The sequence below is a fragment of the Rhamphochromis longiceps genome, linkage group LG11 (assembly GCF_057381845.1).
Source record: "Rhamphochromis longiceps isolate RC_006_pf linkage group LG11, R_longiceps_female_GT1.1, whole genome shotgun sequence".
Lineage (NCBI taxonomy): Eukaryota > Metazoa > Chordata > Actinopteri > Cichliformes > Cichlidae > Rhamphochromis > Rhamphochromis longiceps.
In genome coordinates this window covers 17,246,006-17,364,425 of record NC_140567.1, presented here as the reverse complement: position 1 = coordinate 17,364,425, position 118,420 = coordinate 17,246,006, and the positions used below count along the sequence as shown (strand labels likewise).

The following is a 118,420-nucleotide window of genomic DNA, read 5'->3' as shown; positions in this document are numbered from 1 at the left end:
CAGGAACTTAAAAGGGTACCATCTAAAGTCCATACTGATATGGTCATCTCAGAGACAAACTGACCTCTTGACTGCCTTTGTGGTGTCGCTGCTTTGCATCTTAAATGGAATTATCTGACAAGAATGGCTTTCTGTGCAGTAGAGAAGTCTTTGCTTCAGTTTTGGTTTTAGGCATTTTCTAGTATTTTATTACCCCGTTACTGCACTAAACAGCAGGTAGGTGTCTGTGTATTGCGCTCACACATTTTTCTATGTTCTCTAGCATCAGCTGATAACTTAGGACTCGACCCTTTTTGAGTAACTGTAGTCATGGCTGGCTCCAGAAAAACAAGATTCCGATGACGACAAAGCTAATGTGGAAACCAACGGGCAATGCGGTAGTGGCTGTCTATCTTTTATACACAGTCTACACCTGCTCAGATGAGAATGGAGAAGAGACTGAAGAGACTTAGACTGAATGGCAGGGGCGTAGTGTAAGTTCTTTCTTAATATTTAGAAAGAGAACAACATAGCTGATGTAAACTTCTCATTAGAAATCTTTATTAAGTCACATCGATATGGAATGGCACAGCATTTTCACTTTATCCTAAAGGACTCACATGAAATGTTGAAAGTCATCAAAGCTGCTCCATATATACAAATAATTAAAATCAATAAAGTAGCTTTTAAAAGAAAAATCATTATAAAAAAAAAAAAAAAAAAAAGAATGTACAAACTCCTCCCCAAGTTTATAATCCCATATAGTTTTTTTAATGTACAGGTTGAGGTTCACTAGTGTTGATCAGTTGTGTGTTAGTTCCCTCTCCCTCCGCTTGTTTTGACCTCACGTCTTGATGAGCCCCTCTAGAAAGTCTTTTTCAACCATCTCCTCAATGTTTTGTCGAGCTCGACTCCAGAACACTTTCTGGCTCTCCAGTTTGTGGCCCTCCTTGTGGCTGGGGAAAGAGGCATCTGTGCGGTTGTGAGCGTAGGCGGGGCCTGAGCGGCTGCTGGCCTTGCTGCTGAACACCTGGCTGAGCAAGTTGAAGAAGGGCAGCAGCTGCTCCATACTGCGGATCACGTAGAGGGTCAGCATTAGGTGACCTGGCTCCCAGGACAGGGTTTGGGTGGAGCAGTCCTCTTCTGGGTTTTTCTATGAGGAGGAGGCAAATAATTTACTGAAGCTGAATATTCACCTGCCAACCTGCAAAAACTACAATTTGCAAAACAGCCTCTTTTAACAAGCACTTTCCTCTTTGTAAAAGGCACTTATTTATCTTCATTATTTAATAACCTGTGCAGACAAGAGAAGATGAGATACCTTGGCTCGTTTCCTCAGCAGCTTCACTAGTCGGACAATGTAGGGCTTAAACTCTCTCTGGTGAATCCCCTGACGTCTCACTTCCAACCCCGAATCGTCTGACGCCTCTGGGATGAAGGCCCAGCGATACCTGTAATGAGGCGTGACATACTCAGATTGACTCAGAACAGCTTTAAAGGAGTGAAATTCACATAATCAATTATCACAATGTACCCTTCCACATCTCAAATACTGACACACAGGCACACACTTCTACCTAAACAAATTACAGTGGGGCAAAAAAGTATTTAGTCAGCCACCGATTGTGCAAGTTCCCCCACCTAAAATGATGACAGAGGTCAGTAATTTGCACCAGAGGTACACTTCAACTGTGAGAGACAGAATGTGAAAAAAAAATCCATGAATCCACATGGTAGGATTTGTAAAGAATTTATTCGTAAATCAGGGTGGAAAATAAGTATTTGGTCAATAACAAAAATACAACTCAATACTTTGTAACATAACCTTTGTTGGCAATAACAGAGGTCAAACTTTTACTATAGGTCTTTACCAGGTTTGCACACACAGTAGCTGGTATTTTGGCCCATTCCTCCATGCAGATCTTCTCGAGAGCAGTGATGTTTTGGGGCTGTCGCCGAGCAACACGGACTTTCAACTCCCGCCACAGATTTTCTATGGGGTTGAGGTCTGGAGACTGGCTAGGCCACTCCAGGACTTTCAAATGCTTCTTACGGAGCCACTCCTTTGTTGCCCGGGCGGTGTGTTTTGGATCATTGTCATGTTGGAAGACCCAGCCTCGTTTCATCTTCAAAGTTCTCACTGATGGAAGGAGGTTTTGGCTCAAAATCTCACGATACATGGCCCCATTCATTCAGTCCTTAACACGGATCAGTCGTCCTGTCCCCTTGGCAGAAAAACAGCCCCATAGCATGATGTTTCCACCCCCATGCTTCACAGTAGGTATGGTGTTCTTGGGATGCAACTCAGTATTCTTCTTCCTCCAAACACGACGAGTTGAGTTTATACCAAAAAGTTCTACTTTGGTTTCATCTGACCACATGACATTCTCCCAATCCTCTGCTGTATCATCCATGTGCTCTCTGGCAAACTTCAGACGGGCCTGGACATGCACTGGCTTCAGCAGCGGAACACGTCTGGCACTGCGGGATTTGATTCCCTGCCGTTGTAGTGTGTTACTGATGGTGACCTTTGTTACTTTGGTCCCAGCTCTCTGCAGGTCATTCACCAGGTCCCCCCGTGTGGTTCTGGGATCTTTGCTCACCGTTCTCATGATCATTTTGACCCCACGGGATGAGATCTTGCGTGGAGCCCTAGATCGAGGGAGATTATCAGTGGTCTTGTATGTCTTCCATTTTCTGATGATTGCTCCCACAGTTGATTTTTTCACACCAAGCTGCTTGCCTATTGTAGATTCACTCTTCCCAGTCTGGTGCAGGTCTACAATACTTTTCCTGGTGTCCTTCGAAAGCTCTTTGGTCTTGGCCATGGCGGAGTTTGGAGTCTGACTGTTTGAGGCTGTGGACAGGTGTCTTTTATACAGATGATGAGTTCAAACAGGTGCCATCCATACAGGTAACGAGTGGGGGACAGAAAAGCTTCTTACAGAAGACGTTACAGGTCTGTGAGAGCCAGAGATTTTCCATGTTTGAGGTGACCAAATACTTATTTTCCACCCTAATTTACGAATAAATTCTTTACAAATCCTACCATGTGAATTCATGGATTTTTTTTTCATATTCTGTCTCTCACAGTTGAAGTGTACCTCTGGTGCAAATTACTGACCTCTGTCATCATTTTAGGTGGGGGAACTTGCACAATCGGTGGCTGACTAAATACTTTTTTGCCCCACTGTATGTCTGTTATTGAGTCCCTGATGATGACATGCAAGCTAGTGTCTGTACTGACATCTGAAACTGAGGCAGGCTCTCGGGAGGCAGCGCCAAGGCCAGATCCAGAAGCTTGCAGGCAGAGAGATAGAGGTTGAGCCAGCGTTGACTGTTGTAGGAGGTGGAGAAGCCGTTCCCTCCAGAATAGGTGGTCTCTAGCCCAGCCACAGATGGCCCGGATGTCCTACAGGTGAACAGGGTTTTGTTTAAAAAACAAAAAAACAGGAAGACAGGAGTGAGTTGTCTGTGATGTACATTTACCATCACAGACCAGTTTGTTATAACAAGACATTGTATACCTTGATATGTCCTCATCTGCTGTCAGCTCCTGCTCCATCAGTAGAAACACCTGAACCTGCAACATACAAATGTGTGAGTGCATCAGTTTGGGTAAAACACAGGCACAGCTGCAGCAGGGGTCAGATTTTATGTAGCCTGTATTGCTAACCAGCTCAGTGATCATGGTGGGCCACAGAGAGGTGAGGTGCTGAGGTGACATGCGCAGCAGCAGCACTCTGAAGAACAGGAACACCTGAGCATGAAGGATGGGCACCTGAGGCAGACGCAAGCTCTCCACGAGACGCTCTGTGGACACACACGTTAGAAGAAAAAATACCTAATAACTTCAGCTGGGCTTTCAGGCGACAGATAATATTAAGGAACTTCAGAGTGGTGTTTTCTGTGTGAGGTTACCTTGTATGTCAGGCAGATATTTCTGATACTGGTCCACTTCGCTGCTGTAGATGGTGAAGGCCAGACGTTTAAGCAGCATGGCCCTCTGCTCCAGCTCAGCATCTCTGTTGGTGAACAGACTCAGGGAACTGCTCTGGGCTACAGCCACCCGAGCTAACAGGAACACACACACACACAAATGTGACGTGTTATTACTTCACCTGCCACAGTCTTTTAGCTTTTAATATCTGTAACATATTAGAATGTTTTGAGCCGTCAGTAAGTGGAGGGAGGGGGGAGTGGTCTGATAAATGATCTGTGACTGCACCCAGTGATACATCTCCAAATTCTAATAGGGAAACTAGCTTACTCATGAGGTCTCTGAATGTGGTCTTGTCATGAGTCATCAAGTGGTCAATGATCGCTCTCCAGCTGCAAAAATGAGGAAAATTATGGAATAATTTCTACAAGCACAGCTTTGTTATATTTGGCAACAGATGCAAAACTAAACATAGTGAAGCTTTTACTTTAAAATCTCTCTCTTATGTAGATGAAGTGTCTTTGTTTATAATTCTATCCCCCTTCAATTGTGATCTCTTAAGTGCATTTCTCTCTTGTAATAACTTGCATTACAGCTGTACAAGTCTTCACCCACACACAGTTAGTTTCCTCTCCTTCCTACTCACTGGCTGACGCAGGAGGAGTCCATCTGGAAGAAGGTGTGGTCCATGAAGAGGTCGAAGGCCTCCTTCTTCCAGGCACGCCGGGTGTACTGATACCCACTTAGACTGCTCAACAGTTGGATACAAGCCCGGTAGCTGGGGGCGTTGTGAGCGCTGTCAGAGAAAAATTAGGAATGACCAGGATGTGAAGCATCCATGCAGACATTCAATGCGTTTTATTATTGATTATCATTACTAAATTTTTTTTTTTTTTTTTAAAAGAAGAATTTACATAGTGTTATTTCTCAATGAGGACAAAAGCAGCACACAATACAAAGAAGCTCATCCACACCTGTGGTTGCGGAGGTAGGGAACTACGTAGTGCATGATATTAACCAGCAGCGGAATCACCTTCTCCTTCTCATCACTGTAGAACACCATGTCCAACAGATGAGCCAGCACCTGGCGGATACAGCCAACATTCATTGTGTTGTTTACATCAAAATCTTAGTAAATGGGACAAAACCAAGCAACATTTTTCAAAAGTAGAGAGCAGATAGTTGCGGCCACTGAGCCTCAACACCTGCTTCCTGTGTTGTTTGGTTGTAGGAAAAAAAAAAAAAAGCCATAAGACAGAGACGGAGGGGGATCCACCCAGGTGAGCAAACATTTTTAAATAACATGCATGTTCTGATGAGTACAGAAGTTAAAGTTGATTATGATAATGCTTTAAAATGACTGCTCAATTAACTGCTGAGTGATGCTTCCAAAAGAAGTTGTAAAAACCACATCACACCAAAGAGACTTAAACTGAAGCATCCTTGAACACCATCCAACCACTGCATTGTGCGTTTTTTATGCTGTCATAGTTTCCAGTGCTTGCACACCTTAATATTCTTCTTGAAACAGTAAGTTTCTCATTCATTTGTGCATATTAAGGTTTTGGACATAGTAGCATGCTAAACAGCGCTCTTTTCTCGCACAGTTTCCCGCTCTTTGGCTCTTTATTTACAAACCACATCACACATCAAACATGTTACTGATATGATACATATTTGACTGCATACTAACTTTCTTTTTGCTTAAATAAATGTGTTTTTCACAAAAGTCATGTACACTCCACATTTTGTCACATTCTTTCTGCCATTAGGTACTTTTATCCAAAGAGTGAAAAATAAGAAATGACCATCACACTACTCACCAGCTACCAGATGCATAGACTGCAGTGCAGGACATATTTGATGAACTGCCTTATATGCATCCATCCATCTATAAACTGCATCCATGAAGCATGGGCAATATCTGCGTAATGAGCTCCACTCTGAGCTAAAACAGCCAAAACATTGGAGGTGGCCACCGATTTCAATTATCCACCTCCTCCAAAGCATAACACTTAACTCAGCACATGAATTTATTGGTTCATTAATAATGGTTTAAGAGTTTGAGAGGTGGTTATAAATCAGCTCTAAGAAGTTCAGATGGACCGTGGGGGTGTGCTTGATAACGACAGGCCTAAACATTGCTGGTAAATATGAGCGAGAGCAGTTTGAAGCATAATCAAGACGAACAGTGGAATGACTGATGGCACTGACTGATGGCTTGAGAAACAAAGACAGGGTTGAACTGAGTCACAGACACTCAGGTGTTTTACCTCGGCCAATAGCGTGAGGGCGTGCACACTGTACACTGATGGAGTGAAGCTGGAGGCCTCCATCACTGTGAGCATTAAATCTACAAAACACACATACCAAACATTAGCAGCAGCTACACAACAGATAATAACACATCCACGCTGAAGCACCCCAAAACTATTCACATTTCACATGTTTTCAGACATGTTAGCTCCTGTGAACACAAGTTTATACGTGCTTTGCTTGAGCTGAGTTACGTTAAGAATTATTGTCTGGCATTCAGATTAAACCCGAAAATGTTAGCTACATTTATGACTCTGCTATCTGAATTCACAGAATTACCGAAATCATCTTTAAAAAAAAAAAAATCAAGACGTGAAAAGGAAAACCAAGAAACACATTAAACCATCCATGGCAGAAGCAGAGAATGTAGTTGGTGTCAAGGCCAGACATGTTTAGTGTGACTATCAAGCAACATAGCTAACAGCCTTTTCATGTATGATCGTAAAGTTCAGGCAGCGCACCTTCTACATCAGCTTCCAGGTTGGTTCCATCCACAGCGATCTGAGGAGAAGGTTTCACCTCCAGGTTCCTCCTCAGCCACGTGGTTTGCTCCAACGAGGAGCCTGCAATCGTCCCAATAGCCTCCACCACTTTATGGGTCACGTCCTGAACATACAAATGATTTTGATTCCCTCAGTGTTCTTGTTGTGCTTAATTTGATTGTATCCAGCACGTTATAATCCGGCATGTCTGTAGAGCATGGACTTGTCACATTATTATCTACAATCTGGCTGCAGTACCTACCTGCAGCTCTCTCTGGTCCTTCTTGCTCTCCAGATTAGGGTTCTTCAAAATGAACTCGTTTAGAACTCTGGAGAAGAAAAACAAAGGAGCAAAGGTATTAAATAAGTTAAAATTAAAAACTGTATTTTGGAAAATCCTGACAGAGACCTTTATTTACCCCAGTTACAAAATAAAAGAGACATTTTGTTGAAGCAGGACTCTATCAGAGTAAGCTGTATCTTGTTTGCTTAGTATAACTGGTTCTACTTGCCCTGTTAAATTTATAGCATTAAGACTTTCTTTAACTATTTCAAAATAAAAGCCTTCTAGAGCTAAACTGGACAGAAACACAGAAAACAGCTTTATACAAAGAATGACAAAGCAAAGTGAATCATACCACTGTTTACTCAGTTTATGTTTACTGGACTACTGTAACACCCAGGAGAGAAACGTACCCCAATATGAGAAACTGTCCTGGAGCGGGCAGGCCCAGCTGTATAGAGTCCTTCAGCAGTGCCAACAGAGATGGCCAGCTATCAACCAAACTGGAAACAGGAATCCTAACACAGAAAGAGGCAACATCATAAATTCAGAGTGGTTAGTTGTTGTAATTATACACACAAGGAAAGAGTGTATTCTATGTATATCGGAATTCAACAGATATGGTGTCTAATTATAGAATTATGTGAGAAGCTGTGTACTCACCTCTGGACATAAGAATAAAAGAACTGCAGCATGCAGACCTCTAGAGAGAGGTGCTTCTGGAAAGCAGAAAAAACAGTTATTGTAATGACTGAACTCTAACTGAAAGACTTCAAGTTATCCTATGAGAAAAGGTATCAAAATTAAAAAGCGCCCCTCTAAAACAAACTGTAAAGCCTCTGAAGCAGAAAATCATGGCAACAATTACCACAGTTCTTCATTTTTACTGACATAAATCATAATAGTCTCTTGATATTCACACGAGTACATTCCTGTCCTAGCATTGTTATGCAAAATTTAGAAGTGAGACAAAAACAGATAAAGACTGGCTTGAGCAACAAACACCAAAACACCAACCTTGTCCTTGGCGATAGCAGGCGGCTGTTTCAGGACCTCTTTGACTGTTTGCATAACAGTCTCAGTGCGCATGGCGCTGACAGAGCGAACCAGTTCAACTAGCAGCAGCTGCTCTTCACTGGCTACCGGAATCACCTGAAAGAAAGTCATTCAGACTCAATGGAAGAAATACAATGATTTCAAGAGTGTAATCAAATTGAGGCATACTGGACCCTGGTTAAACACTCCTATTAAGAGAAAGAGAACAAATGTGAAAATATATAACTTCAGCATGCTTTTAGAAATAACCACACTTTTTCCATTTACTACAGCAAATAGGAAAAATATTTTGTGTTATTTAAATAGCTTCAAATGGGGGCATTGAGACAATCGTCCACATTTTAATTGTGTATACCTTATTTCTGACTGGAGTCTTGACCTGTTTCCTCTCATTCCAAACGTAGGCTATAGCTGCCATGAAATGAGCGCCATGATTCATGGAGATTGGACCCAGCAGCTCTAGGATCTGCTGACGGAGGTTCTGCAGGAACAATGCACAAACATTAACCATACTTCTACCATCAACATCCTATAATTTCAGTCTATCTTGCAGAGCTCTGATTTCTCCATGATACAGCTGCAAACAGTTTACTTCCCTAAAAGTTCTTGGCTCACATGTCATATTCAAATATGTATAACACGCAACTTTCCACAGTGAGCATATAAGTGACACAATAAACTGTTAAAGAACATTTAAACTGGGCCTTGCACTTCGGATATGTAAAGTCGGTTATAAAAGTAACCAAGTTATTTAGTCCTAATTATTCCTCCATCAGGGACTCGGGGCCTGTAATAGTTACAAGTTATTTCAATTGCAGGATACGATTCACCACGATATCTCTGCGAAATTACATTTTCCATCCCACCTCAGTAAAACATGAAATGTTATCTGCAAGGGGCAAATAATTATCTATAACTGCAGAAAGAAAATCCTTAAGCACCAATAATGAGATTCTGTTTTAGTATTGCTTTATGAGTTATAGAGCCAAGCAGCAACTCTTCAGGTTAGGTAACAACACAAGGTTAACAGGCTATCTGGCTTTATCTGGGCCCAACTTGCAGAATTTACTGCGTCTTTGCTCATGCCTACAAATCATTGTTTCGATTTAAACCAACTATTAAGAGCAGCATCACTTCACTGGGATAGATCACCACATTAACTTACAGTGCTTGCTCCAGACCTGTCGACAGACCAGATACTAAATAATCAGATCACTGTAACAGCTCTACTTCTTTCCCACATGAGTTGAACGGGTAAACCAAGAATCAATAGAGCCAGCTCTTGAGTAGTCAGATAACTAAGGAGAACAAGACCAAGATAAAACTCCATTATTCAAGTTTCTGGTCGATACTTGGTCTCTGTGTCTGTGCTGATGCCAAAGGCATTTCAGATCATCTGTGAAAGAAAAAACACTTCTGAAGGTAAGTTATCTGAAATAAAATCTATTAATGGAAATCTTCTAAAAGTCTTAATATTAGAGGCTCCTTTCACCCAATTCAGTCAATTTGAGCAGTCTAACTATGAGACCAGACTGACTAGACAACCATGAATACATTTCAACTTATATACCTTAGTGGAGCCAAGGTTGATGTTAGATGTGGAAGCAGCAGAGGCAGCAGCTGGCTTGTCAGAGTTATCAGCCTGGTGGAGGACACTCCAAAGGAGGGTGACAGAAGACATGATGGTGTGGAGGATGGACAAAATGCCTGATCGAGCCTCAGCCAGGTGCTTCTGATCAACACTCACTTGTAACTAAACAGCAGAACATACAGCAAGACACTGAATGCTGGTATACTGCAAAGCTTTAGACAATGAAACAAAAAATGTGTAAAACCTCATTATGATTATCCTCACTAATGTATCAAATAAGGAAACCACTATTCTAAAATATAGGGGAGGCATTGCTTTGTGTAAATGAGTCTATGTAAAGTCTGTGTAAATGTTCACTGAGGTATCAGAATGCAGTCTGCTGCAATCATGTGGTGCATGATGCCCTCACCTGGTGGTACTGGGAGGTGGGATCCAGTAGGCAGTAATGGATGATGGCTGTCACGCCCTCTAGCAAAGTCAGAATCAGGTCAGGAGGAATGCAGAGAGCCATCCACTGTGGTCTAAAAAGCACAGAGAATAAGCAGTTTAAACATGAAATATTTCAAATGAACAAAAAAGCACAACATTTTACACAATTATAGAGGCATTTTAGAGAAAATTACTTGCAAGTGAATCACTACATAAGATGGTCAAGGCTGCCCTCTGGTGACCAAGCCATGCCATGGCATTTTAATGCACTGTACTGCTGATCTGTTACATAGTTAACAAGATCCATCTAGACATTAATACCTGGTGTCAGTGATCCCGGTCTCATAGCGGTACTGCTGGAGAAGATTATCCAGGTTCCTGCACAGCTGCAGAGTGACCGAGGCCACAACCCTCCTTAGGACTCTCCCCATGTAGGGTAGTGTGGCTGTGATGAGTCCGATCCACTGTGGGTGCATCTTGCACGCGTGGTGCTGATGCAAGGCCCTGATGACCGAACAAAGGAACATACCCTGTGCTGTGATAGGCTGTCCATGGAGGTACTGCAGTGATGTCATTGGCTGCTGAGGGTTGACATGCTCCACTTCCCCACCCAATATCTCAAACCCTGCTCCAACACTGCCTCCAGTCCCTCCACCTCCTACCCCTCCTACTACAGGTTCTGCTCCTTCATCAGCTGGCAGAAGGACCCTGTGCTCAAGCACAACAAGACTCTGCAGCAGTCTGAGCAGCTGGGCCTGGACTGCACTACAGCTGTCTATCTGGTCTTCTGACAGGTTGATAACGCTGTCCTCAGATAGACCTTCTTCCACTGTGGCCATGTTGACCCCTGCCACCCTCTGTTCGTGCCATTTCTGAGCACTGAATATGGAAGAGAGAAGGCAGTGTAGAACCACCTTCTGAACTTTGCACTTAGAGAGGACATCGCTTATAAAACTAGCAAAGCCCTTCGCTGAGCCACCTGTGACTTTGGCTAGCTCACTGAAAAGGAGAGTTAAAACCTCCACACTGGTTAACTGCATGGCCCGGTTCCCTGCCAAGTCCTGAGGGCCTGCAGGCACATGAGCAGAGTAATAACTTCTTAGGAAGTAGAGACAGAGTGAGATGATGATCTCCAGGTACATGGCACTGCGGAATGAATGGGAGTGGGAGTCCTGGGAAATGGGGCAGTAAAAGTCTTTGCCCATGACAGAAACACGGTGACGGGCTAGGAGGTTTTGAAGCAAAGACAGCTGTGGGGTGTAGGTGTTGTTGATGCTGGTGGTGGAGATGGCGCTCACAAACCCGGAGGGAGCAGCTCTAAGCATGGCTGCAATGGCTGACAGGGCGTGGAGTGCCCGGGAAGAGTCATAAAGCTGGAGGTAGAGGAGGACGTGCTGGTAGAGGGGGTGGATGTTAAAACGAGGTGGGGCAGAGGATGATCTGCGTCCTGTAACGCTGACACCCCCAACAGTCATCCCAGAGCCCCCGCTGGGAGAGCCTGTGTCGCTCTCTATCTCTGACACCTCACCTTCCCCGCAGCTGTACCAGTTTTCTAGATCTAAACTATCACCAAAGAAAATACTGGGTGGGCGCAGTTTGTCTGCTTGATTTGCCTTCCTCTGTCTCTCCTCTTCCTTCCTCTTAATCTTCTTGATCTTTGGCTTTGCCCCTGGAGACTTGTCTGCCAGCTTCTCCATAATTTTCCCTTTAAGGCTAAGCTGGATGCTGCTATGGCTACGTTTGCGGGCCTGAGAGTCATCCACCTGAAGGGTGTGGTCTGGGGTGGCCGGGTTAGAGCTGTCTGGCAAAGTGACAATGGAAGGAGAGGAACTATGGCGGGTAATGCCCTCTTTGTGCTGTCCGTCTACTGACGCAACAGCTGGTGTGATGGTGAGAAATTCCAGTGTGCCTTCAGCCAACATCTCCGGCACAGTCTGGTGGTTGGAACAATGAGGAAGCCCAGAGTCCAGGCGGGTACCAATGGATATATCCGAGGAGGTGCTGTCAGTGTCAGTTTGGGGCCAGTTTTCAGGTGGATATGATACTTCAAGAGAGCCGTCATCAACTAGCTGTAGAACTCTGTCGATGAGTTCACCTAAAACACAAGACACAACTTCCTCTATAGAATCCTCAGAGGGGTCATCTGAGGATCCAGGTTGTGGGTCTGAGCCATTTATCATGCATTTGACTCCCTCTGGTTCCTCAAAGCTGCCATTTTCCACTGTAGAAGAATGAGAACCAGTGGAGTCTGAACTCTGAGGCTCCCCCTGTTGGTGAGCAGGCTGATATTCACCAGCTAGATGCAAGTTCTCACTGCTCAGACTCATTATGGACAGGCTGTCACTCAATGGGTTTACAGTCAGGCAGAATGGCTCCATGTCACCCACTGTCAAACCTCGGAGATCCTCTTGTCCAACCCTCTCACTCTGGATCTGACTGAAGTCTAAGGAAAAGTAAGGAGGAGATAAAAGGAATATTTACATAAAGAACCAAAGTGAAGCCAAAGTTCAAAAAGACAGTTAAAGGTTAGTGCTCACTGTCTGAGAAGCCAGAGTCTCTGTTGTAAATGGGTTCTGATGGCTCCCGTTCAGGCGGTTCAGGGAATACTTGGGCTAAGTGGCGCTGCGCCTGCACCCTCTGAATGGAGACTCGGTGGGTCTTGGGATGGAGCAAGAGGAGGAGGAGTGGTTCGAGGACCCGGGCAATGTCATGTCTTTGAAGGACCTGATTCAGCCAAGCCCGACCAACTGCACTGGTACATGGATCCCAGTAGCTCAGGCAGTCCAGCATTATGAAGAGAGATCTGAGGGATAAAGACAACAGTAAGACAAAAAAGGTAAGAAAAGGAATTTAAGAAAAAGGGGTCATCAAATCTACTAATGGTGGATACTTTCATCAGCACAATTTCCATATGATCAGCAGTTTCACATGTACCTGTCAAATGTGCGACTAAACGGAGAAGACTTGGTGATGTTCAAATCTCGCGTTAAATGCCACAGCACAGAGAATTTAACGTGGGCCTCCAGATGAATTTGCTGAAACAGAAACATGCTTCAGCATGGATTTCTTTTATCTGATTTTTGCCTGGTAATGTGAGCACTATGCTGACCTTGTCCCTGTGCATGAGTTGCTGGCTGATGACATCCTCGCAGATGCTGGAGGAAGGAACGAGGTTGTGAAGCTGGTAGAAAAGTTCCACACTGCGCTGATGGTGCTGAGGGGTTCCCTCATTCAGCTGGTCCCACAAAATCAGAGCCACCGACTGAGCAAAACATTAAATGGGGTTAAAAAAAATAAAGAAAAAAAAGCCAAATAGTTCCACTGCAATCTGGAACCAGATCTCTACCTTGAAGAAGTCTGTCTTGTCAGCAATGTGCTTTAGGATTCCCTGAGTGAGCGGCGGCCTGATGACTACAGCCACTCGACCCTGGCTTGGACTCATGGGCTGGGTGGACTCGGAGCTGGCGCCAGATGCCACACTTTCAGCAGTAACCATGGCAACAGACTGGGTAAGCCCAACTAGGTCCATGAGGAGGGATATGGCTACACATTGCAGGCTGAAGTCACTGGCCAGGCAACAGGCATCCATCAGCGTCTGGAGCCACAGCGGGAGCCGGACCTGCTCACTCTCTGCATGGATGCAGGAGGGACAGAAAACATGTTAAAGACTTAACATGAATTCGTGTCAACAAACTTTCCTTGTTCTTATTTACAATGATGTACAACTGTATGCACCCATTCGTGCATTTATTAACATAGACTGCACCTACCAAGCAGTTCTTCCTGTCTGGGTGAAGACTTGAGATTCCCCTCTGCGATGTAGACGGGGAAACTGGAGCATTCAAGGAAGAGTTGGCAGGCAGCCGTGAAGGCAGCAATGCACTCTTTCTGGACCCTCCCAGAGCCCGAGCAAACCTCTGCATGATCACCATTCTGGGAGCGCTCTGAAACCAGGAGCCCTGATTGTGTCACTTCGCCTCTGTGACCCTCGACTTTGTTCACCTGCCCTGGGATAATGTATAAGGTAATGAGGCGGGAGAGAAACTGCTGGAAGTGCTCCAGACAGCATTGCATGACTGGTTTGTCCAGAGGTTTAGAATGACACGGGCCTGAGGAGCGACGGCCTGTTCTGACTGTGGAGTGCGGATGAGGGGTGTGCTCTGCCTCTTCAGGAACGTCTCCTTGGTATTGGACAAACTCTGTGAAGCCACTCTCAGAGCGACAGCTGGGAGTGTTTTCCACATCCTCGAAGACATCCTCAGTGCCAGGGCCCTCCAGAGTGGAAGGGAGAGTCTATCAAAAAAAAAAAGACAAAGGAAGAAAGATCGGCAAAAATGCAGGCATTATCCATCTGTAAGTGGATTATTTTCTGAAAAACTCTCAGATTTCTTATTAATGATTTTTTTTTCTATACAAAACCAAAACAAAGGTATTAAGCTGAATGAAGGGTGTAGAGATGTTTTGAAGCATCATCATGGACACTGTCACAGCAGACCCTTTGAAGTATAATTAGAAATTACATCTAAAATAGGACATCACAAATTTATCTAATAGCATTTTTTACTCCATAAGGCATTGCAGGAAATGGTAAGACACCATATGGCAAAATTTGTTGAAGTTGCAGTTTTTGCTGCAAGTTACAGAATTTGTTTCTCATTTGCAACTTACTGATATAACTTGGTTTATTACTGATATAACACTGCTCAAGTAACTCAATCTCCACCTATAATATAATCTGAAGACACTTCCAGGAAGTGCAGTGTATCGTTCATATAGTGACTTGAGCAGAAATTTACAGCCTTTGTCCATAAGAAATATGCACTCTGTTCAGTAAATAATCACTATGTGCTTAGCTATTAGTTAAAATAGTGTTAGCCTTGCAGCAGACACATAAAGTTTATGACTACACTGGTCTTTATATAGTAAGGCTGCGTACACAGCTGCTGGGCCTGATCTGAGGGAGCATCCTGCTGCAGCGAGACTGACAGACTGAAGTTCTTACATTTCTTTATTCCGGCCAACCTTTGGGGGCCTCGAGGCTTCCTGGGATATATTTTGAGTGAGGTAGCGTGTACATTATGGAGCTTGGACTCAGATGGCATGTTTGCTAGAACGTTCTCTATATGCCCCTCAGAGTGGGTGTAGGGGTGGGGTGTTAACAGTATTCAATGGATGTATGCAGAATGTTTCCACTCTGATGGATATGGCAAACCCCAGAGGCATCGCGAGCTAGTTTATTCCTCTACTTCCTCAGAGGAAAAAGCGAGCTGGGCTCAGCTGTTGGGGAACCATCTTCTGCCTTTCTACTTGTCCTCTTTCAAGCCCCTCATGGGTCTCTCTCTCTCTCTTTCTCTCTCGCTCTCTCAACAGTCATGGCCCTCTCCAGCTCTGAGCACTGGACTGACTGAACTTTAAATCATGGCTCACTAGGCTTACAAACACTTAAAACAACCAGGTTGTTGGACAGGGACCAGAAGGACCTCAACAGCCGAAAGCAGCATTTGTTCTGAATAATCTTCAAATGACTTGTGTCGAGGGAGCGTGGAATGGCAGGGCCACCCAGCCAAAGACAGCACAGGCCAGAGGGCTGGCAGGAGGCACCAAGAGGCCCTGTTCATGGACCAGGACACACCATCAGAGCCTAAGCTGATGAGTTTTTGGCCAATAACTTGTAGGGAAAGCCAGTCAAATTAAGGTTTGATCCTTGTGTTTGGCAGCAACAGGGTCTGTTTTTTTTAAAGGATCAGAGACTAAACTAAATGATCAACAGAGCTTGGCAGAACACTGACTTCTCTTTTAGTACTTTATTTTTAACTTTGAATCTCTTTACTGTCATTAACCCCGACACTTTCCAATTATTATCTTTTTCCCTTTATCAGGAACTCCAACTCCCTTTTACACCCCTGAAACATTTTGAGACATTGTAATCACCTGTTTGTCCTCCGTGTCTCTGTTTTTGTCCCTTGCTGAGTTTGATGGCTTGCCGATAGAGCTGGAGAGGCCCTGAGCTTGAGGGCCAGATGGCAGGGCCAGAGGGGAGACCAGTGGAGGTTGCACCTTGCTGAGAATCTTGGAGCACAGACGGAGGCAGTGGGTGAGCTCGCCGAGGCCCAGGGCCTGCAGGTGACAGGTCAGGGCTGCTACCATCCGCAACAGCAGTTGAGGGAGATGCTCTGTCTGGATTTCTATGTACGTCTCCTAAAAAGGTGCAAGGGACCAAAACAGAACTGAGTTGTGGAACTGAATATAATTACTGTGCATTTGAAGGGCTTAGAGGGGAACGTGATATGAAGTTATTACGCCTGTTAGCTATGCTGATGCTGGGCTTTAACTCTACAAAATTGTTAAAAGAAGACAGTTTGCTTGATTAAATATTGTTAAATACAAATTCATATATACGACTGAGTATCAAAGGGCAAGTCAGTGGAATTTTTGTGTGCTTTCTTTTTAACTTACATGAGGTGTGACCAAAAAAAGTTACAGGCCCACAAATATCAAAAAAAGTACCCGATTTAATTTGTCTGAGCTCGTTCATCTTCTTGTGCACCACTTCCACTGCTGCTGCTATTTTTATTGGCTGTATGGAAATCCCATAATGACCACCGTGTACGTCAAACATCGAGCTAAGCTGAGCAGTATTCAGGAACCAGGAGCAGGATTGTTATGATTGTTGTTAATTTAGAGTTTGACTACCGACCTGAGACATCTGAAAAGGGACATTCAGTGGAACCACCCACCACATCATAATGTTTGTTTACCACTGCAACACAATCTTCGCTCACAACTGGCACTACATGCCACATTATGGCAAGAAATCACTGTTTTGACACACTGGAGGAGATCCAGTACATCACAGAGGCACAAGTGCAAAGGGAGAGAACAGGTCTTCCTCTGAGGGACCTAAAAATAGCAGCAGCACTAAAAACAGTCTGGAAGAGCAGGGAAAAAAAACATTTTAGACCAGAAAATTTGAATGTTCCTATTTGTTTATGATCACACCTTGAATCAATAAATTTAGTGTTGTATCGTTTCAGTGAATGACCATGTGCTAATTCTAAAGAAGAAAGAAGTGGAAAATGCTATTTAATACTGTTTATCTGTTTATGTGTGTGCATCTTATATAAAGTCTAAATAAGAAAATAAAACTATCAATTCTAAATTTTTTTTACACATCAGAACAGGACAGAATTGGGTAAACACAACCAGATATGAACAACACATGATGTCATTTATTTATTTTACAAGCAAATAAGCCAAAATACAGAAGCAGTGTGAAAGCCAAAGTATATTCTAATTTTTAACAGCTTGTAAGCTAGTCCCCTTTAGAAGAAAAAACATGAAGAAATATTTTTTTGTCTCATCTGTCTATCAAAATGTGGAGGAATTTGGCCCACTCTTATTCATAATGTTGCCCTAGGTTGTTAAGGTTTGGAGGCATCTATTTATGTACAGCTCTCTTAAAGTCACGCAAAAGCATTTCAATCAGGTTGAGATCAGACTGTGATCGGGCCATTGCAACACCTTGATTCTTTTCTTTTTCAGCCAGTCTGTTGTATTTTGGGGGGGGATCATTATTCTATTACATGCCCCAGTTTCAGTCAGGCTTTAGCTGTCGGACAGATGGCCTCACATTTGACTTTCCAGAGTGTACTTTATTTTTATTTTAACTCGTTTGCATTTTTCTGTGTAATTTGGAATATGAACTACTTTAGGACGTGCTAAATCCCCCCCACCCCCTTTTTTAATCTGTAGTGGTTTAGTCCAGAGCCTGTTTGGCCTTGGCTTAACCTGTTAAATGCTAATTGGTCAGCTTGTTTATTTGTGAATGTGTGATTGGTCCACTTGGATTTCTTCTGTTTCCTGTTTTTTTATTTAAACACAAACTGTTTGATATTTTGTAATGACCCTGATGAAGGTCGAAAGCAGAAACACATTTGTCAACCAATAAAGTTGTTCACTAATAATTTAAGTTTCGTTGGAGTCTTCACGTCATCAGATATTTGTATTCTCCATGCACCTTGGAAGTAGGTGCAGTTGTGCCAGAAAAAATTGCTGGTTACTCACGTTTGACTCAAGAATACTTTGTTATACAGAGGAATTCATGGTGGACTCAATGACTGTAAGGTGTCCAGGTCCTGTAGCTGCAAAATCAAATCATCACCCCTCCACCATCGTGGTTGAAAGTTGGTTTGAGGTGTTTTTGCTGATTTGCTGTACAGTGGTCCCTCGTTTATCGCGGGAGTTACGTTCTAAAAATGACCCGCGATAGGTGAAATCCGCAAATCAGCCAACTTTATTTTTTATTTTAAAGGTGAACCGTGTTATAGTGAGGGACCACTGTATTTGTTTTTTATTATATGTGCTGCGTGGTTTTGGGGGTTTTTTGCAATTTTTTGCAGTTTCTCTGAGCACTGCACGGTCTGACATTGTTGTCAATTTTCTGGGACATCCAGCCCTAGACCCCTGTTTTCGCCATCATAGTTCTTTTGATGGCAAAAACAGTAAATGGGTACTTTGTTTGCTTCTGCATTTTGGGTTAGATTTTACTCATCTAAGATTACATTTACCCAGTTTTAAGAGCTGCTTATTATTAACTTTCTTTTCTTTACCTTTAGTTCAATAGTTCAAATGGAAGAAAATTGTAGTTTTGTCATTAAATGTATTAAATCTATGCAACACAGAGATTTTATAAAACAAAAAAGGCTAACAAAACATATTATAGCACAAGCATTAACTCAAAGAGTAAAATAAAAGGGTCATATTTCTTAATAAATATGTCAGCACTGCAGTAGCATATAACTGCTTGCATGCTTAAGAAAAAAAAAAAAAAGCACATACACACTGGGCAGTGATTTCATTTTCACAAGATCCACACCAAACAGCCATGTTAAGCTTGCAACACATGTGATGGTATGTCATAATCCATTGGGATCATGTTTATTTCATTTGGGATTAAAATGACATTAAGTGACAACAAGTCAGTCAATTTGAAATGATCAGTCAAAGCAGGGAGGCAACAAAGACGGCCTGAGGGATGTTGGCAGGACATTGCAGAAATGTTATCGTAGCCTCAGTGAAGCAGGGTGAGGTGAAAAAGCAGGAAAGAGCAGTACTTTACCTGGCAGATTACCCTCATGCTTCTAGTAGGCTTCAAGGAGAAAGAGCAGATAGTTTGAACAGACAGGAGCGAGCAGAGAACGGGCAACACAGCACTCTCACATTCTCTCTTTATACAAATACACCTGTACGCACGCACGCACGCACGCACGCACGCACGCACGCACGCACGCACGCACGCGTACGTGCGTACACACACGCACAAGCTTTTAAACAGGGTAATAAAAGAGTGTGGGATTTCCAAACCATTCAGATTGGAAATTCAGTCTAGACAAGCATAATTTTACAAAGATGCAAACAATAGTTTTGGCAGGAAAATGAAACACACAGGCTTTTTGAACCTGTGCAGTGATGGCACACAAACACACAGAACAGACAGGAGGAAGGCACACACCCGAGTGGTGGCCGTAACATCCCACAGACTGGATGTTACAAAACAGATCTGAAGGACAAATCTGACAACATGAGTGCAGAATTGTTAATGGCGAAAGTACTTGTAGGGGACATACTGGATAAAAAGAAAGTATGTGAGCCAAGAGAGAGAGACTGAGACTCAAAGCCCAGCAGGGTGACAAAGTACTGTAGGAGAGAGACGACAGGTTATGCTAGAGATGCAACACCAAAGAAAAAACCTATTAAAGACAGAAACTAAAACATGAAGGTACAGTAATAAAAGAAAGAGCACAGGGCGTCAAAGGAACCTAACACTGCTGTAGTATGAAGCAGACAATGGAGATACTGGACAATGAAAATAACATGTAGAAATGCATGTACAGCTACAGGTCTGCTGCTACCTGCAATAATAGGAACACACTCTATACAAAAGGAAGACACACTTCAAACTGCAATGTTTCTGCCATCTATCAGAGTCGGCTCCAAATATGAGCTGGGTGCTGCTCCTAACGTTAAGAGAGCAAAGTCACTAACAAATTTGTTTAAATTAAAACCTTGAAATTGTATGTGGTGTCAACACTCATTTAATTTCAATGATATTGGTACGGACTACAAAACCTCAGATCACTGAAGTTTTGTAGTGTTAAATAAATAAATCTGTAAATGACAAAGTAGCACACAGAAAATAATACAATTGATAAGAAAGCATGAAAATGCTTAGAAATGAGTGAAGAAAGAAAGAAAGAAAGAAAGAAAGAAAGAAAGAAAGAAAGAAAGAAAGAAAGAAAGAAAGAAAGAAAGAAAGAAAGAAAGAAAGAAAGAAAGAAAGAAAGAAAGAAAGAAAGAAAGAAAGAAAGAAAGAAAGAAAGAAAGAAAGACTCACCAGGGAAACAATATCCAGCAGAAAATCTACCAGCTGACAGAACTCAACCAATAAGAGCTCAGGAGGATCTGCACTCGCAACATGCCGTGTTGCAGTTGCACTGCTGTTCACTGTCCGCCTGCAACAGGGAAACATATCTACTTAAATGTTAGGAACATTTTTTTGCTAAAATGAGAAACATCCTGTCTCTGAGTGAAGCTGAAAAACTAAGAAAGCATTTGTCACTTTTAGACTGGACTGTAGTTCCTTTAGTTTCAGTTAATAAAACACCCTGAAAAAGACTCGTGCTGATCCAAAATGTCACAGTGAGAGTACTATTGAGGACGAGAAAGAGAGATAGAGTCTTTTTTTTGTTGGCTCCCTGTGAAATCCAGAATTGAATTTAAATTGAACTTCCTAACTGGTCCTGAATGACCAGATTTATCTCATCGTATCTTAAAGAGCTCTTTTTAGGCTTTTCTCCTTTTGAACCAGCTTGTAGTTTGAATTTAGGAGACAGAAACCCTCTCTAATTTAAAGATAATGCTTTTTGATAAAGCATATAGTTAGGACTGGAGAGTAGGTGACCCTGAACCGTCTCTTAGTTATGCTGCTATGGGCGCTTACTCCCCCCCCCCCAAAAAAAAATAAATGTTTTTTTAAATCTAATATTGCACATCCTCCAGTATTAAGCACCTTGAAACAACAGCTGTTATGAACTGAATTAGCTCCCACTACTGGCTGAAGAGAGCTTTACCACCACAATGAAAACCAAACAAGAATGAAGCATCAAAAGCAAGAGAGCAAATTTAGTTTTTAACAGATTTACACTTTTTGATATCAGCAAGATGTGCCTCAATTGCCTTAATTGTATTTTGTATGTCAACATTTATCTTAATATACAAACCTGCAGCACTCCTCAAACCAGTGAGCAATGTAGTCCCACATGTAGTACGGCTCAAACGAATTAAACAGCAAATTGGCTGTTTTAATCAGTTCTGCCGTCTTCTTGTTCTCCCGCAGTTTACTGAGAAAGAAGTCAAAATTATCATCATGCAGCTCCAGCACAATACAGCATGCCAGTGTTAGAGTAAATGTATTAACTCCGCAAATAAGAATATTCAATAAAAGGTCCAGTACGCTCTGTAGTAAATTCTATTTGTCATTCATTGTCCAGCTTGGAAAAAAAAAAAAAAACGTATACTCACAGGCGGGATCTCACTGACAAAAGTCCTTTCAGCCAAAGTTAACTAATGTGCTCCTGTCACTGTCTTGCCATTAACAGTCTGACCTAATGTATCTGACTGGATGGTTTAAAGTGATTTATGTATTTAATGTACTACTTTTGCTGCGTAAGCTTTATATTGTAAGTCCATATTTCACTATACCAGAGTCCACCGTCACTGTTAAATGAGCTGACAAATAAATGAGGCTTTATTTATCATCCCTCATGTCTCAACAGTAAAGAAGGTCGAGTAGTGGATCAGACAGACCTGCTGAGGTGTGTGTGATCTTTGCTGAAGGGACTCTGGTTTTGGAGGTCCAGCTCTGTTCTGCACTGTGTGTGCAAAGTTCGAAACACCTCGATCAGAACGTCTTCCAGGATAGCAGGCCCTTGGATGACACACAAGCAGAGTGTGTGGACACATTCAAAAATCAGACTATTTATATAACACATAGTGCATATAGGACACTAATTAGACTTCTATTATCTCAACACTAATAAACTGGTTACCAAGCTCTGGTTTGTCCAGTAGACTGATCAGGATGCGAAATGGCTTGAGGTCATGCATGAGGATGCTCTCCTCCTCTCCGCCTCGAGCCTTACCCTGCAAAATCCCCACCATTGCCTGAAAAAAATAACCCCACGCATCCACACACACACACACACACACACTTTATTACTGCAAGAATCATAAAATATAATTTATATTCATTTGATTTTCATATTTGTTTTTTTCCATTATGTTTGTCAGAACCAATTTTGTCTTCACAGTGTCGCCCTCTCATTTTTTTCTCTTTCTGTATGTGACGTGTGTGTTTCACGCTTCGTCTGCCACATCACTGGCAAAGCCGTGGAACAGACGGTCCCTGTAGTACTGACCGTATCCCTACGGAGGGAGCTCTGATTAACTATCTGAGCAGATGGCGAAGGAGGAAATATAAATGTATATGTATGTATGTATGTATGTATGTATGTATGTATATATATATATATATATATATAAAAGAGACAAAAAAATAAATTAAAAAAATTAAATAAAATATAAAAATAAAACTGCTGCTGGCTGCTCTCTGTGCCCACTGCTGGCTGCTGGGAATAGTAGCAGGACATACAGTATCTGCACAGCTAGGGAGAGGTGTGGGATAAGGATAAAGGGGGTTGAAAAAACTGTGTAGCACACAAAAAACAACAACAAAAGATTTTCCCCCCCCACCATACTGCAGACATGTCTAGTCTCAAGAGACATTGTTTGGGGAATATTTCGAAAATCAGTTTTACACAAAAAACAATTTTTCCATCGGTGACCTGATTATGCAGTCAGCCTGAAAGCTCACCTGGACCAGCATGTCCTTAGAGAAGGTGTTGAAGTAGTGGCTAGCGTGCTCCTCCGGGTTGCTCTGTCGAGTGCTACGGGGGCCTATTATCACCCCATTGTTGTCAAAGCCTTTAAAGAAAAAAGTCGTATACTTAGATTCACATTAACATTCAGAAAAAATTCTATAACACTCAAGCACAGGAAAAGGTGTAAACCCTTTGTTAAAAGAGGAACAAATAGAGGTTGAGTCTCTCGCTGAGATAAACCTGTGTGTTTTATAGCTTCTTTTACAGTTAGTGGCTGCTCAAGCATTAGTAATATTTCAGCCTCAAATGCAGATCAAGATTTACTAAGTGTGACTAGATTAGACTGGGTCAATCTCCAAAATGACTGAATAATAAAACCAAAACAACATAGGTGCTGCTGACTGAATACTAATCACACTCTCCTGTTTACCTCAACATAAGACTCAGCCTGATTTGTTCCTTCATCATTTCTGTCATTCAGAAATGTTTGTATTTAATGCATTTAACATTGTAAGCTTGCACAGTGCTTTACTTAAAAAGAGTGGGCAGATTCACTTAGTGTCGCCTTTTAATCATGCTGATACTTACCAGTGTGTTTGCCCGCAGTAAGTTGCAAACAAGAAAAAATAAAGTAAGACAACAGCCAAAGCAGATACAAGCTTAATGTATTTTGTTAAAAACAGCAGAAACATAGTGTGCACACAGAAGGAGAGTGTGTTTAAAGCTTTGTGTCTCAGGATTCCTGCCACGGTCTGTGAAACTTGTCTGTTAGTCCTCTTGTATTTACATGAAAGTGGATTTAAGGCTAAGAGTAAATAGTAAAAGTAACCAATTCTTAAGAACCACGCACTTTGACAAATACAGGAAAATCTGGAAAATATCCCCTTATTTCTACAATATTCCACAACTGACATGATGAGTACAAACAGTGATGCATCCGAGTGTCAGTACTGTGTCTGAGCATGGATTTCGCACCCAGGAGCCAGGCGTAGAGTCTGCGGTTGAGGGACATGTCTCTTCTCAAAACCACATGCAAAGCTGCTGACAGGATCCGGATCATGTCAGGGCGAGTTGCCTGAACACAACACACAACAGACCACAATATTTGTCATTGTGTATTTGTCCTTTTTGCACAGATTATATGGTTTTACACACAAACACAAAGACAATCAAGGCCATCCTAGCCCTGCCAGATCCAGAAATGTTTTTGAGGTGAAGAATTTAACAAGCAGCCAGCAACAGTCACCAAGCTAGCTGCCTAAACAGCCTCCTTGTGATCAGATACACACACACGCATGCATGTGCAGATGCACAGAAAGACCCAAAGAAACACCTTTAGATTTGAAACAACAAAAAACAAGAACAATAATACTAATGTTACAACGGATATCTTATTATGAGAAGTCCATAGATACTTCAGTCTAAAGCAGACTCAGGGAAACACTGTTATCATACTGCACAGACCACGCTACTTCCCCCTACCTGGCTCATATGAAAGGGGAAGCAGAAGAGGATCAGGTCCAGAGTGCTCCTCTGTACTAAAACACTGGAGTCCTGGACTGACGTACTGACTGCTTCCACCTGGCAAGAACAGAAACAGAATATTATCCAGCCAGCCCAATCCACTCTAAGCTGTAGTGCATTTTTTTAACTAGTGCTCTCACTGAAAGGGTCAAGACCTATATTTTTAATTGAAGGACATGCAATGCTGTCATGAGGAATTATCTGCCACGTACCATGAGCTCGATGTCACTACCCATGACATAAAGCTGGTCCTCCATGGAGAGCTTACGGTTGAGGTGCAGAAGTACAAAGGATACCCCGGGGAGACGCACAGAGGGGCTGGTCAGGATGCTGCCCCACAAGGCACTGTAGAAAGCCGACTGTTCCACGGCTGCAGCCACCTTTTCCAACAGGGTGTTGGTTCTACAGGAAGCACAGATGGGTCACAGGGACCAGCCTTAGTAAGCACATACCAACCTTTACCTCTAACTGGCCTGGCGCTAGAAATGATACAGTCCACAATGCACAGCTGGTACTAAGAAGTAAAAGTCTTTGTCTACATGAGCATCTAAAAATCCCAAAGTAAAGGGGGTTTATATGAGATCCACCACAACCAGGAATCTGAGAACTCCAGAAAGCAAGTGTTCACATTCTCACACTACACCTTAATTATCATATTGCCAATCAAGAAATAAGATATATGTATTACTAATGCAACTATATACATAGTAGTATTGATAATGTTATTGCTATTTTTCCAACAAGATTTAACTGAGAAACAATCCAAGTTAAATAACAAACCATCATAATTTATTAGTCATTACCGAGTCTTCTCTGAAGAGAGCATTCACTGAGACACAGCAGATAACACGGCCCAATAGTGGTGTAACGTCTACTGAACTAACAAGAAGGCAGTATGTTTGTGTTTCACTTCAGTTTTGTTTCAGTTAGTTTCAAATGTTACGGCTTGCATCGTTCAGTTTAGCTTTCATTGTTATTACATTGTTAAGTACTCTGAAAAAAATATTTCTTTAGAGTAGCTGAAAACAGCCTCATTGTTAGATTTTAGTCTTTTTAATTATTCTAAAATAGCTGGTATGTATCAGGGGCAAGATACATGAAGTTCTGAATAAATATTAAAGTGCCAACACAACACTGTGGAAATAATTTATAATCATGTAGACAAATATGAATTGTAAGAGCCACATTAAGATGCATATCTTATTTTTTGCTTTACAAAACTTTTTAATAAACTATATGCATAAATATATCCACCATAGCCTACTGATAAATCTGTGAAATCTGTTTTCACAGATTTAACCATAATAACAAAGAATGAAGATATGTTAAAGTTATGACTACAGTAAATTTTGTTTATTTTGAAAGCTTTTTTTATTTTATTTCAGGTAACCAAAACATTTAAAAAAATTATTTTTTTGTTTAATTTTAGGTAAAATATAATTTAACTATAATAACCTTGCACACAAGGTTTATAAGACATAAGTTAGTTCTTAGGTTATAATGCAACATGAAAGTCCTTTGAATGAGAAAGAAAATACTGAAACAACAACAAAAATAAACACATAAAACAACCTCCTTTTAAAAGTAATTTGACAGAAGCAAAATCTGTTCAGAAAGGAATCACAATGATAATGTATATACAATTACTATACAATTACAGGCTGAAAAGACAGCCAACATTCAGATATGCCATAAATAGGCACATTTATATTCACAAATATTAATTCCATACGGTATTACTAACTGAGACACTGTAACAAAATGGCACCACCGTTTGCATTAGAAACACCTATGCGTTTCCTACTAGAGCATGCTGAAAGTCTACTATATATACTGTAGGCCAGTAGTACCATCATAGTTTAACTGGAACTGGAGCGCCCCCTAGGGTTTACTTTGCACAGGATGAATACATTTCTGACTACCTGGCCTATCATTTGCCAATAAATGCTAAGATAGTCTTTTGATTTGATTGAACAAATGAAAAGAATAGATGCCTACTTTCAGTTTTCAGGACAATCTTAGACTGTTTCAGTGATCATTATGAGACATGAAAATACATCGGTCTAAAGTCCACACCAAGTCTCAGGCTATCCTCTGTTAGTAATAGTGATGTTGCAATGACTCACATACCTCATTTATCATTCATATGATCTATTATCACTTCCTTTCCACATTAGGCAATAAAATGCATTCTTGTAATGGGCTATCACAGCAATTTAACTCTTTAAAGCCCACTGTATCGTATTTGATATGTGTGTCTTTGAGAGTTTTTGAGACTTCTATAGCATCAGCGTGACTTTTTTGTACCCTAAAAAAAATGACATAATTTGCATGACACATTTTAATGACTAAATTGCAAAAATATGCCTTGTGTAGCAAATGTTACACAAATTAAAACTCATATACAGTGGGGCAAAAAAGTATTTAGTCAGCCACTGATTGTGCAAGTTCCCCCACTTAAAATGATGACAGAGGTCAGTAATTTGCACCAGAGGTACACTTCAACTGTGAGAGACAGAATGTGAAAAAAAAATCCATGAATCCACATGGTAGGATTTGTAAAGAATTTATTCGTAAATCAGGGTGGAAAATAAGTATTTGGTCAATAACAAAAATACAACTCAATACTTTGTAACATAACCTTTGTTGGCAATAACAGAGGTCAAACGTTTACTATAGGTCTTTACCAGGTTTGCACACACAGTAGCTGGTATTTTGGCCCATTCCTCCATGCAGATCTTCTCGAGAGCAGTGATGTTTTGGGGCTGTCGCCGAGCAACACGGACTTTCAACTCCCGCCACAGATTTTCTATGGGGTTGAGGTCTGGAGACTGGCTAGGCCACTCCAGGACTTTCAAATGCTTCTTACGGAGCCACTCCTTTGTTGCCCGGGCGGTGTGTTTTGGATCATTGTCATGTTGGAAGACCCAGCCTCGTTTCATCTTCAAAGTTCTCACTGATGGAAGGAGGTTTTGGCTCAAAATCTCACGATACATGGCCCCATTCATTCTGTCCTTAACACGGATCAGTCGTCCTGTCCCCTTGGCAGAAAAACAGCCCCATAGCATGATGTTTCCACCCCCATGCTTCACAGTAGGTATGGTGTTCTTGGGATGCAACTCAGTATTCTTCTTCCTCCAAACACGACGAGTTGAGTTTATACCAAAAAGTTCTACTTTGGTTTCATCTGACCACATGACATTCTCCCAATCCTCTGCTGTATCATCCATGTGCTCTCTGGCAAACTTCAGACGGGCCTGGACATGCACTGGCTTCAGCAGCGGAACACGTCTGGCACTGCGGGATTTGATTCCCTGCCGTTGTAGTGTGTTACTGATGGTGACCTTTGTTACTTTGGTCCCAGCTCTCTGCAGGTCATTCACCAGGTCCCCCCGTGTGGTTCTGGGATCTTTGCTCACCGTTCTCATGATCATTTTGACCCCACGGGATGAGATCTTGCGTGGAGCCCCAGATCGAGGGAGATTATCAGTGGTCTTGTATGTCTTCCATTTTCTGATGATTGCTCCCACAGTTGATTTTTTCACACCAAGCTGCTTGCCTATTGTAGATTCACTCTTCCCAGTCTGGTGCAGGTCTACAATACTTTTCCTGGTGTCCTTCGAAAGCTCTTTGGTCTTGGCCATGGCGGAGTTTGGATTCTGACTGTTTGAGGCTGTGGACAGGTGTCTTTTATACAGATGATGAGTTCAAACAGGTGCCATTCATACAGGTAACGAGTGGGGGACAGAAAAGCTTCTTACAGAAGACGTTACAGGTCTGTGAGAGCCAGAGATTTTCCTTGTTTGAGGTGACCAAATACTTATTTTCCACCCTAATTTACGAATAAATTCTTTACAAATCCTACCATGTGGATTCATGGATTTTTTTTTCACATTCTGTCTCTCACAGTTGAAGTGTACCTCTGGTGCAAATTACTGACCTCTGTCATCATTTTAAGTGGGGGAACTTGCACAATCGGTGGCTGACTAAATACTTTTTTGCTCCACTGTATATGCAGATTGAAATTTAACATATTTTCATATAGTTTGTCTAAAAGGTTCAACAAACACTCCATTATCAAAAAATTTAAGATTTCTGGCAGTTATTTCATGGTTTAGTTAAGGGCTACTGTGCACGTCACCATCATTCCAAGTGTTACTTTTTGTGTTCCTATTCTCACCTGTCATAGTACTCAGAGCCCTCCTCCAGACCAGGTAGGACCCCAGTCAATAGTCCCTGCAGGCCTGGCTTCAGGGTCTTTCCCAGGGGCAGGTAGTAGGTCTCATACAGCCCCAGTAGAACAGGCTTCACTGACATAGCAGCATTGGAAAGTAAAGGGAAAAGCCCAGCACTGTGGAGGGAAACGGCAGATGTTTATTGCTACCCACCTAAAAACCTTGTGACTATCTTGCTTTTTGAGATCTGACAGTGCAGTATTACCTATAAAGAAAAAGGTCTTTGGCCAGCCTCTTAGGTCCTATGATCTTGAAGATGACTTCATAGGTCTCCAAGGCCTTGCGGTGGACCCCGCTAGGTAGGGCAGGGTGGAGGCATTGGGCCAACCGTTTGCCTATTGTCAGCTTCTTAGGAACCACTTGGTATTTTGCATTATTCTGCAGAACCTGAGACAGGATTTGAAAACTGACAGCTGGAAGGCTTTTCCGTACAAATCATAGAACCAAAACAAGTGAAACTAAGGCCATTGTACAGACCTGTCTGCATTACTGTTACTTATACAGATGCAGTTAGGCAACAAAGCAATCTTTAGAAGAAGCTGAGCCTATAGAACTCTTACCTTATTGAGTTTGCCCAGTGCAGAGATGAGGTCTGCCCACTCACTGGAGTACTCAAAGTTCTTGAGGGCCTTGTCCACTGCTGCGCCATAATTCCTGTACTTGGAGTCACCGAGCAGCTCCAGTTCCTCTGCATTCATTCTCCTGGATGGTAATGTTATGCTAATGTAAAACACCAGCCACACATATGTACATCACACCTGCAATAAAAGAAAGACAACACGAATGGTGATATTAAGCCAAAGTGTTATCCTCTGCGTGCCTTATCATGAAACAAGAAGCCTGAGCCTGCAGTATCAATTAAATGTTCAGATAGCTCCAGAGTGGAGCTGGAGCCATTTTATCGAATCAGTCTGACATGAGTAGCCATTATCGTATTTACTCTTAGGAATGAAACACGGCAGCAGACACGGTGACCTTCCCACAAACATCTGCAGAGTTTAGAGAAGGAGATGACGCTGCTGCTGTGAGTCCTACAAGGCAATAGTTCAAGAAATCCTATTGTCTAAAAGGAATGGGGTTCCAATAAGCAGATTCCTGAGGCTGGTTAACAGGAGAGGGATGAGTCTGACTAGAAATTTATGAGTAACGGCCTAACCGTGAAATGGCCTTTTGTTTACACACAAGCAGCTGTCAGGTCTGCTCCCTGTGTTACAAAGCACTATACAGGCTGACAAACCACCATTAAATCCATAAATACTGTTAGACTGGGGAAAATTCCCTTCTCTTTATATGGCATTTTATACATAAAAATTCCTAAAAACCCTAATAACATTCAAAATGCATCGCAACATTAATAAGCGCATCCCCTCTTTCTTAGAATACACCAAAGCTGCTGATCACACTCTACTTAAATTTGGATATGAATGCATCTGACGCACACATTCATCATATAACTAATCTGAATAGTTTGGAAAAAATGTAAAACAACAATGTCGTCAGTATACACATTTATACATATGCTGACAAAGCTGTATACACTAATAACACTGCAATATGCCAATACCTGCGCAATAATACTCATCTTCTGAGTGACATCCTGTGTTTTTTCCTCTGAAATTTGTAGTGTAGCAGCTAAAAGTGACAAGTGGAATCAGTGGGAGAAACTGATGTTAGACAAGTCACATATTACATGTGTACTATATGGCTATCTGCACTTGTTTATTTACATCTATAGTGGGTTTAAAGCCACAGACTTTTTCTAGACCAGGCCCTCTTGTCTTGTTAGAGGAGGGATCGTGACACAAGTAGCAATATAGGCGTATCGGTGAGCCTTCCTCCACAATGCGGTCATTACTAATTAATGTTATTAATCACACCTGTGTTTCTTCTGACGTCACGTCAAAATGCCCTCCGTAAAAAACCGAACCAAGTATAGCCGTTTTTCTCCACCTAGGAGAAGCAAACTTTCACTTGGGCTGAGGTGGCTGTGTAGTTTAAATTTCAGGGAAATGTAAAGTTACGATAAGGAGCTAGCTCTGAAACCTGGCAGCTGTGCTCTCAGACTTCAGTACAGCTTTCAGCAATGAAAACAACAACAACACCCCCACAGTGGAGCAGTACCTCTCTCCTGTGCGATGGTTGCTGCTACCAAAGTATGACAACGTAATGCTACCTGAATAACTACCCTTTTACACACGGAATATTCCCGAAACATTATAACTAACCCCAGTACCGTTACTGCCTGTTACAGTAACATTCCTGCTTGCAGCCACAACGTCATTAGCCAGGTGAGGTTATTTCAGCCAGCGCAGGTCGTGTGACACTTTATAACGTTGAAATTGAAGAACACATAAGAAGCTTACCTTTGTAGGGCACTGACAAACGACTGTCATTCATTCGTGTATCCCGTTAAACGAGGAAAACCCAGCTGACAGCATCAATAATGAGTCGAAAGCTAGCTAATGTTGGTAGCAGGTTGTTTTAAATGATGGGCCCGGCTACTGTATCAGCCGTTCATGCGAACAACAAATCAGACCCGTTGACAAGATGGCTTTGGAAGCAGACAATAGGTAATTATATTCTACATATTCTTTTTTTTCTCTTAGGGTTGCTGTGTGAATATAACAGCGGCGAGCGCATCGGTGAGCTCCCAGAGCCACAGATACAAAGCTAAACGACTGACAGTTCCCAGACTGCACTGCAGATTAGCTGTACGTCCAACCCAGGGCGTCCAACTGCTCTTCCGCATGGACATCTTCCGCCTCTCGGCTCTGTGGAGTCACCAGCCGTCACGACGAAAAATCCAGGAAGTATGCAAGCTTTGTTTTCAAATTAAAAGCTTAGTATTGTATCATTTGAACAAAGTATATGGCATTTGTGCATGTAGAGTACACACAATTTACGTTGACTTCCAAACAGCTCCTTAGAGCACATTTTCTCCCTCTAATAACTGTACACAAACATTTCCACTAGTGCAAGTTTAAAAATGGAGGGAAAATATTTATAATTCACACTATACCATGTCTCCAAATTTAGATTTTGCTCATTAATTCATATTGATACAATGAATTGGGCAGTGGCAGTGTTGCGTGAATAGAAAGATAAGAAATGTAAAATAAATAAAAATAGAAATAATAAAAGTTTCATTTCAATTAAATGAAATACAAAGTTTGGTGAAGAAGAGTACAGGCAGGGTAGAGTGGGTTCAGGTGAGTGTCAGAGGTGATTTGTGACAGAGCTGGAGGCACTAAAGCTGAAAATACTAGGATTTTCCTTGGGAGAGTGACCAGGATGGACAAGATTAGAAATGAGTACAGTTTGGGGTAATAGAATAGAATAGAATAATCCTTTAATTGTCCCACAAGGGGAAATTTGGTTGTAACAGCAGCAGAATAAAAGCATATATACAAACAGAACAGGACGCAGAACAGAAACATACATAGTAAGTATACTGCACAAAGGCTGCTGAAGATGGAACGTCTAGGCAGGAAGAAAGGGGGAAGACCTCAGAGGAGGTTCATGAATGTAGTGAGAGGACTAGGGTGAGAGGGAGGCAGATGATCTACTGTGGCTGCCGAAAAATAAAAAGAATTAGACAGAATCTTTAAACATCATCTCCTAATCATACAGCTGGTAATTTACCCTAAAACCCAAAGACTACACGAAAAAAGGTGTTCATTATGGGCGTGGTGTTTTAAAAACGCTTAACCTTTATTTTGAAATCTTTACAGGATGTTGTTCCTGCCTTGTCACTCTATTGCTCTTGGTCTTACGTACTCGTGGTGCCGTCACGCCGCGGATAAACATAAAACCCTGTACATTCAGTTTGGTAAATCAGGCAGATAGGGTTTTGTGTTTACTCTGCTTTGGATTCTGTGTTTCTGATTAGCGTCACCCAGCCACGCTCGTGTTTTGATAAGCGTGTCACCTCTTCTGGATTCCTCCTAAACAAAGCGAATGGCAAACGAGGTGCCAGCCAAGACACATGGAGTTGGAGTCTTCTTGGAGCTGAGGAGAAGGCTTCAGAGTGGACTGCTTATTGTGGGGTAAGTATGTAGCAGATATCGTAAGTACCAAGTAGTCAGAAATGCATGTTTCTTTGGCAAGTACAAGCAAGCCTAGCTAACATTAGCTAACTTAGGTGATGCTACAGCTTCACCATAGCACCGAGAGCAGGCAGGCTAAATGCAATTCAGTGTTTCAGCGAGATACGCTAACGTTTACTAATGTTTGAATTTGAAATTAATACAAAGAACAAGAACTTTAAAAGAAATGATCGTAGAAAGTAGCAAATTGTATTGTGAAACGCCGTTTTAAAGTAAGTGCTTAAAGTAACTCACCCGTGTAAGATAGTGTTTTGAAAATGAATTAACTTTATTGTTGTTGTCTAGACTAAAACCCTATGAATGCGTGGTTAGAAATGTGGCTTGAAGTCTAACACTTTGAATAACCAGTGAAACTGAAAAAGTGCTGTAACAAATCCGTGTGTTACATTACAGTTACATTGCAATAGAGTACCTTCTATAGAAGGTACTCTATTCTATAGAAGGTACTCTATTATACCTTCTATAGAAGGTACTCTATTGCAGTTTTCTATAGTTCTCTAATTCATAATCTTATTTAAGTAAAACTGCAAACATTTTAGTATCAAAATATAGTTAAATTACTAAAGTGGAAGCATTCACAATGGATAATAGCCTTTTTTTTTTAAAGTTTTATGTATTATTGAATCATAATCCATCCATCCATTAATGTTTTAGTTAGATGGGCTGAATGAGTTTAATTGCCTATATAATGTTGGGTAGTGTTATCTAGAATAATCCATTATCATTTCTTCCATTCTCTTAGCTGTTTGTCTGGCCTAGAGTTGTACAGACACTGGAGTCCGTCTGAGCAGTCCTAGCACGAGAGGCAGGGTACACCTGGACAGGAGTGTCCAGGGTGTAGCAGACAGTTAACCTAAGTAGCATGTTTTTGGACTAATGGAAAAAGCCAGAGTGCCTTGATAGAGCCAACATAGGGAGTGAGATAACATGCAACCTGTACACAGATGCCCCAGCCAACCAGGAGGTTCGATCCTGTGAGGCAACAGTGTACCACTGTGCTGCCATATGTATATACTAAAGCTTTCAGATTAGCGATTCAGGGTAACAAGTATAACATTTAAAGTTACTGTGGAGTACAAATAGATGACAGTGTAATATAGAAATACTTAAAGCACAAATACACTGAAGTTTTAATATATTATATTTAATGAGTGATAGCGTCAAATTCCACCACTGGTGTTATACACACAGAATAGAATTAAAAAAAAAAAGAATATTATTATTATTATTATTATTATTATTATTATTATTCATAAATCAAACAATAAAATTATATGCTGCTTAAAACACAGAAAAAGCAAATAAAAAAATTACAATAAAATAATTAAAAATTAAAACCAACTGTCATACTATGGCCAGTGAAAAGAGGTGAGTATTAAGAAGTGGTGTTTCTTACCTTGAGGTGGTATACACCTGAGTATATACTACAAAAGCCACTAGATGGGGCTAATGAGATTTGAAATTCAGCAACAAGAGCCCTAGTCCTTTGCTGTCTTTCATAGTATTCAAATAATGGTTGACAGGCTGTTCAATTGTGTGGTTTTACATATAACTACATTATGTAGCACTGTACAGACCTGTGATCAGTAACAGCAGAGCTACCCTCTCTCCAGTGTTTGCCTCTAAAGAAAAAAAGTCCATAAAATGGTTGTATATCCATGTGACTCAGGAAATGCTCAGGCTTTTGACTTTGAACTGTTTTTATTGGTGTTTATTACTGCAGTAGTGTTCATAGTAATAGCTCCTAACTGTGCCACTTCATATATAGTTCTCATCATTTAACGTACCTGATTTCTGTTGTGCAACAAAGGCTCGCTCATTTCTCACTGAGTGAGGCTAATTCTGAGTCCATATGTTTTGAACAAGGGAAAAAGATTAATTTATGCTGGATTGTGTGAAGTTTATGGGTTGTTTTATGTACACATTATGTGACAAGAACAGAAAGTACAAAAGGAGTCAGCCTTTGGAGTTTTTCTTTCATTCAAAAAAAAAAGACAAATGGTGCTCCAAAAGATGATTTGGCCTCCCTCCTGAAGAAAGATCACCAGAATTATTTTTTTTTCTTTTTGTTGCGGTATGCGGTGACCATAAATACAAGGAAAATGTATTATAGTACATGACTTAATGAAAGTATTGTTTTGATTACTTTGACTTTTAAAAATGTCAGAATAAGTGAAGAAAGCCTGTTATATTATCAACAGCCCCAAATCCCAAATATTTATCATTTTTACTTGGAAAATGAATTTTTCAAAGTTGCTAACTAATTATGGTAATATGGGCTATAGATGTGATTGGTCACAGCAGATGGCCGCCTTTCCCTGAGTCCGGTTCTCTCAGAGGTTTCTTGGTAAAAAGGAGTTTTTCCTTCCCACTGTCACCACATGCTTTCTCAAAGGAGGTTGTTTGATTGTGTTGTCTGTCTGTTATTGTAGGGTCTTTACCTTAAAACCTCTACAGGAGTCCAAACAGTTTGTGTTTATTTACACTTACAAACCATCTGCTCTTCAGGAAAGATGTGGCCCAGACGCCTGCAGATGTGGCCATAACAAGTGGAGATTCATCCCTCCACATCCGCACTCCCAGAGGGGTGCTGTACCTGACTCTGCCAGCAGGAGTCACCTTCGAGCAGGGATCCTGCATTCCGACACCTGCGGGAGAATCGTGTGGAGAAGAGCTTCATTTCAGACTGCGCATCAGCGTGGAACGAAGCATGGATGAAGGTAATGCCCAGGGAGACCTCCCTCTGAGTAGCTGCGCTCCTACGTGCCAAGACAAGAACAAAGTCTTTTGGTAGCTATTTAGAGCCTTGCTGTCTATTCTGATTTAATTGGGCTGAGTCACTTGGTCATCTGAGAGAGTGAAGGTGTAAATTTTCCTCTCAGGATCCTTAGCAGCGCACAGGCAGCTAATCATCAGCCCAGGAAAGCTCCCTTTAAGTGGTTTGAACGGACTCATCTAAAGCAAACCCCAAAGCCGTTTCATAATATCCCCAAACTCCCATCTTTTGGCGTTCTGTTTGTTTTTGCCATTGTAACAGAAATTTACAGCCAAGCCCCATCAGTGACAGTCCAATCAAACTCGGATTGATCGCCCGCTCTCTATCCAGCCACCTTCACCACCCAGTGTTTCATCGATTTTTGTGCCAAGTCGTAGAAGGTTACCACCCTCTCACCAAATCTGCCTCATTTGTTTGTTTGTTTTTTGCCTTTCGTTCCCCACCCACTTCCCACAGATTCTTCTGCCAGCATGATGAAGATGCTCCGGGCAAAAAAGGCTTATTGTTTCTACTGCCAAGGCTGCATGACAAGGCTGCTCGAGGACAGGTGAGGAGAAGACGGGACGAGGAAGGGCACTGGTGGAAATGGGTTTTTATTTACTCCCTCCTGTGTAGGAAGAGGAGTGATTCTTTATTGATGGCGTGACCCAGCTGTAGGAGTGATAGTCGGAGAGAGAGAGGGGAAAAATTGATGGATTAGAGTTATAGAGTCTGTGTGATGTAAAGGTCTGTGCTAGCCATTAAAAACACAATTGTGTTTCTTACCTTGAGGTGGTTCGACTGGACAGCGGTATTGTTCTTATTGCCTTGTAGCTTTCTCTGGTCAGCAATGTGACATGCTGAAAATTGCAATAGCTGCATTATGGAGACCCTTGCCCTCAGGCTATGTTTCTCAGCTGTAACTCACTAAAAGTTGGCAAAAACATATATATACTTTTTTTCTCTTTTTTTGCAACAAGATGTCAGCAAAGGTTGAAACATCAGGGGAAGAACTCAGTGCAAAATGAAAAGTTATAATTTCCACAGCATTATGGCTCATTGTGCTTTGTAACAAAATGTTCTATTTTATATGTCTGCTCTCAGGTATTAATGGCTGGACTTGCCACATAAAAGACTTCTGTGTAATAAAACTGGGCTGGAATAAAATAAAGAGTAGTATCTTGTAGCTTTAGGTGTTTAGGGTGCATAGCGTCTCTGCTGGCTTCAGTCTTTTTCCAGTTGCAGTTGCCAGGTGTTTTTATTTATTAAAAAAAACAAACAAACAAACAAACAGAAAAACAAAAGTTCTGGGTCCTGCCACTCCAGCACCCAACAGCAATTTACAAGTTAGTGGACAGTGGAAAAAGGAAAAGGGCGAGGTAAACACCACTCATCCAATGAGCTGTAATGTGTGCTCAATTTACTGTAAATGTTGCTTACAATCATTGTCATTTATTTACCCCAGTTGGAAAACTCTGTAGTTACAAAATGAAGCCATCTGGTTACTGGAGTCAGGGGGCGTGTGACAGGTGGAGCACACTGCTCTCCGCGAGGCTACACATCACTTAATTCGAGTCACTCAACTGCATCTTTCTGCTGTGATTGTGATGTTTGTGCCTTTTGGATTATTGTGCTGGAATTATGTGACTAATATTATGACTTGCTGTCCCAAGAAGTTTGGGCTTAAATTTGGTTTGTGAAATTGTGTTTTTATGTTGTTGTTTTTTTGTCTGTTATTAATTAGCCGTTATTTATTTGTGCATTAAACCCCTACAGTTTACCATGCTTTAGCTGCTAACTTGGCATGCCACCCTTTCCAAATATGGCCAAACCAACATTAATATTATAATATGCAGAGTCCAAAGCCAGTGTTTGATTGTTAGTAACTGGTGTAGTTCCAGTTTTTTACAACTAAAGGCCAAATATTTCCTCCTTTTGAGCCATTTCCATGGCTCAAGCTTGTCCTCTTGCCACCCTGTGGGATCTGGAGACTTTGGAACCTGGGTCAGCTCTTTTGGGTCTTTGTCATATTCCTTGAGCTGCCACTGGAAGATGCTGCTACAACCAGGAAGTGCCTGTGCTCTGAGGAAGGATATTGACTACATTTAAGAAACTCCTGGGAAAAAAAAAATGTAGTTGGATGACCTATCATCATCATTTTTTTTTTTTTTAGCTAATTATACTCTTCTGTATTTTGATTTTTCGCCAGCTCTCTGGGATCTCTGTGCTTATTGAGAGATAACGCCTCTCACTAAGACAAGAACCAATTAGCACCGTGTTTAAATATTGCTGAACAATAAACACTGTAATTGCTTTTTTTTTCTTATTATTTTTCCTCTTTTTCAGAGTGTTTAAGCGAGTTCTTCCTCTCCCTAATGGTAACTGGAACGCCATCGTGGATGACTGGTGTTGTCACCCAGACCCGTTTGCTAACAAGAAACTGTTACCCCGAGCAGAAGATTGTTTAATGGGCGATTCCTTTGTGCTGTTAGCCCGTGATGGCAGCTGTGAGCAGACTCTGACTGAGGAAGTGAGTCCTGTTGGCACACAGGACAGCCAAGATCCAAAGGTGAGGGACGTGCAACAGAAATGGCTCCTGTTTATGCAATTAGTACAAAAAGATTTCAGTAGATTTTCCATCCATTCATCTATCCATCCAGACACTCTCTTCTTAGACCAAGCAAAATCAGACTGTGCAGATGAAGATTGATCCCCCTCTTCGTCCATTAGTCATTCTCCACACAACCCGCTCAACACAGGCACAACTGCATGACTAAAGCTGAGAGACAAAGTGCAGGAAAAACAATTGGGCTGCTGTAATTCTCTCTCTGTGTTACATCCTTTTCTGTCTTCCAACCTAGCTATAGCAGCTACTAAATTTTAAAACTGCTGAGTTATAGGTGGCTGCTTTGTGGTGATCCGTTTCTGGATGTCTCTATCTATGGTGTGCACAGAAACCTTGCCGCAGACTGGCCCTCATCTCCTGTGCGAGCTGTTCGTCAGTGCTCGGAGAGGCCGTCGCACCAGGTAGGGGACGATTGTTGCAAGTTTTTATAAATAAACAGCATTTCAACAAGCATGTGCGAGCCCTCTCCCGTGTGGTGTCTTCCAGAAACGCTGAAGCTGTACGTCACACAGGTGGTGGTGGAGCCTGCTGTGGGAGACAGAAAGCCAGAAGCTTCACTGAACAGGCAGGTTTTTGTTTTGTTTTTTTTATCCTTTCAAATCCATACGAGGGACTGTCGGTGCCAAAGATTCTGTTCGCATGCACATGTCGACTGAACACGTGACAGAACATTTGTTGATGCCAGTGCAACTTTACTTCTGAGCTTCCTTTCATTTTATCCACGTTGTTGTGAATCTTGTGTCGGTGCGTTGTTTGGCTACGTTATTGCAATTGCCACCCTGAAGGCACTGTCTTTGTTATTGTCCCATGCTGTATAAAACTGAACTAGTGTTTAAAGCATGAAAAATGTTTGCAGTGCAGTGTGGATGTGAATTCTTGGCAAAAATGGAACCTCATTTTCCACAGATGACAAGAAGGCATCTGTTGCTTTTAAATTACACTATTTTATAGAAAATAATCCCTTTTTTTTTTTTTTTCATTTCAGGTTATTTGGTGGTGGTGGTGGGGGGGGGGGGGGTCGAGTCACACAAGCTCTAGTCAGGCTTTACTTTCTCTATAGTTTCATCATTATGACTGCTGTTGGATATTTTTAGCCCTTCACAATAAAATCAGTACGATGACTATAAATCAGTTCAGGTCCATTTGTATGTTTTTCTCAAGTATCTGACACACCGCTGATTGGATTTTACTGGATCTTGGGGGTGAATGAGGCATATCAGCACTGTGTTCAGGCTTCTTCAAAAATGATTGCAGTCTAGGTCTGAATTAAACACTTTAATAACCACATCTCCCACTGCACCAGTCTGAATAATTCAAAAATCTGCACATAAGCGTTTCTCGTCTACGGCCTCATCATTTGATTAACCGGCTCATAAAAACCAACTTTTACCAGACATATTTTATTTTTGTTTTTTTGTTTGTTTTTGTAAACTTTGATCAGGCAGAATCATCTCCTAAGATAGTGTTTGCTCCAATCTGTTGCCTTTTCAGGACAGAATATGTAAAGTGAATGAACATCGTGTCTCTCTTGGACAGATCTCTGTTTGTGGAGAGGACGGTAGCTGTTAGGTTGCTGGAGCTGTCAAACTCATTGAGCACCTACCACTTCTCTGTCCAGACTCCCGATGGAAAAGCCTTCCTGTTGGTAAGAACCACCCAGCATAATCAGAAAAATAAATGACTTCTAAATACAAATCAAGTACTCTATTATTTAAGAAACGGAAAAAGATTGACTGTGATTGTGTCGTGTGTAGCATTCCCCCGGTGCGTCCAACAGAGTGAGTGAGTAAATTTTAGATAAAAATGCTTGGTTATATAAGGTTTTTGGGGTTATTTATTTATTTATTTTTGTGAATGAGGATTATAGTAGAAAACACAGAATACTCAAGTTGAGTAGTAAGGTGCTATAATCAGTTTATTGTCTTGCCCAAGGATGCATTTTGCTCTTCTCCAACAATGCACTGTTCTGTCTTTGTAATATTCTTCTAGTTTTTGGAATAATATCTGTTGTGCTATCATTTTGTTCCTAATCCATTGTAAGAAAATCGTGGCGGACAGACTCCTTATGCTAGTAAATTTCTTGTCATAGCTTCTAATAGTCTTGTTTGGTGGAAATGAGTGCAGCTGGTTCCAGATCAGGCATCATGTCAGTGGAAAATGTGTATCTGACATGTGAACAGGTTTATTCATAAAATTGTGTTTTTGTTTTCTCAGTTTTACCTGATGTTGGAGTTGAAACATTTTCACAGTAAAAATGTCCAAAAACTATTCCAGTGTTCTGGTTGTGTTCTTGGCAGATATTAAACAGCAGCACATTAAAACTCATCAGTAAAACTCGGGATGGCAGTAACAGTATAATTAATCTTGTGTGAAACTGGGCTGAAAAGGAGCATATTCCAAATGAGAAAAAAATGATTGGAAAAATCAACGTTTCCACCTCTGTTCTCCCATTATTACACATCAGTATGAGGAATCATATTGCAGTAGTAACCCTTGATTTACACTGAACTTAGAGAATAGAACTTAAACCTGTGTTATCCTACAGAATAAAGAAATATTTTCATCTTTCATGTTGAATCAGCTGTACCAGAATAGACCATTTTATTTCTGAAAATCAAACTAATGAATGTATATCATCTCTCTGCTTTGTGATGTGTGACTCCTCACCCACATATCACATATACCCATATGTCTCAAGTGTTAAGTGACCTGTCTGCTCCTCCTGCAGCTCTGGCTCTTGAACAGCGACTCCATCATAGCATCAGTCCCGGAGACACGTGTCGGGACTGAGAGGTCCAATGGCTCCCCTGCTCTTCACAGTCCATCACCCAGAGCTACGAGAGCCCTGAAACTCCTCTACATAGCCTGCTCTGACACGGGCATCCAGCAGAGAGAGTAAGAGAGGACACTTAACATATCCCCCCCCCCTTCCCCTTCAATCTTTGTTTTCCTCCTCCTAATCTTATCCTTTCATCTCTCTTGCGCACCTTCTCAATCACCATCTCTCTTGGCTCACTGTGAGGGATGAAAGCCTACTTTGTTGGTGAACAGACTCTAGGTGTTAATAGAACACGTTGCTCTAAGGGTCCCTGCTCGGATATAATTGTCTGTTATCCTGCGAATGAGCTTCCCATCAAAGCTGCCTCAAAGTTGTCAGCAGCATGTTTGTTGCACGCATAAGGGGTTGTTATGTTGTTTTGACTGTATTGAGGCTCTGTGTGCCTTGCTGTGATGCATTAGAGAAGTGTAGGTGGATGTGCTGCATGTGGTTCTCCATGCTCAGTACAGCAGCACCCCACTGGAAGAGCCTTCCACCCTCATTATTTTCAACAGAATCAGAGCTCAGCAGTTTTTTTTCCCCCCCCCCCACCCTCCTCTTTCTTCCCTTTTTCATTCCCGCTGCCGGGGAAGAGTGAAAGCAGAACAGAACAGGTTTTGTTGTTTCATCCGTTTTGACAAGTTATGATGGAGAAACGATAATTAGAGACAACACTAACCCAAAGGAGAAATAAGGCTGGTCTTCTCAGCCATAGTAGTAAGAGTTAAGAGGAATATTGTAATGTACTGTTAAGCTGAGTGATGCATGGGTACAGAGAGTTGATTCCTCTTACACAAGCTATGAATGCATCTTCAGGGGAAGTGAGAGACTAGGACATACTTTCAAAACAATCTGCTCCTTTCTTTATTGTGCTGTACTTTGTCCACCTCGAGTTTACCCAATAACTCCTACAAATAAATAACACTCTCTCAAACAGCCCATGTAAGCACTCCTCAATAGAAATATTAGTGATTCACTTTATTTAAAAAAACAAAAGAAAAACAAAGCAAGTGTTGGAGGCTGAGGCACAAACACAGCTAACCTTTCACAAGAAGAGTGGTGTGGTTAAGTCTAGACAACGTCCTGATTGTTTTGTTTTAGGAAAAGATCACGGTTTCAGTTAAAAATACACCCTTTCATAACATTGCAGTCATGTTGGAGAGCTCACGCTTTGTCAGCACAATTTATATTTACTCACTCACAGTCTTAAAATGGCGCTTAACTTTAAGACCTAATTATAGGTAGCAATCATAGACTGTAAATAAAAGATCAACACTGCCACTGTGACATCACTCAGTGGTTTATAGACTTCCATTTTGAAGCCTCCATTTTGACTGCTGCTGTCTTTGTTTCTTTGAAGCAAAACTTAACCATATCCTGAGAAAAGGGTAGAAGAGGGGAGTAAACAAGAAAGCAAGTTTCTTCAGTGATATCAGTAAGCATACACATGCCGACAGGAAGTCCATATCCGAGAGAAAGAGTTGTGAGCTAGAGAGGCTTCATCCTAGACCAGTAGGTACATCAGCTAAGAGTTGAATTCCTACATTCTGAGACACCCAAAAATGTGGAGTTGTAAGTCACGTATGCTTTTACAGATTCAGGCAGGGACCATCACACTGCTTAGCTATGTTAGCGTGGTGAGCACGGCAAATTTGCCGCCATTTTTCACTTAATGTCACTAAACTCTGTACATTTAGGATATAACACAAGTGAAACTGGTAATTAATACGACAGTTTACCTCGCTTAGAGTTGTCACAGATGGGGAAATAGTTATTACTCACAGTTTTTACTCACTTTTGGCAGATGCCTCAAGTGGCCATTTGAGGACATGGCGATTTTCAATTCAATTCAGTTTTATTTATATAGCGCCAAAGAAACCTCGATACTTACTGCTGATCCATCAGTTTCTCATTTTTATGCTTATTAAGTGGCTTGTGCACCATATTAATTACAAAAAATAAGGTAACAAAAGTGACAAGGCGTTTCATTGTGTCACACACGTACTCCTTTTTTATTGACATGTTGTTTATGTAACATGGCTTCAGCAGATACCAGATATTACAGGAACCCATCACAAATAAAGATTATTTTAAAAAGGATCTTTTTTGTTGTGGCAAACTTGCCAAGAAATAGGCTAAACAAGATATTTTGTTCTTAAAGTAAACATGTCACAACCCTCTGGTTGTGAAACTACTATTTATCATAGTGAAACTGTATCTGAACAGTTTTAAACATGCTTTATTTTTGACTGCAGTCACCTATTGGGCAACATCAGCCCAGCCAGTTTGGGTCTGTCTTTATTTTTCTTTTTTCCCTTTTCAATTGTTCTGTGTTTAATCCTGCCGTGAACTCCACGTCTTCTTAGAGAATAAGCTTCACGTTGGTGGGCTGCTTTTTAGAATTTTACCCATTTCTGCAATTTGAATTTTTGAAGTTTAGCGAAGCTAAATGCCGGTGTGACTCACACTTCCATCCCCCCCACATAATTTACCATTCACCCTTCATCACTCATCTCTGACATTTTTAAATTAAATGTTATGCCTGGGGAGCTGAAGTCCCGGGATGACAGCCCTCTTATTCAGGATACAGCTGGTTACAGTTGAGTGCAGCCAGTGGTTGCAGTACGCGTTGTTAAAACTGCCAATAATTGGCTAGAGAATCAGTGAGCCAGTGCCTAAGTGGATTAGGCTTGTCACTAATGGCAGTTATTTGATTATAAATTGAGTGAAAGTCGCAGGCACCATCACTGTCCCGGTACAATAGAGAAACAGGAGGTCTAATAGATGTGGAAAGTGAGTCTAATGAAAAACACACATGCACAACTTGTTCATAATGTCTAATCAACTCCTACAAAGCGTTATGATGTTGGCTGGTTGGGGTTCAGTACAGCCACAGTTGCCTTTTTTTTTTTTTTTTTTTGACTGTCTTTCATCTTAAGTACAACTGCCAAAACTTTGAGGAGACTTTACCCTTTCAGAAACTGCACAGACGGCTAAATGTCACCCAAACAAACTGGATCAGCACCTCACGCTGACAGACCATCAATCTTGGTTCTCTCAATCACTCTTCCTCTTCTCTCTTCAGCCCTTCCCCTTTCTTTTTGTCCTTGTCTTGAACACACACTTCATCAGCCTCACAGACACGTATAGCGACACGCGCTCACACAGGTTATAAATCCATGTGTTTGGATATGTGGTTATCAGTTTACAGTTTAAAACTAGTCAATTAAAATGGCAGGACGACCACTTCAACTTGAGATTTACGGTAGCTTTTCTGGACTTCATTTTGGTCGTAAAATGCTAAGGCAGTCACAATAAATCATTGCTTCTCTCTGTGTTTTCAGCACTGTAACTAGTTGGGAGGTCAGTGTCATAGGACATCCTGTGGTGCTGCCACTAAAGGTGTGTGAGGAGCTGCTGCACGTGATGGATGACAGCAACTCAACACTTCCCGCGTCGATGCGTTGCATGAGGTCCTATGAGGTGAGACGTTTACCATGTATTGTAAAGCCATATTCATTGGTTGCTTATCTTTATTACATAAGCAAAGAGAGAGGGAACTTCATGTACCTTTTAGCTTTCTACCTTTTGTAAAAAGCTGTATTAGCAGCACCACAGGCTTTGTTTTAGTTGACAGCGCTTGCTTACTGCTCCCCCTTTTTCCATACAGCGCCTTGTTTCTCCATTATTCAGTAGTGCTTGACAGTGTTTTTATCCCGCCTTAATTAATTTCATGATTCAGAGCTTTCAGTTAACAGCCTCGCTTTAGGGATTATGTGGGTCAAATGTAAGACTTTTCTTTTGTCAGCCTTATTTCAGCTCCTATACACCTGTAATTGTGCAAAATGTGTATATTTAGCCCGAGTTGCCAAGGAAAGCCATGCGACTAGAAAACGGGAGGCGTTAACTTTGCTGACAAGTCTATTCTCTCTGAGGCTTTAAACAGTGATGGGGTAATTAGTGCCATTATCCTCCACTTACTTCTCAGAAAGTTTGGGACTCCTACCTCTTAAACAAGTCTGCTAAAAATTACAAAGGCTAGATTTGAGCCTCAAAATCCACATTCTAAATCTCATTCTGATGCTTGGTTTGAGCTTGAGCAGATTACTGTGACTATAAGCATATATGCCTCAATGCCAGAATGCTTTGATTGGCTGAATAAATATTTTCATTAGCAGTTGAACAGGTGTACCTAAGAAAGTGAACGTCTTTATATTCCATTTATTTCTAACACAGCCTGATAATTAAGATGAGACCCAGATAAGGTAAGGTTTAAAGAAATAATCATCAATGACCAACTGATTTGTGACTTGGAGAACCAGTGGAGAACTGAAGAACTGAGTATAAGCACTGATGAAGATATAATTAGGAACTTGTAATTTCACACACTCAAATCTCTGCTTATTGCCTACGTGATAGGTTGTGGTATTTCAGCGCTACTTTAAGATAAGCTAATAGACTTGGGAATTTACAAGTGGATGTTTACACTTTTTTTTTCTTCCCCTAGCTCAGGAAATGGAAATGCCATGGCAAAGGACCAGATCGCTCTCTGGCCCTGTCCATGTAAACCACATTAAATTCCCATCATCCACATATAAAACAATCCGCTCAGCACTTATCCCTTTGTGGCTGATACATGGGCACTACTGGAACCCAGACGCTGGGTTTGTAGGTACCCCACACTCTGTTATGTCAGTTACCAGCCTCCTTTGCTACTACTAATATGTTCTCTAGTTGCTTTCCTCAAATGAAGATTAGTTTAAACTGCTACCTGTCCACTTCTCCTCACTAGCTACCAAACTTTATAGTGATTCCACAAGCTCTGCTCTTCAATTTTGTGCTAGTCTCTTATGGCATATGCCATAATAAGGATATCCCCTTAAGGTAGGGCTGGGCGATATATCGAGTTTTTTAAAAATATCGATATATTTTCATACGAGATATAAGATGTGACAATATCGTTTATATCGATATAGTCTATGTTACGTTATAATTATACTTGTGGAGCCGCAGGTTTGCCTCTCTTTCGTCCACTTTTGTCTCTACGCAACGTTACTCGGCCTCGTCTCTCCTTCACTGAACACAACTCCCCCATAGCTTCACCTGCAGGCAATGACAAGATGAAAGCGGAAAATCTCCGTTAGCGAGTTACCGCGGATCGCCCCGTGTGTGGGGCTGGACGGCGTCAACGTGTTAGCGAGCTAACCGCGCTAACGACATGCAGCCCGGAGGGGCTGCACGGCCTAAAATCCTTTCATTTTCTCAAAACTCGACAGTGCGCCTTATGTATGAATTCTGGTTGTTCTTACTGACCGCGAACCGATTTTATGTGGTACACAGCGCTCAGCAATCTGTCAAAAATGTTCTAATATGACTTTGCTAAGCTACGGAGCTGCACCACTTGATGTCGGAGGATTACGGCTACCGGGGAGGAGCCTCGCGGAGTGATACGTGCTGTGTGTGTATAAGGACCACAAATGGCACCTGTTCAGAGACGTGGTGCAGCTGTGAAATCTGTCTCTTTGTTATTACGCTCAGCGTCTATTAGTTTACATTTTGACTGCACAATTGTGAGCTTTTTGTTATGCACAAAAACAACATTGTTTTCTTTTATTTATGGACCATGATTATTTAATAAATGCTGATATTTTATTTTTGAGTAATTTCTTCATGTACATCTACGCTGTATGTAAATAAAAGTGCCCGTGTGACATCTGGGACACAGTGCGACTAAGAACTCTCTTTTTGTTATTGACTTATGGCTTTAAAAAAAATATCGAGATATATATCTTATATCGCCATCCAGCTAAAAAATATCGAGATATGAATTTTGGGTCATATCGCCCAGCCCTACCTTAAGGCATAAGGAAGCCCACTCTTTTGTTCTCTTTGATGGCTGCTGTTTGTCCCAGGCTCCCTAATGAAATGCGCTGGGAGGGAAATCTTAAGACTCTGCTATATTATTTTGACTAAGATCTGAATTTGACTCGTCTGCTTTCATTCCTCACGCATAAAAACTGAAGTCCACCAGTTTACATCAACACTAACATAATGATAAACTTAGATGAAGCCACTTTTCCTTCTTCCTTCTTATGAGGGTAGTGGTCTTTAAAGCTTAAACATTCCTCACTATGGAATTGCCGTCTCGCCACAATCCTTAAGGGTGAGACACTAATAAAAGGTCAGCTCTGTCTCTCACCCCCCCGGGTGCGCGCGCGCACACACACACACACACATATTGTGGTACAATAATGAGCAGTATTTTTGCTTTCTCTGGTAACAACATGACAGCGGCGGGTGGAGCGGAGGGAAATTGGGCCCTGTTGAAATGGAGAAGGTTGCAGAGAGAGCGACCCAGACAAGAGACACAGTATCTGTCTGGTGGAAGCGGTTGTAACAGTAAAGAGAGTGTGATAAATTGACACACTCAAACATTTCCTGATAATAGGAGCCTCTTGTGCTGCAGGCGGCAGAGTACGGGAAGGTAATGTGATCATAGGGTTATCTAGAATTACCGGAGACTGTCTGAGAAGAGTATGTGAGACTCACTGTTTGAAAACACAACAGAGTATCAAAGCATGTAGTGTGGCATCCACCAATGATCTGAAGAATTATTTCTGCTGCTTAGACTGTTGAGTGAGTAAAAGGCTTACTGTTATAGTTATAGTAACATACACTTGGCAAATGGAGGGTCACTGGTTCAATTCCAGCCAGATATGGTATTGCATATGTGGACCTACCTGCTATGACAGACAAAAGTAGATTTTGACTATATTTAAAGTAAATTAAATAAAGTGAATTTTGTGTTGTGTTCATGATCTTGGTCAGTATATGTAATGGCTACTTTTCAGGTAATATATTACAAAACCATATAATATGTAGTGTCTGTAATGTTGTTTCCAGTGCAGCTGTGTTCCGTTCATGGCATGGCTTTAATCGTAACAGCAACATCTTGAAGCAGAGATGTAGTTTGTACTGGGTCTTTTATTTTGAAAATTGACCAGATTCTCTCTTGTCCCGTCCCTGTGTCTGACTTCCTGCTGTTACTTATGTAAATGAAAGTCTGTAGTCATTTGAAAAATGGATATTTCACAAGCCTTTAGGTAGCTCTGAGAAAAACTAAGTCTACTTTTGCTCCGTCTACTCTTTATATAGAAAGTAAGAGGATAAGCAAGCCTATAAAGGCAGAAGTTTTGGCAGTTTACTGGTCTGAAGCATGCATGTCCTACGAAGATGGGTGCATTGTGTTAAGTGTGTTAACAGAATGCCAGTATTTCCAAAGGAGTAGACTTCCCAGCAAATTCACCCCCAAGTTGTACAATACTCAGAGAAATTGCAACAAACCCAAAGATTTACATCTCAGACTCTACAGGCCACAGTGAGCATGTTAAATATTAAAGTTCATGACAGAACAATTAGAAAACGACTGAACAAGTACGGCATGTTTGCAAGAGTTTCAAGGAGTAAGTCCCTTGTCTATAAAAAGAATATGGTAGCATGGGTTGGATTTAGAAAGTTGCAAGACTTCTGGAACAGTGTCTAATGGACAGATGACATGGAGTATAATTACCTTAAACTGAACACCAGCATAGCAGCACAAGAACCTCCTGTTAAGCTGTTAAGCACAGTGGTGGAGTGGTGATGTCTTTTGAGCTTGTTGTGCAGCCACGTGATCTGCACTCAGTGAAGCACTCACTTAGTTAACCATGAACTCTATACCAAAGTATTCCACGTTAGGTCGTCTGTCCTGACAGCTAAAGCTTGGCTGTAATTAGGTCATGCAGCAGCAAATCTACAACAGAACCTCTGAAAAAGAAAAGAATGAAGGGGTCGCAGTCACCAAGTCAAAGTCCAGACCTTAACCTGACTGAAATGCTGTGATGGACTAAAGTAATGTTGTAAAGAAGAATGGACCAAAATTACTCCCCAATGATTGATAAAATCAAGACTGATAAAGTCATACAGAAAACCATCACTGCAAGTTAATAGTGCTAAATGTTGGTTTTACAAGTTACTGACTCATAGCATGTACTTACATTTGTGTGACTATAGGAAATAATAATGGCTCTTAAAACTCAATGTATTCACTCATGCTGAGCTTAGGAGCTAATAAAAGACCTTTTCAGCAAGTCATAGTTGTACAAGTACAGGTAACTACTGAATATACTGTGGGAGTACACATGCTGGATCTTTGGAATGACTTATCACGACGCTTAATTGAAACTTCATTAAAGTTAGTAGTCATTCTTTCATGTGTCGTGCCTACATTTAACTTCTCAGCAGATTACTAACTTTTACCTACACTGGCTTCCATTTACTGAGCTCACTTTCAAAGTTCTGATATTGTGCATGTTGGCTCACTGTCACCCTGTCAAGGCTGACTGGGACACTTGAATAGAACTGAGCCATTGTTAATGTGATTAGTGACAGCACTTCTTGTGATATGACAAGTGAAAATGTTCGCTGTGAAAAAGCTTTTTACAGGGCCCGGGAACGGCTCACCAAATGGAATGAGCTGCCATTGTCATTAATTACACCTTTTGAGTAGCAACCACAACAGCCTCTTATCACTACCACAGCACTTCGGCATTGTTTGCAGCTAACTGTGTTGAATCAGTTGTGTTTCTAGATCTGAGTTTCTTTGTTTAATTTCAGTCAGTGTGACCAGATCAAAGTCTGCACCGTAGCTGTGCCCATTATTATGCTACATGTGGAATGTGTGGACTGCTGGGTTCCCCGCCTTGCGTCCCTGGGCCTGCCAGCGTAATGGGGTGTAAAGTAGATCGAGCTCGGAGTGTCACTCTTGAGCCTGCAAACAGACAACGCCTCCCTCCTCCCCCTCTGCTTCATTAATCTCCCTCTCACACACACTGAGATGGCATGTAGCTCAGACAGAAAAGTGATCCAGTGTTGAACAATGGAGAAGCGGGAAGATCCATCGATCGTGCAGTGTTTCTGCAGTCCACATGCCATCACATCAGGAACACAGCTGCACTTTGAAAGAAATGACTTCATCCGAGTTGCACGCGTAGTGATTCATTGAACAGGGAATTAATTAACACACGGGGGGTGTGACCCTGTTCTCAGTTAAATGTTTACATCACTGGACTCTGTTCTAAACATGAAGATATGAATAAAGTTGATTATATGTTGGTTACCTCCAAACTTTATTGGAGACCTAATAGATGAGACTCTAAAGAAGTGCTTTGTCTTATACTTCCTCACATGCCCCCCCCCCCCAGTTTTTCTTTTTCTTTTTTTTAATGAAATCCCTTAGTTCTCTAGTAACTCATGAATGGCATTTTCTATGACAGGTTAAGAGTATCCTGTATTCGGGCTAGTAATAACTTGATAGCAGCTATAATCTGAAGCGATAAAGAAAAACACATCATTATTATTTATTTATCAGTTTTAACTGCTGGGAACTCGCTGTGTTTCTTTCATCACCTTCTACTCTTCCAGACCTCTTTCAGTTCTTCACAGGCAAAGACATGTCCTCAGTGCTGCTGGCCAAGTTTGGAGTGTTATGATAGTAGAGCTCTGGCACCAAGAATCAAAGAGCGTGTTTACTCGAGTGACTTCCTTAAACCAGGCTCCTGTCATTGTCTCACTACCTTTAATACCCACACTTTAACTGTAAAAGCCGCTGAACTAAAGAGCTGTCGTGTAGAGATGAAAACTAAAACTAGAAAAGGTGGTCTCTCACCACAGCTAGGTGTATTACTCTGAAGGATTTGCTGTGCGATGATGTATAAAATCTGAATTCTGATAGATCAAAAACACCCTTAAGTATATTAATGAGGCAGATCTGCTGTCAGCATCCCAAAAGACTTTGGAGAAGCTTTTTGTTTTTCAAATTCCAATAATTCTAATAATAAAAATTTAAATTCTAACAATATAGACAAGTGACTTTAAAAGGGGGAAGAAAAAGTCAAATCTATTTACCTCGACTTGGTTACCAGGTTTTCAACCCACTTCATAGTTGATGCCAAAGATGAATAACAACAAGCTGTGGGCCAGAAAACTGGTAATGCTGGCAGCTTACCTTTGTTATCTATATGTGAGCAATCATTGAGTCCCTCAGACTGAATTTGACGCATGTGGTAGGTTTGTTTTCTTCATGTGGGTTGCATATTTCAGGGTTCCTATTATGTGTGGAGTCTTTCTGAAAGATGTGTTATTTTCTCAAATAGTAAATGAGGAATCTCACAGATTAATAAAAGTTAATGTACGTGTTTTGTCCAAGCAGGGGAAACATTTAAGCATTTAATTTAATGTTGCAGAAGGGAAGAAACCTGCAGCTTTTTCTTTAAACGTTCTGAAAACCACTGGTTTTAATCAGCTTCTCACACTGAGGGATGGCGCCCTTCCAATCACAAGTCTGTCTCTGCTTCGTCTCCTTTTTCTTGGACTTAGCAGCAGCAGCTCACCTCTCGTTGCCATTTCTTATCATTTGTATGAATTACCACTGATGCGCTTGAGCAGTGAGCAGACATTGGCACAGGGACGGAGAAGACAGGGCCTTGAGTGAGGCAAATGCCCTCATCTATCATCCCAATATAGAGCCCTCAGTGGAGCACAACCATTGTCTGCAGCAGGCACACACCCAGGAATAGCAGATGGAGGGAGGATGGGGCGAGCTGATTTGTTTTCTGGGCTTTGTTTATCTGAATGTGTGTTTTTGAAGTTGATTAAATCTCTACCACCTGTGTTTTTTGTTTTTTTGCTGTTTGAAGACAGTAATTGCAGATAATGTGCTCCTGAGCTGATCAGTGGACTGTAGAGATTGAGTACATCTGTGGTTTGGCCAACAACAGAAAAAGAAAACTGTACACTTGCCCATTGCAAACTGGAATTTGACCAAATGCTGAAGTTCCATTTATTTTTCCATGTTGTGAGTTTCTGCATAGATTTTCACTCTTTACTAAACTTGTGCTTGTCATTTCTAGGTGGCGTACTTAAGGCTGTGAGATCGCAGGTCAGAAGGCTAGGTGGTCAGGACTCCCACTCATCACTCTTGGTTACATATTTCAAGAACTACTGGGAACAGCCAGGATTACATGTGCCGTTTCTTTAAGTTAACATCCCCCCAGTGCACTGAGAGAATGGGAATGGAATTTACTGCAGGAGGGGGAGAAGTGCACCAAGCAGGCTGTAGCTTGTTAAGCACGTCAAGTTGTGGATTGCGGTTGCTTCTGTCAGAATATTTTAGTGTGTCATCACCTGCACTTAGATTCATGTTGAAACAGGATGATGGCACACTACATTTGTAGTTCCAATGATCTTGAAATGTATCACAATGGTACAAAAGCCTGTGTATATGTGTTGGGTTTGTTTGTTTTTTTTTGACAATTCTTAGCAAAGAACCTGAATAAACATTTGCCTAAAAGAATCACCTCTCTTTTTTTGTCTTACCTCCCTGAGATGACTGCTGGTTGATATGTGGGACATTGTTCTTCAGTTGGCTCTTGATGAAGGCTTATTATGGGAACACTTCAGCCCCAGGGCACAGCAGCACATCTTCCACTTGAGAGTAATTACAGCTCATGGAGCTAGGTGATTTTTTTTTTTTTTTTTTTTTTTTTTTTGTCTTGTTGTGGGTTTGTTTGGGAGTGTGTACCAGTTATTGATAGTATTTATATAATGTGCGTGATATGAGGAATTATTGTCAAAAAGGATGTTTATACTTTGAAAGTGGTCCTTTTCGTTTGAAATAATTGCTCTACTTCCAGATGGATGGAAATTCATGCAGACGGTCAGGATTTCCAACAGAGAAATCTTTGGTGGTCCCACAGATGGTGTGATGTTTATAGCTTTGACAAAAAATGTTTTACTATCACAAGGATTACCATGTAGCCTAGACATGTGTTAGTTATGTCCATCATTTTGGTTTATGATCAAACGCCTTCAAAACTAATAACACTCCCATAAACCTCATTCCTCTTAACATGCTAGCATTTTAAAATTAAGATGCTGAACATAATTAAAAGGTTGTCGGCGTGTCAAGTAAGGATAAGTAACAATCAGGGATTCCATGAATGACATTTAACTTGGGATTTACTAACACCTGCCTAATATTGTATTGGTCACCAGAGATGGGCAGTAACGCGTTACATTAGTGTCCGTTGTGCGTGGGAAGAAAACTTCTTTTTACAGTGAAAAAAACCCCTAAACTTCCAAGCAAGTACCGAGTGCGCTATGACATGATGGGAAACTCACAGAGAAAGTCGCGGATTCTTCAACTGACCGCGGCACACCTGCACCAGGGTAAACCTCCGCCTACCGCAGTGCTGCTTAATAGGTGAAAATAGAGCAACAGGACCGCTGAGTCTTTGACTTTATTTATGTTCTGCTGTGTTTTACTTGCATCTATTTGAAAGACTGAGTGTAAACACAAAAAAAATTTAATTTTATGAGCTGGAATGTGCAGAAAATAGGTTTAAATGTTAAACTAATTTATTCAACTCAGAGAATGTTGGATATAATTAAATTTTTGCTTGATGCATAAAGTTAAAAGATTAAAACTGATAAAACAAGTTAAAAAAAGATTTTTTCCATTTGATTACATTTTGTATGATGGATTATGTAGAAAAAGTAGAATTGGGCTGAAAGATCTATCGCTTTATCACCTATTCAGGTTGTAAATCATGTTTTTAAAAAGTAACTAAGTAACTAAGTAATTAATTACTTTTGAAAATAAGCAATCAGTAAAGTAACGGGATTACTTTTTTGGGGAAGTAATCAGTAATTAGTTACTGATTACTTTTTTCAAGTAACTTGACCAACACTGTTGGTCACCCTTTTGTTGCCCAGCCCTGACCCACTGAGGCATGGACTCAACTAAACCCCTAAAGGTTCACACACACACTGCCTGCACCAACTTGCTTTCTTCCCACAGTGCATCCTGGTGTCACATGTTCCCTGGGTATGGTGGAGCCCATGCACCAGGCCATCTATGTGATGTACATAAAATGTGATTTCTCTGTTGTCCAGTTCTGATGCTCACATGCTCATTGTTGGTGCTCTTGGAGGTGTACAGGAGTGAACATGGACACCATGACTGGTCTGCAGCTATGAGTCGACTGTGTGGGAGGTGATCTGTGACGACCATGGAGAGGACATCGACAGCCTTACTACATGCATTACTGACTATATAAACTTCTGTGTGGATAACACCGTACCTACCAGGACTGTACGGTGTTTCTCCAACAACAAACCTTGGATTACCCCAGAAATTAAAGCTGTCCTCAAGCAGAAGAGGAGGGCCTTCAAATCCAAAGACAAAGACGAGTTGAAAAGGGTGCAGAGAGAGTTGAGGGGACTGATAAGGAATGGGAAGGACAGCTACAGGCAGAAGATGGAGAACCAGCTTCAGCAAAACAACGTTGGTGAAGTCTGGAGAGGCCTCAGAACCATCTCAGGCCACAAACAGCAGAACTCTCTGCCTGGGAGGGATGTGAGATGGGCAAATGAACTGAATCATTTCTTCAACAGATTTGATTCAGCCATGAGGCAGTCTGCAACATCGGCTGCAGACTCACCCACCCCCACTGCTGCTGTTCCACCTCAGACACTTCACACCTCCTCTATTCACCCTGCTCACTCCTCCCCACCCCCAACAACAGCATCCAATACACACTCAACACAAGGCTCCAGCCTGTCTCTCTCAACCACCCAGGTTAGGAGGGAACTGAGGAGGATTAATGGCAAGAAGGCAGCGGGCCCAGATGGCATCAGCTCGAGGGTCGTCAGGTCCTGCGCGGACCAACTGTGTGGGGTGATGGAGCACCTCTTCAACCTGAGCCTGAGGTTGGGAAGAGTCCCACAGCTCTGGAAAACCTCCTGTGTTGTACCAGTGCCAAAGACTTCACACCCCAAGGACCTCAACAGCTACAGGCCGGTGGCTCTGACATCCCACCTGATGAAGACCCTGGAGCGGTTGGTCCTGGCTCAGCTTCGGCGCCTAACAAGCTCATCACTGGACCCACTTCAGTTTGCCTACCAGCCTGGCATTGGAGCGGATGATGCCGTCATTCACCTCCTACATCGTTCCCTCGCTCACCTGGAGACCGCTGGAAGCACTGTGAGAATCATGTTCTTTGATTTCTCCAGTGCCTTCAACACTATTCTTCCCTCGGTTCTGAAGGACAAGCTGGTGAACTCTGGAGTGGACCATCACCTCACTACCTGGATCCTGGACTACCTCACCGACCGACCACAGTATGTGAGGACTCAGGGCTGTGTGTCGGACAGGGTCGTCTGCAGTACGGGGGCCCCACAGGGAACGGTTCTGGCTCCGTTCCTCTTCACCATCTACACTGCAGACTTCTCCCACAATTCCACCCAGTGCTTCCTGCAGAAGTTCTCTGATGACTCTGCAATAGTCGGCCTCATCACTGATGGGGACGACAAGGAGTACAGAGGACTGACTCAAGACTTTGTGGACTGGTGCCAGCTGAACTACCTCCAGATCAACGCCAGTAAAACCAAGGAGCTGGTGGTAGACTTCCGCAGGCACAAGCATTCTCCACTGCAACCACTGAACATCCAGGGTATGGACATTGAGGCTGTGGACAGCTACAGGTACCTTGGTGTTCATCTGAACAACAGACTGGACTGGACTCATAACTCAGACGCCCTCTACAGGAAAGGGCAGAGCAGGTTGTACCTGCTGCGGAGACTCAGGTCGTTTGGGGTGGAGGGCCCACTCCTGAAGACCTTCTATGACTCTGTGGTGGCTTCTGCTATCTTTTATGGTGTGGTCTGCTGGGGCGGCAGCATCTCTGCCGGGGACAGGAAGAGACTGAACAGGGTGAGCCGAAGGGCCAGCTCTGTTCTAGGATGCCCTCTGGACCCAGTGGAGGTGGTGAGTGACAGGAGAATGGCGGCTAAGCTGTCATCCCTGTTGGACAACGTCTCCCACCCCATGCAGCAGACTGTGACAGCACTGAGCAGCTCCTTCAGTGGGAGACTGCGGCACCCACGGTGTGGGACGGAGAGATTTCGCAGGTCTTTCCTCCCCACTGCTGTCAGACTCCACAACAAAGACTTTAACTGAACAAACACACACATCCACACATGTGCAATAACACTAAGTGCAATAATCCTTTCTGGCATCGTTGTATTTTTACTCAGTTGTATATAGCATTCGTATTCTATTTTTATCTTATTGTATATTTTTATTCTATTTTATTCTACTGTATATAGTATATTATTTTATTCTATTCTGTACAGCTGTGTACTGTATTTATTCTTATTGTATTCTAATTTTTGCGTCATAACTTTTGCACTGTCCACTTCCTGCTGTGACAAAACAAATTTCCCACGTGTGGGACTAATAAAGGTTATCTTATCTTATCTTATCTTATGAAGCCCCCCATAGACAAAAAACTGTGATGCACTGTGTATTCTGACACTTTTCTATCAGAGCCAGGATGAACTTTTTCTGAAATCTGAGCTACAGTAGCTTGTCTGTTGGATGAGACTACAAAGGCTAGCCTTCTCTCTATGTGTGTATCAACTTGGCTGTTGGATGAGCCTGTTGCTGGTTCACCACTGTTCCTTCTTTTAACCACTTTTGATAGATACTGACCACTGCAGACCAGAAACAGACACTCTGGCCCAGTCGTCTAGCCATCACAATCTGGCCCTTGTCAAACTTGCCCATTTTTTTTATATTCACTTGCGCCCTAAAATATCTCACTGACTAACAGGTGCCATGATGATGAAGAGATAATCAGTGTTATTCACTTCACTTGCCAAAGCGAGGAGTAGTTCCCATAGCCCAGCTTTTACACGCTGAAGGCAAACAGTATAGAAGGGTCTGACAGTGAGAAGGAGTCCTCACTGGCTGCATTCATTTTTATTTAGCAAAGACACAAGCTTGCAAGAAATGAGGAGAGACAAGGGCAAAGTATGGTGGCCCTGAGAGGCCAAACGGACTGCAACTTAAGAAAACACCAGCAATAAGAAAAACACTGCAAAAGCACACAAAACACAACGGAAATAGGAAAAATGACAACGGAAATAGGAAAAAACAGATTTCCAAAAGCACAACGGAAGTGTTTCTGGGGAGACAATAACCCGACGGACCAGTTGCAGGAACCAAAATATACTAAGAATTGCGCTGGGAGACACTTTAAAGAAGTGGAGGATCGATTGGTTTTGTGAGGAAAGAAAAGATGAGAGGTAAGTGTGTTAGTCTAACTATTAGCCTAAAAATCCGTCATCAGTATTATATGAATCATGATAAAACACACCTACCATGTTTTGGGTTCCTGCGACTGGCAACTAGCTATACAGTTGTATACAGTTGTTATGAAAGGGAAAACTGTCCATAGACGCTGGAACCATATTTGTTATTAGGTTGTAAAACATGTTTATTAATCCTGTAAAGTTCAGAATTTTAACATGGCAGTCTATGGGGACTTACTCTCTTTTTGATGCAGCGTCAAGTGGCCAGTGAAGGAACTGCAGTTTTTGGCACTTTCATCTTACTTTTTTTATTTAGATTTTATGTTTTGTTTTGTTTTGTTTTGATGTCCTCCGTCATTTACATCAATGTCAGGTTGGGCCTCCTCTTGATACCTCCAATGAACAGCTACGAAATACAAGTCCAACATGTGCAATCGACTTAAGCTCTTTTGTCTGCTTAATTTGTTACTGAATAACAAGGGAACCTGCCTCACCTGTCCATGAAACTGTTTAGCAGTTAACTGTCCAATTAAATTTGAGCTTCTAAAAATGGTTAACTGTAAATAAAATATATCTATAACTCCTGAACATTTAATGCAAAACTTTTGTTAGACCCCATGAATTAAAACTGAAACACTGCACTCCAACCAAGTCTTGATTGTCTTGATTTAAAATTCACTGTGGTGTTGTGAATAAGAAACCTAGAAAAACTGTCCTTGTCCAAAAACATATAGACCTAGCTGTATATTCTCCCTTATGTAATGTCAGAAAGCCATATCTTTCACTTAGCTGTCACTTCAACTGCTCACCTCAAAGTTGACGCTAGTTTAACTCATGTACCCACTCTGTGTCACCAACAGTTATTCTACCTGTCATCACTACCAGTCACTGTTCATCCCTCGACTCCTTTTTTTTTTTGCCTGTGAAAAAAAAGGTGATTTATTAATTTGACACATTTAATTCATATTTTCAAATGTTGTATGGAGAGCATGTCATCAGTGTCGCATTTGAATGCTTGAACTTGCCCCATAAATCAGGAGAGAAATACTTTTCCTTCCTGCTTATGAGCAAAACTGCCTCCAGAGGCCAGCCAGATGAGTAAAGCAAAATGATCTATTACAGATTACCACTGAAGCATGTGATGCACACACCTCTACTTCACGGCTCATGAACACAGCACCCAGTGTGCATAGGTTATCTCCGACCAACAGTGCAGCATAATATCTGCCTGCACGTCTATTTTTACAGGCTCCTAGTGAGGACAAGGGGACTTTTTCTCCTTCCTTCTCCTCACTGCATGCCTGGATCTGCTTAATGCTGATGCGGCAAGTGACAATTACTTTTAAAAATACAAAGAAGCATTGTGCCCACCGAGGCAGCAAAGCAGAGAGTGAATTGGCTAATTAAATACATCCAACACTGAACCGTCAAGGGGTTCTCATTTCCTTTCTGCCCTTTCTCCACAAGTGCAAATGAAGTAGGCTCTAAATAACCCATTTGTTTCAAGCCCGCTGAGCAGACGGAGCTACTCCACATTACTGGCTACTGCCGCTGTTTTGAACATGCCAACAGACACAGTCACCCAGAAGCCTTGAGGAATTCTCCGTCTTCCCCCCTCTTGATGATAGACAATAGAACTGTCAAATTAAAAGTTTTTTTTGGCCAGTACACCACCGTCTGTTGACACTGTGTGGCTCATTAGCCTTTTCAGGCAGTTATCCCATGAATAATATCAGCCTGAACAAAGGTCTACTACATATTCTGACTAATTAATTACATGTCCATGTTGGAGGGCTTTTTTTTTTTAATGGTTGCTCTTCTTTTACGTGTGCAGTAGATTTAAGGAAGAAAAGAAGACGAGACTCAGCTGCAGCTGGCAAGGATTGTAATAAACTGACATTGTTGTGCATTGTTCCAGGTGCAAAATTTTCCTGTGGGATTGTTCTGGCTCTTTGCAGAGATATCACTGTCATTATTACAGCCCAACTGATATTACCATGCCCATAATATTCTTCTTCTTTTTTTTGCCTGTCCCATTGGGCACAGTATAATCAGAATTATTGTTATTATTGAAGGCCAAGAAAATGCCCAACAGATTTATTTTCCCATGTGGATAAGCACCCCTTCCGTGAGCACCCCCATTTCCTGGAATCCACCAAGAGCAGGGGGCCCAGGCCCATCCGGACTGGGGCCGATAGCAGCATCGCCAAGCCCCACAGAGCCCGGGGCAGCCCACATGGCCCCACCGCTTTTTGTTTTCTTGGATGGGTTGGAGTCATGTGGCATCTTAGGATAATTTACTGACCAGTTTTACTGGAACGTTACTAAAACATTTTCAGAGATCAGCCTTGCTCTGTACGAGTGTTTCTGTGAGTAAGATCCACTTGATTCCCACCATTCCCCAGCAGAACATTGCACTATAACCACCTGTCACCAGGTTTTAATATAAACAATATCAAAATCAGCATTAGGGGTGGGGGGTAATGATACAGCAGTGTATCTAAATATTTTGCGTAGCAGTATTGTATGGGTGCAGGGACACCAAATATCAGTATTTTATGAAATAAACTGAAAACTCTGGGAATACTATGAACAAGAGGGCTCACCTCATGTGCCACTATCCTGAGATAACGTTAGCCAACACTGGACATGCTTAGCTTGACAAAGCAAACTCTTAAATCAGAGCAAGCTAACAGCTCAGTCACATGAGTAACTAAATGGTTGCCCAGAGCTTGAGGTTGTTGCACCTCAAGCTGTACTTTTGATATTAAGGCAACACAGAGATCGCGTGATAGGAACTGTCCTGCAAACAGTCACAGTCTGACTTGGACCGACTGCAATCAGTTTACAAATAATTGCTTTGCAGACAGATTGCCAATATGTTGCCATCAGTCTAAATGAGTCTTTATCAGTAAGGACATCTCCCAGGGGCTCAAGTCAATTAGCTGCCAGCTGACTGTATTTTGGTTATATTCATACAGAACAGGAAGGTTACTGACTGACACCGGTCACTTTGTATTATTCTGATACATCATTCGTCCCAATTTATGTCCTCAAAATGTAACATTTGAGGACTTAAATTGCAGTTTAAAAACTGTGATAAATTGGAATATTTCATTGCAGTACTCACATAATGTTAAAAGTCGCAATCATGTAGTATTTTGATAAGTTAATATCGTATTGTGGGGTGTAAAAATGAACTTTTCAAGTGCCAACCAATCAAATTTGGTTTATTAAAATGCTCCATTGGTGCTCCTGGCCAAACTAATCACCTTACAAAAATGTCCAGAGAAAGCAAAGTAGCTGCTTATGTGTCCTGTCCATAAAACTAAACCTGATTATTTCAGTAAGTAATCACTCTGTGGTAATTGAGTTAGTAAAGTTAGCAACAGGGAGCTAGCTGTGGTAGTGTGCCTTGTGAGTGATGGTGCATAGCATAAGCACATGATGTTTTTATGTGCAAATCTTTTATAATACATTTATGAACTTCTCTCAATATGTCCACACTCTGATGCTTTGATTATTTCAAGGGCGCCAGACTCACCGAGAAGCGATGTGACCAAAATAAATAAAATAAAATCATAGTAAAATGCTTCATAAACATCTTCAGGCGTTCTAGTGGTTTGGTTAGGCTGTGTTTTGCACAGCAGGGAATCAAAAACAATCATCCTAGCAAAGTCTTTTTTCAACCACTGGAAATGCTCGTATTGTCACGGCCGAGGCTGCCTCAAAGGTGAAAGGACTCAAATGCAGGACGCCGAACAGCATGTAAGTAGTTTTAGAGACGATGTTTATTTACTCAGTAAGTGTTCATAAACTGGAAAGTGAGGTTAACAAGTGCAAAGTGCCACAACTGAATCAAAGGGGTCTTAAGCAGCCTGGGCTAAGTAAGCAATCTGGTCTTGGTCAGTGGAAACAGCAGTTCCGGGGATTGGGCTGGAGGGAGAGTCAGACTAGGTCCAGGGAAAGGGTCAGAGTCACGCGGGTGGCCGGTGGTGACGTGGAGGGGTGAGTGGTCCGGGTGTGTGGTCCGAAATTCCTGGCGTGGAGGCAGGGAGGTGGTTCGGGTGAACAGCCTGTGGGACTGTCAGGTGGTCCAGTGTCCGGGTTGGAGCTCTTCGGCAGAGATTAGTGTTTGGCAGCTTGGTGTGGCTATGAGAGAAACACACAATGAGACAAGGTAATTCACAAAGCAAGTGCGAAATCACAGTGGTGGCCTGCACTAACTAGAGTTAGCTGAGAATCTGGCGACGAGAGGTTAAGTGCGCTGGCCTTATGAGTCCCCGGCTAAATTACCCACAGGTGTGAGCAATCAGCAGAACACTGAGGCCCCTCCCAGGGGTGGAGATGCCGGCTCGGAGGGAGACACACTGGCACACACCCGGACCATGGCACATATTTGCTAATTAGAAATAGAATTAGTTTTGCAAATATTCATCAGTAGTGAGCAAGAAAACAAATTAGCCTGATGATTACGATATATAAAAATGTAGTGCTGAATTTATCTAGAAGGGCTCATTGGCTATAGCTGTCCAGACACTTCACTGAAAATAAAAAATATCAACCTCAGGCTGGTGCTAGAGAAGAAGTCTGGGATCACTAATTAAGATGAAGATTCACAGTCTCAGAATTATGTGTTTGTCTTCCGTTTTGAGGTAATCTATCTGGATATTGACCTGTTACTAGATAAGTGAAAATGTTGACCTGACAGTGGGACTAAATAAAAGTTAGAGGCTCATCAAAGTCATTGATGTTCTTAGACTGGGACTGAGAAGTAGAAATTAATACATTTCTTCGTCCAGAACTGCTTCACCCGTCCGGAATAAATGTCCAGTAAATTGACACGTGACATCACACGTGTGGAATCATCAGGTCTGCAAACACCACAGTATGAATTTCAAATTGGATTTTCCAGGTCTGTGCCTCTGCTAATGGGTGTTGATATTATTTTCGGATTAAGCGAGACAGCGATGTGTGAGATTAGAGTATGACCAGTGTAAAAAGAAAGAGATCCCTTTGGGAGAGTTCAAGCCATAAAGCTTGTCTCATCTCTGAGGGGCAATGAGGCATTAGATTGAGTTCCCGTTTTAGTCACCCAGTCCTAATGGGTCATCTATCCTGAGAATCTTGGAGTTGTTCTGCCAAAGAGGAATCACACAAGCTTTGCTTCTCCTCTCTCTCTCTTTTTTGTCTGAGTCACTGTGAAGGTGACCAAGTAAAGAGAAAAACATCTTGAAACAGTCAAGTGATGTCCATCTGTAGTTTTCATAGGATTCCAATGGGATGGTGACAGATTGTTATTGGATTTGAAAATATTGCACTAATACAGAATTTGACCCTACATCACCCACTGGATCATTCATCCTCTACTGCAGAAGGCAGTACCATTTAACTGCGAACTTAGACTCATATCCACCGATCAAGCATAAAATTATGACCATGGACACTCGAGGTGAATAACACTGACTATCTCTTCATCGTGGCACCTTTAAGAAGGTGGGCTATGTTATGGAGCAAGTGAATATTTAGTCCTTAAAGCTAAAGAATTAGAAACAGAAAAAATGGGCAAGTGTGAGGAGTTCAGAACTGCAGCTCTTGTGGGGTGTTCCCAGTCTGCAGTGGTCAAAATCTACCAAAAGCGGTCCAAGGAAGGAACAGTAACAACAATAACATGGTCATGGCTGGCCAAGGCTCATTGATGCATGTGGTCCCAAAGGCCCATGTGGTCTCATTTAACAGACAGCCGACTGCAGTTCAAAATGCCGAAAAGAAAAAGTTAATCCTGGTTTTGACAGAACAGAATATACAGTGCTTTTCTCTGCATAGCTGCAGAGCAGTCAGGGTGAATATGGTGACCCCTGTTTACCGCTGAAAGCACCAACGGTGAGCTAGTGAACATCGGAACTGAACGGAGGACCAATGGAAGAAGGTGTCCTGCTCTAATGAATCACATTTTCTTACATGGATGGCTGGGTGCATGTGTTGCTTACCTGGGGAACACCCAGCATCAGAATGCATTATTGGAAGAAGGCAAGCTGGCTGAGGCAGTGTGATATTTTGGCAATGTTCTGCTGGAAAACCTTGAATTCTCCCAACCATGTGGATGTTAGTTTAGACCCTTACATAGAAACGATATTCTCTGGTGGCCGTGGCCTCTTTTAGCAGGATAATGTGTTTGACGACCACAATAACAACACTTTATTTCTTTATAATGTACTAGGAAAATGGGAAATATGTGCAGCAGTTTATCGAAACATGCACAAACACACATGGATATACAGTATACATTATGACTATCTTTATTTTCTTCAACACAGCCTGAACTGTGTTAGGTAGCTTTCTTATATAAGTAGTTTTCAGGATTAGTACTTCTGAATGCCATAGCACATGTTAGTGTGGTGTTTAATCTTCCTCATATGCTACAATGAGGCTGAATTTACTTATTTGAGTAAAATGTCTCGACAGCTATAGCTGTTTAACTTCTGTGACATTTTTCCAGTATTTTTGGTTTCTAACTAAATACCTGCAAGACTTTAAGTCTTAGCTCATACATTTGTGTTAGTATCTTAGCATGCTAATTCATAGTTCTCAAAAAAATTACCGTCACTGTGAGCATGTCAGTAATCTTATGTTAGTGTTCCAAACACTGCTGCACTTAAGTAATGACCACAAAGAGCCACTGGCATAACTGTCGTTTCTTAGTCGTTTCTGTGATCCTAATTTCAAAGTCAAACTGTCTTTCCCTCTGGCTTTCCTGACCCCATACATATAAACCACCCAACCTTTGCATCCATACATCTCCCTCTGCAACTTCCCCATCTCTGTGATCTAATCAAACCTTGGGTCATATCCATGACTCTTCAGGGGCTCATTAGTTTGTCCATCGGTCTCAACAAGCTTCAGTGCTAACCTTGGAGCAAGCCTACACCAAGCCTTAAAGCAGGCTAAGGCCACAAAGTCAACATGCTCCTGGGGAAGAAGGATGCAGCTGCTTCAGCAAGCATAAAAAAAACCCCCATCTCAAAACAGACAAACAGAAAGCACTTTTAGAAGTTATAATGCTTGTGACAGCGCAATGACAAACGGAAAAGTGCTTACTGTCATGAGCAGTGGGTCCAGAGTGAGAATACAGTGGTGAGAATGACGCTTGTCAAATGCATCAGCAATATTTCAGTTGTTGGGGTTCCAGGATACACATTGATATTCAGCCATAATGCAAAACCTCATTTCTAACTTTGGAAAGAAAGTGAGGTGGTAGGTGGGCAGACAGATACAGATTGAGCTGAAAGCTGTGGTGTGACAGGCAGAAGACATTTTGAGCTGACAGCTGGCAGAGGAGATGGAAGCCCTGCTGGAAGTGGGGTGTTAGGATGCTGCTTCTGCTGCCGCTGCAGCTTGATATCTCCTCCAGCCCGAGGGAAGATAAATCGTCTGTTGCTTCTCAGTTTGGAGACAGAGGAGCTTTTGCCTCACTGTCAGGGGCAAAATGCTTATCAGTGGTTATGTTCAGATGTATTATGGTAAAATAAGCAGTTAAGTTTCCTGTTGCTGCTAATCTGCACTCCAGGGGTAGATGCACAGTGTGCTCTAAAATCCCAATTCAAAAGGAACGAGTTTGTTTACCAGGTAGAAACAGGGCATAAAATCAAGGGTTCACACAAATGAAAACGAAACATGACTATTTTTAGAGGTTGCTCCTGGATGTCGATGGAGTTTAGTTCCAGACCACATTTGGCTGATAATAGACTTCTGGTCTTAAATGAACTCATTCTTGTATTTAGTAAAGATGAGCATGAGAATGATAGCTACGTGAACTGGTGGGAGGACCTGAACGAAGGAGGTGCAGAACAGAAAGAAACAGAGGGAGGGACAATAATGACAGAACAATCTGTCAGACTTAAAACGTTCCAATCTGCCCACAAATTTGATCTTGTCTTTTTATTCATGATAGACAACAAATAAGTAGGGAATTTTTCTGGGATGTTGGGATCAAAACAGAAAGCTTTGCAAAGGTTTGCCTCACATAACTGTGTTCAAGTGAACTGTCCTTATAGTAAGCTACCAACTATCTCAACTTTTTCCTTGTCCATAAGCGAGGAAAAAATGACCATATTTTGACCAAATAGGTAAGTCTGCTTCCTTGAGATGAATGCTACTCACACTCCACATTGATTATGGTATTGGTTAATGCTAACCTGCTAACATTTGGCAAGAAACACAAATACACTGCTGCAGCAATGGCTCTTTTTTGTGGGCCAATCTGAAAGTTAGCATTGCTAATACCTTATTACTGCAGAAAATAAGTCCTGGCAAACAAATGTTTATTACCCTTGTAGTTCTATTTTGCCAGATAGTCTCCACAATTAATGCAACTTTTATAAACAAAAATGCAATTTCCAAAATAAATTATTAACCTATGGTATGTAAAACCTTCAAATTCATCTAAACCCAGACCTCATTCCAAAAACAAAACAACAAATTTTACATGTACTTTGACTCTTCTAGCTGAAAAGTCAGGAACATCAATGATATTATAATTAGGCCTCAGGGAAACGACTTAATTCATTGGAATTCCACCCAATAGTTCTGGAGATGTTTCAATGAAAACCAAAACCATAAGCCTCGATATTTCAGTCTTGACTAAAACATATTTTTTTAAAAAACAAACAAAACAAAACTGTAGACAAAATTGAAGCATTCATCTTTTCAGCAGTTCTAGGACACCAGAAAATCTGTAGCCAAGGAGAGAAGAAAAGAATAGGGCACATACGAAATTGCAATATTGCTCAGCACATTTCTCTGCTGTCCTCCCCCTCTTTTTCTCCAGGAGTTTTAGCTGATTCTAGCCTCAGGATAAAGAGGCCTTCTGTTTGTGTAGCAGACCTGACCTCTGAAACCCTGCAGCAACACATCCTTCACATGATGAACCCAAGAAAAGTGGAAACCTGGAACCAAAGCAAATAATAGGCAGAGACACATTCCCACTGGCCAACCAGGATGGTCTCCACGGTTTCTGTGTGTGCCTTCATGCCAGTTTGTGTGTTACCCATTGCTTCTTGCCAAAGCGAGGCTTTTTGTCTGTTCCAATATATTTCCGACAATCTATCTTTAGATGGCATTCAGTTTGATGAGTCCGGTTTTCTGAATGGTTCCAGGATTGTGCACATTATGAGCCTCTTGAGGCATTGATGTTTTGAGGTTCGAGATTCCCATTTCCTGGTACCTCTCCCAAATTATACTACCTTCCACATGCAGGTGTCCCTAGGCGGCCTGCTACATCAGACAGAAGCCTTTATTCAGTTGGGGGGGGGGGGTGTTATCGCTGAGACTGAACAACGACCCTCGTATCCACTGAGTTGGAGGGGAGGACAGTTTGACAAGTTGAGAAAGTCATTTCATTTCCTCTCTGTCAAAGTGCCGCTTTCCTTTTCTTTTGCAACACTTTCATACCTTCCAGAGAGAAAACGTGAGTATAATATTTCTTTAAGTGTGCTTACCTTTCTTTGTCTATTTTCAGCAATGGAGGGTGACAGAAGTTCAAGCGAAAGACCTTGAAATCATAGAGGATATGTGGGATTTGACTTAACTAGCCCCTTCTAAAGTTTTTAGTAATGGTTAAAATGCAGGTTGCTTCACTCGAAAGAAAACCTCGTAATTCCACAATCATGAGAAAAACAATTCCTGTTACATTTTGGACACAGAGCATATCTTTGCATTGTTCTCTCAAAGAAAAAAAAGCACATTTGAATGTTGGACCTGCTTGTCTCCACTGCTTCTCATCTATAAGAGAGCCTGTCCGTGCTGTGCCTCTGGCTGGGGATCTTGCAGTGCATTGTGTCGACTGTAATAGCTCCTGTAACAAAGTAAGAAATGATTCACTTCAATTTGCTGAAGGCTACATGCGTTGTACTGTGCTGTATGCGGTGAATGAATCACGGCCACGACACGCAGCATTTAATGTAATTTTTGTGGAGGAAAGAGGGCGAGGGAGAGGTTTTTATATCTACTTTAATTGCAGTGCACGTTATTATCAAGAGCAGTTAGCAGGGACTTTTTCAACAGTGATGGCTTTATAATTACTATACAGCAGGTTTGACTGTCACCCTTGGCAGTACCATACAGTGGCCTCTGCACATTTTTATAAAATGATCATTTTAGCACACTGACAAATCGAACCATTGTAAGAAAGTAGGAGGAATGTCATTTGTCACCCACACTGAGTAGAAAAGGCCAATTAAATTCATAATCAGCTAGTTGTTAAAGTTTTCCTCTTTCCAGCATTAGGTCACAAACAAGCAATATGTTTTTACCTAATCTTAACAAACACACGCCTAGTTCAGTTTTAAAAGGGATGAGATTTTGCAATATTGAAAAGTAACCACGGTGCTCTATGATTAATGGAGAAGAGTGTATGTCTTAAAGGACCTGTAGTTATAAGATATGCTGTTCTGCCAGTGGAAACAGTCCTATGCAACTCTAACTGACCTTTGTAAAGAAATAACCCAGATGATTTTATCAGCTTTTTTGCAGTACCGCTGATATCATCCAAAAAGAACTGGTATTTAATTTCAAGCATAATGAACCAAGCTGTAATACCTCAGGATGAAAAAGTAAGCCAATGTGAAAGGGACCAAAAGCTGTAGCTCCTCAAACAGCCACTTGAACCAGATTTCTGTTTGTGCTCTTTGTGCCTTTTGGAGCATTTAAAATTAATTATTCATTTAATGATATGGCCTATAGTGTCGTACAAACAGTCCAAGAACACAAAAAGCTAACTCCCCTGCTCCTTGCTCCCAAGGAAGGACCAATGATGCCACAAAGTTTGCAGTTTTACAACCGAATATTTTATTTTTCTTTGAAGGTAGGAAATGTCAGGGTGGGTGTTGTAGACCGTGTTGTTGTTAATGTATGTTTGGGGGCGTTGCACCCCGGAACCTTCAGAGGTTTTTCAGGGTTTTCCCTGTTGGAATGTTATGTGAAAAACATTCCTGTATGTGTTGCGACTAGCTGTGGTTGTTTCTAAAAGTGGTCAGTAAACGTCCTAAAAGTGGCACCTGAGTTTCCAAGCATGCTTATCGTGAGGTTATAGCAGTAGGCATGAACAAAACAACCAATAAAACGCTCTAGAAATGAAACACAGGCCTCTTACCTGTGTCCCTAACCTAAACAGGAGAAACAAAGTTTTGAAAGAAAAAGGCTTCCCACCCCTACAGCTACCAGATCAATCAACAACGGTCTAGTTACACTATTTACAATATATACAAAAACAACCATCTAGTTCTAGCCATAATCACACTCAGTAACACACAGCTAAACACAAAGTACAGGGCTAAATGCACAGCTTGTTTGGAAGCAGGCGACAAACTCTGTCATAAGTTTCCTTATTTCCTAACTAGCCAGATAGAGGATCATCATGGGCAAGGCCTAAAACTTGTAGTTGGTAATCTTTTGGCATCGCAGCCTTAGTGACCACATCACACTCTCTTCCAGACACCGGAGACCACCACTTACGTAGCAATACACTGTGGTCAAATAGTACAACACAGGTTGGGTTACATGCGCTTGTTGCCTGGCAGCAGACAGGGACCCAGACAAAGTAGCATCAGACTGCTCAGTTTTAATGAACTGCTCTCTGTCTGTTGCTAAACACAAGTCATTTGGTAGCACATTAAATGATCTAGATTTATTTTTTTTTATCCCAGGAGAAAGCTTAACAGCAGTTTTAAACTTCAAGAACCTATTGGAAATGTCCACCACATCACCAAGGTGACGGCCTGGGCACGAGTAACCACGCATGCCGGTAAAACTGAAGAGACACTGAGCCCAGAGGGGGTATGAACGAAAACATCTGCAGCAGGATTTTCAGTGACTTTGGGTGTGGCAGGAAACACCTTTCCCCGAGGCAAATCATTTCCAAGAATAAGATCAATACCAGCAACTGGCAGCTGATCTTGCACCCCCACTCGCACCCGAAAGGGGGGAAATAGGGTAAATGAATGAAGCGGCATGCCAAACATATTCATTCTTACTCCCCACACCAACAAATCTGAGCCACAGTATGACTGGTCAGAAAAAGGCACTACACCACATCGCGCCACAGAATGCTTTGCACTGGGATCCCTTAAAATTGTGACTGGAACTTGGTCCCCCTCACTCCCAGTCAGTGAAAGAAAGCCTTTAGACATAAAAGGCTTGAACACCTTATCTATCTCTACTGCTGGCACTCTGGCAGACACTGGTTTATGTTAATCAACAGTAGATTGACCCTACAGCAGAAGTTTTATCCTTCAACATTTCTTTCTTTCTTAGCACCAGGCAAAAAGCAAAGAAATTACCAAGTTCCTGACAATAGAAACACCTCCAGCCACTATGAGGTTCCACTGGGAAACCTGAGGTGATCGTGCTATATCCACACCAGGTGAAACCATAGTGTCATGCCACGTCGGAGATGAAAAAGCACCCTTGTGAGTCAGGGCAAACTCATCAGCTAGGACATCAGTGTTTGCAAAACACTCAACTTTTTGTTCATTTAAATAGACTACCACATGCATTTCTTAAAAGCTTCGAAAAGCACTAGTTCTTTCAGCTTTGCAAAATCCTTGACTTTGCTAGCTTGACAACATTTATGAAAAAGCAACCCAGGTTGATCTTTTTTTTTCACAATTTTGGAATTTCTGTCCATATGCTTCAGGCACCAACTCATAACCATCCAACACTGTAGCCTTAGCCACATCATAATCTAAGCTTCAGAATTTGCAATTAGCATCAAATCTACTTTTCTACACTTATTTAGCTGCTGTAATGTAGGATTTCTGGCAAACTCATCTAACTCAAAATCCATTGTGGCCAACCAAACAATACAAAAAGCCAACCTGAAATATGAGAGAAATACCTACGGCACTTGCCCATTCAGTCTTCAAGCTGTTCCAACCTTTCTGAAACCCTGTGCTGTAACGTACGCCATAATATACGTACGCGTATGTCTCTAGAAATACAACTACATGTGGCATCAGTGCCAGCTCCAGTTCAGTAGCATCATTTTTTCCCTTACCTATTGCCTGCTGCTTCTTCTTCTGTCATTACTTTTTACTAAATTGACTGGAGAGAATGGATGAAGCTGAACAGAGAAAGCCTGCTGCTAGCTTTGATGTTGATGGTGAAACTGCAGAACAACACAGGCACATAACGCACAAGTATAAATGCTGGGAATGATTTTACTGCAATTAGCAACAAGAAATGAGTCAAACCTAGCACCAAATGTCTGATTTTGATTCTTACAGGTTTTCAACATAAACTTTAGGCAATAATAATACCAAACTCCACACTTCCAATCTTTCAAGGACGTACTTGAGTATGTTATGTCATAGACTCGACATAGATTTAACAACCTTTAAATTAACTATAAGGAGCTGCCCTTTATACTGTGTGTATAAAGGAGACTTAGTGTAAAAAAACGCTGTAAGAAAGCAGAAGCAACAGCTCCAGCATCTGTTCAGGGAGTAGTCAGAAACAGAATGAGCAGTGTTTTGGCAGCAGTCAGAGAACAAGTGCATATTCAGCGTGGTTATGTTGGGAAAACAGAAGAAAATGAGACAGTTTGCCTCTCACATGTAGCACAATTGAAACAATATCACATAGTTTCTTTAGTTGCTGGGATCATATTATATTATTCTGGTTGTTTATTTAATTCATCACATAAGGTGATTTGAGCCATCGGTTCTTAGCATGAGAAGAGTGAGGAACATGATGCCACATCTATGATGGGCGATCTGCACTGTGACCTATCTGCGCTGCTTCTGGGTGGAAGTTTGGCTGCAGCACAAGGGAATACAAAGAACAATGTAGGCTTGATGCCTGCCCTGTATGTTCTACCCTCAGCCCGCCATAACAACAAGAAAAAATGCTTTACTTTCGTTTATATTACACTGTTAAAGAGTTTCTATACAACTTTCGAGAGGCCCTGGAATATATTCCACCTGAAAAAGAAAAGGAAAAGTTTAAACACAATAAAGCACCCTACAGTTTTTTTAAATTAATGATACTTTTCTTATTCTGTTCTTATGCTTTATGGTATATTTTAAAGGTAACAATCACCCCTTAGTTTCCTCTGCTCGTCTGTATAATTAGCATTAATGTTGTTCTGGTAGAGGAAAGTAAGTTGACCCAAAATCAGCTCTTCTGGACTTTAATCCCTGGGAACATTTCAAAAGAGCAGTTTGAACTTAAGCTTAATGTGCAGCGTTTGTCTGTGAGCCATGCATCTCTGTTGTTTTCACACCACTAAATGATGCCTCTCAGGGATGTCAGCGTCTCAAGCAGGGGATGTTATTACAGCAGCCCTTTTCCTCTGATCTTCCCGTCTGTGCTTGTTATCCAATAGCTCCTTTATCACTCGAACAGCCCCATCATCATAGTTCAGAGTCGCTGCGGAGGAGAGCGGCAGGCCTCGAGGACTGGGCTTATGTCACACGGTTGTGGAGCTTATAGGGCGCTGCGTGTACATCTTCACCAGCGTTCATGGTGAAAGCGCAGCTCCTACTTAAGGATGCTGACTAACTGGCCAATAGGGAGGATGATGTGATTACAGAGTGTGTGCATGCCCAGTCGATCTGTTGTCATTAACATTTTACGCTCCTCTTTGTAACGTCAGTGTAGCACAGCATTATTGCCTGCAGCCTTGGCCTCGCCGTAACCCTGCCAGCCTTGTTCAGGATCACTGCTGATAAAAGGAAACTGTTTGAAAACTCCCTTAATGGGAACAACAAGGAAGAAGCGTTTCATTTTTCCTCAACAGCTGTCTGTTTGACTTTGTACCCCTCATGCACGCGCTCGCACACACACACACAAACGCAAACACAGCCACACCTATCTGGTCTCTCTCTCTCTCACTAATTAAAGATGGAGTTTACCTGAGTCTGTGAAGGTAAATGAGCTCACAGTCTGCAGTTCTTCCCTTTCAAGTTGCTTATTAAAACACCATCATTATATAATTACATATATACACAGCACTTGTAAAATGCTATATATGCTATATGTACATTTTAAGGTTTAATGAGATACAATGAGACCAATGCCAAAATGAACTGGTTATCTGAATAAGAATACTTTAATATTATTGCATAATAATATTAATTTATTTTTAATAAAAAGTTAAAAAATAAGATGTACTGTATAAACAATATATTTCATAAGTCATAAGGAAGAGTTGGACAGTTTGATGGCGTTCTGTGGTGCATCATGTTGGAATTAGTCTTTTGCTGAATGTGCTTCTGTGGCTATTCAGCATTAGCTATAGAAGCTGTCCAATACTGACAGTAACATGTAACAACAGCAATAGTAACTAACTCATGAAACATCATGATCATGGGCTGTTCTCACTTGGCCACTGGTGTTCGGGTTGCTCTCATGTCTATAAGCAGTTCCTTAGTCTTTGCCACGTTAAACTGCAGATGGTTCTGCTCGCACCACACAGCAAAGTTGTCCACCACAGCCCTGTACTCTTCCTCCCACTACTGCAGAGTCATCAGAAAACGTCTGAAGGTGGCAGGTCTTTCTGCAGTAGCTGAATTGCGTGGTGTGAAGAGATAGGGAGAGATGATGATCTCCTGCAGGGCTCCTGTGTTTTTGACCACACTGTTTGAAACACGTTGCTGTAGGTGCACACTAGAGAGGCAGCCACCTGCATCACTGTGAGTTGTTCACCTACTAGAGACACTCTGATGGTGTTGAAGAAGTCAAAAAACACGACTCTCACAGCGCACACTGGCTTATCCAGTTGGGTGTAGACACGCCCACAGGTCTGAACCTGAACTGGGTGGAATCTATCGGTGGGCTAACCATAAGAAAGAGGTTGAGTCTCTCCACACCGTGATGCGTGATGTGAGTGCCACAGCTCTGTATTCCTTAGGGCCACTGGGATATGATATCATGGGGATTCTTTTGCATATTCAGGCTTTTTCATCTGCCTGGTTCTCAAAGTTGTTGGGCACAGAACCAGAACTCCAAGGCTCATGTTGTCACGCCCCGCAGACTTGCCTGAGTGATTTCTTAACAGCTGTCTCCTAATTTAGTCAACAGTGAAGGTGGCTGGAGCGGAGAGAGTGGTGGTGTCCTGATCTAGAGTGTCGAGAGTGCGATGTATCTGGGAACCTGGGGAGCAGGTGTGAAATAGGCTTGAAACAGTAGGCTTAAATCCGAAATTCTCAGTTCGCTGTGGGAATTTTTTTGTGTATTTGTGACTAACTGAATAAACCATACACAGACTACTGACCAGGCTCTATCCATGAATGCTCTACAGTGCTATTTCTAAGCACAAAAATCAATATTTTCTTGGCTTTGTAAGTGACATGAATGGCTGTACCTAGCTCCTCACTTTCCCCCCCGAATGCACTAACCTGGGAGTGACATCACTCCTGAGTTCCAGACACAAGGACTGTGAAGAGGAGAGAAGGAACAGAAGGTAGTTGGTGATCGCAGGCTTCACCTCCACTGCTGCTGGTTGTCCTGAAACTAGTGATGGTCTTCATGCCCCTCCAGCCCTCCCTTGCATTGTTCCACCGTAGTTTGTATTCCGGCTTCCTCCTGTAATTGCCCTTAGCCTCCTTGATTGATGTATTCAGTTCACTTTGAACTGTTCTCACCTCCTCCCTATTGCCAGCTCTAAAGGCCGTCTTCTTCCTGTTAAGGAAATGATAAATGGTTATGTTGAGAGAGATTCAGATCCTACTCTAAATTTATAGCACCTTACTTTACAATTACAAATATGATTTGTAGCTTCAAATGTATTTCATTAAACAGATTTTTGGAGTTTCATGAAGGAGCAAGACGTGTCGCATCATGTATTATGATTATCTGATAAATGTTACATTCACCAGTTACACTTTGGGAAATAGGTTAACTTAGGACATAGATTGTAAATCAAAGCTCCAAATTAATTGCAACATGTTACTACATTTAGCTCCAAAATTTAGAAAAAAGGGAAAAAGTTAAGTTTAGGTTTATAATTTAAAATAAAATAATATATATTATACAATGCTTTCATCCTCCATCCATACATTCCCTTCTGCTTATCCGATTCAGGGTGGCAGGGGGGCCTGGGGCATATCCAACCTGTCATGAAACAAGAGGCAAGGCCCCGGACAGGTCCCAGCACCAGTCTATGAAAAATCTAATACAGAGAGACAGAAAATCAATCAAAACTCACAGTCACACCTATAGCAACTTTACATTCACCATTCAGCCTAACAAGTCAGAGGACATGGAGAGAACGTACGGAGCCACGGAGAGAACACGCAAAACCAGCGCCGGTGAATTCAAATCCAGAACCTCACTACTAATATTTAAATATAAAATTTAAATCTAAATTTTAAATACAAATATCAAATCTAATTTTTTTTTAAATGTTACATTTAAATAGTACACCTAAATGTCATGGTTAAAAGTAAATAATTATCTGTTATACAAATTTAAACTGCTGATCAGAGAAGCATCAAAAGAAAGCTTTATGAAAACTTTGTTGCCAAACAAAAGTGCTTTTCTACTTTCTTGGAGTACTCAAAGCACTCTATGGGCTTTGATCAGCATTATGATCTAACAAGATCATAATGCTGCTGACTGAACTCTGTAAATATACATATTTACTAATTACCTGTCACATTTACGTCCTATTTTATTTTTAATATTTAGCATTTATATTTAAAATACATGATTAATTTTAGATTTAATTTTGATAATTTTAGATTTAATTTACGATTTAGATTTACATTTAAAAATGTAAATATTGTTGTAAATCTTGTAGAAAATGACATGCAAAAATGCTACATCATATTTGGAAAAAACATGTTTGAACTATTTTAATTGTGCTTTAATTTACAGTCGAGAACCAATAGTGTACACGAGCTGGTAGAACTTTTTGTTTGGAAACCAAACCTGTTTTGATTATGATCTGAATGATCACAATCATGGTTTACGACAGTAAATTAATGGACAATGCATTTCTTAGTAAAACATTGAACTGATAATAACCGTAAAAGAACTAATCAAAAGCCAGCAAAATAAAATAAAATCCATTAAAGGTAAAGTGATTTAGTTATTCCCTCACCTGATTTTTGCTATATGCATATCATACTTATCTCTCCTAATATACCATCATAGTGATAAAGGTCTATATTAAATCTATAGTAGATATAAAAGATTTGGCCTGTATGCATGTACATATAATGTATTTTATACATTCAGCTATGGTATTGACTGATTGTGTTTTTATGCAAAGTGTGATGTGATAAATGTTCATACTGTCCTTGTTAAATAAATGCCCAACTATAAACGCTCAGCTCTTTTTATGACCTTGTTTTAATTGAAAGTTCAGTAGGGACATTTCTGTTAGAAAAAGAATAAAGTGACATTATTGTGTTACTGCACTTCAGTAAACGAGCGTGCTTCTGTTGCAGCTTCATTACTTGCAGATATAAAAGATTTAAGGGAGAAAACGAGTTTTTAGGAAGCCAGGAGATTGTGAGTCACATTTTAAACTCAATGTGACCTGGCTGGATTGGAGCAGAGGAATTTTTATTTTTTTTTACCATTAACACGAAGCTCGCCTCATTTCATTAATTTACATATTCTCCATCAAATCAAAGAGATATTTGTGGAGTTACAATGCCCCACAGACATCATTTCAGAACTTTGTCTGCTTTTTTGGCTGCAATCCCCATATTTCTGATTTACAACGATTCATCTCAAATAAATGAATCTTTGACAAAGTGTGTCTCTGCGGGGCGAGGAGAAAATAGAAGTTGAGGGAAAGATAAGGGGGAGGGAGACAGTATGAGGAGAAACGTTACTTTTTGTCTGAGCTCCTTCATTCTGACGACTAAGAAGGCCGTGACTTCGCCGCATACCTTTATAGTTACTGAACCGACGCCTCTTTAGACTGCCCACTCAATGACGTATAAACCGGAGGACCAGTTGTCAGATCAAATATTCTGTTCATGTTTATCCTCACATTGTTAAAGGGATTTGTGAGGGAGTGTGATGGATTAATCCTCCTTGAGCTGTGCTTTTTGTAAACTCCAGTGAATTTAGAAATTTTGCTGCTATGAGGGGGGCCTGGAAATTCATCTCAAAATGCAAAGTAGTGACAAGAAGGAAATAAGAAAGGTCGTAGCTTAGCAAGTATAGTATGGAATATGTCAGCAGGTATGTGAGCGATCAGCACTTTACAAAAGCTAATTGAGTTTCTATCCTTCTATTTATTTATTTATCTATCTAGTTTCTATCCAAATGTACAGAAGGGTAACCGGAGAAATCTAGCTTGCCCAAAGCGTTGGCTTGTGAATGGTAATGGAGGCATCGTCAAGTACTATCTGATGTCTACATATGAAGCTCATGTTACACAGCACTTTAAGAATGCTGCATGTCATCTGTCGGGCGGGGTGGGGGCTGTCTGTGGCTCTATCTGAAGCCGGTTTCATTATTCTCTTTTTTTTTTTTTTTTTTTTTTTTTTTTTTTTTCTAAATGACATCAGAAACAGCAGTATGCGACATTACGTGATGGCAGAGCTTCAGTTCATCCTTTGTCATTTTTTTTTTTTTTTTTTTTTTTTTTTTTTTTTTTTTAAAATAAATAGGACAGGGGGAATGAATGAGAGAGAGAGGGGGAGAGAAAGAAAGAAAACCAAAGGGGAGATAAGACAGTGAGAAGGGGGGGGAAGAGAGACAAAAAAAAAAAAAAAAAAAAAAAACTCCTGGGTCACCTGTATGGAGAAAAAAAAACAAACAAACAAACAAACAAACAGAGGAGACAGCAAACAACAAAGAGCAACATAATAATAGAGAAAACAAAGCACCATCACAATAAACTAGCTAGTCATAGATATCAGTATTTACTAAGTAATAAACAATATTGTGCAGCACGCAAGATAGACAGCGCACAGTGTGCTTTGAGGCAGCAGCCAAGAAAGCTTTAGTCCGCGTCTGTGAATACCCATGTGTGCATACCTGTGTGGATCAGCATGCTTGCATTCCAAAAGTTTCTCCATGTAATGATCTGCTAGGGAGTGTGGGGGGGCCTCAGCCCCGTCCTCCAGGGTGTGAAGCGGGTATGGAGGAGATCAAAACTCCAGACATCCAGAGGCCCCCAGAACACAAGAGACCATGGAAGACCAACAGAGGGGCAGCCGCGCCACTGTTCCAGTAAGAGCTGAGGAGAGTCCCAGATGAGGGCTCACTCAGCAGCCGCGGAGCAGAAGCCAGGGGGGGTTGCAGTGACGCGCCCGTGAGCTCCGCCGGCCCCCAGCTGCGCCTGAGTGACCGAGCCCTAGGCCGAGAGGCCGGGGGCACCCCACCTCCAAAGGGGGCCCGAGCGAGCCCCAGGCCCCAGGCCCCGACAAGCGGCCGCCAAGGAGTGAGCCGGTGTGTACCCGGACGCCCACCCCCAGACACAAAGAACCACCAACACACCGACACCTGAGGGAGTCCGCCACCGGCAGGGGAAGTGGTGGTGGGTGGAGATAGGCCTCCAAACCTTGGAGGGCCTGAGGTGTCCCCAGAGAGGTGGCGTCTGATACCCAACCTGACATATAGACACAGACATACAGGCACACACAGACACAAACATCCATTCCCACCCTCATGCTCTCATATGCACTCACTCCACACTCAACCAACGTGGAGACAGACATAAAGAGACGCTGTACACACAATCACACTCCCCAAGCGTACTCTACAATCCGGGTCTAGGTACCCTTGCCCCTGGAGGGGGGAATTGCACCCAGACCCAGGTGGTGTTACCCTTTTCCCTGCGGTGGGGAGAGGCAGACCACCCCGACTCCGCAGCAGCAGGGAGGCCCCACACCCCAGACCGCAGTCGGACGGCCAACTCCTCCTACTAGCCCTCCCGCTCCAGCAGGCCGCAGAGAATGGGGGTGGGAGAAGACTCCAAACCTCCCTCCACCCGCTCATTGTAGTGTTGATGCATATGTGTTCTAAGGTGCAATTAAAACCCAGGAGGGCATGGAGCTACCTGCCAAGGAGCAGCAGGTAAGCGCATAGTCCCTCCTGCTAACCCTCAATGACTAAGTGTATTTAAAATTGAGAGGTGGGCAACGACGTCAGGGGTGAGGTATACACCCTGATGGTGATTTGGACTTCGTGATTGTGCCCACCCCCAAGATCCTATATGTATGTGTAATGAGAGTGTGAATAATGTGAATGTCTAAGATGTGGGATAAAATTGAGGCAGAGGCAGCCAGAAGGGGACAGGGGGGGGGGGTAACCTCCTCTGCACCCTGGTGACATACCCCCACTCCAAGGCCCTGCATGTGTGGGTGGTTGTGGAGGAGCGGGAAGAGGGAGGCAGCTGGAGATGGGGAGGGAAGGAAGGAAGGATTCGGTTTCATTATTCTCAAGCGCTGCTGTCAGACCTTTCTGGCGTGGAGACTCGTCTCATTTCATACAGAGAATAGAAAATGACAAGATGGTGTGCAAAGGGGCGGAACGGCACACTTGACAACTGGGGGCAGAGATTGTAACAGGAGAAATGTGAATGTAAGTATTTCCACGTGCACTGAAGCTGCTGAGAGAAAAGGCTTCACTTGATGTCTTGAATATGCACATGTATGAAATTTTAACAAGGTGTGGGGCACTAAAACTGACAAAGTGCAGGAAAAAGTCCAAGTTATAGCTGAATGCTGCTATAAAAACTGTAATTTTCAAAATGGTGTCTAAAAGTAACATGGAATGTATGTTTTTTTTTTCATGGACAGTTCCTTGGAAGCACCTTTATTTTAATATCAGCATCATTCTACATGATAGTACTCATGCAGCACTCAGAGTGATGTGTATGGGGGTAAAATATTCCTGAATACACTTGGGAAATTATTGGATGTCCAAACATTACTTTTGTTGGACAAGGTTAATTTTTTCTTTGTAAAAATGCATCACATTAGATAAAAAAATGTTCAGTTTCATGTTCAGACACAAAATTATACAATAACTTTTGAATTAGGTAAAAATAACCTTACAGAACTTTATCAATTGCATCACAAAAATAAAATATATTTGTTGTGGATATGCATTATTATGTAATTTAACTATTACAGTCCCGTGCTTTGTTTATGTGTGGCCATAAGCAACAAGACTGGCACTTATTTCCTCTACATTAGGAAATAAAATAATAACTTTTAACGTAACTCGGTTGAAATCCAATTATCACTGTGTTCAAAACAGTCCAACTTAACATATCAAGTTTAGGAATTCTTGCAGATATGCAGTATAATGTAAGTACAAAAGTCACCAAATTATCGAAAACACAAATCTATTCATTTTAATGCATCTTTATCCCTTTTATACATGTTATATCTTTAATATAGCCATTCCCCTGTATTTGCTGCAGTTAAAAAGTAGCAGCAGCAGTAGCATATACAATATTTGCAGCAGTGATTTTAGATGGTAACAATGATCAGCAGCTAGTTTGAACAAATTTAACTCCAAAGACACAATCAATTTTAAACTTACTAAATACTAAAACCGTATTACACACTGCACACAGTTTAATCCAGGTGATAATCCAGCGGCCATACTGCACCGGTTCTCCTCTGTGATGTTTTTGTGATGTTTTGCAATTGATCCTGTGTAATAGTCGCCTGTGGCGGCCAGAAATATCGTGTAAGATCAACTTTTACATTATCGTAAACAGGAAGAGCATGTGTTTTTAAACCAAGCATAAAACGAGCAAAGAAGTGCAAGTTAATCCGATGTGGCTGCCATGTGTAAAGAGCCATGAAAAAGAAGATAATTTTAGGCAGCATAAATTCTTGTTTCTTCTCTAAGTGCTGTAGCTGGAGGAGTTGACACAGCATCCACTTTAGCACCTCTTGTACCAGCAGATTAATGGCAGGAACACAGTTTTCATATTCTGTGCGGACCTTGTTATACTGATTCTTCAAGGCCTGCTGAGCACTCTAATTTGGATACGGAAAGAAACGTACATGTTTTTAAATGGGTTTTGCACCACATGACCTTGTAAAAGCAGTACTGGATGGCGCGATCAAGCTCCTTCTGGCTGTCTCTGCTCCCGTTGCTTGCTACTGTTCCGCTGAGGTCATTACTCATTGTGACACCCTCTGCTGGTCTACATCATATTACAAAGCGTTTAATATTGTTCCGTGTTGAACGCGTGGCCTCGCAAAACAAGCACCAAAAAGCCAAATTAAATACATCATCACGATAGTTTCAGTACTTCTTTCCTCAGCAAATCCTTCTCGTGTCTTGCAAAACTTTTTTAAGTTTTGCTTCGCAACTTTGGTTTGACATTCTGGTTGATTAGCAATTGATCGCATTATGTGAGAAAATGCACACACTATGCAATCAAAACCTTTTCACATTTTACCTCCTGAGGTGTTATGTGTTCAGCCCAGCATAACAAACAATTCTGAGCTTGCATTTGTTTTCCACTCCTGTTGTCTTCAGTCCCACCCCCCACTGCAAAACTGGAAACTGCACAAAGACAAGAAGAAAAAAGATGACTTTCCATCTAACAATCCCCTATTTTTCCTGCTCTTCTCTAAATTTGATTCATTTCTTGCTCTGAGATGGTACATACTGTAGCTAAGATTTCATAAGAACTACTTTACCATACAGCACAAATGTGCCTCAGAAAGGTTGTGCTGTATTTGCACATTAGGGAAATATTGCTTTAGATTAGATTGTGAATGTGTTTCGTTTTAATCTTTATTTTTCTGCCTAACTGCGTTTGTGTACGTGGTTGGAGTTTGTCCATGTGGAAATGAGAAGTCCCGGCTTAAAAGCTGATAGCATGCTGTGACTGAAACCACTATAATGGAGCTTGTAGAGATTATTGTTTCCAACTGCTGCCTAAAAAGGTAATATTGGACTTTTGACCTCCTTTCAGTCTCTGCCAGGAAATCTGATTGTAATCTGAGAAAAAAAGCATGAACTTTTACAGTTGTGTTCAGATTACATGATAAGATCTAAAGTTCCAGACTGCTTTCTCTGTAATGAGATTTTAGTCTCATCGTCAGGAACAGGAATGCACTTGAAATTCTCCACAGGAGTGAGTCACCAGATGGCAGAAAAGGTAAATAATCCCACACTGAACCAAAGCTCTGATGTCAAAATCTGATTTTAATTTTTATAATCACAAAATTTCACTTCAAACTCAAACTACATTTTACATTCGTCATTTTAATTCCATCTATGAACACAATATCTCAAACATCACAGTACAAAAAAAAAGCTGGCATGCATTTCTGTAAATCTCTATAATACATTTATAAAACACACATTATTTGCCAAGACTGTGCTCATACAGCTTCACCTAATGCTTTCAACAGCAACTCGGAGCTGTGAGGTCCTGATTGCGAGTCAGTGTAAACATGTTGTTTGTATAAGTGGACTGTAGAGCAACATGTTTCCATGAGCTCAGGGCTAAAGGTGTAAGGGTGTTACCTAGTCCAGATCAGGTTTCCAGACTACCAATCAGGTGGTAACACTTCCTGCGGTAATTTAAATCCCTTTATTTCTACCTCGTTGTCACTGTTGGTGAGAATCAAAGAGTAATTCATGGCAGCTAAATAAGAAAGAATCGTCAGTATTACTCTATGTAGAATTGGATTATCATTAAACTTCAGCATTGTGGCACCACCTGAGGGCAGACCCTCTGTGAAGTCATCATGAGACTCATTTTACAATCCCTTCATTTTGTTTTAAATAAAAACATCAACATGTCTCAATATGTTGTCCTATTGTCTCTTGATCATTAATAACTCTTCCTAGACACCATTCTGACACCTGATCTGAAAGGTTTGTGATTTTTTTGAGAACTCTTACTTCTCTTTTTAATAACAGGGAAACTGTGATAATAGATGGTCACGATGCGCCCACATTCTGCTGAAACCTTTTGTTTGAGAGGGGCAGGAAATCAGAAGACAGTCAGTTTGAAGGGAGAGGAGCACACAGAAAAGTATAAATAAAGCACGCAGACAGTGATGAGACGCAGGTCTTGCGTTCCATGACTGCCCTCGCTAGTGAAAGACAGCTGCAGTGTTTGTGTTTTCTAACTCAGGTGTCTCAAGCTGAAGAACTGCGGGGTGATTCTTAGAAACCCCCTGTCACCTTTTAAACACGTCTGCCTGCTACCACTTCATTCAAGAAACAAATGAGTGTGAAAACACTCCAACATGTCACTTTCAAGCACTTGGTTGAGGCCATACATTAATCAGCTTCTGGTGGGTTTTTTTAAGTGTTGGAAAGGCTGCCTTTGAGTTACTGACATTGCTAGAATCGGGCAGCTTTCAAGTCCAAGTTCACAGAAAACATATCGATGGAAAAACACGGGGCTCCTTTTGAGACCGGCCCATTGATCAGCCATGTTATTGAGCGCTGAGAAATCAACACGAGAATCAGCCACGTGCGCCTGATAGATTGTTAGGCGCACAGGTAATTTTCAGCGGAGTGAGAAAGAGTTGCACAGCTAAATAAATCTTTACACGGGAGGCGTTCGGTGCGTGGATCAGTCTGTTTTCGTAGCCGCGGTGGTGACACTGAAGTACTTTTACGTCAAGATATTCCTGCAGTAGACTCATCAGAGGTGTGAGCTTCATCAAACTGAAATGTGAAATAATACAGCCAGGCAACCAGGGTTACTCATGGGGCATCTAAACCATGTTTATCTGCAGAATTTCCACAAAAAAATCACTTGAAAAAACACAGGAGCATATGATCTACCAGGGTGCAATAAGAATCAAATGTTCTTGGCCCCGTTTGTTGAATATCAAGAGCTTTCTGATGTGTTTAAGAGTGAATTTTTGATGTTCTATGAAAAACCTATTGAAGATCAAATCCATCATCCAAACAGACAAAGGTCACAGGAAAGGCTAGACTATTATTAACATTTTGCAACCATCATGCTGTTACCCAAGCTTCTATAAAAAAAACAAACCCAAAAACCCAGTGACATATGACATAACCCCAGCTAATCTACACATAAAGGTCACTGCAAATATGCATTTTAGCATCTTACAAGCATCCTACTGAGTTCCACCTTTTATATTTATTTTTCTTGGAGCCGCCGGATAGCTTCACAGCATTTGTGTCCTTTTCTCACTCATCCCTGCATTTGTGTCCCTCAAGCAGATGTGGCAGATGCTTCTGGTTGCTGGAAAAGGCCGCGGCACTGCCAGCTCAGATCCGTCTTCGTTTACAGAGGCTTGTGGTCGTCAAGCCCTGGTGTGGCTCAGCGGGAGGCTCAAGCGTGGCATCATAAATCCACATTAGAGAAGGACAAGACATCGTAAGGGGGAAGGAAAGAGGCTGGGCCGATAACAAATACTCCAGGACCAGCAATGCCCCAACGTACGCGTAAAGACCTCATAAAAACTGCTACACAACCTTTAAGGATGAGGATCAGTGTTGGTGATTTCTGTACCTCGTGTTGCTTTGTTTAAAATATCTACAAAGCATGCCCCCACACTCACAACCGCCATTTACATAGTCTGATTTTTTCTGTTTTTTACTAAGGGAAAGGTCAGCAGCTGGGGCAACATGCCAGGTGTTTGCGGAGCAGCAGACCAGTGCAGTGTGGTGAATGTAATTACGGCACTCTGGCAATCTGATAACCTGCCAGCCTGTCTCTCAACAGTAGGAAAGTGCACTGGCATATTAAATGTGGCTTAACAAACAGGGAACAGTGTGTGTGTGTGTGTGTGTGTGTGTGTGTGTGTGTGTGTGTGTGTGTGTGTGTGTGTGTGTGTGTGTGTGTGGGCAGTATAATGGGGTAAGTGTTCTGTCGGATTTTCAGGAGTTTTCATCTGTAGGTGTTTTATTATTCAGTTCTCAAAACACTGACAAATTTCAGACCTTCTGATATATAAAAACTAATGCATTGCAACTTCAGTTTCTCTTTGCTAGGAGGCTATACTGTGTACACCCAGGTTATGGGAATGGCTGACAGTAACAAGGGAGGCACTTTTCTTCCTCGGGTTTATGCACAAGGCTGGGTTTGCCCCCTGGGAGTTATGTCTGTTGTCTAGAAGGATGCACTACCTTAACAGCAAAAGTCAGGGAACAAAAGTCTCCTGTGAGCACTAAAGGACAGGTAAGATGACTGTTACATAATCAGCTGCAGCCTTGATCTCCATTATCAGCTGTGATAGTGGCTCTGTGTCTTGCTGAATGCTAAGATGTGGCTTCAGCTGCGTGTTGGGTGAATAAAGTGGGGGTCTTCGAGAGCAGGGTACCAACATTCCCTTTTAATGCTTTAAAAGGCTTGCTAAGCAATTGGAGCTATCAGAGAAATTACATACAGATAATTTCTGCATGTTTAATTATGGGACAAAGTCTCTACTTTTGCACATTTATTTAATCCCACTTAAACTTCCACTTCCTGCTCACAGGAAGACACTTAAAAAACATCTCAGGCTGTTTGTTATTAGGTTTGTAAATTTATGGTTTATTAAATGTTCTCAGATGAAACTTATTTACATTAAAGGGCATTTTTTATAGGTTATGAGGTCATAACTTAGGAGGTAGGTGAGTGTTACCATTCAGTTTTCTAATTGCTAGTAACAATCCCCAACTTACTAACATTTAGGAAATTGCAAGTTAACACTCTTGGTGAACTCGAACCATCCCTTAATCACATTGGCAGGCCTAGGCTGCTGGGGGCTTTCCATGATGCACTTGTTCTTCACTCACCTCGTTTCACTTTCTGTGTGTTTATACACCACTCTGCATTTAACAATTAGTTATGATTCTCTGCCTCTCTTCCACATTGTTTTTGTCCTGTCTTTCTCTCCTCACCCTGATTCTGCTGGAGATTTCTTGCTGTTATAGGGGAGTTTTTCCTTCCCACTATTGCCAAGTGCTTGCTCATAGGGGGTTGTCTGATTTTTGTTTTTTTTTTCTCTATTATTTTTGGGTCATGTGCCATTCTAGGGAGATTTTAAAAAAAGAAATAAAACATACTCCATGGTTTTTATAATAAATATGACCTGGGCCTAGAACATGTGTCTCTAGGGAAGAAGTTTACCTGATTTGTCTACCAAAATTTGTGTAACATAACATAAATATGGGCACTTGTGTAGAAAGGAACTAAAAGAAAACCACATTTTAAAGGGTGGGTCATAGTAATTAAGCATACTGAACATAATTAAACATATTACCATAAATACAATCTGTACAGTACCAAAGTATAAAAAGACATAGTTTCTTATATATGTGTTCTTAAACATGAAAAGCACTCATTTATAACAAAGAATTAATATTAATTTAAAAAATGACCTCTCAAGCACGTACAGAGGTTTGAGTAGAAACCTTTGTTGGTAAGTATTCATACAAGAGGCAACAAGTAGGTAATATATGTACCAGTTGAGGCTCTGGTGCCAATATCTGTAACAGTATCTGCTTACTAACAAGTACAACCATCAGTCCTGCCCCTGTCTGGAAATGAGCTTTAGCCGACGGCCCTAACAGACTGCTGAGGGAGTCCAGAGAGCTGCCCGAGACACCACCTCCTCACTGGACCTCACTTGACACCACAAGTCAGCGGCCAGCTATTTAGACATCCAGGCTGCTTGGAGACTAGAGTTAACGATCACAAAGGGTTCAGAGACGGTGTCGTCATGCTTAAAGAAAAGAAAGCCCTCCCCTCACTCATCTATTTTATTCTGCTTCCCCTTCAGCCATTCATTCTCTCCCTTTTCTCTCTCACTGTAATTACACCTGCTCTGCCAAGCGTAGCTTGAGGCGTGGCTGGGCAAAAATCACTTGTTAATATGAATCTGCAGATAGTGTGCGAGGAGGAGAGCTACTTACTGATGGTCTCTGTGGAAACATTAGGCTGTAAGCAGCCTGCACCTGTACGCCCCTCCTGGGAAGGCCAAGTGAGAAGCCTCACTTTGGGGAATAAAGTGTGCGTGTAGAATGAGACCATCCGCTTTCAAAAATCAGCCGGCAACAATTTCGAATGCACAGTTGGGTAAGGGCTTGTTTAATGGGCTAAAACTTCAGCGCTAAAGCGTGCATGAGGAAGGTATAAATCAAAGGTGACATTGTTGAATTAGAGGACACACACATTACACACAAAAGTACCCTCCCCATCTCTAAAACTGGCAAAGCTGTTGTTTGAACCAATGTCTTGAGAGATGCAAGAGTTCCACATGGTACGCACAAAGCTAAAGATACCGATAGTATAGATAACACCACTGATATTGGTATCAGATTGATAATAGCATGACTGGATTGACACTTTGTTTCTACCTACCAAGTTCAATATGTAACCTATTCTATGAATTCTATGAAATTCATTATTTTTTCTGCAAAGCTGAAAGGTGTGTTTTGTTGTGTTATTATTGTGAAAAGTAAAAATCGCAATGATTCAGTGATCACTGAAATGTGTTCAGAATTTGCAAACTGATAACGATTCATTTCAGAAATCATGACACACTGCTCTCCCCTCCCCTCCCCTCAAGGTGGTGTCGGAGAGGCGGATGCTGTCCAAGATAAAGACAATGTTGGATAACACCTCCCACCCACTCCATGACATGCTGGTCAGTCACAGGAGCTCGTTCAGTGAGAGACTGAGATTACCGAAAAGCACCACTGAACGACACAGGAACTCTTTCCTGCCTGTGGCCATCTCCCTGTACAACGCATCCACTTAACACACTGTTTGCTGCTACAACTACACATGTTTCTTTTCCAAATATTTATTTATAAGTGACTTATGTATGTATGTATGTATATATATGTATATATTGTACTATTCTTAGTTAGCGTATTGTCTGTCTTGTCTTAATGTTGGTTTAAAATGGAGCACTGTAACAAAAAATAATTTCCCCCAGGGATCAATAAAGTATTCTGATTCTGATTCTGATAAGCAGCCTTAATAAGTCAAAAGCATTGGTATGGATATCATCAGCGCTGGCCCCGTATTTACTTGGTATCACATTGATAGCAAAATTTGCAGTATCACACGGCACTACCTGCTGCACCTGCAGGAGACACACAAAGCATCAACACTAACTGGAGCACCAGATAACACAGACAGCGTTCCACATGACTTCCCTTTCTGATATCCAACAAGTCTAATCAGACACATCCAGAGACAGTCCCAACTACAGCAGCCGCAGCTGATGACAAAAGCTCTTATTTTTCCCCCCTACCCTGAAACACACAGATGTGCAGAAACACGCAGGCCTGGCAAAACTGTGAAGGAAATCTGTGCAAGAGGCACGCTGCGTGCACTGGAAATAGCATGCTGCGGGCAACGTGAGCCTCTTCATTAAAGAAACTGAGGAATAGGGAGATGATTATCTGTAATCTCTTCTTTTTTTAAAGGCCAAGGAAGTTCACAGTTGTTCCTGCATGCAGACACAACAAACATCATTATTTTGTACTGCTAGATGGCAACACGCATGGCATCCCTTCAAAGGAATACCACGCATTATTAAATTATTAATCCATACTATAGTGGACAACATGAAAAAAAAGAAATAACCCTCCCCCCAATACAACAGCAACTGACAGATGAGTAAAAACACTAATGACTTACTTCCAGGGATGCAAGTTCACCTAAAGAAGGGTTACATGAAAAGAAAAGCTGCTTGGGCTCATTTCCATAATACCTCCGTGTGCCCCCATGAGCGCCAGCATCTCTGGTTTGGTTTTTCTTCATTTGCATGTGCCATGGAGCGACACGAATACTGATTTTTTTCCCGGGTTTTTGCAGCTGGAGCATATTGAAATGCTTACAGTAAACGCTGGTAGGAGCTGTTAGTAGTGAGATTAGTCTTCTGGCTGCAGTGCAGGCTCACAGACTGGGAGGGGACGGGGTCACAGCAGAGCCAGTGGTTCTTTATCAGACACACAGCGTGAAGTAAATTGGACCGGAGATAACAGTTGGGCTACTCTCATCACCTTTAAACCCGCAGACAGAAGCTCATTTGAATTCAGGACATGTCCTCTATTCAACATCAGAATTTGACTTCTTTCCACAGAAAGTTGCTTGTTAATGAGAACACAGCCGTACACTGTTACCCTGGAGATACTATAAGTGGCAAAAGTGCAAACGTTTCACACATTGCTGAGCTCGCTGACAGCTGGAGTGAGATTTAGTGTTTGTCATGTGGTTTTTAGCCGAGTTGTGGCCCTGCCTCAGGAATGTAAGTGTGTGTGTGTGCCCGTGAACTCCTTCATCACAGCTTTGGGATCACATTCCTCAGTCTTACAATTAAAAAGCCCTCAGTCGAGACAGATACCAGCAATCCAGAGGCATTTTATTCAGCTCAATATCATCACAGGAGAAAAAAAAAAGAGCAATCACATCCACCTAATAAATCCGAAGAGCTAATGCAGTGTGCACTATAATCATTCAAAAGAAGGCATACTGTATTACACATGTTCACGTTTAAAAAACAAACTCAAGCAGTGTAACATTTGTCTGCAGCTGAGGCTTTACGAGAAGGATGCAACGACTGGCAGTGTGTTTTCACCAACTATTCTTTTAGTTACAAGTCAGTTCCCTTCATTCGTTTATCCTTTAGGGGAAAGTAAAAATAGAACATATCACTCTTTGCAACTGTCCAGAAAACCCCTTTCCCATGACTCATTGTCCATGCACTGTTACACAGAGACAATGCTGCTGACATTGCAGCTGCCAGGTGACTGGTACGGGACATGCGGCAGTGGCTGATGGGGAAGTCACTAAGGGGTGGGTAAAAAGGAGCGGCGACAGGTGCGAAGTCTGAGTATCATCATGGGGTGTGGGGGAGGAAGACTTTCATGCAAATCTTAATAGTATAAAGTCATTTATTATCTCACTACACGGTCCCAGGCTGGTGCCACGCTGTACGCCCCCTCTTCACACATCTGAATTGATGCTCAGGTTGGCCAAACGTGGGTCAGAGTTTACCTCATACCTGTAATGATACCCCTCCATGTGGTCCCTACAAGCATCCCGGATGTTGTACATCCACCGTTTGATGCCCTTTCTGTTCAGGTAGAGCACCAGCAGGAATATGACACCGATCAGGGCCAGCACCAGTCCCAGGAACACGTAAGAAGTCCCCAGCACGCCCTTCATCTCCATCGAGCACTTCAGCTCGTACTTCTCCAACTGCAGAAGTGGCTGGCGTCTCAGGTCCTTGGGGTTCGTGCAGGTCAGGTTCTGGACGTCGACGACCTGAGTGGAGTTCTTCAGCCACATCAGCGTGTCCTCGATAAAGCAGTTGCAATGCCAGGGGTTCCCTGCCAGCTGGATGCGGAGGTCGGGTTTAAGGCTGAACTCTGCCATCATGATGCTGGACAGATCTTTCAGGCTGTTGTTCCTCAGGTCAAGGTCACGCAATGGGGGCACTCTGAGAGTCCCGTTGTGGATGTTGATGATGGAGCTGTTCTGCAGGCTGAGGCTGACCAGGCTGGAAAGACCAGTGAATATATCGCTGGGAAGAATCACAAGGTCATTGTTGGACAGATCCAAGACTGTCAGCTGGACGAGGTTCCTGCTGTGCAGGAAATTTAGAAGCTCATCTGTGGTGGAGTGATTGTGCAAAGACCTACTGAGGTTCAAGTGTTGCAGTTTATTGTCACTGGGGAAAGCGCTTTCACTGAAATGCTGGAGTGTGTTGTTGCTCAAGTCCAGCCACACAAGGTTTGGCAAGTTGTTAAATGCCATTGTATCCACATACTCCAGCTCATTCCCACTGAGATGGAGCTCTGTTAATAGCTCCAGGCGGGTTGGGAAGGAGTCCCCACTAATACGGGAAATGCTGTTTCCTGACACAAATAGAATTTTGGTGTTGTTTGGTATGAAATGCGGGATCCTGTCCAAGTCCTTGTTTTGGCATTTCACAGTTTGTGAGGAGCACAAGCATTCCTCCGGGCACCCGTGACCGGACGGCACGATCGCGAGGAGGAAAAGTAAAAACATCACGCCGGACTTTCGGAGTCTCCCTCGCGTGCCTCCGCAGTCACTATCGCACAACGTGCTTGACATGCGCCTCTTGGAGTTTGGAAATCAGTGTGCGCAGAGCGTGCGTAAGGAAATCGTTTTTAAAACAATCCAAGCGTGCGACCCCTGCTTCGTTATTCGTCCGCGGTGTGGGGAACAAAGGAAAGTTTTTCTAACACCGTTTCCCACGTTTATCCTTTCGAAAAATGCCCCCAGTTCCAACTCCATACAACTACCGCCACACCATCCTTGTTTAGGATGAGTCTACATTTCAGTGAAGCAGGCAAACTTCTCCGATCCTGTTTCTTTGTCTTCCCAGTCTCAGGCTTTTCGGAACATTAGAGGTACACGATATTTCCCCCCCTTTCCTTAGCAAAACAAGCAAATCCAGAATATTTATTTCTTCTTTTTCTTCTTCTTCGTTTTTTTTTACATCCAGTTACTTATTCCGGCTGCCGGTTTCCAAACAGACAAAACTCTCGTTCTCCCAGAGGTGCCATATATTACAAACGTATTTCCAGCATTCCGCTCCTCCTAATCGTTGCGCGTCAAGAGGGAAAGACCAACCGCAGCAACACAGTGCAGACCATTGCAAGGAGGGAGCGTACCATTATTCAAGAAAAGAGGGGGTGAACAGAAAACTCCCACAAGTTTTCTTCGGCCTTCAGTTTTATTTCTTATGCTTATGCTTATAAGTGGTTTATTTTTTTTTATAAACCTAACCTGAAACTCTTGCAGTATTCATAAATTGGCTCGCAGTATGTATGAAGAGGGCTGAATAGTTCATCTTAAATGGGACATGGGCTTATGGATAGTTTAGTGTGGAAGTGTTAACATTCATTTTATTCCTGAAAATCGCAGTTACTTTCTGTATTAAATAATAAAATGTTCTATATAGTCTCAAAGAAATCAAGAACAGATTTAAAGAAGCAAGCCAGTCTGGCTGTTGGATTAAGTGTTATATATTAGAAAGAACGAGACACAGCACTGTCATTATTAGTATTATGATGTGAAGACATTATGAAGAGAGATGGAAGGGTTTTGTGCTCATGCACACTTCAGTTGTTTTCTTATATTTTAAATTTTAATATGTCACTGTTCTACCCTACAGGAGTCTAGATTTCCTTTTATAAATAACTGTAGCGTTTGGATTGAATGACTTGTCAAACATAAGTTAAAAATAAATGTAATGAAGCTCTAATAACTCATGAATAAAACGGAAGCGGTACTTGATATTCTACAAAAAGAGGAGGTGACCCTGCATGAGGAAAGGGAGGGACGGTAAAGGATTATCAGTCCTTATTGCATTTTTATGAATTGTAGTTTTTACTAAGCAACAGACCATAAATCAGTATTTTGCACTGTTTAGTTAAAAGGAAAAGGGCGCTTTCATGTGGTCTCTTATGTCAAAGGGTCACCAGATGCCCTTGCTTACCCACTCATCCGAATTTCTCAGACTTGGGACCAGCACTGGGAATACACCAGCTTGTGTCCTCCTGAGTCTGGGTTCGTGTGTCTCCTCCTGGTCTCAAACTGGGGACAGTTTGCTTACATGATGAATCTATGAAGATAAACGAGGAACACCGTGAAGATTTATTACATGTCAGCGAAATACTAAATTAAATAACAGTAAAGAAAACACAAAAAGTGCCTGGATATTGTGTATTAATATAGTACTATATGTGTAATTTCTAAACATGGTTTTGATCCCCATTAATTATGGCAAAACTGTTTGGCTGTAATTGTACCTGACTGCGGCCTTGTAGAAGCATCGTCTGGGCAATTGAACAAGAGTCATAAGATTGAACGGTGAGGGAGGGAGTGCTCATTAATATGGCATATTTGGGAGCAGCCCCTAGTGTGTATCTGAGCGTAATCTTAGCTTTACCCTCCTTTGACCCTCTGCTATAGTCCTGGCAAATATGCCAGTCATCTGTGTAATTCCATGAAACCTGGATTCTGAATATCTAACTACATGATGCTTTTCTGGAGAACCTAGAAACTTTACATCTTCTTGTTATATTAACGCTAAATGTGGTAAACTCAAAATGTTGATCATCACATAAGTTTTATTCACCGTTGAAGAAACAAAACAATGATCAGAGATGGTTTTTAAAACCTTTTCTATCCTATTAGTTTATCCTCAAAGTTTATATTTAAGTGTGAATAGCATTAGTCATTTAAAAAATATTCAATAATGAATTCTTGCTTCTATGGAACGCTTATTATTGTCTTTTCTCTTGATTAATCTGCTAGCTTGTTAAGATGTAATATTTATGGTATTTATGTTTTCATTTTTTGTTTTTATTATGTTATTATTCATTAACATATGTACAAGGTACAGTTATTATAGTTTTGTATTTTCTGATCATTTTTTGTTTTTATTTCATTTTGACTTTTTGTTTTTAATTCAGTTTAGTTTTAGTTTGGTTCCATACTGGGTTTTCTTGTTTCAGTTTACTTTTTGAACTTTTAAATTTTTTTAACAGTCTTGTAGACACACAGAGTCATCAGCCAAACTGTAACTATGATAATAATGATAATAATAATAATAATAATAATAATAATAATAATAATAATAATAATAATAATAATAATAGTTATTATTATTTATTTTATTTTCATCAAACTAAGAAATACTAAAACTAAGGTTTTCCTCTATATTTTTTTTATTATATTTTAGTTAATTTTGAGGTCACAAAATCGTTTCAGTTAGCTTTATTTTTTCCCCAGAATATTTTATTTTTATTGTAGCTACCTAAAAAAAATTTTTTATGCAGTTTTAGTTTTTCATTTTGTGTTAGTTAACCAGAATAATCTTGGTATAGGAAACTAAATGTCAAAATCGCATCCTATGACATCACCCACAGAGCGACTGACCGCCCCAAAAATCCGCCAATAGGACATCAGGATGCAGGAGCCGTGGCCAATCAGAAGTCTTGACATTGATGCAAGCTCTCTTACCTAACCTGCAGGGGCTCATACCTGTCCAAAATTCGTACCGGCGAAAAAATACATTGCGTTTTCCATTTGTAGTAATGACAAAGTGGATTTACGTCGTTGATGCTACTTTCTCCATGTCCTCTTTTTTCTTTCACTAGCGGAAGGTAAGCAATACCCCGACGTTAGCTTGCTAACGTTAGCTTGCGATGATGTGTCAGCTAAGCGAGCTATCAAAGTAGTATTAGGTAACTGTCTTTAATTAACTATACTGGGCTGATTTTCAAACTTGTCCAAATCCGTGCGTTTATCCCGCTTTGAAATTATCTATGTTGCAGTACCCTGTTAGGCAGGATGAGCTAATATTACTGGGTGAAGTAGCTGCTGTGCACAGCCTGCTTCTGCAGCAAGTTAGATAAGCAATAAAGGAGATACGACTGTTTCTATTAAAGAAATGGGGCCACTAGGCCTTAACATCAAGGGTGTTTTAGCTGACCATTAGCGAGACCAAATGGTGAGTGGACAATAACAGCAGTTAACATTAAGCTAAGCTAAGTTAGCCTGTTACATAATCGTGGTGATTAGTCAACATTAAACCTTGTAAACTCAGCTGACTCGAGCTACTTCAGACTGATTTTAGGGCAGACTTGTTCTGAAGTTTACACTTTTGTATTTGACTATTGCACACGTGATTACATGTAATCAAAATGAGGACGCTGTTTTGTCACTAATGTGTGCTTCAACTTTCTCCTTTAGGTACACTCTACAATTATGGAGTTGTGAAAAAGAGGTGTCAAAATTTGGGGGGGAAGGTGGCCTTTCCCCTCAGGTTTGATGGTTGGGACTGCAGGAGGAGAAGGTCAGAGGGCTGGTGAAGTTGTTGCCTTTTGTACATAATTAGAGGGAAGACTATTTTTGCAGATGTTGTACAATTTCTTTTGTATAAATTCATAAAGAAGTTTTGTATTTATTAAAGTCCTGATGCCATTGTACACTGCGAGCACCCAGCCTTGTGTGCGGTCCTTGGTCGAAATGGTGGACTGAAACGAGTCACGCAGAGCTCTGGAGTCGCTAGGGTGCGGTGGAACCTCAACACAAGCACAATTCTAGCACTCCAATCTACCTCGGCTGTTTTATTTTTGTCCTATTTTTTTCCCGATTGTTTCTGTTGTTTGTTGCCACACATTACATTGTTTTTGAGTGTGTTTGCCATTATTGGCGGTGGGCTGGCAGAAGGTCTTTGCCAAGAGGACAAGGGCTTCACTGTGAAGATTTGTCAGAGGTCAGGATGAATCAGGCACCGCTGGACTGCACCCCCAAATGCCGCTCACAGCAGCATGCAGACCAGGTGGTTGCTGCACTAACAAGCGGCTCTGAGGGGCAGCTCCGGGCTTTCCTGACTTCACACTGCCACAATGCAGCCACTTTGCGGGATGCCTTCGGTCGCACAGCCCTGCACCTGGCAGCCTCACTGGGTAAGAAGGCCCTGCTGGAGTGGCTGCTGGAAATCAAAAGTGCTGACCTGATGCTTAAAGATAAGGAGTCCGGCTGGACCGCTCTGCACCGCAGCGCCTTCTATGGACAGATCCACTGTCTCATATCACTGGTCAAGGTGTGTGTTGATGGAGTGCCATCAAAATTCAAATTATTACCAAGAAGAAACAGTCCAATCAAAGCTTTTAGTACTGTAAAATGACAAACCTTATTCTGAAGAGACTCAAACTTTGACCTACATTTGAATTTTGAATTGCAGCATGGGGGACTTCTCTCCACCCAAGACAAGGAGGGTCTTTCAGTCCTGGACTTGACCATGAAGGACCGCCCATCACATGTCTTGTTTAGAAACACTGGTAAGAAAAGCCGACCCCCTCAGACGCTGCTTTTAATGCTTTGGTTTGGAGATATGTCACTTCGCTTGTTCAAAAAAGAACAAAGCTTGGGCATATACTACGATTCAATATATATGTGATATCTTTGTCTTTTCTGCCTTCCCTTATCATATCACTGGTAATAGGTAAGTGGTTATCGGCTGGATCAGTCAAATGTAGCCCACATTGAAGAGGCTGTGTTGGCAGCATATGACTAACCACAAATAGGGACAGGTCCGATGGCAACCGAGCAGTCTATTTTATGATGATCAGATTGTAATAGTACAAAAATACAACCACCTGCTGAAAGCAACACGGCTGCTGCAGTCAAATAAGCAAAATGCAAGTGTGTGTGATAGGCAAAGTGCTGCAGAGTAGTTCAGTGTTGAAAAGCTCTGTGTAAATGTGTTTAAGTGCACTCTGAGCTTTGCTCAGTGAGACCAGAAAAGCTCACTGTGTCAGGTAACAGACTTATCATTATCATAGCTGTATCACTGGAACACAGGCGATTCAGACATATAATTACAATTGCGTATTCTGTTAAACAGTCTGTGTTGTGTGACGTGTTTGTGTTATTCTTGCAGCTGAAGCCCCTGCGGTGTTTAAAAGGTCTGAAAACAAATAAAGAATAAATATAAAAATGGTAAATGGGCTGTATTTGTATAGCGCTTTACTAGTCCCTAAGGACCCCAAAGCGCTTTACACATTCAGTCATCCACACATTCACACACTGGTGATGGCAAACTACAAAAACAGAATTTAAACCAGTAACCATGTTTAGTGTGCTCGATTTGATTCAAAATCACCAAGTCAAGAGCTAAAATTCTCCACTTTAGTTTCATATTGCTATATTGAGGCTTCAAAAGTCTGCAAAAGTTCCTACCTGCGCATTGTGGACCTCATTGTGTATGTAGTAGGTTTCCAGGCTTTTCTAGGAATAGTTATGTTATTTTCCAGGGAATTGATTGGTCAGCAGGTAGTTGTTTGGTATGCGTTGATCTCCTTTGTGGAACAGAACAGTCCAGAGCAGCCTAGGACTGCTCTGGACTGGCAGGCTGCAAACCTAGGCCGTCTGTCAAGAGCAGGCTAGGTTTGCAGCATATGTGCTGTCTCACTGAACCCCAAATCCAGTTTTGCACTACAGGCCTCTGTAGTTAAATCGAACATTAGGTGGAGACAGTGTTTTGGCTTTTTTTTTTTCTTTTTTGAAATAGTGTTTCTTTCTTCACCTTAGACCCAACTGAAGTTTACACGTGGGGAAACAATACAAATTTCAGCCTCGGTCATGGCAATCAGGAGAGCCGACAGCACCCTGAGCTTGTCGATGTCTTTGCCAGGACTGGAGTTTACATCAAGCAGGTAGGCTAACAACGCATTGCTGTCTTAACATTTCTCAAGGGAGTGGGAAAGTGTTTTTCTACCTCACACCCTCAAAACCCAACTCATGTGTATCCCTGTAGCACCAGGAATGCTGTAATAGCTCCGTGTTTTGACTGAGTACCAAGATATTACATTAAATTAAAAAAAAAAAAAAAAAAAGAAAAAAGCCAGTGCACATGGGTGTTTCAGATAAGCCACATCACTTGGGTAAAACCAGTAAAACACTCCTATCCCCAGAGCCCTGTATTACACCACCTTCTCCTCAGGGCACATGAAAATTTGCAATGTTTTTTTTTTTTTTTCCTCCCCCTTTCAGCTGTCCAGTACTGTTTAGTCCACAGCAGCTGAAATAATGCTTATGCTGGAGAGCTTCAAACTGTACCTGCGATAAATGTATTAAGTTATACATTAAAGCATATTACATACTATAATGGGGCATATTGTAGTGAGTCATGGCCTCATTTCCCGGTTCATCTAGGAGGTGGCTGGATCAGTAATGTTATTTGAGTCTAATACAGCATTGTTTCTGTATCATCAGGCGTGGTCTACCATCTCTTGTACAACCTTCATTTGTGACTTAGTGGAGCTGGTCTGTACATTGTTAACCCCTGCTAGCTAAACTGTGCCAAGCCAGGCTACAATTTCATGCGTTTGTCATGTCTAGGCTCTTAGTGTGATTAATATAGCTCCTGGAACCAGTTCAATTACCCCCAGTGGCCTGTGTACCCAATGGGTGTCGGAATAAGATAAGACTGCGTTTGCTATATTTTCACTTTCTGTTTATCTGTTGACTAATAATTTATCTGTGCCCAATGTTGTGTAATTGCTGTTTACAGCTGAAAGTGTGAGGGTTGTTCTTTTTCTTTTTTTTCCTCTAACCTGCAGGAGTCATTTCATAAAGCTAGTCGAGGACAGGTGGATCTGATTTCATGACCATTTCATGACCCTGTGAGACTCAGTGTAGTCTTTGTCTACCTAGTCCAATCCAGCAGGTGCCAGAGGTTAAATATTAATTCCACAATGACATGTTTTTAATTAAATGAGCTATACTCATGTGTACGCATGTGTGTGGATGTCCACATCAATGCGATACTTCAGGAGACATCCCTGTGCTCTATTGAAGGCTTGAGGGGAGCGATGTATTAGTAATGATGTTTGCTTTTCCACCTGTGCCCTGGCCTTTTATTGCCGTAGTGTTTTACTATCGCTACAAGAAGGGTTGGCCCAGGGACATGGAAAGAGATGCATTGCAGCCTCGTACGTGAGGTCAAAATTATAATGACAAGAGCATTAATCAGCACAACCAAGCACCTTGTAATTTTCCTGTAGTGGGATATGCAGGCTATTAAAACTGAAAGCAACAAGGGGATACCACAATTACGTTTGTTTCTTCTTTTTGCAGGTGGTGCTGTGCAAGTTCCACTCTGTGTTCTTGTCTCAGAAAGGCCAGGTGTTCACCTGCGGGCATGGACAGGGAGGCAGACTTGGCCATGGAGATGAACAGACTTATCTGGTGAGATCTGGTCATCATGTCAAAATATATTTAAAACGAAATGAAGAATTCCTTCCTCTTTAATGAACAAATATATCAATGCATTATCATCATAATCATGTGCTTGTGCATTTTATTGCTTCAGTTACAGAAAATTTAGGTTAAAAAAAAAAGTGGTTTTGAAACTTGATCTGGATTTGATATTCATTTAAATCATAATTCTAGACAAACACAATCTATTTTAATCTATTATAAATGAAGTTCAAAACAGCCAGGTTTTCTTTGTGCTTGCTGGCTTGGGAAAACCTTAAACCTCAGTTGTAGATAACGGGTATCATAACGGTGGTTATCAGCTTTCTCTGGTAAGCCAAGCTTTCTGCTTTGGTCTCCATGTGTGCTCACATACAAAATGATCCCTATGAGTGCCTCCTCCAGTCAGAAATGTTTTTAGATGATGATGATGATTATAAAATAGTGATTAAAAAATATATAAATAATACAAAAATGTCAGTAAAATGTAGCATTTTTAAAAATAAAATTAGATTAATCCTGCAGAATTAAATATTAGTCATGAGATTTAATGCACAAAGCTTAACAAAACTTAACTTCATACATCACATTGTTGTTTGATCTTGTGAGCATCTACAGTCTTGAAAATCCTCTATTTTTACTCTTCAGCCGTAAAAGGCTGATGGGTTATTTTTGTCACTCCACTTCGTCCTCGAGTTCACAATCTTGGGTGTCCACATCACTCTAGTGACGTGATTATTCCCACCAACGTTTTTTTCCTTTCTTTTCTGTAGAAAAGCAGATTTTGTCAGTTGCCAAACTGGAGGGGCGCTCAATATCTCCTTGACTCAAAACACATATTTTAAGGAGATTTTTAAAAGCTGTCAGCACAAAGGTTCACTTACTTTGTTCAGTTGACACTTTTCAGTACATGCTGAAAAATTTGTGTTCAATAAAGCCACAGGAAGTACAATAATTGTGTTCACTAGAGGATTATGGTTGTCTGTGGGACTTGGAGACGGGGATGGTAAGTGAGAGAGGTGCTTGTATCGCATCTGTAACTTAAGATCCCAACTACACAGATATACGGTACAGAAATGTCTTTAAGTCTGTTACGCTAAATGCACAGTCTCATTTGCTTTCTGAGCTTTTAATGGTTTAACCAGTGAAATGTAGAGCTGTGGTATCAGCCTTCTGCTGATACGAATTTAACACTTCTTTCGTGTTGTTAAACCCTCTGCTTCTCTCTCTTTATCTTGTTTTATATTTTTGGCTATATTTCTTTTGTCTCATTCCTTTTTTTGCTTTTTTCCAGGTTCCTGGAATGGTAGAAGGCCTGATGTCCCATCACTGCTCCCAGGTGGCAGCAGCTAAAGACCACACAGTGGTCCTGACAGAGGAAGGCTATGTTTATACGTTTGGTCTCAACACATTCCACCAGCTGGGCCTAGTTCCTCCTCCCGCCTCTGCATTTGTACCTAAACAGGTAGGAGGTAGCAGTGGGAGCTGCTGATGTTTTGCAGTGAATCAATCAAGCTTTGGCTTACCTTTAATTAATTTGGTCATTATTAGTATATAAAAGGACCTTATGAATTGATGTTATCTGTTTTGTTTTTTGTTTTTTTTATGATGTAATATTTGCTTTTCATAAAGGTTTTCTCCAAGATGCTCAAAGGTAGGACTGTGATTGGAGTTGCAGCAGGAAGGTTCCACACAGTGCTGTGGACCAGGGAGGCTGTCTATACAATGGGACTCAATGGAGGCCAACTGGGTAAGTCCTCATCCTTAAAGTCAGCCAAAATATTACCACAAAATAAAAAAATAAACACTTTTCAGATACATGATATGATTTAACAGTTTAGATCAGTCAGTTTAAGATGAAACACACAGCAAGGGGTCATGTGTGACCATGCCAGAGAACAGAGCCAGTATATTTAGCACAAATTCATGAATAATGATTGTATTGCAAAAGTAGCTTTGCACAATTTCCAGTTTACTTATTGTAGGAGAGACGTTTTATTTTTGTAAAATGCCATTAATAAGATAATAAGGAGATTTAAAAAATAAAATAAAATCATTCCATGTTTTGAAAAAACTCTTTAATAATCACTTCCTTTCTGGTATGTTTTGTCCTCTTTTCCAGGTTACTTGCTGGATCCAAATGGAGAAAAGTGCGTAACAGCCCCCCGGCAGGTGTCAGCTCTGTACCACAAGGATGTAGCCATATCTATGGCAGCAGCTAGTGATGGTGCAACGGTAGTTGTGACCGAGAAGGGGGATGTGTACCTCTTAGCTGACTACCAATGCAAGAAGATGGCTTCAAGGTGAATAAATCAGTAGGATATCGTGCCAACCTTAAAGTTTAGCGCTCTTAAACCTGCAAAAATGTATATTTGGGCCATGTGGGGGCAGCAGAAACAAAGTATGAGCTCAACATTATCATGATCCCCATTTAGATTGGTGTTGTGATCAAATAATTAATCATTTACACATTGAGCAGTAACTTATTCTGAGTCATCTGTCTGGCTATTTGGCAAGCTTGCATCTAGTATTCAGTCTCCTTTAGCTTTGGTTTTGTTCGCCGCTGTTGTTTCCACTGACTCCTGATTGCTAGATGATATACTCAGTTTGGCAGTGGTTTGCTAACTGTGTTTCTGTGCTTATACTCACTGCTAAACAAAAGTTGAAAAAAAAAAAGGGTTAAAATTGGCTGGCTAAAGGGTTAAATTGATCTTCGTAGCAAAGCCAAGCGTAGCTGCAGAATCAGCTGATAATTTTCTGTCGGTTCATCACTATGAGAGACTCAAAGGTTTCACATTGCCATATTATTATTGTGTTAGACTAGACCATAATCCTATACCCGAATCAATAAATAGCTTTTAGATTAAGCTATGTTAAATGGCCCATCTTTTAATTTGATAGAACAATACCATCTGGAATCAAATAACTAATGGACAGTCTTCACTTTGCTCCAACCTTCTCATATTTTTCTACTGAAAATTGCTCATACTCTGGCAAAAAACGCAGCGCTTTTATCTGTCATTATGTTAGAGCCAGATGTGAAGATTTTTTTACAAGCACAGCAATTTTCTCATTTATTTTGTTTTCGAGCGATTGTTTTATCTATAAATATAAGTCTCTTTCACTGCAGCTCAGAAGTTGCTGCTTGTTTAACGTGTAGTCTTAATGAACTGCATTTCAGGCACTGCTCTGTGTCTGACAAAAAATATTTGAGAACAGCTTTATTAGAAGTTTGATTTTATTGTATTAAATATCATCCCCTAGATTGGAAATAGTTGTCTATTCTGTGAGTTCTGTAGTTTAGTGTCGTACATACAAATGTATGTATTTGTAAATACATTCCTGCTCTTCTTTCTTTTCCGATTATTGATTTTGATGGGTCTCTTACAGGCAGCTCAACATCAGGAAGGTCCTGGTCAGTGGGGGGAGTCTGGACCATCGAGTAGCTCCACAGATCTTGAACGAGGGAGGAGCGGAAAAGGTGGTCATTCTGGCGTTGGATACAGCTGGGAGGGTAAGTGCACTGTTATGCAGCGCTGTGCTTTTTGTTCTACTTTAGAGGTGCTTTAAAAACCACAAGACAAGCACCATTTAGTTCCTGTATCTTCAACAGAAGAGGGATGTACAACAGTAAAGCTGTAGTTCACTTGTGCTTCACTTATTAAATTCTGGTACATGGAAAGAAATACATCCTGTTATTTTTATCATCACTTTACTTTTCCTATTCTTATCTAACCTATGCTACACGGTTACACAATCCAAAATCTGCCTTACCTGTGTGACAGCCTATAGATAAAAATGGTGAGTAAGACTAGTTTTTCTCTTGTCTCTGTCAGGTGTTTTGCTGGCGTTCCACTGGCAGCTCGGTGAGACAGTGCCGGTGGGCGTACGCGCGTCAGGTCTTCATGGCGGACATCGCTCTCAGCAAGAACAGCATGATGTTTGTGACTCAGGATGGAGAGGGCTTCAGTGGTGTGTGGGCTGGAGAATATAAGAAGTACGGGGAAAAGAAAGGTGAGGAATTTAGGGGGGAGAAAGGTGTGTTAAGTTGGCAATTGATTTATTTATTTTTCCTCCACACTTTTTTTTATCCGTGCTGGGATTAGACTTTGTTATATTGTGGCCTATCTATAAAATACATTTCAATGAAAGTTAAGAGGAGTGCCTTGAAATGGATTATTACAGTATGTGGTAAATGTTTTCCTTCTGTGTTACAGAGGGCAGTGTGGAGGTGTGTGGCCACTCGGATGTTGGGACACTGTATGAACGAATCCGCCTGGAGAAACTCCCCTATGTCCACAGAGCTGTCAGCATTACCATGGACTCAAAGGGCCGGAATTTTGGAGTTCTCCAGGCTGACCCAAAAACCAGGTACACATACCCTCAAGTGAAGAAAAGGCACTACAATAAGGGACGGACACTTTAGTAGAGCTGTAGATAGAGACTTTGCTCATCCCACGCTGGGAAAATACAGTTGTTACAGGAGTACAAGGTCAGGAAGAAAAAGTGAATTAGAGATGGATTAGAAAAAATAAATGTCGTGTACAAAAAAACCAAAATATTATATAAAGGTACACAAACCTAAAAAATTGCCTAATCCAGCAGCCCACACATGCAATAGTTTATACATCTCTGTTAGGTAACCCACTGTAGGTGAAATGGCCATGAAAAAGTTTTTTGTGTGTGCCAGTGAGCACAGACTACTTCCCAGTATGAAGGCAACAATGCAGCACCAGAAGGTACACTGTCCAGAATGATTGTAAGGTAGTTTTATCTTAAACATTTTGGATAAAATTCAATTATTATTGCCTAGAGAGCCACTTTTGGATCGGTTATCCACTTAAAGCTTGAGAAAGAAAGCAGCTTAAACACAGCCTCTGCGAACAAGGCGTAGATAATGAAATGACTAACACCTAAGGAACAACTGACATGAAGAAGTAAAGTCTTAAAATCTTAGTTCTTTATGTCTATGAAGTATGATATCTAAACTTAAGTAAAAAGAAGAGGTTTAATATTCTGATCTTTACTAATAATAATCACTAGTGTAATAAGTTCTTCCATCCGCAATAAAAACATGGTTATAACTATCCACTAGGGGTGTGTTTTTTATAATCGATTTATCGATTAAAATCGATTCTGGCTTGGATAACGTGAAATTGATTCATTAAAATCCTGAATCGATTTCTTTAATATAAATTTATATAAATATAAATTTATTTTGCCCGAAATGCCAGAATCTCAGGTTAAACCTCACAAAATTTCAACAACCACCCTCATTTCTGCTGTTCAATACTGAACAAATTTAAACTTTTTAAAATTATGCAAAATGCAAAACGCTTAGCCGTGTCTCTAATAAAACCGCTGTAACGTCAGAGGTAATGTTCATATGTTGATTAATGATTTTCTTTCGTTTTTGATGTACTGCAGAATATTTTTATAAAATCCAGGCCAGGAAAATCACCTTCATGTTTTTCTGTGTTTTATCTTCAGCTACTTTGACACAAAGGCATCTGCTGTGATGCTCACACCTTTGATAAAGTCTTGCGAGTGTCAGCTTCCTTTTTATAGATACAAAAATATGTAAATCTACTGATCTGAATTATAATATTTCTGACTGTCAAAATTTCCCAGATTCAAATTGAATTGAATCTAATCGAATTAAATCGAATCGTGGATCAAATCGATTCGGGACCTTGTGAATCAGAAGCGAATCGATTCTAGAAATGAGTGATGATACCCAGCCCTACTATCCACACTTCAGTAAAATCTTAAATGTTAAATACTTAAAAAGAGGTACTTTAAAGTCCCCCCCCCCTTCATACTTAAAAAGGTCACTAAATGATGTGTTTTGGATTCACACTGCAGCTGCTTAGGCATGAATCAGGAGAGTGGACTGTTTCTCTGAGCAGCTCGTGCCTTATTTTTTATTTTTAGATCTCCTCTCTGCTCATTACATTCATTGCTTTATTAGGAGTCAGCTGGGAAGATTCTTGTCTCTTTAAGGGCTAAGCTACTTGCTATCATTCTTCTCTTGTTATTCAAAAGCTATGTTATATCATTTCTGATTAAACTGGATTTGAAAGATTAAATCCAGTTGGGTTTTTGTGTGTGTGTTTGTAATGAATGAGTTTTTATCATTTAAACCTCAATCATGTTCCCTGTGTATATGTACTCCAGCCTGTACGAGGTTCCCAGCATTTCTCCGTCATCCTTCTCCCAGCACTTCGGGAGCCTTCTGGATGAGGCGGACGAAATGGACAGCATCCACGATGTGACGCTTCAGGCTGGTGATCGCACTTTTCCGGCTCACAAGTACATTCTGTCCATGAGGTCCGAGTTCTTCCGGAAGCAGTTCATGTCTGAGCACTGTGGGGTCGATGAGGAGCTCGATAAGGAAGTGAGGAAGAGCGAAGATGCCGTGGGGTGCGATTTGCTCATTCTGGAAAAAATCCCACCGGACATGATGGAATACGCTCTTCACTTCATCTACACAGACTCTTGTGAGCTGCTGGTACACGGGGCGAGGCCGAGAGTGTCGGGGGTCATTACAGTCCCAAACCAGGTGAGGGGGGGAAAAAAAAGGAAAATCATATGTGCTTGATTACGCTGTACTGTAATGTAGCTTTTTCTTTATGCTACATTGATTTTTAACTCCACAATAATTTCATTTTCATTGACCTGGGAGGTCTGTTAGCTCTGACTCGGCTGTGTTGATTCATGAAGACTGTCTTCTGCTGTATCCATTGCCTTGGCCAGGATTCAGAGGAGGGCAGGCTTATCAGTAGCCTGCAGGACTTGGGTCTGAGTGGTCGTTCAGCCCTCGAGGTGTACCGTTCCCTTCCACCTGCAGCCAAAGGCAACAGTGACAAGGCCAAGGGCAAAGGCTCCAAGCCTGGCAAAAAGGGGAAAGGAAGCAAAGGTGACAAGGCCGGAGCCAACGAGGGAGGTGCCAACCCAGTGAAAACCTTACAGGGTGTTGCAAAAAAACTCGGCCTGGGCAGCCTGTCGGCACGGTGAGAAGCCGAGCGCACTTTAAGCTCAAGGGCAATACAGATTTCGTGTCCTTTGTTTTCATCCATTTTTTAAATTTCTGCACAGACTGGATGGTGTCAAATACGAAAATGGAAAAATTAATGTTACAAACAAGAAAACAGGCAACAAACCAAAATTCTACCAGAAGAAATGGTACGTATGTGTGTCTATAATCAGCTTTAGTTACTGAATAAACTGCAAACTTGTCAGACACAACTTAACTGTTTGTATATTTTGTTCTTTCTATGTCTGTGCAGCTCTTATCTTTGTGATGTCACTCTGAAATCTGAAGATGGGAAAGAGTTTTCTTGTCATAAAAGTGTCCTCTGTGCCAGACTAGGTAAGATGAATCAGGTAGCATTCAAATCAGTAAAAACTGTAACTTCAGTTTGTTTTGCACAGCTGTGTATGGCATAACATATCATTTGCACCATTTAATTCTAAAAGGGCTAACCGCTTAAGAAAGTAACTCATTACCTTTTGTAGCACAACTGGTTTTCCTTCCTTTTGCCTGTAAGAGAGCATGCAAAGGTAGTCTGTAGGTTCAAATACTGTTACTGAAAAGATGAGTTTTTATCATGCATGTCATCTAGATACACATGCTACCCCCTCCTGGATCCAGAATGACTTTTTCAGTAATCCCGTACACCATATTCTCCTTAGCTGAGGTAACAAAGAGACGTGTAAAAAATGAACCTCACAAAATACAATACCTGTAAAGTGAACCAGATGTTTTAAAATGGGTTTGTTTTTAAGATAAAAACCCAGTTGAATGTAAATGCAGAGTTTCTGTTCAAGCAGTAGGATTGTAATTAACAGTATTTCTTAGAAGACTGTGGGGTTGGCTGCAGTTTTGCAGCCAACCGTTCTGACATTCCTAGGGTACTTAATATTGGTCCATGTTCTGTCCCAACACCAGCTGTCTATATAAATAAATCCCCCAACCCAAAATTCTGCAAATGCAATCGAGGCAGTTCCACATCCAGTTCTTCCTTAATTATTGTAGGCCTTTTTGGAGACAATATTCTCCAGAAGTACACGTGAGAAAACCTAGTAACATGTTTTCGATAGTCATCCAGTTTGACCAAAATTGAAACCTGTATTTTATGTAAATGTTCGCTTCACGTGAGTAGCCAAATTTTAGTGTTGATTAGAAACACTTTTTTTTCCTTTCTTTTTTTTTTGGAAAAATGTACTTCAATTGTTCTCTTGTTTCTGTCCTTCTGCAGAGTACTTCAACAGTATGCTCGGTAACCCCTGGATTGAGGTATGCCAAGTCCCCCATCCTTCTGTTGTGATATATATAATTATTATTATTTTTTTAAACCAGTCACAGCTCTAAAGTCACACAGTTTCGTACTGGTACTCTGATAATATTGTCTTGCAACCCTTCAGGCCACGTCTTGTTCTGCACTCGAGATGCCCACTAGCTCAGAGATCCTGCAGGTCATTCTTGAGTACATTTACACAGATGAGTCACCCACGATTAAAGGTAACCTAACAAGTTTGGGTTTTTTTCCCTAATGAAAACACATTTTGAATTGTTTTTTATGGTCATGTGCTCTCCAAATTTAGATGACTGTGGGGGAAAACCCCACACTGATCATACTGTTCTCTCACTTTTCCCTGCCAGAGTCTCTGAATGTAGAGTTTGTCTGCAACGTGTTGGTTGTCGCTGACCAGCTCCTCATCACACGGCTAAAGGAGATGTGCGAGGTCGTCATCACGGAGAACCGTACGTTCTCTTACTCCAGTTTGTGACATAACTTCTTGCACTTGCACTTTTCTTTTTCTTTTAGTAGCCCCCTTCATTTGAGAGTATCTAATTCTCTCTTCTTTTTTTTTTTATTATATTTTTATTGAAGAAAAAAAAAAAGGACTTGTTACAATAAAGTGCATTGACATTATTTAGTCAAAAAAAAGAGAAAAGGAAAAAAAAAAACCCTTTTTCTTAGTCCTTTTGTTTTACATTCTGATAGCAAAAAAATAAAATTAACTCATTGGCTTGACAATGTGTTACATAATGCAGCATGTTTAACTTATTTACAAAAACTACATTAGGTACATATTATGAAGTTGAGGGTCAACCTGCCATTTATTCCATATTTTGTAGAATTTGTCTTTCCGAATTTTTAAAAAGAATGTCAGTTTTTCCATTTTAAATATTTCGAAAACCACATTAAACCAGTCCTCAAGTGTTGGCGGAGTTGGATTTAACCACTTTCTGGTTAGTGATTTTTTTTTTTTTTTTTTGCTGGCCGCTAATAGCGCTTGTAAGAGTTTTGTGTCCCCTCCCCGGACCGAGTCAACAACCAAGCCCAAGTACAAATTTACAAAATTGATGTCAAATTTTATCTTAAAAACCTCACACAAAGTTTTATGGATTCCCAGCCAGTAATTTTTTAAGTTAGGGCAGTCCCAAAAGATATGATAATGATGTGCCTCTTCTGATCCACATCTTCTCCAGCATTCTGCTGTCCCATTTTTATATTTAGTTTGATGAGGGGTTTTGAAAAATCTAATAATGTTCTTCCAACAGTGGTCTCTCCAAGATAAAGAACTTGTTGAGTACCAATGAAAATTACAAATCCTCTCCCAGTTCTCGTTTGTTATACACATCCCCGATTCCAATTCCCATTTAATCTTAACATTTTGAGTAGTATCCTTCCTTGCTTGAAGGAGCACATCATATAGTTTGGAGATTGCCTTTCTCAGAGAACTATCATATGCTAATTTAACTATCTTAAAAATTTCTGACTCAACCATATTTGGGTTTGGGATATTGCAGTGTTTATTAAAGTAATCCCTCATTTGAAGAAACCTGAAGAAATCTACTTGTCTTAAGCCATTTCTTATTTGTAAAGACTGGAAACTCTGTAGTGTCCCTTTTATGTGTGAAGGAATGGAATGTTGTTAGTCCACTCTCTATCCAGGACTGAAATCTAATCTAGAGTATCTAATTCTCAGCATTAGCCTTGGGGCATCTGTTTAAAGTTAAGTTCACATTGTCCTCGTGTCATCTTGATTCTGAATAATTTTATACATAGAACTCATGAAAACAATAAGCACACACAGCTGCATCGTTTCAAACCGCTGCTTTTCTGCCCTCAGTGACTCTGAAGAACGCTGCAGAGCTCCTGGAGTTTGCCATCATGTACAATGCAGAACAGTTAAAACTGTCCTGCCTCCAGTTCATTGTGCTCAACATGGCCGCTCTGCTGGAATCAAAGTGAGAACTTAAAGCCAGTGTAGCATTTTGGATTCAAAGTGGTGTGTTCAAGATCATGAATATGTTTAGTAGAACGTGTGCATGTAAATATGGATCCATAGAGCAGAGCAAACAGGAGAAGTGTTTTCTAATCAATATGTTTTTGTTTTGTGTTACTTTGGTGTCCTCAGAGCTCTGGATATTCTCAGTGATGAAGTGCTGGTGGAGCTTTCTGCAGCCTACAGGAAGATGGTGAGTCCCCTTCCACCCTTAAAAACACCCCAGTCTGTGTCAGAATTTCTTTTTAAAGATGCTCATTGTTTAACTTGATTTCTTTTTTTCTTTCCCCCCCCAGTGAAATAAAATAATTCTTTAAAGTGAACAGCAGGGGGCAGCTCTTGTAGTTGTAGAAAGACATGCAGTTGTATAAAAGCCTATAGGGGAGCAACCCTTGGCTTCAGTTTCCTGATGACTTTATGGGCTCAGTTGCTAGGTTAAAGTTACACTGAACACAACATAAAGTTCACTTTGTACATTATTATCAACAGGTGGGGCTTCACCTAGTCTGAAGTGATGTCGCTACATCTGCCTTTTACTTCCAGTCTTTTGTCACAGAAATCATCCTGTTGTTCTGACTTTCACTGATAAATCTTAAAATTATCTACACAATGTAGAGATTGAGCTGTAGAGAGTTTCTCCTGCCTCTGCAGACTGAAAACATGTTTGTCGATTGATTCATTGATTAACTGTAGGTGATGTAATGTTTTCTAAGACAGCCATACTTAGATTTATTTGTCTATTGCATAGAGTTTTTCATAAGTTTTTCTTTCTTTTTCTCCATTTGATTTCAGATCCCAGCAATGCAGAAGCGTGTTATCACACCATATCCTGGTGCACCAGACCTCAGTATGTATGAGGATGAGGATTTGGACTCCACATTCAGCCCTAAACCAGAAGCAGATTTGGATCACTCTTGCAGGTACAGTCAAATATGGTATTAACTTGGTACACAGTATCACTATGTTAATTTCTAACGGTTTATAGCTAAAAGGCAGGGAATTATCTGTGATACCTTTAAAGACGTCTATTAAATGTCTTCAGTGTGTCAGCCTAACAATAATCTGCTAATAATTTCACACATTGTCTTTTTCAGGGAAATCCTGTTAAAAAAAGCTAAAATGAAGGCTAAGAAGAAACCAAGGAGGCGCTCTGATAGCTCAGGGGGCTATACTCTCTCTGATATCATCCAAAGCCCTCCTGCTGCTGGTATGTGGCTGTCAGCTTCTTTGTGAAGTTGGATCTTGTTGTTATTGAATTTATGACGTTACCTAACACATGCTTCTTTTTTTGCTCAGTGGTCTCCCCATGCCTGGTGAAGTCAGGTAAGGTAAACTCGACTGAGTCTCTGCAGGAGCTCCTCACATCAGACTCTGAAGGCAGCTACATGGGGGTCGGCAGTCCCAGAGACATGCAGTCACCTGTTTTCCATGAGAGAGCTGAGGTTAATTTTACATCTTTAATATGTTGCACATTGCGTGTAGTTAGAAGTGTGAAATAATTAGATGAATTGCTAGATTAAAATCAAGACTGCAAAGATGGTCGAGTTAACACTGTTAAGTTAGAGTTGAAGTGTTTGTGAGTTTTATTATTTTTTTTATCTGCAGGATGAGAAAACCTTTAGCCAGAGGCTGAAGACCCCACCCAGCACCCCAACATCTATTAAGAACTGCCTCCCAACTCCCCCCAACTCTGCTCCGCAAACCATCCCAAAGGTCCTTCCCTGGTAGGGTAACTTTGATGGTCTGAAATTTATCAACATTTTTGTTGTCTTATTAATTTGTTTTTCCCACATCTCCTCGGCTGAGAAATGCAGGTTTAAGATTGAACAAAGGCTATCTTGAGAGGATGTCATTTTATCCTTATATCCACCCACTTTATGTTGAGGGGGTGGTTAACAGAAAGGAAGCATTTTCAGCCCTGATAAATGAATAACCACTGAAATCTGAGCAGTATATCTTTCATATTAAGTTTGACTCTGTTTTTTCAATTTGCAGTCCTGCTCGTGCACCTCCAGTCTTGGATCTGAGAACCATCATGGACATGGAAGCCAACTCTCTGCAGACTCTTGGAGCAACTCCTAAAAGCCCTGGAAGGTGGGCGGGTGGTCTACAGTGTTTAACTGAGAAATCTTCAATGAAAAAATGATTTATACCACTTATTCCAGTCAATAGAAGGGAGTGATGGGTTTAATTAATGACTAATATCTGTACATTACACATGTATCTTTCAGTTCTTAATCCACTGTCTGGAAATGAGAACTGTTGTTTACTTGAGCTCTGCTTATTTTCCCACCTGTCCACAGTGTCAGCACCAGCATTAAGCACTCCCCTCTTTCCACTAAACTGTCCCAGAAACAGAGGAAGATGCTGGCCATGGCTAACAAGGAGGCCAGTGCGGAGTCCACAGCATCCAAACCAACCCCCACAGCCACTCCATCCAAAAGCAGTGGAAAGGCCTGGTGAGTGAGCCCAAATACGCATACCGCTACTGTCATGGAATACCTTTGTGTTCCTGATATATTTCAGGAAATCTCAAAAGAGACAAAATGCATTTTGTGCAGTGAGCCCACACATTCCTACTCTGGATGGGACAAGTATTTGTGAAATTGTGTAGCATGTAGAAAATATCAAGAGTGGAAATCTCCCTTCTCCTCTTAGCTAAAATGCTACTGTTAATCCCTTCCACAGAAAGTGTGTGTGTGTGTGTGTGTGTGTGTGTGTGTGTGTGTGTGTGTGTGTGAGAGAAAGCAGGTTTACAGCTAATACAAATACAAACAGCTACAAAAGCTTTATATTTCCTATTTGTAAAGTAGATCTGCTTTATTAAGAAAAATATTTGTTTACATTGTACAACAGATAAAAGTTGGCTTAGTGAAAATGCATCATTGTGATTGTTTGCCTGCTTGTTGATGGTTTGACAGCAGAAGGCTTATGTTGCATCCAGTGTTTAGTTAAAAGGCTTGGAGAATACTTGTGGTGGATATTTGTTGCTGTGCTTGGATTAGGTAACACTAACTATACTAGCAATATGATCAATTTGCATTCTGTTTCTGAAACAGGTTATAAGATGTGCCACAGTCATCTGCCTTGTGATCTACCCTACACTATGATTTTAGTATTTATTTATTTGTTTTTACCCTCAAAGTTGGGCATGCTTACAGTATAGGTCCCCTTTGAGCTTGGGCATTTGAAACCTGAATCTGTGGTTAAATTACTCAAAAAGGGACAAGATGAAGAAAATTGTGAGCCACTATGTAATGTCTTAAACGCACCAGCAGCTACAGAAAGGGTAGCCACCTTTTGCTTTTAATTGTGAACTTCTTCTTCCCTTCTATGATTTCTTTCCACCTGCAGGGTAACTGCTGTCCAGTCCCCACCCTCCTCGTGTTCATTTCGGGCTCTGCTGGAGGAGGAAGAGAACCATTTGATCCGAGCAGGGCAAACCGGAACGCAAAGGGGCCAGAGCACCCTGGGATCCCCCATCGTTGCTGCACCTGCTGCCAGAAGGGTCACATTCAAGTGTGCTGAAGGCAGCGAGTCAGAGAGACCCGCGGGGTAAGCAGAAGTCAAAGTGTAGCGTACAGGAGTAAGGGTTTCTTCCTTACACACTGGAGGTAGAGCCAAAATAGCCTCTCTTTTTAAGGAGATAGAAATTGTCCTGAATTGAGACTCGAATCTGTGCCAAATATTTTGAGATGGCCAAAGAGTACCTCATCTGTTACATAAAACATATTATAGGTTGCTGCTGCAGTAAGATTGAGTGTTTCTGACTTGTGCTGCTGATTTCCACTTGGAGGCACTATTGAGGTTTCATCATGTATCAGCTGTTGTGTTTTTTTTTTCCAGCAGTCTGCAGCCCTGTAGATAACCAATTGTCTTAGCAGTAATCTCCCATTATTTTTACTTCTAATTTCTGCAGCCTGAACATCAAACTTGGCCCCCAAAACAGGAAGACAGTATATACGTAACACAAGCAGGCACTGTTTCGCAGCTAAGACATATAAAAGAGGAAGTGATAGTGATTGTTTAGACTTATTGTTCAGGAAACGCAAAAATAAAAGCTGTGATTGTAACTAACCATAACGCTAACTAGTGCCAGGGCACTGATAAGATGTGCTGTAGTTGGATAGGCTGACAGCCTGAGAAACGCATTAAGCTCTTTGTTGTGTGAGGTGAACGGCTCTGAATGACCCAGTGCTGCTGGGTTGACCTGCCCTTGACTGAGTCACCCTGACCTTTACAATGTTCCTCAACAGCTGGATAAACACGGCATGCACAGAAGATATTCCTAGCTGTAGTAAGTGGCGTGCTCTTCTTTCTGACGTTGGGTAGCTCGGAAGCAATGAAATCCTCTATGTTTGGCCACCTTTGCAGCTTTTAATTCCTTTCAGGTCCGCAAAGTCAAGTTAATCTTGTCTATCTGTATGTAAGCACATCTCTTATCTGATTTCATCCTCCTCTGCTGTATGTTTGGCCATGCTTCATGCTGTTAAGAGCAGACTGCTAGATATTAAACAGCTGTGAAAGTAAGTCAAGTGAAATCAGTGATGTTAATCAGAATTGATAAGGGCAGCCCTTGTGTCACAGCAGATCACACAGAAACGGGAGCAGGTTTCAGGTTCGCCCGGGTATTTGGATGAGCAGACACGGACGAGTTCAAGGCTCAGGAAGCAGCCGTGCACGCTCTTGTGTCTGCCTTCTGGGACACAGTTTCCACATCCCAAATCAGATTTAATAGAGATGCCTTTATAATCTGCGCTGTGATTGAATGTCAGACATTTTTTCCTCTGCTTATGTCTTGTGGAAATATTTCCATCGTTGTCTCTCGTCCAGATGAACGATCAGACAAACGGAGGCCCCTCTTTCCATACGACATTAGCGTGCGCCATAATGGAGTGTTTTTGGCAGGATTTGTAACAACCCGCTATATAAACGACCTACAAACTAAAAAAAATCACTTAAAGCACACACAAATCAGTCTAAAGGTAGCTCATTTGTATGAGTCAGGTCATATTTTACCCACTGTGTTGAATAGATGTATTCTTTAACAAACATTATATATTTATACCCTCTTCTCTAAGTTGTTGTACAAGTATTTTAGGAGGATTTAGAAATGTGAATATATATATATATATACATGGTGTTTCAAGGGAAAAACACCATCTATAAGCAGCAGGAAAGGGGTTTAAGTCGGCTTTCAGTCAACCTTTGTGCACACTTTGAATCCTCTGACAGCTTTTTTTTTTTTCCTGCTGTTGCAGTAACTCGCCTCATGTTTACAAATGATAACAGGTGTGACTTTTCTTATACTGTTGGAGCAAGGTCTGCATTTTATTTTTAGGCTAATCCATTTGGACACTGATGTGTGAGCCGTCACGTTTTGGAGTCTGTTTTTCTACAATTTTTAGAGTCAACAAGGATGCTGAATATAAAAGTCTAAACAATGTGTTTGCGAACGCAAATCCCAAAAAATGTTGCTGTGTATGTCCTCGGTGTGTAAATGGATATAGCTTGTGACTGTTCTTACCTTCATTCCTCTGACAAGGGAAGATTAACAGACTGAACAGTGTGCTGCATGCTATCAGAAACCCCACTGAGCTGCTGAATGTAATGAAACATGTAGCTATTAACTTGGTCTATCAGAATAGCTTTGGGGGGGACTGAATGAGTGGGAGAGTGCAGTGAGAACTGCAAACTCTGACACAGCTTTACTCTATAAATGCATTACACAAGGCAGCATTAGAATATGCTGGTATTTTTAAACTTCAGCAGTAAGTCAGACTCCAGTGGTTTGTGCCCCTCGTCATCAATTCTGCTCATATCTTTATGAACAGAATTTCTAGTTTCAGCCAAGAGGTGAAACTAGAAATTTGAAATTGAATTTGCAAAAAGTTTTTTGCGGATGATGTGGTCTGCAGTAATGAAGACGCTTTACCAAGTCTGTTTTGGTAAAGTGAGGGCCAAACATCAGAGCCAAGTTATCATCTCACTGGTGAGTCTACATTCTTACCCTCACCTATGGCCTCGAGGTGTGGGTAGTGATAGAACTGGATTGCAGATACAAGTGAAGGAACAAACAAGTTCCTCCAAGTGGTTTCTAGGCTGTCCCTCAGAGATGAGGAGCTCAGTCATTTTGGTGTGGCTCAGAGTAGAGCAGACACTCCTCTACATTAAAATGAACCAGCTGAGGTGGTTGAGGGATATAACTCCTGAATCCCTTTTAGATCAGGTGTTTCAGGCACATCCTACTTAGAGAGGACTCTGGGGCAGACCCAGGAAACCCCAGAGAGATTATGTCTATTGTCTGGCTGGCTTGGGAATGTCGCTATGTCCTCTGTCTCTTCCCATCCATCCCTGTGTCCCTGACCCAGACCCAAATAAATACCATGATATTTGACACAGCACACCTAGGAAGAGTGCTGTGTCAAATGCAGCAGAGATCAGAAAGGGTTGTAGCTTGACTTTTTATTGTAGCATGTGCAGCAATCATGTTAAAGTCTTCAGCAAAGCATTTTAACTTCAGTACTGTTGTGCAGTAGTGGCAGAGGCTTGTTAAAGCCGGGTGGACAGGTGGCCATTCACACACCGGAGCTTGTCAGTAGTGGTTGACTCAACCTTTGTCCACTGACTCAGACTCTTGTTGCAGCACTGGATACCAACGTGTGTGTGTGTGTGTGTGTGTGTGTGTGTGTGTGTGCGCCATCTATCCCCTCAGGCCGTGGGTGCTGGGTGCAGTGGGCAGCCCTCCCCTCTCCTCCCTGGTGACCTTTGCTTCCATCGTGGAGGAAGAGAAGCAGCAGGAAGCCGCGCTGATCCGCAGCCGAGAGAAGCCGCTGGCGCTCATCCAGGTAACACATTGTGTCTGTGTGTCACAAGCACGCACACACACCCTTGGCATCACTGATTGGATAGCTTCTGTGCACAGCGTCGGTATGGAAAACATGGCAGTGGTCCATCAGAAGATGCTTCTTGTGTCTCCTGTCTTGCCTTATCTGACTGACTTTTACCTAATCAGCATTGCACTCTGTACAGTGCTGGTTAGAAATGAGGTGTCTCCAGGTTTGTCTCTTTGACAGCACACTCTTCTCCTCTCCAGCTGGTTGCCAGACTTCTGTCAGAGCCTTCACAAAAACACTTTTTCCCTGTGAGGTTTTCTGGTTGCTATTAAGTAAAACACTTATTACCATTAAGCTTTCAGCGTCAGCATTTTGTTCTTTTCCCTCTCAATTGAAGTTTGTTTTTTGTTGTTGTTTTTTTTTCAGTTTTTTCCTTGTTATTTTCTGTCTTTATAGATTGAAGAGCGGGCCATCCAGGATCTTCTGTTCCACTATAAAGCCCATGACAACCCAGATGAGCTGATAGTGGTGGAGAGGTCTTCCAGAGGTCCCATAGCAGTCCCGACCTGGAACAAACACTGATGTTTAACGCCAGTGACGTTCACCACAACCGCTACATACCATCAATGTGAGAACATCTCATCCCATAGTCACTCTATACTTCAGGCAGTTTCCTCAAGATCCATCAGTCCATACTAAGACGTACTTGGGACTCATCATCCTAGTTTAAGAGGAGTGTGATGCGAAGCTCGCTTCTCTCTGCAGTTTTAGGTTTAATTTGTTTTATTGCTGCTCAGCATTTTGTTTGTGTGTGAAAGAATGAGTGTTTTTTCCCACAATTGAATACAGTACTGGGACTGGGATGAGTTGTGCATGTTTTTTTTTTCTTTTGATGTACTCTTTACTCAGCAAAAACAATGGCATAAAAACTAAACAACTCTTACAAATGAATATTATTAGTGATGTGAAGTTGAAGTTGTCAAAGAAGTGAAAATGTGAGACGTTCCAGGCCACACAGAATGTGTCCAGGCTACATCACAGGGGCTCTCTGGAGCTTAAGAGAAGTTAAAGAGTGCCAAACATCATCTGTGGTAGAGCATCAGGAGCAAGTCGTATGTGAGCTGTTTAGCAAGGCAGTACATTTTTTTTTCTTTTATGGACCCCCCTGCTTTATATCAACATTGTGTGCTTCAGTTGATCTGCAGTGACATGGTAATTTTGCAGTAAACAGTAACCTTTACTTTAAATTCAAACACGCTCACATTTGTCATAGAATAAAAAGTGTTATTTGATGAAGTTACAGCGAATGCTTAAGCCAGACTATACTCAGTAGGGTTGATTGTGTTCAACTGCTCAGTAATGTGTTCTAGAAATGCTCCTGTGCCTTTCTATTACATGATAAACAAAGTAAAGCAGCTAAAAATAATTTTTTTTCTCCTTATGGTTTTACTCTCCAGCTCTTTTCCTGGAGCCAGTGTAAGCTTGGTAGGTAATGTTCTCATTTTCAGATGCCATTTTTGCCAGTGCGTTTGTATGTTTGAGGCCTAAAGATGTGATGGGAAAATGGCATGCAATAATAAAACATCTCACCTGTGCAATGAACCTGGCTCCTCTCTGTGTTTCATAGATCTGAGTGGACAGAATAGAATTTTAGAATTTCTAAATAAAGTCTTATCAGAGAGACTCAGTCATTCGCTGGATAATGTGGATCTCAAAGTATCTAATAAAAAATAACATTTAAGCTCTCCATCTCTCTGCACGTCATCTGCCCTGCATGAGCAAATGACCATTATTAAGTCTCAACCTGTGATTAACTGTGATGACCCCGATCTGAGCAGAGAGCACGGTGATTGAGGGATTTTATTGGCTGTAATTACAGGTAGAGCATCACATTGGAAGTCAGGAAGAGACAGCTCACGGGGAAAATGTTAATTACAGATTAAGATCTATTAGCTGGTGCAGAGATGACACATGAATCAATGCCTCGGAGGGAGAAAACTTCCTTTTTGACATCACACCAACGTAGCCTGGAAACTAATGAGAGATTTTTTTTTTCTTTTCAAAAGGACTGCTCATGCTGTGCATTTGTGTGCTGAATAAAAATTAAGTGGTTTAGCGTGTAGTGTAGTGCCACACGACGTCTCCTAAATATGACTGTAGAACACAAGCTCAGATAAAGTATTAAGGAGTATTAACCAATAAGCTATAACTTTAAAACCTAATAATATGTAGAGCCCCCTCAGGGCATGGATACAGGACAGGAAGCAGATCTTGTGGGTTGTGTGGGTTGGCTTCTGAAGGATCTCGGTTTTCTTAGGAAATAGAGACCACTTATCCCCTTCAGCCTGTTGTTGATGTGGACGCACTTGCGTTGCTCCATTACATCAAGATCCTGCCCCGGGGTAGACATGGATTGTCTCTGATTCTTTCCAAACCACTTCACAAACTCATCCACTAGTGCCTCCACCCCACTAACACATTCAACCAACCACTGCAGAACTGTCAGTACTGTAGGTAGGTGGCACGACCCCGTAGTAGTACTGTAAATCTGAGCTGTACACTGTGAACAGGAATGCAGACAGAGCAACAGTCTTATATACTGCACCCTGTCTGTCAGGTGGTCATTGATGTATGAGCTGGTCAACATGTTTACTGAGATTTCCTATAGCTGAATCATGTTAAAGGAGGTGATCTTCACTGTGCAGCTGCTACCACCCAAATGGGAGCAGGCTCTCTGCAGCATGTGGATGATTAGATTCATTCTTTGTACACAAACAGCAGAGGGTCACACAGACTAGAAGTGTTGGAAACAGGAAGCCTGGCTCTGTTAAAGTCTCACCGTTATGTTTTTCTTCAGTTGGGATGCTGCGTAAGTTTAACAGAAGAAACGTATTACCAAAAATCATTCAAACTGGTCAAACATCTCACTGCTAATTAGGTTAATGAGTAGAAGAGTTGTGTTTAAAAAAAAAAAAAGGAACATCTTAGAGTTGTTCAGAAGGAGAGGTGAATAGCTGTGTGGCAAAAAGTTCAACAAATAAAAAAAGATTTTCACTACACAACAGCAGGAAAAATAGGGATCATTCAATTATGTTTTCGACAGCTGGTATCTTCTGCTATCTCACCCAGGATCTCAGACAGCTGGCTAGCACAGGTCCTCAGAACCTTGGGGCTGATGCCACCATCAACACTTCAGTGCAAATGCAGCCATTTAAGCAATACTTTTGGCTCTTACCATTTAGATTAGCAAGCCACGCAGCCTTTACCAGAAACGTTATAGGAGAGAAACGAGACAATGAAATCTATGGGAGGATTGTTTTAGCCATTAGCTACTC

At 41.4% G+C, this 118,420-nt stretch overlaps 4 protein-coding genes and 1 long non-coding RNA gene across 7 annotated transcripts; 3 read left to right on the top strand and 2 right to left on the bottom strand.

Moving 5' to 3' along the window:
- Positions 1-528: 528 nt before the first annotated feature.
- On the bottom strand, positions 529-31,525 carry dop1a (DOP1 leucine zipper like protein A). 3 transcript variants are annotated; one of them, XM_085422539.1, is made up of 38 exons: positions 31,137-31,525; positions 29,334-29,531; positions 28,979-29,160; positions 28,719-28,889; positions 24,751-24,940; positions 24,497-24,595; positions 23,990-24,089; positions 23,008-23,117; positions 22,184-22,298; positions 21,942-22,062; positions 21,356-21,475; positions 20,470-20,587; positions 19,195-19,224; positions 16,008-16,274; positions 13,847-14,369; positions 13,423-13,706; positions 13,186-13,338; positions 13,011-13,111; positions 12,614-12,879; positions 10,398-12,519; positions 10,057-10,168; positions 9,627-9,809; positions 8,412-8,537; positions 8,018-8,152; positions 7,664-7,719; positions 7,414-7,518; positions 6,980-7,046; positions 6,697-6,841; positions 6,193-6,272; positions 4,894-5,003; positions 4,566-4,715; positions 4,250-4,311; positions 3,901-4,053; positions 3,656-3,792; positions 3,507-3,562; positions 3,227-3,391; positions 1,301-1,430; positions 529-1,132 (listed from the first exon to the last, which is right to left on the bottom strand). In XM_085422539.1, the coding sequence occupies exons 2-38, from the start codon at positions 29,469-29,471 to the stop codon at positions 824-826; spliced, it is 7,491 nt and encodes a 2,496-aa protein (XP_085278665.1). In that variant the 5' UTR covers positions 29,472-29,531; positions 31,137-31,525; the 3' UTR covers positions 529-823. The 3 variants fall into 3 exon arrangements, with proteins under 3 accessions (XP_085278665.1, XP_085278666.1, XP_085278664.1); XM_085422540.1 differs by having other exon boundaries at positions 23,008-23,090; XM_085422538.1 differs by lacking the exon at positions 19,195-19,224 and having other exon boundaries at positions 23,927-24,089.
- Positions 31,526-32,531: 1,006 nt separating this feature from the next.
- On the top strand, positions 32,532-52,470 carry ube3d (ubiquitin protein ligase E3D). The gene is made up of 10 exons (XM_085422537.1): positions 32,532-32,819; positions 35,388-35,599; positions 36,112-36,202; positions 37,981-38,203; positions 38,589-38,661; positions 38,747-38,825; positions 39,797-39,905; positions 40,989-41,155; positions 44,423-44,561; positions 52,028-52,470. Exons 1-10 carry the CDS (start codon positions 32,731-32,733, stop codon positions 52,046-52,048), a joined length of 1,203 nt encoding a protein of 400 aa, XP_085278663.1. The 5' UTR covers positions 32,532-32,730; the 3' UTR covers positions 52,049-52,470.
- Positions 44,574-50,931, top strand: LOC146658817 (uncharacterized). The gene is made up of 2 exons (XR_014913757.1): positions 44,574-45,962; positions 46,939-50,931. It is a non-coding gene; the product is annotated as an uncharacterized LOC146658817 (long non-coding RNA).
- A 36,076-nt stretch (positions 52,471-88,546) lies between the features above and the next one.
- On the bottom strand, positions 88,547-90,806 carry tpbg (trophoblast glycoprotein). The gene has a single exon (XM_085422536.1). The coding sequence runs from the start codon at positions 90,283-90,285 to the stop codon at positions 89,152-89,154; it is 1,134 nt and encodes a 377-aa protein (XP_085278662.1). The 5' UTR covers positions 90,286-90,806; the 3' UTR covers positions 88,547-89,151.
- A 2,366-nt stretch (positions 90,807-93,172) lies between these two features.
- ibtk (inhibitor of Bruton agammaglobulinemia tyrosine kinase) lies at positions 93,173-116,687 on the top strand. Its single transcript, XM_085422534.1, has 29 exons — positions 93,173-93,347; positions 93,937-94,792; positions 94,934-95,030; positions 96,283-96,407; positions 97,831-97,941; positions 99,245-99,415; positions 99,583-99,700; positions 100,073-100,253; positions 101,341-101,464; positions 101,787-101,964; positions 102,168-102,321; positions 104,128-104,512; positions 104,707-104,963; positions 105,049-105,135; positions 105,240-105,322; positions 106,212-106,249; positions 106,378-106,474; positions 106,616-106,717; positions 108,094-108,211; positions 108,382-108,442; positions 109,042-109,169; positions 109,344-109,456; positions 109,546-109,691; positions 109,855-109,973; positions 110,245-110,343; positions 110,553-110,708; positions 111,604-111,804; positions 114,965-115,097; positions 115,542-116,687. Exons 2-29 carry the CDS (start codon positions 94,469-94,471, stop codon positions 115,665-115,667), a joined length of 4,032 nt encoding a protein of 1,343 aa, XP_085278660.1. The 5' UTR covers positions 93,173-93,347; positions 93,937-94,468; the 3' UTR covers positions 115,668-116,687.
- The last annotated feature ends 1,733 nt before the right edge of the window (positions 116,688-118,420 follow it).

What these genes read in the sequence shown, in the direction of transcription:
- ibtk (XM_085422534.1), top strand. Translation starts at nt 94,469, where the DNA reads ATGAATCAGGCACCGCTGGACTGCACCCCCAAATGCCGCTCACAGCAG. An exon ending in CGTTGGATACAGCTGGGAGG is followed by an intron (nt 101,465 to 101,786) that starts GTAAGTGCACTG and finishes TGTCTCTGTCAG; the next exon opens with GTGTTTTGCTGGCGTTCCAC. An exon ending in TCATTACAGTCCCAAACCAG is followed by an intron (nt 104,513 to 104,706) that starts GTGAGGGGGGGA and finishes TGCCTTGGCCAG; the next exon opens with GATTCAGAGGAGGGCAGGCT.
- ube3d (XM_085422537.1), top strand. Translation starts at nt 32,731, where the DNA reads ATGGCAAACGAGGTGCCAGCCAAGACACATGGAGTTGGAGTCTTCTTG. An exon ending in AGGACAGCCAAGATCCAAAG is followed by an intron (nt 38,204 to 38,588) that starts GTGAGGGACGTG and finishes TGGTGTGCACAG; the next exon opens with AAACCTTGCCGCAGACTGGC. An exon ending in GTTGCATGAGGTCCTATGAG is followed by an intron (nt 44,562 to 52,027) that starts GTGAGACGTTTA and finishes TGTCATTTCTAG; the next exon opens with GTGGCGTACTTAAGGCTGTG.
- tpbg (XM_085422536.1), bottom strand. Translation starts at nt 90,285, where the DNA reads ATGTCAAGCACGTTGTGCGATAGTGACTGCGGAGGCACGCGAGGGAGA.
- dop1a (XM_085422538.1), bottom strand. Translation starts at nt 29,471, where the DNA reads ATGAATGCAGAGGAACTGGAGCTGCTCGGTGACTCCAAGTACAGGAAT. An exon ending in TGGTTTGAGGAGTGCTGCAG is followed by an intron (nt 20,588 to 21,355) that starts GTTTGTATATTA and finishes TCCCTGTTGCAG; the next exon opens with GCGGACAGTGAACAGCAGTG. An exon ending in GGACAGTTTCTCATATTGGG is followed by an intron (nt 7,047 to 7,413) that starts GTACGTTTCTCT and finishes TTTCTTCTCCAG; the next exon opens with AGTTCTAAACGAGTTCATTT.